The sequence below is a fragment of the Erythranthe guttata genome, chromosome 11 (assembly GCF_056151865.1).
Source record: "Erythranthe guttata isolate IM_541 chromosome 11, IM_541, whole genome shotgun sequence".
In the NCBI taxonomy this organism is placed as follows: Eukaryota; Viridiplantae; Streptophyta; class Magnoliopsida; order Lamiales; family Phrymaceae; genus Erythranthe; species Erythranthe guttata.
In genome coordinates, this window is record NC_142543.1 from 16,580,772 (window position 1) to 16,724,469 (window position 143,698).

General features: G+C 32.6%; 13 protein-coding genes and 2 long non-coding RNA genes across 17 annotated transcripts; 5 read left to right on the forward strand and 10 right to left on the reverse strand.

Annotated features, from left to right (window-relative positions):
- Positions 1-9,549: 9,549 nt before the first annotated feature.
- On the forward strand, positions 9,550-11,933 carry LOC148767100 (uncharacterized). Its single transcript, XM_088825432.1, has 7 exons — positions 9,550-9,708; positions 9,818-9,891; positions 10,018-10,166; positions 11,099-11,183; positions 11,303-11,354; positions 11,460-11,529; positions 11,650-11,933. The coding sequence occupies exons 1-7, from the start codon at positions 9,621-9,623 to the stop codon at positions 11,723-11,725; spliced, it is 594 nt and encodes a 197-aa protein (XP_088681558.1). The 5' UTR covers positions 9,550-9,620; the 3' UTR covers positions 11,726-11,933.
- A 749-nt stretch (positions 11,934-12,682) lies between these two features.
- Positions 12,683-14,869, forward strand: LOC148767101 (uncharacterized). Its single transcript, XM_088825433.1, has 7 exons — positions 12,683-12,856; positions 12,965-13,038; positions 13,160-13,257; positions 13,908-13,995; positions 14,116-14,167; positions 14,330-14,399; positions 14,582-14,869. Exons 1-7 carry the CDS (start codon positions 12,769-12,771, stop codon positions 14,622-14,624), a joined length of 513 nt encoding a protein of 170 aa, XP_088681559.1. The 5' UTR covers positions 12,683-12,768; the 3' UTR covers positions 14,625-14,869.
- A 902-nt stretch (positions 14,870-15,771) lies between these two features.
- On the reverse strand, positions 15,772-19,361 carry LOC148767102 (ADP-ribosylation factor-like protein 8c). The gene is made up of 6 exons (XM_088825494.1): positions 19,176-19,361; positions 17,628-17,709; positions 17,433-17,465; positions 17,205-17,326; positions 16,119-16,280; positions 15,772-16,019 (listed from the first exon to the last, which is right to left on the reverse strand). The coding sequence occupies exons 1-6, from the start codon at positions 19,304-19,306 to the stop codon at positions 15,902-15,904; spliced, it is 648 nt and encodes a 215-aa protein (XP_088681620.1). The 5' UTR covers positions 19,307-19,361; the 3' UTR covers positions 15,772-15,901.
- Positions 19,362-20,809: 1,448 nt separating this feature from the next.
- Positions 20,810-22,839, reverse strand: LOC105959434 (putative mannan endo-1,4-beta-mannosidase 9). The gene is made up of 5 exons (XM_088825671.1): positions 22,264-22,839; positions 21,986-22,180; positions 21,697-21,819; positions 21,409-21,614; positions 20,810-21,319 (listed from the first exon to the last, which is right to left on the reverse strand). The coding sequence occupies exons 1-5, from the start codon at positions 22,588-22,590 to the stop codon at positions 20,965-20,967; spliced, it is 1,206 nt and encodes a 401-aa protein (XP_088681797.1). The 5' UTR covers positions 22,591-22,839; the 3' UTR covers positions 20,810-20,964.
- Positions 22,840-25,821: 2,982 nt separating this feature from the next.
- LOC105959262 (putative mannan endo-1,4-beta-mannosidase 9) lies at positions 25,822-28,095 on the reverse strand. Its single transcript, XM_012983326.2, has 5 exons — positions 27,717-28,095; positions 27,062-27,256; positions 26,797-26,919; positions 26,427-26,629; positions 25,822-26,311 (listed from the first exon to the last, which is right to left on the reverse strand). The coding sequence occupies exons 1-5, from the start codon at positions 28,044-28,046 to the stop codon at positions 25,948-25,950; spliced, it is 1,215 nt and encodes a 404-aa protein (XP_012838780.2). The 5' UTR covers positions 28,047-28,095; the 3' UTR covers positions 25,822-25,947.
- An 8,912-nt stretch (positions 28,096-37,007) lies between these two features.
- On the reverse strand, positions 37,008-39,024 carry LOC105958898 (transcription factor MYB20). Its single transcript, XM_012982904.2, has 3 exons — positions 38,754-39,024; positions 38,473-38,602; positions 37,008-37,753 (listed from the first exon to the last, which is right to left on the reverse strand). The coding sequence occupies exons 1-3, from the start codon at positions 38,884-38,886 to the stop codon at positions 37,132-37,134; spliced, it is 885 nt and encodes a 294-aa protein (XP_012838358.1). The 5' UTR covers positions 38,887-39,024; the 3' UTR covers positions 37,008-37,131.
- An 18,762-nt stretch (positions 39,025-57,786) lies between these two features.
- On the reverse strand, positions 57,787-63,000 carry LOC105958909 (uncharacterized). 2 transcript variants are annotated; one of them, XM_088825301.1, is made up of 12 exons: positions 62,563-63,000; positions 62,398-62,452; positions 61,755-61,815; positions 61,224-61,473; positions 60,812-60,845; positions 59,692-60,287; positions 59,560-59,608; positions 59,358-59,480; positions 59,051-59,155; positions 58,633-58,724; positions 58,379-58,532; positions 57,787-58,231 (listed from the first exon to the last, which is right to left on the reverse strand). In XM_088825301.1, exons 1-12 carry the CDS (start codon positions 62,712-62,714, stop codon positions 57,962-57,964), a joined length of 1,941 nt encoding a protein of 646 aa, XP_088681427.1. In that variant the 5' UTR covers positions 62,715-63,000; the 3' UTR covers positions 57,787-57,961. The 2 variants fall into 2 exon arrangements, with proteins under 2 accessions (XP_088681427.1, XP_012838374.1); XM_012982920.2 differs by having other exon boundaries at positions 62,398-62,444; positions 62,563-62,907.
- A 343-nt stretch (positions 63,001-63,343) lies between these two features.
- On the forward strand, positions 63,344-63,866 carry LOC148767103 (uncharacterized). Its single transcript, XR_016034254.1, has 3 exons — positions 63,344-63,478; positions 63,555-63,659; positions 63,818-63,866. It is a non-coding gene; the product is annotated as an uncharacterized LOC148767103 (long non-coding RNA).
- A 21,976-nt stretch (positions 63,867-85,842) lies between these two features.
- LOC105958927 (glucan endo-1,3-beta-glucosidase 2) lies at positions 85,843-90,204 on the forward strand. Its single transcript, XM_012982930.2, has 4 exons — positions 85,843-86,254; positions 87,733-88,986; positions 89,112-89,139; positions 89,778-90,204. Exons 1-4 carry the CDS (start codon positions 86,173-86,175, stop codon positions 89,923-89,925), a joined length of 1,512 nt encoding a protein of 503 aa, XP_012838384.1. The 5' UTR covers positions 85,843-86,172; the 3' UTR covers positions 89,926-90,204.
- A 9,857-nt stretch (positions 90,205-100,061) lies between these two features.
- LOC148767104 (uncharacterized) lies at positions 100,062-101,339 on the reverse strand. The gene is made up of 3 exons (XR_016034427.1): positions 101,201-101,339; positions 101,112-101,159; positions 100,062-100,418 (listed from the first exon to the last, which is right to left on the reverse strand). It is a non-coding gene; the product is annotated as an uncharacterized LOC148767104 (long non-coding RNA).
- Positions 101,340-103,759: 2,420 nt separating this feature from the next.
- LOC105958938 (uncharacterized) lies at positions 103,760-107,887 on the forward strand. Its single transcript, XM_012982941.2, has 5 exons — positions 103,760-104,758; positions 105,318-105,376; positions 105,502-105,630; positions 106,281-106,416; positions 107,383-107,887. The coding sequence occupies exons 1-5, from the start codon at positions 104,060-104,062 to the stop codon at positions 107,749-107,751; spliced, it is 1,392 nt and encodes a 463-aa protein (XP_012838395.1). The 5' UTR covers positions 103,760-104,059; the 3' UTR covers positions 107,752-107,887.
- A 3,337-nt stretch (positions 107,888-111,224) lies between these two features.
- LOC105959272 (pentatricopeptide repeat-containing protein At4g21065) lies at positions 111,225-113,393 on the reverse strand. Its single transcript, XM_012983337.2, has one exon. It carries the CDS (start codon positions 113,259-113,261, stop codon positions 111,633-111,635), a length of 1,629 nt encoding a protein of 542 aa, XP_012838791.2. The 5' UTR covers positions 113,262-113,393; the 3' UTR covers positions 111,225-111,632.
- Positions 113,394-114,536: 1,143 nt separating this feature from the next.
- On the reverse strand, positions 114,537-115,870 carry LOC105958949 (HMG-Y-related protein A). Its single transcript, XM_012982951.2, has 2 exons — positions 115,596-115,870; positions 114,537-115,169 (listed from the first exon to the last, which is right to left on the reverse strand). Exons 1-2 carry the CDS (start codon positions 115,647-115,649, stop codon positions 114,729-114,731), a joined length of 495 nt encoding a protein of 164 aa, XP_012838405.1. The 5' UTR covers positions 115,650-115,870; the 3' UTR covers positions 114,537-114,728.
- A 3,049-nt stretch (positions 115,871-118,919) lies between these two features.
- LOC105959283 (myosin-binding protein 3) lies at positions 118,920-120,808 on the reverse strand. The gene is made up of 2 exons (XM_012983348.2): positions 119,929-120,808; positions 118,920-119,813 (listed from the first exon to the last, which is right to left on the reverse strand). The coding sequence occupies exons 1-2, from the start codon at positions 120,638-120,640 to the stop codon at positions 119,011-119,013; spliced, it is 1,515 nt and encodes a 504-aa protein (XP_012838802.1). The 5' UTR covers positions 120,641-120,808; the 3' UTR covers positions 118,920-119,010.
- Positions 120,809-128,779: 7,971 nt separating this feature from the next.
- BOU (Mitochondrial substrate carrier family protein) lies at positions 128,780-132,134 on the reverse strand. 2 transcript variants are annotated; one of them, XM_012982972.2, is made up of 4 exons: positions 131,931-132,134; positions 131,383-131,462; positions 130,156-130,547; positions 128,780-129,489 (listed from the first exon to the last, which is right to left on the reverse strand). In XM_012982972.2, the coding sequence occupies exons 3-4, from the start codon at positions 130,545-130,547 to the stop codon at positions 128,949-128,951; spliced, it is 933 nt and encodes a 310-aa protein (XP_012838426.1). In that variant the 5' UTR covers positions 131,383-131,462; positions 131,931-132,134; the 3' UTR covers positions 128,780-128,948. The 2 variants fall into 2 exon arrangements, with proteins under 2 accessions (XP_012838426.1, XP_012838418.1); XM_012982964.2 differs by having other exon boundaries at positions 131,606-132,081.
- Positions 132,135-143,698: the final 11,564 nt, after the last annotated feature.

The following is a 143,698-nucleotide window of genomic DNA, read 5'->3' on the forward strand; positions in this document are numbered from 1 at the left end:
TGGGGGTAATTTTGGTATATATAAAAGGATTTTCCTTATTTACAAATAAGTTTGAATGGGCTAGATTTATTTGAAAGACAAAAAAGTTGGATATCCCTCTTTTAATTAAGTGCCCTTGTCATGGGCCTATTTGCCATTACCCCTTTTTAAATATGTTGATAAAAAAGATATATTTTTATTTTTCCAATTCATTGTTTCAAAATGATTGCTGTATAGAAAAAAATGATTTGACATTTGGCATTCTAAAAAAATACGACTAAAATTATTAAACTACCTTTATTAGTTTTAAAAATTCATTTTGGGTGCATTATGCATTATTTATTATGTTTTGATGGTGTAAAGTGCTATTAATTTGTTTCGAGGTTGCAAAGTATCAAAATGTTATATTTCAAGGGCGCAAAATGAGATTAAGCCTAACTAATACACCATTGAAGATCTAAAGTGACATGTAATATAACACAAGAAAAGTTAGCCAAATATATGACTAATTTGAAACCAAAAAAATATAATTATTTGTGGATTAAGAAACTTTTGAAAAAAATTCCCAACAAAATGGTTATTTGTGTTACACTCTGTGATTGTTACATTAAGTGAATTTTTACTATTTATCTGTCCACATCAATGTATTAGGTGTATGCGTGTTGGTATACGCCCGGAGAAGAAATAACAAATAAAGTCATAATGTCCATATTTTATACTGGATATCGATAAGCTAGAAATTCTAATCAAATGGCACCAAGAACAGAAGACAACATTCTGCAGCAAATAAACATGGACATAAAAACATTAAACAAATCAAGCCAAAAATTAGAGATAACAAGCACATAACACTATTTCAACAAGTTCAAATTTCAGAATTTAACTTATTATAAAATAGAAAAATAATGAAAGAAAAGAAAAGGGGAAGTGGAACCATGATCAAAACACAAAGTTATGTAATAAAAGAAATTCCGATGGCTGCTCCGGCGACGGTTCGAATTCTCGGCTCAGTCCTCGTTCTCTAAATTCTCGTCCAAAATCCAAGTGGGGCCTCCAAACACTCACGGCAGCCACACACACACAAACGCGCGCGCGCGCGCACACACACACACACACAGAGTGTATTTGAATTAAAAACAAGGAAAAACGAAACCTAAATTGAAGCCCTAATCTCACCGGTTTATCCCTAAAGAACTAAGCTTGAATTTACCGAAAAGAATCGACATTTTCATCTCAAAGAATGTTCTCTCTTTCACTCTGATTTTTCCTCACAAAATACACAAAGTATTCCCTTTTTATTTTCGTCCTTTTTCGTCTCTTTCTCGTCCCACACACAGAAAGGGAATAGGGTGCACTTATACGTCTAAATCATCCACCAAACTAACGAAGAATTGGGACAACAAATCACTAAGATTTGCTGAGGATGAGAAAAAAGATTTGTTGAGAGCAAAAAGGGGCAGATTGAAAACTTCTGCCGAAAACAACAAGAGATAGAAAATGGTGAAGAGAGAGAGGGGAAAAACCAAAGTAAGATTGGACTGACTTTAATTTTGGGCTCAAGTTGTGTGGGGTGCTCGTAAGTGGGTTGCAAGATGGATTGATGAATAGGCCATTCACAAAGAATATGTATGGTACACACTCTACAAATCTCCACCTAGCCCAAATGGATCATCGGGACCTTTTGGGGAAACCCAAGAGCAAAACTAAATGGGTCCTACCCAATTTGGACAATATCATACCCATGTGAAGTTTGTGCTATCCCGGTGGGCCCCAACAATAACATAGACATAGATCACATATTCCAAGTATCACAAAGACAGTAAATAACAAAGATTATTTCAAATATTAGCAGGATAAAACACAGAAGAATAACAAAGATTCAAAGCAAAATCGAATCATAAATATCCACAATTTTCCAAAAAATCACAAAAATATTAGAATCGCAAAGATTCACAATTTCAGAGCAAAATCCAATCACAAAGATTCCACTTTTTATCTATTACAAAGATAAAGAATCAAACAGATGGACAAAAAATATTATTAGCGAAAACAATAAACAAAAGAATCACCAAGATTCACCAATAACAGGTATAATTACCACAAAGAATAAATCAACTCACCAAGAGTAGAAATACATGAGCGAAACCCCTGGACCAGAGTTTTATACGCCTCTCCGGACTAACCTTTAACAAAGCTCTGAGACCACTGTAGGGTATCCGCCTGGATAAGTTGGGTATCCGCCCGGGGAAGAAATAACAAATAAAGCTATAATGTCCATATTTTATTTGGAGACAGTTAAAGTACTGGATGTTTTTTTTTTTTTGAAAAAAAAGTACTGGATGTTGATAAGTTAGAAATTCTAATTAAATGGCTTCAACTACGGAAGACAACATTCAGGAGCAAATAAACATGGACATAAAAACATTAAACAAACCAAGCCAACAATTAGAGATAACAAGCACAGAACACTGTTTCAACAGGTTCAAAATTTAGGATTTAGTTTATTATAAAATAGAAAAATAATGAAAGAAAAGAAAAGGGAAGTGAAACCGTGATAAAAACACAAAGTGCTGTTATAGAAGAAATTCTGACGGCTGCTCCGGCGGCGGTTCGATTTTCCGGCTCAGTCCTGGTTCTCTAAGTCCTCGTCCAAGATCCAAGTGGGGCCTCCTAACACTCACGGCAGCCAAACATATGCATTAACACACAGTGTATTCCAATGAAAAACAAATAAAAACGAAACCCAAATTCAAGCCCTAATCTCACCGATTTTTCCCTAAAAAGTAAGCTCCATATCAAAGAAAAGAATCGAGATTTTCTTCTCAAAAAAGTTTCTCTCTTTCACTCTGATTTTTCTTCTCAAAATACAAACAATATTCTCTTTTTCTTTTCGTCTTTTTGTGTCTCTTCTCGTCCCACAACAGAAAGGGAATAGAGTGCACTTATACGCCCAAATCTCCACCAAACTCACAAAGAATCGGGAGAAAAAATCAAAGAGACATGTTAAGGAGAAAAAGAAAAAAATGTTTAGAGAAAAAAGGGGCAGATTGAAAACATTTGCCGAAAACAACGAGCGATAGAAAACGGTAAAGAAAGAAGGAGGGAAAACCAACGTATGATTGAGTTGACTTTAATTTTGGGCTCAAGTTGTGTGAGCTGCTCGTAAGGGGGTTGCAAGATGGATCAATGAAAGTGCCATTCGTAAAGAATATATTTGGACCACACTCTACAAATCTCCACCTGGCCCAAATGGATCATCAGGACCTTTTGGGGAAACCCAAGAGCAAAACCAATTGGATCCTGCCCAATTTGGACAATATCATACCAATGTGGAGTTAGTGCTATCCCGCTGGGCCGCAACAGTAACATAGACATATATCCCATATTCCAAGTATCACAAAGATAACAAATAACAAAGATTATTTCAAATATCAGCAGGATAAAATAAAGAACAATCACAAAGATTTAATATTCTTTAGCAAAATCGAATCACAAAGATCCACAATTTTTAAAAAAAATCACAAAGATTCACAATTTCATAGCAAAATCGAATCACAAAGATTCCAATTTTCAAATATCACAAAGATAAAGAATCACAAAGACTCACAAAAACTATTATTAGCAGAAGCAATAAATAAAAAATCACATAGATTCACCAATAACAGGTATGATTATCACATACAATAAATCAACTCACCAAGAGTAGAAATTTATACCTGAGCGAAACCCCTGGAACAGAGTTTCGTACATCGTTCCGAACGGACCCTTAACAAAGATCTGATACCACTGTTGGGTATCCGCCCGGAGAAGAAATAACAAACAAAACTCTAATGCCCATATTTTATTTGGATACAATTAAAATAAATAATGATATTAAAATACTGGATATTGACAAGCTAGAAATTATAATCAAATGGCACCAGCTGTGAAAGACAACATTCAACAGCAAATAAACACGGACATAAAAACATTAAAAAAATCAAGCCAACAATTAAAAATAACAAGTACAGAACGTTATTTAAACAGGTTCCAATTTAAGGATTTAATTTATTATAAAAATAAAAAAAAATAATGAAAGAAAAGAAAATGGAAGTGGAATTGTGATCAAAACACAAACTTCTGCAATAGAAGAAATTCCGACGGCTGCTCCGGTGGCGGTTCGATTTCTCGGCTCAATCCTCGTTCTCTAAGTCCTCGTTCAAGATCCAAGTGAGGTCTCCTAATACTCACGGCAACCACACACATGCGCGCGCACACACACACACACAGTGTATTTAAATGAAAAACAAAGAAAAACGAAACTCAAATTCAAGTCCTAATCTCACCGGTTTATGCCTAAAGAAGTAAGCTCGAATTCACCAAAAAGAATCGAGCTTTTCTTCTCAAAAAAGGTTCTATCTTTCACTCTGATTTTTCCTCTCAAAATACACAAAGTATTGTCTTTTTATTTTCGTCTTTTATCGTCTCTTTCTCGTCCCACACACAGAAAGGGAATAGGATGCACTTATATGCCCAAATCATCCACCAAACTCACGAAGAATCGGGACAACAAAATAATAGAGATTTGTTCAAGATAAAAAGAAAGATTTGTTGAGTGGAAAAAGGGGCAGATTGAAAACTTTTGCCGAAAACAACAAGAGATAGAAAACGATGGAGAGTGAGAGAGAGAGAGAGGGGGAAACCCAAAGTAAGATAGGGCTGAATTTATTTTTGGGCTCAAGTTGTGTGGGTTGTTCGTAAGTGGGTTGCAAGATGGATTGATGAATAAGTCATTCACAAATAATATATTTGGGCTACACTCTATAAATCTTTACCGGGCCCAAATGGACCATCGTGACCTTTTGGGGAAACCCAAGAACAAAATCAATTACATCCTGCCCAATTTGGACAATATCATACTAATGTGGAGTTTGTGCTATCCCGGCGGACCCCTACAGTAACATAGACATAGATCCCATATTCCAATTATCACAAAGATAGCAAATCACAAAGATTATTTCAAATATCAGCAGGATAAAACACAGAAGAATCACAAATATTCAATATTCTTTAGCAAAATCGAATCACAAAGATCCACAATTTTTCAAAAAATCACAAAGATATTAGATTTTCGGAGCAAAATCGAATCACAAAGATTCCAATTTTCAAATATCACAAAGATAAAAAATTACACGAATTCACAAAACTTATTATTAGCGGAAGCAATAAATAAAAGAATTACCAAGATTCACCAAAAACAGGTATAATTATCACAAAGAATAAATCAACTCACCAAGAGTAGAAATTTATACCTGAGGGAACTCCTGGACCAGAGTTTCGTACGCGCTCTGGACGGACCCCTAACAAAGCTCTGATACCACTATTGGATATCCGTCCGAAGAAGAAATAAGAAACAAAGTCATAATGCGCCCATATTTTATTTTGAGACAACTAAAATAAATATAATATTAAAATACTAGATATTGATAAGTTATACATTATAATCAAATGGCACCAACTACGGAAGACAACATTCAACAGCAAATAAACATGGATATAAAAACATTAAACAAATCAAACCAACAATTAGAAATAACAAGCACAGAACACTCTTTCAACGGGTTCAAATTTCAGGAGTTAATTTATTATAAAAATTGAAAAATAATGAAAGACAAGAAGAGGGAAGTGGAACCATGATCAAAACACAAAGTTATGCAATAGAAGAAATTTCGATGCTACTTCGGCGGCGGTTCGAGATCTCGGCTCAGTTCTTGTTTTCTAAGTCCTCGTTCAAGATCCAAGTGGGGCCTCCTAGCACTCACGACAGCCACACACATGCACGCACACAGAGTGTATTCCAATGAAAAACAAAGAAAAAAGTAACCGAAATTCAAGCACTAATTTCACCGGTTTATCCCTAAAGAAGTAAGCTCGGATTCATCGAAAAGAATCGAGCTTTTCTTCTCAAAAAAGGCTCTCTCTTTTGCTCTGATTTTTTTTCTCAAAATACACAAAGTATTCTCTTTTTCTTTTCGTCTTTTTTCGTCTCGTTCTCGTCCCACACACATAAAGGGAATAGGGTGCACTTATACGCCCAAATCATACACCAAACTCACGAAGAATCGGGGCAACAAATCATCGAGATTTGTTGAGGATAAGAAGAAAGATTTGTAGAGAGGAAAAATGGGCGGATTGAAAACTTCTGCCGAAAACAACGAGAGATAGAAAACGGTGGAGAGAGAGAGGGGGGGGGGGGGGGGGGGAATCAAAGCAAGATTGAGTTGACTTTATTTCGGGCTCAAGTTGTGTGGGCTGCTCGTAAGTGGGTTGCAAGATGAATTGATGAATGGGCCATTCACGAAGAATATATTTGTGCCACACTCTACAAATCTCCACCTGACCCAAATGGATCATCGGGGCCTTTTGGGGAAACCCAAGAGCAAAACCAATTGGGTCATGTCCAATTTGGACAATATCATACCAATGTGGAGTTTGTGCTATCCCGACGGGCCCTAACAACAACATAGATATAGATCCCATATTCCAAGTATCACAAAGATAGCAAATCACAAAGATTATTTCAAATATCAGTAGGATAAAACACGTAAGAATCACAAAGATTCAAAGCAAAATCGAATCACAGAGATCCACAATTTGTCAAAAAATCACAAAGATACTAGAATCACAAAGATCCACAATTTCAGAGCAATATCGAATCACAAAGATTCCAATTTTCAAATATTACAAAGATAAAGAATCACACAGATTGACAAAAAATATTAGGGTAAATTACACTTACACCCCTGTGGTATGCTTAAATAATTTTAAGGTCCCTATAGTATCGATAATTACACTCACCCCCTGAAACGTAGTTAGAAACTCTAACGGGCTAATGCATTGGTTACATTATCCCAATAGAGTTCTAATGGACTATTACTTTTAGCTAGTGGTGGAGATAACATAGAGTTATGGGGAGTTATGGGGTGACATGGCTCCCCCAATATTTCTTAAATCAGCCATAACTCTTTGTTTTCTCCACTATTTACTGAAACCAATAGTCCGTTAGAACTCTATCGTAATAACGTATCCAATGCATTATCCCATTAGAGTTTATAACTACATTTCAAGGGGGTGAGTGTAATTATCGATACCACAGGGACCTTAAAGTTATTTAAGCATACCTCAGGGGTGTGGGTGTAATTTACCCAAAATATTATTAGCGAAAGCAATAAATAAAAGAATCACCAATAACAGGTATAATTATCACAAAGAATAAATCAACTCACCAAGAGTAGAAATTTATACCTGAACGAAACCCCTAAACCAGAGTTTCATACGCCGCTCCGGACGGACCCTAACAAAGCTCTGATACACTGTTGGGTATCGGCCTGGAGAAGTTGGGTATCCGCCCGAAGAAGAAATAATAAATAAAGCCATAATGCCCATATTTTATTTGGAAAAAAATTAAAATAAATAATAATATTAAAATATTGGATGTTGATAAGTTAGAAATTCTAATCGAATGGCTTCATCTACGGAAGACAATATTCAGCAACAAATAAACATGGACATAAAAACATTAAACAAATCAAGCCAACAATTAGAGATAACAAGCACAGATTACTGTTTCAACAGGTTCAAATTTTAGGATTTAATTTATTATAAAAATAGAAAAATAATGAAAGAAAAGAAAAGGGAAGTGGAACCGTGATAAAAACACAAAGTTCTGCAATAGAAGAAATTCCGACGACTGCTCCAGCGGCGGTTCGATTTTCTGGCTGAGTCCTCGTTCTCTAAGTCCTCGTCCAAGATCCAAGTGGGGCTTTCTAACACTCCCGGCAGCCATACACATGCGCACACACACAGTGTATTCCAATGAAAAACAAAGAAAAGCGAAACTCAAATTCAAGCCCTAATCTCACCGATTTATCCATAAACAAGTAAGCTCAAATTCACCGAAAAGAATCGAGCTTTTTTTCTCAAAAAAGGTTCTCTCTTTCATTCTGATTTTTCATCTCAAAATACACAAAGTATTCTTTTTTTCTTTTCGTCTTTTTTCGTCTCATTCTCGTCCCACATACAGAAAGGGAATATGGTGCACTTATATGCCCAAATCATCCACCAAACTCACAAAGAATCGGGGCAACAAATCACATAGATTTGTTGAGGATTAGAAGAAAGATTTGTTAAGAGGAAAAAGGTGCAGATTGAAAACTTCTGCAGAAAACAACGAGAGATAGAAAACAGTGTAGAGAGAGAGATTGGGCTGACTTTAATTCTAGGCTCAAGTTGTGTCAGTTGCTCATAAGTGGGTTGCAAAATAGGTTGATGAATAGGTCATTCACAAAGAATATATTTGAGTCTCACTCTACAATGCGTTTGTGTAAAAATCCGCCCCTACATTTCACCATGTGCTATATAGTATAGACCCCTATTAAATAGTGCCAACGGCTCAAAAGTACCTAACTATAGCTGAACATTTATTGGGCGGCAAATGTGACATACTAATAATTGAGAATTCATTAGTTTCTCTTAATTACCTCTTCACGTAGGGTATGTCTTGTCAATTTACCAGGCATGTAAGTTTTATTGGCCTAATTTACTTATAGATTTTCGATATTAGCGGTCTTGTTTGCCTTTATGTTAATGAAATTATTATTGTACCCTCAAGCCAAAAAAATATAGAAAATAAATTAAATATTATTAAAAACCGATTTTCTGTTTTATAGTTATCTATAATTTATTTAAAAATAACCATGTTTCTCTTTTTATACTATAGGGTGTTTTAAAAAAAAAATTGGGTAGTAGAGTTGAAATTAAGGTTTTCACAATAGAAATTGTTTGAAAATGTTAAAAGAAGTAATTACTTGTTTAAAAAGTGATTTAAGTTTTTTTTTTCTTTTCTAACGTTACGGATTGATCAATTTGTTATAAGGACTAAACATCAGTTAGGAAGTGAAAGATTTCATTTTAAACACCCTTGAATAAATTACTGTATCAGTGAAAGTCACTGTCAACGCCCCTTAAACGTAGGCTAGCGCTAGAGACACATCATAAAGAAGACGAAATGAAAAAAAAAAACATATGGAAAATTGTCACTAAAGGATACTTTATACATTATATTATTTTAATTTCCAATCTTAAAAACGAATTCATATTCAATGAAAGAACTCGCAATGAACCATGTATCATATATGCATTGAGTAAGCTTTTGCTTTCGTAGAATAACTTTTATAAATCATTTTAAAAAAATGTAGACTGCACTAAACAATGAGTTATCTGTGACAAATTCAATCTAGAAAACGTTAAATAGTATTCAAATGCAAATTTGCATCTTTTCTTCTATCACCACGGGTACATATGAAATTTCTTTTACAAAAAAAATTAAAAAGAAAAAAAAAATCAGCAATTGAATGGGGGCAAACATTTTCACGTGGGGCACACGTGCAAAGCATATGTGGTGGTTCTTCCTCTTTTATCTTATAATAACATTAAAATAAGCACGTGTTTTTTACTTAGTAAAAAGCCAGCCATTCATTGGCCCCTGATGATGCCACCCCCCACAAAAATATCAATTCACCATTATTATATATTAATATATAATTTAATAATCCTCATTCTGCTTCTTATTTTCTCTCTCTATATTTTTTCCTAATTAAGAAATGGAGATAGATTTTCTGGGTCTGAATTCACCCACCTTCAATACAGAACAAGAGATTTCCAAGAATGCATTCTCAGACACAGTTACATGTAACTAATTTTTTTTTCCAAATAAAAATTTATATTATACATAAATAATCCTATATAATATGTATCTATAGTGTTTTTTTATTTTTTGAATAATTCAATGTTCTTGCAGGCAACAGTGGAGGAGTTGAGACATCTTTGTCTCTTAGTACAAGTACTTTTCAAGACAACCTTAATCTTAACAAGGTAATTAATAAGTTTTCCGTGCATCTTTTCTTCTTGATTATTTAATTAAAATAATATGTATTATTTAATTTTGAAAATATTAAAATGGAAATTAATTAGATATACCCTATTGCAATTTGATACAAGAAATGGGAATTCCGTAACGATTGTAAGAAGATGATTACTTCAAGCAGTGGGAGCTCCACAAGTACATTATTTCCGAGGCCGGTTTTCGACCCTAGAATTACCACCACCGGTTTTCCGTTCGACCTAAACCAAAACTCGACCAACTCAAGGTATTCCGTAATGATTTTTTTTCTAGAAGAGCGTGCGATACTTGAATATTTAAAAAAAAAAAAAAATCTCGATATAAAATAACAAAATTTTGAGAAGCGGTAGTTGTTTATGGCCCCATCTGGCCCTACTCTGGCTTTATTACTATGTTTATATTGTTGTACCTCGCTTTTCTTAGTACTTCATGTTTCCTTACGTTGTTTAATGTTTAGATAAGATTAATGTCCACTCGTTGTGATACTTCATTATATGATGCATACATAAACAGGGCGGACCCAGGAGTTTTTCTTGGGGTCTAGAATATGGGGGTGTATTAAGAGATTTTTTTTTATGGACTGAAATGTATGAAATTGAAAGTTTAGGGAGACGAAAGTACATTAACTAATACATAAATAACTAATAAAAAAAACATTACGAAAAAAAAATTGGGGGCGGGGGCCACCCCAACCATACGCCCCGTACATATATACATACTTACGTACACATACATACATACCGCAGATCTATTGCGTATATACATAGGGTGTACTCAATTTATCTTATGTAGCCTACATATAAATATAATTAATCGATCACCCGCATCTACGAAAAAATATATATATTTGAAGGATATAATATGTTTTAATTAATTAATGATTATTTAAACTCAAAAATATAGTACTCCTAATAGTAGTGATTTGGCGATGTTGCCCTCGATCCCCGTAAATTTTCAGTCCATGCACTCTCATATAACTAAATCCTGGCTCGGCGCTGTATATATATAATTCATCATTTTGTATAGATAACGTCATCTACTTCAAGAAATAACGATCCCCTTAAATACTAAAAGAGCGATTCGCCTTTTATCATGACAAAAGGGGCACGAATGAACTTACATTATACATATATACGATGAAAATACGATGTTTAATGTTTTATGTTTAATGTCTTGTAGGGACATTTCTGAAATCCCGGAGACTGCTTCACTACCAACTATCAATCCAGACAATGTCTTCATTGATAATTTATCATCCAAAAAGGTCCTTTCTCGCTTACCATAACCGATAATTAGGTTCTTTTTTTTTTTTTGGTAATTAATTATCGAGTTTCTTGTTTAATTCTTATTTGTTACCTTAAATTATGTTTTTCCCATGCACAGGCTGAAAGCACTGTACTTATAGCTGGAAAAGCATCATTAGGGCTTTCTAATGGTATATTTTTTTCCATTATACAATCTTTTTGTTATGTGTTTTTTGCTGGTTTTCATGGGAGTTAAATATAAAATTTAAAATTAAAAAAAAAAAAAAAACAAACAGGCTACACTCCGACGGTGGCTATGGCTAGGAGAGCAAGCTTGGCCAGATTCTTGGAGAAGCGGTCTCACCGGTAAATCGGTTTTTTCCTCGGTTCAAATTTTTATTTTGAATTTTCGGATTATTTCCCAATTTTTGTTTTAATTACTAAATTTGAGATTTTAAAATTTTCTAATTTCCGATATTCAAATAGAATGAATGAAGCAAAGACAATACATGTCATGGGAAAATCATTGAGGAAAGGGAAAACGAGCATCGAAAGATCATAACATTGAACGCAACACAACGGAGGCGCTACTACTCGGTCGTTCGTTCCTATTAGTTACCGAACCCGAAAAAAGCCTCCATTATTTTCTATATTTATTTTTTGCTGGATTTATTTTGTTGCAATATTAAAATTTATCAATCATTCATATCATGTAACTATATGTTAATCACTTTCCATTAAAATTAAATAAATGTTATTATTTTATTCTATTTTTCTTTAAACATCTTGTAATATTGATTGTGCTTTCTCCACAATTGCGGGCGACAAACTTACATGACTAACCAAACGTTCAATAAAGTAAAATTATTTAATTAATCATGAAAATACGATCTTAACCCTTGCCAAAATGTCATGTCGCCGGTGGGAAATAAAAGTGAAAACACGGTCAGGATTCAAAATGACATTGATTTTGGACATTTTGAATCTTTAAAAAGAAGTTAACGAAATTAGAAATTTATTTTTAATGAAAGAACTCGCAAACAGTTATGAACTATATATGCACTGAATAATCTTCCACTTTCGTACAGTACTTGTCAGAAACTCGATCTAGAAAACATTGACTAGTATCCAAACTCAATTGACTTCGTACTATGTTACTTAACCAACTGGACCACTCTTTCTGAACAAATTTGCGTCTTTTCTTTTACGAAGTGAACACGATACATTCAAAAAAATAAAATAAAAATTGAATGGAGGCAAACATTTTCACGTGTTGCACACTACACAACATATGTGGTGGTTCTTCCTCTTTTATCTTATATATATATATATATATATATATATATATATATATATATATATATATATATATATATATATATATATATATATATATATATATATATATATATATATATTAATCTAAGCACGTGTTTTTTACGTTGTAAAAAGCCAGCCATTCATTGGTCACCTGATGATGCCAACCCCCACAAAAATATCAATTCACCATTATTATATTAATATATAATTTTATAATCCTCAGTCTAATGTGCTCTGCTTCTTCTTATTTTCTCTCTCTCTATATTTTTCCTAATTAATTAATAAATGGAGATAGATTTTCTGGGTTTGAATTCACCCATTTTCAAAATAGAACAAGAGATTTCCAAGGATGCATTCTCAGACACAAATACATGTATTTTTTTTATTTAATTTTTTTTTTCAATCTTATTATATAATTAAATAATCCTATATATGTATTCTTTATTATTTTTTTTTCCTGAATAATTTAATGTTCTTGCAGCCAGTGGTGGAGGAGTTGAGACATCTTTGTCTCTTAGTCCAAGTACTTTTCAAGACAACCTTAATATTAATGAGGTAATTAATTAATTTTTCTGTCCTTTTTTTTTTTTTAATAATTGAAATATGAATTCTTTTGAAAATACCAAAATGGAAATTAATTAGATTCCCTATTGCATTTTGATATGATTGTTATAAGATGATTACTCCAAGCTTGGTTCATTACAACCATGGAAATACACAAGAACAACGACCTACCTCCACCGGTTTTCTTTTCGACCTAAACCAAAACATAAGGTACCATATATATATATATAAGAGTAAACTGCAAATACTACCCCTGTGTTATCTCGAAATAGCAAAAACCCCCCTGTGATAAATAAACTAGCAAAAACCCCCCTGTGAAATTTAGTCAAAGGCATAATCCCCCCTAGCTGATTTTTTAGACTTGAAATGACAAAATTGTCCCTCAAAATGTATTTATATATATACATATTATATGTATATTTTTTCTTTTTAATTTATTTGTTTAGAAATTAAAAAAAATAGTAAACAACTAAATTGATTATTTTTCAAATAAAATAATTAAAATATTATAAAATATAAGAATTTATTAATTGCAAGACTCCAGGGGTATTTGTGTCTTTTTATACCAAGTCAACCCTCAAATAGTTCCATAGGGGGGTTTTTGCTATTTAAATAATTTCACAGGGGAGGTTTTTGCTAGTTTATTTATTACAGGGGGGTTTTTGCTATTTCGAGATTACACAGGGGTAGTTTTTGCAGTTTACTCATATATATAATCGTACGTACCGATGGAATATATATTATATTCCATCCGTATGTATGTAACGATGAACATATACACAATTTAAGATGAATTTAAGAATGGAATACAAATAAATCAAATTAAATATATAATAGGTAACATATAAATTGTCTTGTAGCAACATTTGTGAGATCCCAGGAGATGCTGCTTCATTACCAACTATCAATCCAGACAATGTCTTCATTGATAATTTATCATCCGAAAAGGTCCTTTTTCGCTTACCATAACCGAAAATTAGGATTTTTTTTTTATATATATAAATTAATTATCGAGTTTCTCGTTTAACTCTTATTTAGTACCTTAATTTATCTTTCTCCCATGCACAGGCTGAAAGTGCTGTACTTGTAGCTGGAAAAGCATCCTTAGGGCTTTGTAATGGTATATATATATATATATATTTTTTTTCAACTATACAATATTACAATTATTTTGTTCTTATGTTTTTTTAGTTTTTTCTTTTTTTTTTTTTTTTGGTTTTCATGATCTAAGTTAAGTATCTGTTATGTTTAAAATTGAAAAAAAAAAAAAAAACACGAACAGGCTATACTCCGACGGTGGCTATGGCTAGGAGAGCAAGCTTGGCCAGATTCTTGGAGAAGCGGTCTCATCGGTATATCAGTTTTTTCCTCGATTCAAATATTTGTTTTCAGATTAGTTTATTTATTGCCCTGATATTTCGAGACACGTTAAAAAAATTCCCCGAAAAGATTGGATTTTTGTGAAAAACACACTCCCTCATTTTCGATTTTTTTTTTGGAATGTAAAAATTGCTAATTTCCAATATTCAAATAGAATAATGAAGCAAGGACGACACATATCATGGGAAAATCATTGAAGAAAAAAAAAACGAGCATCGAAAAATCATAAACATTGAAGGCAACGCAACGGAGGCACTACTACTCGGTCGTTAGTTCCTATTACTTACTGAACCCGAAAATTAAATCCTCCATGATTTTTTTTTTTTTTTTTTGCTGCATTTATTTGTTGTTATTGTAAATTTATCAATGATTCATATCATGTAATAATATGTAACAATTCCTATTAAAATAAATGTTTTTATTTCATTTTAGTTTTTCAAAACATCTTGTCACACTGATTAATCAAGATAAGATCAAATAATCTTAAAAACCTAATTGGAAAACGAAAAGTTACGGCACTAACCAAACGTCCAACAAGGTCCAGTTATTTAATTAATCATGATTAATTTTACCAACCAAATAAGGTCTAAATTCATATATTTATTTAAAATACTAAATCCACTTTAAAACAATCAATACAGACTTACACACACATTCATGTGTATGTGTATGTGTATGTGCATGTTAACCTCCGTAAATAGGGATGTGAACGAACCGAGCTCACCTCTTTTGGCAGGCTCGAGCTCGAGCCTATTTTGTCGCTCGAGCTCGTCGAGTTCGTTCTTTTTTGGCTCGAGCTCATGCAATTTTGTCGAGCTCGAGCCAAACTCATTTTTTTTAATTATTATTAAAAATTATTTAAAAAAAATTACAAAAGAAACAATAAATTATAATTCTATATATTTTTAATATTTTTATTTTATTTTTATTTATTTCTATAATATTTTATATTATTATACATTATTTAAATAAAAAATAATACATAAGAAAATTTAATAATAAATAAGGTTCGCGAGCTAGCTCGTGAGCTCATGAACAACTAAAAACTGGCTTGAGCTCGGCTTGTCAGAAAGCTCGAGCTTGAGCCAAAAAAAGTGAGTCCGAGTTTGAACTTTTTTTGAGCCGACTCATCGAGCTCACGAGTCGGCTCAGCTCGGCTCGTTTACCACCCCTATCCATAAATGCACAATGCACATCGGGAAATTAATAAGCATCTAGAAGAACAAATAGATAACAAGGAAAAATATTCACATGTTATGATCATAATGGCAGATTGAATAAATGATATACCTATTATTAACATCTTCAACCCTCAATAAAAACGAAATTGATCGACACAAAAAATAAAAATAAAATATATATATATTGCAATGATTTCATGAAACATTATATATATAAATAAATAGATAAAAACAAGTACAAAGTCAAACTACCTTAATTTACCTGCAAACAAATACAAGGATGTAGTTTCGATTCATTTTACCGTTTTCGAGTGTTTAATAAGCCAATCCATGACGGCATCAATGTTCACCGACTCCTTGCAAGAGATCATATAACAGCACACTTCCCTATCGGTGATTGAATTCAGATCCCTGCAACAAAACAAAAACGAAAAATCGAAACTCAATTGCAATTAATAATTTAAGAATAAAAAAAAAAAAAGATTATTATCGAGTGCGTTTAATTCTTACAGCTGATCAACGAGCGATTGCTTTGAAAGAGCTTCCGACTTGTCGATTTTGTTTCCTAAAACGAGTAAAGGAATTCCAACTAACGAAGGCTTCTTCAATAAATCATGCAATTCACTTCGAGTAATTGGGACGCTGTCCCTATCAGCAGCATCAACAACGTATCTGTTTCAATGCATTGAGTTATATTTTAATTCCAATTCTTAATAAATAAATAAAAATATAGTTTATTGCGTTCAGTACCCCTGTGTTATATCGAATTACTGAAGAAGTCCTTGTGTTATTAATATTAGCAAAAAAAAACCTATAGTGCTTTAGGGGGTAGTTTGCTAAAATAAATTGCATTATAGGGAGGTTTTTTGCTAATATTAATAACACGATGGTTATTTTAACAATTAGAGTAAACACAAGGGTGTTGAATGCAATAAACCGTGAAAAAACCAAATGAAACTACTTAATAGCATGTGATACATTTATGTATACTGTGAAACTATTTAGGGTAATTACGGCCACCCCCTTAGGTAAAGTCAAATTACGAAAAAATCCTTCTTGTTTGGGTAATTACAAGTTTACAACCACCCCTCAGCTATGAATTTTCCTACGCTTCCACCCTTCCGGTGTCAAATTCAGTGGAATATTCTAGATTATGTGGAATATTCTCCAGTTTGTACCCCTTTTATCGTATTTGAGCTCCACATTTTGAAACAAGATGATTATATGATGTGTCTCGTAGCTTGTAAATATCAGATTGTTGTGCATCAAAAACTGCATTTTTACACAAAACGAGTACAAACTATAGAATATTCCACGGAATCAAGAAGATTCTGTTGAATTTGACACCATAAGGATGGACGGACGTGTAAAAAGATTCATAGTTGAGGGGAAAAGGGTTTTTTCGTAAATTGACATTACCTCAGGGGTGGCCGTAATTTACCCAACTATTTAATAGAAACAGCAAAAGCCGAAAAAAAAAATACGACCTAATATAGTTTTGTTTAGTTACGAGAGGAATAAAAGATATATTGCAAGCAAAAGCCAAACGAAATAAAAAAAGAAACGATGAAGAATTAATAAAAGTAGTATGATTACAGTATGGCGGTGACGCCGCGGCAATAACGCTCCCACATGGATCGGAATCTCCGTTGACCTCCCAAATCCCAAAGCTTTATGGTCACATTTCCTTTTGTCACTTTACGCATATTAAATCCCACCTGTTACCAAGATCACAAACGAAGGTGTTCCCTTTTAAGAAAAGTTATTACAAGAACTACGGTCGTATTATATGTATTTAAGGAATAAAAAAAAAAAGATACCTACAGTTGGAATCATATCTTCACTATATCCTCCTGTCTGATGAAAAAACAATATCGATAAGAATCGTGAAAACATAAACGCGTGTCTGTGTTTGTGTGTGTGTGTGTGTGTGTGTGTGTGTGTGAGAGAGAGAGAGAGAGAGAGAGAGAGAGAGAGAGAGAGAGAGAGAGAGAGAGAGAGAGAGAGAGAGAGACTCACAGCAACGACGTTAACAAGTGAGGTCTTCCCTGCATTTTGAAGACCGACGAGAGACAGTTCCATTTCCTGCTTGAAAAATAAGCTGCCGCGGAACAACCGTCAAAAATAAGCAGCTTTAAAATGTATAGTCATTACATTAATATATCGAAGAAAAAAAGGTGTTTTTATCTTTTATTATATAAAAATGCTTATCATGGCGGTTCACTACCATTTAACAGAATCCAATCATAACTGACTCCTGGGTATAATAGAGATGCGCCTCCCTTAGTTAAAATCCATTTTAGATAAAGCCGGAAAAAGATACATTTCTGACTTGGCAGCTGCTCGATAATTGTTTATCCACGCTATTTTCTTAATACTCAGACAAGAAACCATACGTTAATTCTAGAGCACATTTTGTGGGATAAGGTTGAAATATGAGACAGGCCAAATCATCCGAAATCAAGAAAACTGTAACCAGACGTTTCTGTTGACCTACTATAAAAATAGTCGTCTCAATAATAAACTTAGTTTCACAAGTTGCAGCAATTCATCGAGTAATGTTTTCTTCAATTTTGAACATTCAGTTTTCAGAGTAGTGCTCGGCGCTCCAATTAGATTGAACATTTCAAACCGTTCGTAAAACGGTTTTTTTTTTTTTAAATAACATTAATTAAAAAAAAATGCATTTTTTCCTATAGGTAGTTTCTAAAATAACATTAATAGAGGATATTACATTTCATAGGCAACAAATGGATTTTTACGAATTTTACCCGAAACACTCAATAACTAGGTCAGTGATAAGATCAAGAAACACTAGCAAGATTCTTGATTTTGTGTTCTTGTCCAAATCATTCATAGAAAGGGAAAATAATCGATCGTTAGGAGATCTTGAAATCAGAGCACCGAATCAATGTTAAATCTTTTCTAAAGAACGTTATAATAAAATCGAAAGTCTTGTTTACACACTCTCGTTCTATTATATTAACTATTAAGTAACGATTCGAGTTTGTCAGCTATTAGACAATATGAAATCTACATACCAACTTAATTCCACTAAATTACAAATAATCTCGTCTCGGAATCGTAAGATAAGCCATTGTCACACATCAATTGCCAATAGTACGGATTCCATTTTGTATAAATTCGCTTATCTAAACTTCAAAAGCAACCAAGTCGAGCTCAACCCGATTTTGCATTTTCCTCATTTAAAGCTCAATTTTATTTTAATAGGAAAAAGATATAAAAAAAAATTCCGATTATTTCTCGACATCCTTCGAATTCATTGTACCATTGTACATGTAAATAGCACCCAACAAGGGATGCAGCAAGTGAGCCTGTGTCAATTAATCAATTAACTCAGGTTCAAATCCCCTTGCCAACAGTTGTCTGGTCAAGCTTGTCGAAGACATCAACAGAAATACGAAAAACACCATGAACCCACAAACAGGGAAATCAATAAAGAAATATCCAAAATAAATTCAAGAAAATAGTGTGTAGTAAAACAGACAACAAGTGAAATGAAAATTCATTACATAAAAAAAAAGGAGAAAGAGAAGAAATATATACCTGCGGAGCCAGTTGAGGAGAGAATCCCACAACCCCATATTCAAGAATTTTTGAGGTGATAAATAAATTAAAAAAAAAAAAGTTGGGATATAGATTGAAGAAATGATTTTAATGGTGGGGTTTGGTTGCATTACTACACCTCTTTGAATTCTCAGAAGACACGCGAAACATAGTACAAAACTTCACCGACTGAAATTCAAGATGCGATTTTTGTTTCTTAAAGGCGTTTTTAGCCTTTTTTTTTTTTTTTTTTTTTTTCTATTTGTATATATTTTTTTAGTTGTCATTTCAGAATTTAAATAATAAATGAATTAATCATTTTTTTCCAAAATTTTGCTCTTATTACTAATAGGGTCAAATACAAAAACAGCATGTACTATGAAATTTGTATCAAATACCCCTTGTACTACATATAAATACAAAAATTCCCCTATTGATATATATTTTTTTTAAATCTGATGAAAATACCCCTGCTAAGCCTATAAATATAAGGGGTTTTTTGAGCCATTTTCCACTATATTTTTTAACATTTTCGGTCAATTTTACTTGGGAAATTTTGATATTTTTATTTTTTTCTCCAAAACATTTAATTACTTAAAAAAAATTCTAAATAAAACCTCGTATTTTTATCATTTTGAATTTCATCATTTTTTTTTCTTAAATGTCTTCCGGTAGTTTATTTTTTTCGTCATTGTAAAGATGTTTGAACTACCGGAAGAAAATTAAAAAATGACAAAAATGAAAGGTTTTATTCAGAAAATTAAAAAAATCTAAACAATCAGATGTTTTGGAGAAAAAAAATATAAATGCCAAAAAATTTCACGTAAAATTGACTGAAAATGGTAAAATATATAGTGCCAAATGGCTCAAAACTATATATATATATATATATATATATATATATATATATATATATATATATATATATATATATATATATATATGTGTGTGTGTGTGTGTGTGTGTGTGTGCGCGCGCGCGCGCTTGCACGCGCTTGAGTAGGGGTATTTTCGTCATATTTTGGAAAATAATGTAATGTGAGGGGAGTTTTTATATTTATGTGTAGTAAGAGGGTATATGATACAAAGTTCATAGTAAGGAGTGTTTTTTTATTTAACCCTTACTAATAAGTTATTTCAAAATATTAATTCTCTCAAATAAATTAAGTAAACGCCATATATAGAATGTTGGTACATTTTAGTCTATATATATTTTTTCTACAATGAGAATACATTTGTTAGCTTTCTTAACATGTGTACATGAATTTAAAAGACACTTAAATTTGGAACAACACGAGTAAATCGAACCACGTTTTTAAATTATCCGATCCAGTTCAACTTAGGCGGTGTTTGTAAAACAAGTTTTTATTTTTGCTTCTCTTAAAATAAGTTGTTTTAAGCTATAATTTTAAAAGCACCCATGTACCTATTTTTCCTATTTTAGTTGATTTTCTAGCTAATTTGCAAAAACTCCCAACTTTTAGAAATAAGCACTTAATTCCTTAACAACTTAATTCACAATCACTAAATTATGCTTTTACATAAGCTTTTGCAAACACTACCTTAAGCTCAGTTTTTTTAAATATCATTATTTATATTTTATTTTTTATATATATTCATTTTAAGTGTAGTGAGTATGCTTGAACACTAAATACATATACCGATTAATTTCTCTTATTGCTGCAATTCAACGCTATTACATTGAATTTGACTACTATAACCATAAGTAATTTTATTAGGTCAAACAAACATTAATGTGAATAATCAGCCGAGTTAGCTAATTAATTTAATTAGTTAAGCGAAGAGATTCGACGCGATTGTTGAGAGATGACACCCACAGTGGAAGGACTTTGTTCCAAGACAACTTCATAACCATCACTCCAATTTTCCATTCCTAGAGCCATCACTTGCCAAAATAGTGCACCACCACATGGGCCATCGCTTCTTGCACAACTATAAACACGGTCGAATATCTTGCCAAAATATTTGTCCCTTGCTCCAATATTGTAACCTGATAATTTCGAAGATTTACCGAATTCAGTAACCATAAATGGCTTACCAATGATGGACTTAGAATCATCTATGTGTGTTTGGATCCATTTATCAACAAATTCAGCTTGAATCTCGTCGTTTGAGCCAAGGATCCTACAAATGCAACGCAACATATGATGTAATAAAACAATATATGTGTGTGCGCGCGCTTTTATGAATGAATAATGCAATGAAATATATACCACTGGTCAGGGTATATATGAATTGTTGTGAAGTCTATTTGGAGGATACGATTGTTGGAGATGAAATCAGTACCAACTTCAATACCACCAGGATTATTTTGTTTCTTTCCGGGCACAAACTCTCCATAAAATCCTTCCAGTCCGACTTCCAAAAGATGATTCGCGTCAATAGATTTTACATAAGTTGACATTTCTGCAACCCAATCCTAATGAATTGATAATGAATTAATGGATTCATTAATTATATAATCTCAAATGTATTATGGCATAGTTGAGTGAGATACATACTTGAATAGATTTTCCGGAGAGGTCAGACTGGCAACGAGGCTCGTTCATGAGCTCCCATGCAAATATGGTGGGTTCATCTTTGTACGCCACTCCAGTTATTGAGTTGACTCTTGTTAGCACAGCCTGTCATCCCATAATCAACGAAAGAAAATTATAACGAGACTTTAACAATAATATATTTTCTATTGATTCATAAAAGAAAAATTAGTATTGTAATTTACATTGTAATTAATGAGTATTCTTTCTTCCAAATACATTTAAAACATTAGTTATTACAAGTTATAAGTACCTTGACGTAATTTTTATAGTATCCTTTGACAATAGGATTAGTGAAGAAATCATCCTCATTGTTCAAGTTTTGGCCTTGATCCCTAGCCCATTGCACATATTGCTTTTTTCCTCCATAACCTTCCCAATTGTTCACCAAGCTCAATATCAAATAAATCCCATGCTTCTTAGCTTCCGACACCACGAAATCGAGGCCCTAAAAAAGGACCAAACCGCAATTAATTATTTAGTGCAACAACTAAAAATCAACGTGCGTATTTTTTTCCTTCCATCAATTACCTTAAACATATCCTCGTTATACAAGCCCGGGGATTTCTGAAGGGGTCTATTGCCACCATCGCTAAAAGCCCAAGTCCTCGCCAAATTCATTCCATACTCAGAAGCCTGTGCAAAAGTCTCCGTCACCTTTTCCTTAGTCAACGGGTCCGAAGCCATATACATCAACCAATACGAATTGAAGCCGTTGAAATAAAATGGCCTCCCATTCACCACAAATTGAGTCCCCCTTGTCCCGACAAAGCTCTCACGCGCCACCCTCGCCTCACCGCCGCAAGCCACCAAAACGGCAGCCAAAATAAAACTCATAGCAACACTCTTTCCCAACATCTTTGTGTGTGTGTATGTGTGTGTGTGTGTGTTCTTGGTGTTTTTATATATACATGTATGTATATATAGGGGTGGGATTGATGTATAGTGAAGAATCACAAGAAAGTATGGGGGGGTAGATTTTAATTGCACATATTAATAAAATAAAATTAAATAATGGGAATGGGTTAATTTTGCTTTTGGTGAGTGTTGGTAGTACGAAACTGATTTCTACTTTGGTGTAACATTATTTCAAGTTATGATGATTTTATGTACCATATGAAAAGATTTTGGTTTGAATGATTTTGTGAATATGTTATGGGAAAAAAGTTAAGATGCATGAAAGAGGAATTAAACGGCTTCCCACGTTTTGTCGATTCAAATCTATAATGTGATTTTGGAGTTCGATTTCGGTTTCCTTCTTTAATTTTTATTTTCTATATTCCTGTCTTGATATTTATTTGTTTTAAATTATGCTTCCATATATGTATGGATTTCAATCTTGGTTGTAAATTTGAACTATTAACTTCCTTCACATTAGTCATTACATATGTTTAATGCAACACAGAAACTTCAATTTCTTAAAGTATCCGCATTTCGAACGCATTTCGTGTCCCAGAGTCGAGGACACCTGCCAAACACTTTATGGGCTATTTTGTAATTTTTGAAAAGTTAGAAACGTATTTAAATAGCAAATTTCCAAATATGTTTGTTGATTCCCTAATTATTTATATAATTTAATGATCAATTTCAAATTGATAGATGATAATAATATTTATTTTGAATATAATTGTTCGAAATATATATATAATTTTATAAATGTTTATTTAGTATATTTATAAATATACCCCTATACTTTTAATATTTACACGTTTCCCCCAAGTTCTCATATCCCAACTTCTAGACATGTCGTTTTCCTATGTCTGTTTTCCCATTTCCCCGTATCGACATTTCCGTGTCCATGTTACATAGCATATACTCCGCAATTTTCTAGTTAAACTTACAAAATATTGTGCAAAATAGGTTAAATTTTAGGGAGACCAATTTCAACCCGATTTGATGAGTACCTTTTCCCGCCCTATGTTAAATTTTAGGGAGACCAATTTCAACCGATTTATAGAGACAATTTTCATTTTATTTTTTGTTAAAAGCAACTTGATATACGAATTTTATGTTAAAGCTATATAAAATATTGAATTTAAAATTTAATAAAGAAAATTAATATCCTCCAACATTTTAAATATTATACAATCTCAAATATTTATAAATTAATATTGATTTTTATTTACAGTACAATAATGCAAGTTGTCATTTTGAATAGAAAATAAAGTTCCATATATGTTAAAGAGGGATTTTGAGATCCTACACCGGGTGAAATACACTGGGTAGATCTTTACCATTCGTATACACAAAAAACACACACATCCACATTGGTGTGTTTATATCAACGGTAAAAAATCACCCGATGTAACTTTCACCGGGTGTAGGATAGAAATAACCGTTAAGAGCAATGAAAGAAGAAGCCATGTTAATTAATCTATTCTTGAGTTATAGTTTTTGTTTATGTTACTTTCACTATTTGTAACTCTGTGTAACTCGGAGACGGTTCAGTTATCAAATTGATTGGTGATTTAAATAGAGAAATTTAAAAACGTTTTAGAGTACCAAATAATTAATGGGCCAACAGCCCAACAGTCAACAGTCAACCCACTCAAAATGCACATTAACTCCCTTTTTTTTTTTTTTTTTTTTTCTTTTTCAAATAAGAGAAATTTCATTAAACAATATGCACCAACTTTGAAATACTCTATTTATTCCATAATATCTTATTTTAAAAAAAAATTTATTTAATATTATATGTCACTAATTTGGAATACAAATAATGCATTAATTACTTGTTTTTTTCAATCCAGTCCTTATTAACCCTCCAATACTATTATCTGCATTAATTAACAAACAAGGGCATTTTTGTCTAACAATATATATTTTTCTAGAATCAAGACATATTTATTGAGTTTTTAAGTTTTGATCAAATGCGAAATACGACACATATTTAGAAACGAATGGAGTAACAAATTATGTCCTTGTAATTTGCATTCTATTATTTATCCCTTCACTTTGATTCTTAATTTTTATGGTTGCGGGAAACGAATCTAGTCGAGTCCAACACATGTTCGGTTTAAAAACGTTGATCTTTCAAAGTTGTGTAGTTTGATAAACTTGGTCTGATAAGCAACCAAGTCCAGATACCAGCTCGAACGATTTCGCGAATCGAACTTGACTGCCTGATTTTTTTCTATTGAGTTTGACCTCGAGGCAATTGTCATAACTTATCGAATGAAAATACATGAGTTCAACCTCGGCTAGTTATGTTAACAATGTACGCTCGACGAGTTCTTAGCAAACAATCGATAGAATAAGGAAAGATAAAGCATGCGTCAAACGAGAAATTTAGTGGGGTCCATAAAGAAAATCTTTTTTGGAGAGCATAAGGAAAGAAAAAGCAACAACTATAAATTGTTGTCCGGTGATGCAAAAATGGATTTACAACTTGGCAATAGGGAAATATATAACAGTTAGTAGTTAGCTGTTAACAGTTTCTCTTTAAGCCTAACATATATGATCAAAATTAAACCTCCTGTATTAAGGGAATTTGTTTCAAAATTAACAATTTCTTTGATTATTTATAATGTGAAACTCAATAGCTATTTTATTCTCCTTTGCACGCAAGAGGGGTTTAATAAAGGCAGAAGATTTAAAAAAAAACAACCATTTTAGGACTTTCTGAATTAATTTGGATTTTGAGTAGATTAAACAATAAAAATTGCGTGCACTAATTAATATATAAGTATGATATAGTGTGTTTATTCAATTGAAAGTTGGCTTTACTCCACCCTTGCCCAACCGTGGACTCGTCTCTGGTTTCCAAGCCACGATTTGTAACTTTCTTATCCAACTTATTAGACTCATCTATTATTTTTATTTATTTTTTTCAATTGAAAATCAGTAATTTTATTTTCTGTGTATCAAATTGTTTTACAATACAAGGTAATAAATTATATATACATATATATATATTAGTAAAAAAAATTAAGGGGGCCCACGCCCCCCGCCTTAATAGAGTTTGATCATACAAAGTCTTTTGATAATCAATAATATTTGTAATATCAAGATAATAATCAACTTGAGAATGTAAGCATGAAAGATTGCAATACTCTACCTACATTTGATTTGAAGATTCAAAATGATATATATACTAAAACGGGATTTTTATTCTTGCAATATAATAAATGCCATTAGACATTGGATTGAGTTCTAAAAATGAGGCCAATTATCATTATTATTAGGCCAAACAATGGTAATTAACTAATCACATAACTAATTAATTTGATTAAGAGAAGAGATTTGACGAGACTGCTGAGAGATGACACCAATAGTGGAAGGGCTTTGTTCCAAAACAACTTCATAGCCATCACTCCAATCTCCCATTCCTTGAGCCATCACTTGCCAAAATAGTGCACCTCCACACGGACCACCGGTTCTTGCACAACTATAAACACTGTTGAATATGTTGCTAAAGTAGTTGTCCCTTGCTTCCACATTGTAACCCGATGATCTTGAAGATTTGCCAAACTCAGTCACCATTATTGGCTTTCCAATCACCGATTTGGAGTCGTCTATGTGTGTTTGGATCCACTTGTGCACAAATTCAGCTTGTACCTCGTCGTTTGAACCAGGAACCCTATATATTCAAGGAAAATGACAAAGATCAATGGAATTGTTAATAAAGTATGTGTATTCTTGTGTGTGTATATGTACATATAAATGTATGTTTTGTGTGTGAATATCGAATATACCATTGGTCGGGGTATAGATGAATTGTTGTGAAGTCAATATGATGGACAAGATTATTGGCGATGAAATCAGTTCCAACTTCATAACCAGGATTATTTTGTTTCTTTTCGGGCATTGACTCACCATAAAATCCTTCCATGCCAACTTCCACTAGATGTTTGGTGTCAATTGATTTTACATAAGCTGACATTTCTATCACCCAATCCTAAAGATTGATCAAAAATTAGTTGATAGAGAGAGAGAGAGAGAGAGAGAGAGAGAGAGAGAGAGAGAGAGAGAGAGAGAGAGAGAGAGAGAGAGAGAGAGAGAGAGAGAGAGAGAGAGAGAGAGAGAGAGAGAGAGAGAGAGAGAGAGAGAGAGAGAGAGAGAGACTTGAATAGATTTTCCGGAAAGATCAGATTGGCAACGAGGTTCATTTATAAGCTCCCATGCAAATATGGTGGGGTCATCTTTGTACGCCACTTCAGTTATTGAGTTGAATCTTGTTAGTACAGCCTACACTCAAAATTCAATTATGAAATTAAGGGACTTATAATGAATGATCTTTCCAACATATTCGCTTGGAATAAAAATGATAAATTTCCCTTATAATGATATTTATGTATATTAAAAATATTAAAATATAAGTTGGACATACCTTAACGTGATTTTTATAGTATTGTTTGACAATTGAATTAGTGAAGAAGTCATCATCATTGTTCAAGTAATGGCCTTTATCCTTAGCCCATTGAACATATTGTCTTTTCCCTCCAAAGCCTTCCCAATTGTTGACCAGAGTCAATAACAAATAAATTCCATGTTTCTTGGCTTCAGCCACAACGAAATCCAAACCCTGAAAAAGTAAACAATACAATTAATTATTAAATTTATTGCAACCATTATGTGTAATCGATCAGATCGAACACCTGTTTTGTTTTATTTTAATAAAATTTGAAAAGGAAATTTTTACTTATATATAACTCCACATATGGAGATAACTCCTTGGTTACATTTTAATGGCGATTTTGGCGAATATATATATATATATATTCGTACAACCAATTTAATCATATTTTTAATCTAAATCGAAAAAATCTTATCAAATCTTAGAAAAACAATCTATTTTGCACATATTCTAAAATATTTTTGACATGTTTTGAAATTATATATCTATCGTAGTAGGTCATTAAGCTTTTTATTAGTTTACAAAAGGCGATGTAAAAAGGAAATGCATCATAGACGAACAACATTTAAATAATGTACAAGGAGACGGGATTAAAATTCAAAATCTTAGGATCGATCCACCTGCGTACCTTAAACATATCTTCATTATACGAGCCTGGAGACGTTTGAAGGGCTCTATAGCCACCATCACTAAAAGCCCAAGTTCTCGCCAAATTCATTCCATACTCAGAAGCTTGAGCGAAAGTGTCTGTCACCTTATCTCTAGTCGACGGGTCAGAAGCCATATACATCAACCAATAAGAATTGAAGCCATTAAAATAAAATGGCCTCCCGTTCATTACAAACTGGCTGCCCCTTGTCCCAATAAAATTATCATCACGCGCCACCTCAGCCTCGCAGTGATAAGCCATCAAAAGGGCTGCAAAAACAAAACAAATAGCCAAACTCTTCCCCAACATTTTTGGAACAATTGATTGAATATTTAATTCTCAAATGTATTTTGTTTGTGTATTTGTGTTCTAGCCCTCTAATGTATTTATAGGGGCAAATTGGTAGTCAAGAATCACAAGTAATCACAAGCATGGGGTTGACAGTTCATAGTACAAAACTGTTTTTTTTTTATAGTTTTGGTTCAATCATAGTGCAAATCGAATTTTGAGAGATTTTTGTTACGTTCGTGTATTTCACGTGGCGCAGCATTTAATAATTCACGTGGTGTAATATTTAATTGAACCGTAAAATAAATGTCGATTCTTGAAAATGGTGCTAGTTAGATTTTACTGTCCTCAAATCACAAAATAAACTTTGGGAGGATGAATTCAAATATCGATTTTTTTTTATTTTTTTTTTTCATTTTTTTGCATAAATGCTCATATATTATATGGTGCAAAAAGCAATTTAACCATTATATTCATATCAAGTGTACTTTGACATATCTTTATATTAAACCTTTACATTTATTATATATGGTTATATAATTATATTCATATCAATGACATATTATTGCATTGAACCTTTACATTAATTATTTTACCAACCAAATGAGAGCTTAGCAGATCCATTAGGATTAAAGCTTTTACTTACGATGGGATTGAAATTTGTTACTGTGTTTATCCAATATTCCCAACGAATATTTTTTTAATTTTTATTTTTCATCTAAATTCCCCCCAATAATCTTTTATTATGGTATTATGTAAAAAGAAAAAACAAATCAACAAGAACAAATTTGAAATTTCTGTACAATGATAGAACATTGAGAAAATTACAGTTTTCATCTCTCAGGTTAGCACCAATTTCACATTTGGTCCCCCATATTCACACAAAAAACATATTTGGTCCCCTATGTTTCAATAATTTAATAATTTTGGTCGTTTCCGTCAATTTACTGTTAGTTCGTCTGTTAAGGCAGTCATGGACACACGCTTTCTTTCGTTAGTACTAACGGAAAGTTGACGGGAATGACTAAAAGTGTTGAATTTTGAAACATAAGGGACCAAACATGTTTTTTTTATGACCATAGGGGACGAAATGTGAAATCAGTGCAAACTTGGGGGTTAAAAATGTATTTTTTTTCCGTATAACATCCAATGCAATGATAAATGTGTAACCGAATGTACAACTTGTTCAATATGTACAACTCTTTCATGAAAAGCACAAGCAATGAAAAAAGAAATATAACTAAAAATTGTTGTATGATGATGCAAAAATGGTTGTACAACTTGGCAATATGGATAGAGATAACAGTTAACAGTTTAGCCCTTTTACAAACAAACAGTTAAACATAATTGCAGCAAACCTAGGATAAATGATAATTCATAGATATACAGAAATTTTCTTTCTTCTTTTTTTATTTCACATAGACAGGGGTGGAAATGTGACTGATTGGATCGAAATTAGCATTTTCCAGTAAGTTAATTCCAATTTTGTTCCCAAAAGATCGTGAAAGAAAATTGGAATGAAAAAACTTGTTCCAAAACTGAGAAGAAAAACAAAAATTCGGACTGAAATAAACTGAATTCGAGATTTTCAATTTTTTAGTCACCTATAATGTAAAATAGATAGTTGTACAGATACTAATACTATAAATGTACTTTCCGAAACAAATAGCATTTTCAGTTATCGGAATCTAATATGTATTCTAATTCCGTTATTAAAAAAAATTGAAAAAAAACAGAAAATTGGAAATTTCGAACTAGGAATGAAAATATTTTTTATAAATATTTTCGGAGCGAATTTCGGAAATTTCGTTCTAAAAGATATACAGACATAATATCATATTATAGTATAGAGTGAAATGTATTTATCATGGGCTAAACCACTTTGCAAATTGATGTGTTGATGTCCAACAAGCTAAGCCCACTCACACCCTATTGGGCTAAATTCTCATAGCCCGGGTTGATAAAGATTATTCGTTAGTTAGCGGTGAAAACAAAATCAATGAAACTCGAGTTTGTTTGTTAAAAGTTCGTTCGAAATCATTTTATTAGTATAATGAGCTTAAATACATATTTTTCGTTCGATCATTTTTGAAACTCGGCTCGAGTTTGAGCTCAATTATAAAAAAAAAGGTAAATTACAGTCACCCCCATGTATGGTCAAATTACAAAAAAAAAAACTCTCTTATTTGGATCATAGCAACTCCTCAACTATGAATCGTCTTACACGTCAACCATTGCAGTGTCAAATTTAGTGGAATCTTCTAGATTATGTGGAATATTTTCCAATTTCTACCTGTTTTACCCATTTGAGCTCCATATTTTGAAACAAGATGATCATAAGATGTGCCTATTGGCTTGTAAATATCAGATTGTGGTGCACCATAAACTGTATTTTTGTAGAAAATGAGTACAAACTAGAGATCATTCCACGAAATCTAAAAGATTATGTTGAATTTAACATCATAAGGGTGGACGTGAGGTGGTTGTAATTACTTAAACATTAGGGGATTTTTTCGTAATTTAACTATATCTCATGGAGGTGACCGTAATTTACCCATAGAAAAGTTATAAAATATGTACATAAAACTCATACTCTTTTAATTTGCATAAGAAGTCCATTAAAAATAAGTTACCATTAATTTTTATCACATCACGACAGGGATGGAAATCAGACATAATGGGTCGACAATGGCTTTTTCAGAAAATTTTCAATTTTTTTTTCAGAAGTAACAAATGGGTTCCAATTGTGTCAAACAAATTGGAATGCAAAAATTCATTCCGATTTCGGAACGCCTCAGAAATCGGTAGAATTTCGGAAATTTCGGAAAGGGTTTTTTATGCATAAGTCCCCAACCAAGCATGTTTATTATTCTAGGTTTATGGGCTATATCTCTTTCACCAATAAGCCCATCCTTTTAATATTTATTATAACTAAAGGAAACATTCATGTATATCCCCCATATTACCCTCAACCATTTATACCCAATTCTTAATTGTAACCCCAATTTATCAATTTTGTCCACAAAACTCCAATTTTTACCACAAAAATTCAATTTTGACTTTTTTTTGGAGCATAATTTAATATGCTACAATTTCATCCTTAACTTAATTTAATCTCAATTTAACCCCAAATTTCACAAATTATTCAATTTTGACCCAAAACTTTTTTTTTTCAAAAATAAAATTTTTGCCGCCGGATTCTGGCGTTGATTTTTTTTAGTGTTTTTTTAATTTTTTTTTTGTTTGGTTTGTTTTGTTTTTCTACGTCCGCCGCTAAACGTTGACCGTAATTGTGCTGTCACTAGCAGTAAATTAACGTAATTATACTGTCAATGATAGTTAATTAATGTAATTGTACTGACGTTGACATTACATTTATGTAATTGTGCTGCCGTTGACGGTAAATTAATGTATTATTATTATTTTTTTTATTTTTTATTGTTTATTTTTTATTTTGTTTGATTTGTTGACAAGTCAACGTAATTATATTACTGTCGTTGACAGTAAAATAACTGTAAACACAATAATATTATTGTCAACAACATCAATATTATTATTTTTTTGGGGTTTTTGTTTTGTTTGAGTTATTCACGGAGTAACGTAATAATATTATTGTCTATTATTGTAATATTACTGTAAACACAATAATATTACTGCGGTTGACGGTAATATTACTGTTGTTATAGTAATATTGCTGTCAACCACATCAATATTATTATTTTGTTTGGATTTTTTGTTTGTTTGAGTTATTCACGGAGTAACGTAATAATATTACTGTCTATTATTGTAATATTACCGTGGTTGACGGTAATATTACTGTTGTTATAGTAATATTACTGTCACTCACAGTAATATTAATTCTTTTGGTTTTTTTTATTATGTTTACATTTGTTGAACGGTCAACATAGTAATATTACTTTATTACACAATAATAATGAGTTTTGTTGTGTTAATATTAATGTGCTAGAGATTAATATAGCAATATTACTGTGTTAAACTATAGTTTAGTTAATTTTACTGTGTTTAACAGTAATATAGTTAATATTACTGTCAATCACAGCAGTATTGCTGTTTAAACGGAAAAAAAAAAGTTACAGAAAAAATCAAAAAAGTCAACGCCGGAATCCGGCGGGAAAAAAAAAGCTTTTGAAAAAAAAAAATTTGAAAAAAAAAAGTTTTGGGTCAAAATTGAATAATTTGTGAAATTTAGGGTCAAATTGAAGTCAAATTAAGTTAAGGATGAAATTGGAGCATATTAAAGTATGAGGGGTTATTTTAGTCCTTTACAAAAATCCGGACCATGTGTGGACTTATTGGTAAAGGAGATTTTTGTCTGGATCTCTTTATAAATAAGTACCCATTGATGGGCTTATTTGTAATATGCCCTTTCGAAAATTAATAATCCCTTGTTCCAAATTCGGATATTATGGAAATTTTCACAATATTTTTGTATCTTTTCTAAAATTTTACAGGAAAATACAAGAAAATCCAAAAGAGAGTTCGACAAAACGAAATAAATAAAAACACATTTAAGAACAACAAATTAAAACATAGATTTTCTTATAAGGTCTTAATTTACTTGACCTTTCACTACCTATATTTTTTCATATAAAATAAAACAGAAGTTATATTTGAAAATTCCATTCCGATTTCCACTACTGCGTAATGCACATTTCATAATGATCTCATAGTTAAATAATAACAGAAAATATCAAGCAAAGTACAAACTGCTATGACTAGTTTATCTAATTAATAATTGTCGGAGGGGAAGAAAAAAGAGTCATTTATCTTTGACTTAATAACCAAACAATAACATTATTAGTCAATTTGCCATCAATACCCTAGTGAAAAAATTAGACTACTTGAATCAATGTGGAAGACTTTGAAACTCAGTGTAACGCTCACACTTAAAAAATGAGTCAAGAGTAAAAATTAAGAAAATTTTGATTAGGTAAAGTAAAATAATATGTCAATAGGATAGAAATCTTAAATGTATGAAAATTGTGAGCTTACTTAAAGAGGTTATACATCAAATATATGCACTCCACGTAGAAAGAAGTATGTATACGTGAAAAATATACAGTGGAGACTACGAAGAGAACTTTCTTATGTTCATTGGTCATCTTCAATGGAATAATTACATATTCATAATCGTCTCTCCTCCACAGGGTTGTTTCTGAGAAATTGAGGATCCTAGGCGAGTTTCACGAATTTGTAAAAAATGGCCCCCTAATTTGTATTGTATAATATACACATTAACTCATTCTAACTAGCTCGACTGGAGAAGATTTTTTATTAGCAGTTAAGAATTTTGGGAAAAATATGACTAAAAATTTGACGAAGTTAAGGTAAACAAAAGTTTATGAGGTTCGGGCCAGAACCCCAAAGTCTTTTGAAAATAGCATAAAAATATTATTGGACAAATAAATATATATAACCTTTGTTGAAATATTCTAAAAGAAAATATAGTATATTTCAATTTGGCAAAACTCTTTGAAGTTATTAAAAATGCAAAGATTGCTCGAAAAAAAGTTTAAAAAAATTGATATAAGAACTCAAAAGATCTAACTAATTGTAGTTGATCTAAGACATTTCATTCACATCAAATGCTAGAATAAGTGTTAAAATTTCCAACAAATACTTAAACTATGTAAAATAATATAGTTACGGTTATTCAAATTGGTTAACTATTTATAAATTTAAAAATATTATTTAATATTATGACTAGTATATATATAAAGAATAGAAAACATTATTTGGGGGCCCCTATTTTTTTCAAAAAAATGGGGGCCCGAAGCGATCGCCTCTCTTCCTTATAGTCAGAACCGGCCCTTTTCCCCCAAACTATGTAACTAAATAAAGTGAACCAACAACTACTGTCCATATACATCCAAATGTGCATTTACAAAATACGCAGATCTGTCAAGGACTGTTGCCTGTGAATGTGTTTGATTGTGTGTGCATGCATGTTTTGTGCGGCTGTGTTGGTATGTATGTGTACCTGTCACTGTGTGTGTTAGTTAATTCTTATTCGACGACGACGGCAATGGGGGAAGATATCGGTGGAGGGGTGAAAACGACGATGGTAGGGGAAGACAATAGTGGTACACTGAAATTGTCGAAAATATGATTGAATCTGAAATGGAAGAGAACAATAAAAGAGGGAAGGAATGATGGTATAGGGAGAGAAAAAGGGTAATTTTGTCTGCAAAAATATAAAAATACTTAGCAAATTGGAAAAAATTTAATGTCTTGATTTAAAATGATTTTGGTCTTGAAAGGTGTTAAGCAAATTGCCCCTTCTATTTAATGTTTGTATTAAATGTTGAAGACAATCCAAATTTAGAGACTAGATCCAATAACTCTAAATATTTTTCTAATATAAAAAAATAAAATTGTAGGCTCGCTAGAGTAGACAAATGGAGATTTAGATTTAAAAAACCAAACAAAACAAAACTGACAAATGAGGTTGAAGAATCCAACTTCATGATTGTTAGGTAATATAGCATTTTGCTTTGAATTTACTTTTATTTTTGTGGTTGAAATATTTATAAACAATTAATATAATATCAAATAAAAACCGTTGCTAGTACGAAATAATTTATTGGATATTATAATAAATGGTTTACATCAATAAAAGTATAAAGTTTTAATTTGGATGAATGGTCGTTCTAAAAAACAAAAACGAAGATGAAATGGTCATTAAGTATAATATTAGGGGTAAATTGCGGCCACCTCCAGGTAAGATCAATTTATAAATAAATAAATAAATAAGGATAATTACAACCACCCTTTCAACTAAGAATATTTTTACACGTTCACCCTTACGATGTCAACTTTAATAAACTCTTCTAGATTATGTGGAATATTCTATAATTTGTATTCGTTTTATCCTATTCGAGCTCCACATTTTGAAATAAGATGATCATAAAATATGTCTATTGGTTTGTAAATATTAGATTGTGGTGCTTCAAAAACTGCATGCTTGCATAAAACGAGTACAAGATAGAGAACGTTTCATGAAATCTTAGAAGATTATGTTGAAAAAATTCCAAACATGAGGGATTTTGTCGTAATTTGACATCCTATGAAATTAAAGATCACGCTAAAAAAATTATACATACAAGAATTCAAAATCTAACACATTTGCACACGAGGATGCGTGTTGAATATATAAATATTGAATAAATATGTTCCTCGATAAAATAAATTCTTAGATGAAGTGATCATTCAACATGATGACTGACGAAAATATCTAAAGTGAAAATCATTTTAAACAATAATCGGCCTCGATATGGTATTGTTTTCTCCCAATAAATTTCATACATTTCGGCTATGAATAATTCTTGAAAATCTAGTTAAAAAAAATGAAACTAGTGGAAGGGCTAAGTCAGTCATTATCAAGTCATCGTAAGAAATACTCTCACTCGGTGTTGAACATTAAGCCATGCTAATAATTCTTTTGATGTTGAAGTATGAATGAACTAAAGAAAATTAAATGTCACTTTCATTTCAAATCCATGCACTAGTTTTTGTCTTTCAAAGATTCAAGACTAAGTTATTGTTATTTTAATTTTTAAGTATATAAGATTATAAGATAGGACTGTTAATTGAGTCGGGTCTATCCGAAGTTTGATGACTCGGCCCAAATTTATTTGAGTTGAGCTTAGTTAATTATAAGTTGTGCCGAGTTTGAGACACTTGATTATGCCTGGAAAGTTTATGAGCCGAGTTTGAGCACATTATTGCCTGAATTAAGTTCAATTACATAAGTAATTCAAATTTTTATAATATACATTAAAAATTATATTAAAGGTACTTTAAAGACTTCAAATATATATCTTTAACATGATATATATTTTGAATTTATCATTTACTTTGAATCATATCTCTAATTGCAAAGTATCAGATTTTTTGGTAATATTTTCAAATATTGGAAATTTTAATTATTTTTTATCACACAATTCCTCGGTTTAGTCATAATTTGTACCGAATTGATATATATTGTATTATGGATTACATGCACGAAATTTATAGTTTGCCGTGTCGTATATTGAGTCAAATTGTCCACTTATATGTATTTAATTAATCTATAACTCTTTCGACAATGATTTAAATAAATTAATTTTATAAGTTCGACCTACAACCCAAAACCACATGAGGGTTGTATCTGTAATTACCATCGGACCCTTGAATCAAATATATATAATATATAAATGAGGGTTTATAGAAATACTGCAATGATTAATGTAGTATTACCCAAAGCTTACGGATATGCTCTACTGTTGATTCAAACTTGAATTTGGTATATTGAGAACCGGTGATGGACAATGCAGTTCAATTCTATCTTGCCCATGAATTTCTCATGGACTTGTTCGATATTAAACTTAGCTACCGCAAGCTAACTTTGAAGTTCTTAAGCCTTCATTTTATTTTGAGACTATTGTCACGGACTTGAACAAAGAGTACAAGAATGTATGTAAATATTTATATAAGAACACAAGTGTCGAGAATATTAATAATACTTTATTGAATGAATTTTTGAATAAGACTACTCATATATATATTCAACTATACTTTCTCAAATGGATGATGGTGAGCATCTTCATCTAATGACTAAGACTAACTCATGCTATCTCCTAACAATTATAAACAAATGCCAAAAGATTTATACATTAATAGGAGAATTCTAGAAGATTTTCTATACTTCTATAAGCATATCTACTATGGGGTCTGATTGGGTCCCCTTCAACTTGGGTTCGCTTGATGTATCAACTTTAACTCATTGGTTCCAAACTAAAATAATCGGGCCGTAACACTATGATCTCTTATTTTGATTGCAAACTACTCAATGAATGAGATATATGCATTTATGTAACTGGCTGCGAGTCACTTCCTTAATTAAGAAAAAATAAATTATTAGGATCTCATACTTCAAAACAAAATTTTGAGTGACTCATGGTGGAACCGATTCAGGTTGAGTTTATTTTGAGTGGGTCGAATTAAAGTTTATTTATTTTTCCTTTGATGGATCTTTGTCCATTTTTAATTAACCAAAAAAGTGTACAGAAAATACAATTTACAAGGGATTATAATATTATATTAATTAGAAGAGCTCAAAGCTTGCATTATCCGTATTGAATTGACCACCGTCGCCGTTAATCAGCAAACCCAAACCGTTGAAATATTCATCGAACCAGATATTATCAATCATCATCTCACAGCAGTAATCATCGAACAACGCCGCCGGCGAGTCCGACGAACAAGACGACGTCGTCGTCGTTGTCGAACACGAAGGCGTTAGTAAAGAATCGTCGGCGCCGCCGCAAGAAATCAGGATTTCATGCGGCTCGATAATCGGGATTTCGTCCACGCAGAAATCGCCGTTGACTAATCCCGCAGGGTCAAACGTTGAACCGGCTGTGGTTTTGACTTCGGTACAATCTTTCGCTGACTCGAACAACGAGGTGGTGGGCCCCGCCTCCGCTGGAATATTTTTCGCCAGCGGCTCTTCCACTATGTTCTGATCCGCCATCGTCGTTTCCAGTGCTGGTTCTTGATCCGACGGCGGCTGGTCGGTGGTGGGTGGCGGCGGCGGCGGCGGAAGAGGCTTGTGGGTGAGTGGATCGATTCCCAATTTCTTAAGCTTCTTTTTAATGTGTGTGTTCCAATGATTCTTGATCTCGTTGTCTGTTCTTCCTGGAAGATGAGATGCAATTTTCGACCATCTGCCAAATATTTTAAATATTTTAGCTTTTTTTTTTTTAAATTCCCATGCCTTTAGTATCATATTTATAAATATAAAAAATTACAAAAAATAAAAAATACAAAAAATTGCATTAATTCTTCATGTATTATATCAAATTTATATTATTAAAATCCACCATAAAGCATATTTTAGCACCTTAAATTTGCAAATTTTTAGAGTGTAATGTGGTAAATAAAAATAATATTATGAATTACAATCGCCCCTGAGTAAGATTTATTAAAAAAAAGAACCTTGTGTTTCCATTTCCATTATTACATCGAAACCCTTAAATTTGTAGATTTCTTAAATTGACACCCTTTTATAGGGGCTTGGACGTAAGAAATTTACAAATTATAAGAGGGCTAGTTGCAACGTCTCAAATATAAAAGATTTTTTCGTAAATGAATCTTAAATCAGGGAGGTGGTTGTAATTAGCATATAAACAAAATTGCAAAAAGTGGGAAAATATAATGATGGGATATATAGCACGAGTAAAAAAATTGGAATAATGTCTGCCACAGCCCACAAACTTTGGTTGATTTTTTTTATAAAAAGAATAGGTAAAAAATAATAATATTATATTAAATAAATAATAATAATAATAATAATAATAATAATAATAATAATAATAATAATAATAATAATAATAATAATAATAATAATAAAAAAAAAAAAAAAGAAGAAGAAAAAGAAAAATACCTATTTCCAAGTTTGGCATGAAGATCAATAACCATTTGTTCTTCATATTCAGAGAGAAGACCCCTCTTCACATCTGGCCTCAGATAATTTGTCCATCTCAGTCTACAGCTCTTTCCACACCTTAGCAGCCCTGCAATTTCATCACCTTATATATGTTAGAGAGAGAGAGAAACAGAGAGAGAGAGAGAGAGAGAGAGAGAGAGAGAGAGAGAGAGAGAGAGAGAGAGAGAGAGAGAGAGAGAGAGAGAGAGAGAGAGAGAGAGATTGTTGTTGGTAGGTACCAGCAAGTTTAGGGAGAGATCTCCAGCAGCATTGGCCATTGTTGAGAATGAAATTGATGAGTTTCTTATCTTCATCACAAGTCCATGGTCCTTTCTTCAATCCAACTTTGTCACAGCAAGGCTGCCTTCCCATTTTTTTTTATTTTTTTTCTTGATTTTTATTTTTATATATATATTATGATCCAATGTTTTTTTCAGCCTGATTATGTATTGAGAAAAAAAAAAAAGAATCGATGAAGATGAAGAAGAAGGCAATATAATTAATTGACTAGACTCAATAGCACCACCTCTTGCGTTACTTATATACATTGCAATACTGTCCAACACCTCGGGCCCACCACCACCCTTGTGAGTCTTGCTCATAAATTATAAAGTGGGAGTTTTTAAAAAAAAAAATTATAATAATTTTTAAATTTTATTTTGCCAGATATTGAGCACAATACACATGTCAACCTCAGAAAGCGCCACCTCAACATCCATTCTCTGTGCTTGGGTTTCAAGCATAAAATATATGGTCTTTGAGATGCTATACCTGATGAAGTACATCGGGTAATTATTAACGGTTGATGTGAAATAATTGTCCACTAAGTACACAGCATATAGTGCTTAGATCAACGGTTAATAATCACCCGATGTATGTCACTGGGTGCATCATCAAAAATAAAGACAAGAAAGAAAGAAATGCAATTAATTGATGTCAAAATTAGCTGAATTGTATTGGGAAATATGAATATGAATCATTCTTTTAATATTTTTTTCAGATGTTTAGAGATAAAGTTTTATTTTTTCACATCATTTAAGAAAATATTAGATTAATTATTAACCGTATTCTTTCATGATATTGAGGCGTCATTCGGATAAATAACATATTTTCCATTTCGTTAAATAGCTTGCAAACTGAGCTGTAAATATTTAAATTATACTAGACTAATTAGTAATTATGTACGACGAAATTGATTTAGAAAGTATTGACACTAAGTTCCGAACTCAGAGTTAGATTTTATTTTGCACTCTTGTTCCAAGAATTATACCATATTTTGTGGAGCATTTGTTTCTTTGTAAATAAGGAGTGTCATCTAAGTTTTTAATACAAATAGTTTATGCAAGACTAATTAATTAATTTATTGATTAAAAAGAAATCATTTCTTTTTAAAACCAAGCACAATCCCACATTTTATAGTGTGAAATACATTTTAAGTAACAAACTGGACATAAGGAGATTTCGTGCACTAACAAATTAACTTAGAGAGTTGAATAAAATGTTGATGAACTTAAGTTTTATTATGCCATTTACAAAGGAAATTATCATCAAATTTTGAAAATTTAAAGACGAACCCCTACATTGAATTTACGGTACTAAATTCAAATGGAAAATGGCAGAACAATAATGCTTATTAATTAAAGTGTAAATCTAACATTGTGTCAGTTGATCAAAGTCCGAATCCCTTTGTCAACGGTCGCTAGGTCGAGCTTGTCACATGGTTAACCTAATGTGGTTTACATTTCTCGTATAGTTTGCAAGCTACTATACAAAAATATAAGTTTATTACCCAGTGGCACATATATAATTAGTTGTGAGTCCGTTCATGATCGAAAAAAAGAAAACGAAAATTGTACACTGTACACTTCTAATTCTTATTTTCTTTTTCCTTTTCTGAAAAGAATATTTACAATTATATATATAATTATGTGTATTTATTTCGTATAATAACTTATAAACTTTCTATGTGACAGTAAAATCCATATCATTATAAGTGTAGGTTAAAACATTAGTTTTATACGCTCTGAAATTGGACCCACATTCGTATGGGCAAAGCAAAATTGTGAAAAATTAATTTAATATCTAAAGATTAAAAGATAAGAAAAATACAGGTGCAGTGAAGTAATATGTAACGCACTCATGATTGGCCAACTTTGCTTCTGTTTTTCTTTGAGTGAATGGCAAAATTATATATATATATATATATATATATATATATATATATATATATATATATATATATATATATATATATATATATATATATGAATATTTTTTATTTAAAAGTTTAAAGGGGGAAAATGGCATGAGTTAATTTATAAAATAAATTTAAAATTAAAGCTATAGTTCTTACTTTCTTAGTCTATCATTTTATTGGATTTCAAATGCTACATTCATTTATAAATTCAAATCTGCTACGATTTCTTGGGAACCCTAATAAATACTTTCTACGAAATTATCCCAAAACTTTTAAAGGTATACGAAAACGACCCATAAACTTTTTCAACGGGTGTCATGGCGTTTCAGTCGACTTTGTAACTTCAGTTATACGCTAAGTTATCCGTAAAAAAATCCATTGCACTCACAATCATCCATTGAAGTCCATTAATATGTCACATTTGGTTAAACAAATTAAACTCGATTAGTTCTCTTGTGTATATGAAACGGTAAATAAGTGCTGGGCATCGTTAGGTTACTCGCCTATATCGGTTATTCGTACATACTCGAGGAAATTACGATATAGTTTTACGAATAAAATAGTATTTCATTTGTCTAGTATTTAATTGTAGGCTTTAGTATTTCGTCAATCGAATGTTTATTATTTTATTTAGTCAATAAAACTTAACCCAGGAATACCTTAGTATATATATTAATCCAAATTTTAAAATGGACTTGTAAAAAAGTCAAGATGAAAAAATAAGAATCGTCATTAGTGCTAACTGTCATCTGCTGTATATTAACTGTGTAGGGATGAGCATTGAAATTATGGGTATTAATTTATTTTCTTACTTTGAAATGTCAACCATGCTAATTCCTTATCTATCTAATTTGACTAATCTTAAATATTAAATCAAATGTGTATATATGTGACAAATATCCCAATTTGACTATTGCATTCAACACAATTTTTTATTTTAACATAAAATTCACTTAATTTATTACTTGTGAATGATAAACATTGTTTTATTTTAAGTTTTAACTATCCATCAATTTAATTTTTAAGTGTCATTTAACTTTATATATGTAAATAAATTAAAATTCCTATTAATAGAAAATGGAGGGAGTATTATTATCTCCAATTCATGAAAATTAATTGATTACATATAGGTGTATTAAATATCTAAGATAACTAACTATTTTGATGCAGTGTATTAGTTAGAGCTTCTCTTAAAATAACATCAATAATCCAAACAATTAGAATTATTTAATTAAGTTTAAATTGCATAGCATTTACTTTTATACATAAACATGGCTTCGGTCAAAATGGGGATTTGTCTTCGATTTTGACCTGGTCAACTGACATTTTTTTTTAACGAGGGAACCAGCGGGCAAGCATATAAGTTTATTGAGTAAATTTACACCCTCGTATAATAAGTTGCAAAGTATACCTGAGACGTAAACTACACTAGGCTAATCATGCGTGATAAATTCGACCTAACGACCGCTGACAAGTGACATGCGAACTTGGGTCAATTGACACAAGATCACTTGCTCCAACCGTTAGGTCATCCATTACGGGACGGTCAACTGATAGTTGTTTGTTTTCACGTGGGGTGTAACAGAAAAATTCAATTAAGAGATTTGTTGATTCCTATTATATTAGTTTCGAAAAAAAAAAAAAATAATAAATAAATGGTGTTCGTATATTTACAGGTTTTTAATAAAATTTCATATTTCACGAAGAAAAAAAATAACATAGATAAATCAATCGCGATTTTAGAATTTAAAATATTTCAAAAAGGATTAAATCGGTTTTACGTTTATAATCGTCCTAAACTATGTTTTCCGCATATATCTCCATCAAGTATCAAAATGTTTAAAAATTATATAGATCGAGTTAAATTAAAATTGTTGATTTACCTACATTTTCCTTCTATTAAAAAATGTTTTAAAAAATTATAATTTCTGATAATACACATTTATATTAACTAATGCATTTTTTTATTACTTGTTAGTTGCTGAGTAACTCGTTCTCTAAAAGTATTTTCTTTTTATTATAAAAGTATTTTCTTTTTATTATTGTAAATTATGTGTACATTATCTGATTCATGTAATAGATAAAGACAAATTTAGATATGTTAATAGCTTTCATTTTCCCTAAAAAAACAAAATATGGTAACTTTCATTTAACGATATTAGGTGTGATGTTAACTTCACGTACGATTTGGAAGATTTTAATATTTTATCGAGGTGTTCACTCGGTCGATAATCGATCGGACTGAACCGAATCAAACAGAAAATTCGGTACGTGCTAAATATTGAACCAAAAATTTGGTTCGATATTCGTTAAAGATTTTTTGGAATTTCGATATTCAGTACGGTATATGGTATTCATATCTGGTTTACCGTAACGTACAGAATATCGAAATATTTAAATATTTATTTATTTTTCTTTTATTTTAAATTCTTTAAGGTTATAACAAATTTTAAAAGGGTAAATTACAACCACCCCTGAGGTATGGTCAAATTACGAAAAAAACCCTCATGTTTGGGTAATTACAACCATCCTCCTCAACTATAAATCTTCTTACACGTACGTCCATCCTTGTGGTTTCAAATTTAGTGGAATCTTCGAGATTATATGGAATATTATCACTTTTGTACCCATTTTATCCCATTCGAACTCCACATTTTGAAGCAAGATGATCACAATATGAGTTTTTTGGCTTGTATATATCAGATTGTGGTGCATCAGAAACTGTATTTTTACACAAAACGAGTACAAACTAAAGCACATTCCACGAAATCTAGATAATTATGTTGAATTTGACACCATAAGGGTGGAGGTGTAAGAAAAAATCATAGTTGAAGGGGGTAGATGTAATTATCCAAATAAGATGGGTTTTTTCATAAATTGACCATAACTCAGAGAGTGGTTGTAATTTACCCAATTTTAAAATAATTTTAGATTGATAAATGTTTCCATTATTTACAAATTAGCCTCTATTGATAATCATTTTCTTTAGGGCCGATTATTGAAATTCGAATGTCAAATTCAAGAATTAATTAGTTTTAAGTATATTTTTTTTTTTACATTTCTTAAAATATATTTTCGATTTTTCCGGTACCGAACCTAAAAACAGAATTAATTCTATAAAAACCGTACCGAACTGAATAGTTCGATTCCATAAACAATACAAATTTTTGAAGTACCGAAATTTCAGTTTACCTAAATTCCGATACAGTTCATGACGGTATTATCGAATGAACGCCCCTAATACCTTGTGACATTTGTTAGAGAAGTGTTACAGTGTAACCCATTCAAAAATAATTCAGATATAGTATTTTTCGTGAGTTTATAAGCTCGTTTTCAAATTTAAAAAAAAATATTACGAAATATCTTAGAATATTTTATCAACTTTTAAAATATGATAATATAATATTATATTATAATAATCATAAACTTTGACTCGAAAATTCTATATCAAATTTATGCAATCACGGGATTATTCTTTTTGTTTTATTTTGTTATAGTATTTCACCAAATGTATGTTGTTCTTCTTGTTCATGGGACTTTTTATTATCCTTTTGTAAAAGACAAATTAATTAATTATTTGAATTTGAGGGAAAAACGCGTTTGAAGAAACATGTCATCACTATCAACTAAGCTTAAAACGCGTTTTTACCTCTTTGGTATGAACATGACATCTTTAATGGACCTTCTTCATCTTCTATATTTCCAACCCAATTCAATTCCTTTCACACATCTAAACAACATACAATTCCTCCCTTCTTATTAATACATCCTCAACAAAATTCACACACACACACACACCAAAAAAAAAACGGAATTTTGAGTAACAATTGATTTTTTGTGATATCGGAATTTAGTTCGTGTTTTCTACAATACTAGCGGAATTTACGCTCGATAAAATATATTTATTTAAGACTCTTTTTTTTTCTTAATTAAGGCGAGCACATTTATCCGATTACAGAATGGAAAAAATATAAGTTAATGATAGGGGTGAAATTTGAAACGTGCTTTCAGTACATAGAATATGTCTAGAATAAATTTTACAAATATATAATAATTTCAATCTTATAAATAATTTTATTTGGACAATACTAATATTTTGAATAATATTCATAAATGAAGATTGAGTTGGGAATTACATTTTTTTTTAAAATTATATGGACTTCAATTCCAATGCAAAAAAAAAAAAAAAAATTACTCCCTCCGTTCCTAAATATGTGTTGTTACACAAATCTTAAGAATCTCAATAAATATGTCTTGAGGAAAATAATATTGATGGACCAAAATACATTTGTTTATTAATTAATGCTGGAAGAGTTTGTAGAGTTCATAAGGGTAAAATTGAAAAATATGCAATTAATGCAGCATTTGAATTGTAAAGTGACAGATAATATGGAACAAAATAAATTCTCAAAAGAGACAGATATTATGGAACAGAGAAAGTAGAAAACATCCAAATCATTTTTTTTATTAAATTGAAATGAGAAAAAAAAAATTGTTCTAAAATTGAAACTTTTGAATTGGAATACACGGAATTTCCAAAAGGTGTTCCAACTTTTACGCAATCTATTAAGTAATATTTTGTTTTTCATATTGTAAATGACAATAAATGTGTTGGGCTTTATGTAAGAAAAAAAATGATTATATTGAGTTTTAAATAAATAAGTTAACATTGCATAAGCCTCTTTTCTTATTTTATTTTTGTAACGAAGGACCTGCAGCCAATTGTATAGATGCACTGCGTAAATCTGCACTCTTGTATAATACTCCCTCCGTTCCTAAATAGGTGTCATTTTTCACCTTGGCACAAATCTTAAGAATCTCAATAAATGTCTTGATTTTAAGAAAATAGGTATTGATGGACCAAAATACCCTTGTTTATTAATTAATGCAGGAAGTGTGCTATAGAGTTAATAAGGGTAAAATTGAAAAATAAGCAATTAATGCAGCATTGGAATTGTAAAGTGACAGATAATATGAAACAAAAGAAATACTCAAAAGAGACAGATATTATGGAACAGATGGAGTAGCTTGCAAACCACACGAGAAACATAAACCATACTAGGTTAACCATGTGCGATAAGTTCAACTTAACGACGACAGTTAGCAAGGGCATTCAAACTTAAATCAATTGACACTAACTCTCTTATTCCAACCGTTACGACATTCCTTGTAAATCTGCGTAAGTCTCATTTGTATTATAGAAACATGCATCAAATTATCATATGTTTAAAAGAATTACACTCGCATCAAATCTATAACTAATATCACTAATTATTAAGAAAAAATTGTGCTTCATTCAAGAAAAAAATAACCAAATGAACAATTTACGCAATAAAACGAACACAGAGTCCGGTGCATATTTCCTTTAATATAAACGGGTGTTGTAAATTATCCGAACTAAACATGGTTTTTTTTTTTTCTATTTTCTTTTTCTAAATGGGGAAAAAATAGAGAATCATATTCGATATCTAATCAAATAAATAAACAATGGATCGATGCAGAAGTTCAATATAATCTAAAGGTTTGAAGTTGACAATATGTTTTATCAAATATTTTTTCTTATCATTTGTTTTATCAATATTTATTATTTAGTATTTGTAACAGTCAACGTTCAATTACTTAACATAGTAGTCAAACACCGATGTGGTTTTCTTTTTATAGAAATACCTCATTTATTGACCAAAATTGTTAGAATTTAGACATAATCTTAACTATCTAACTCGTAAACGAAGCATAAATCAATGTTTTTCGCTCGTCTATGAGATCATTTGTGGTTCAAAACTATCTGATGTATTTTACCTAGTGTAGCATCTACAAAACTTTTTTTTACCTGACGATGGCTTTCAGGTATAATGCATGCAATAAACTGATAATCATAAAATATTTCAACCAATCGAGACTTGGGGCAATGACTAATATAATATTCCTTTTGTTTCATATCAATTTTTAAAAAAAAAAATTTTTTGTTTCATATTGTTTGTCATTTTAGATTTTCTATACGGTATTAAATCTATTTTTTCATGTTTCAATTTTATTAGTTTAAAATGTAAGTATTATCTCTCTCTTATAACATCATTAAATGATAAAGGTTATTTTAGTCTTTATAATGTGTTTTCCTCTAAATGAAAATGCATTTATTGAGATTCTTTGTACTTGTGCAAAACTGAAAAAAATACTCCCTCCGTTTCTTTTTAAGTGTTGTTTTGGTCAAAATTTTATTTTTCACAAGTGTCACTTTAAAATTTCAAGATAGGACAATATTTTTTGTTCAATCTCCCTACAATTAATGAGAGATTTAAAGCCACAAGAGGGTTAATTTTGTCACATATGAATTATTTTCCCTAAAATCAAGAGTATTTATTTACTTTCTTAATTGTTGTGCATTAACCTTAAACGATACTTATTTGAAACGAAGGGAGTAATTAATTAAGAATGGAGAGAGTAGCTTAATAAGTTGATAACCTTACCAAATGCCTAATAAGATAATTAGTGTTTTGTTAATTATACTTTTACTATTAAAAATATATTTTTATGATAAATTATTATTAAAATTTTTGGAGCTGAATTAATAAATATTAATATTTTTTTTTATTTCAATAAATATTCAATTACAGAGGAGGGTAAAGTATTAAATAATTTACATTATCCTATATTATTTACTGAATTTAGGATGTAGATAAAAAGATCAACTGGGGAAACTTTATACCCACTAACATGCATGGTACTAATTATTGGAAACACCAGAGATATGGAAAAGCACACATTTTATGAAATATTGCTGCTGTAAGCATGTCATAAGCATATCGTATTATAATTGAATTTGAACACAAGTTTGATAACTTAAAAAAAAAAAAAAAAACAAACTCTATAAAAGTTGTTATTATAGATTTCTTAAAATAACTCAATATTTTTAATTTTTAAATAAAAAAAAATAACTCAATGTTATCTCTTCATATATGCTTGGTTTTAGTAAAAAATATATATCCCAAATATTTTACATTTTGGCATCTATTTTGGCATCTACCTCCGCTACACTTTACATTCTCCGTCACATATTATATGTCGTACGTATTTTGTAGTTGTGGGCATATTAAGAAAGGATGGCTATGATTCTATCTCATCAACTAATTGAAAGGGAAAAACAAATTGATAACAAGATGGCAATTTCAATAGTTAAATTAAATTTGAAGAAAAATAAATAAATCACAAAACATAAAATAAAGAAAATAAAATAAAAGTTAATGCTAAAATTATACACACTCATTTTCTCCACTCACGCATTACTCCACATCTACTATTGCTATTTTGGAGGTGTTGCTATTTTCAAGGTGGATTATCACTTAATTAAAGTATAACAATTTAATTATGTACACATGTTCTGAATTTAAATATACAACATAGATTATAGCAAAAATATACAATAAATACTAAAGTATCCTTGTTATTAATTAATCTCCAACTAACTAATTACTAGTGATAAGGGGTACGTAAAATTGAGAAAAAAGGCAATTAATGTTTTCTTGTAATATTAAAATGACAAATAATTTGGACAAAACAATATTTATTAGTCCTACTTTCTCATTGGAAATACACATTTGCTCTTAATAGCAATAACAAGAAATTAGGCAAATTGCTATTTTCTACTATATTTACGTATGAAAATTGGAGAGTCGAAAAAATCAGTATTTTATTAAAGACAATTTTTTGGCGTAAAATAATATTTTCCCCATTTTTTTATAAATAAAAAAAAAAGAATAAAAAAACAAAATAACATTTTGAATCGGGACTCGAAATTTTAAGATTTTGATTTTAATTCGATTTTTTCAATTTTTATTCTTATTTTGTGACCGGGGTCATTTTTTACACTAAATAAGATTTAAAAAGAAATTGCTAGTGCTGATTTGACGCTTCGTATTCGTGCACCTAAAATATTAGCCAAAAAACTAATTTTCTATTTTTATTATTGACATTGAGGGCAAATATATATTGTATATTTCCAAATAAAAAAGAAACAATAATGAAAAAAATAGGTGTGTATTTCTTGTATGTGTAAATAAATAATAAAAATTTATAATATATATTTGACCCGTGATTCGGTCAACATTTAAATGTGACAAAATCAAAAGAAGAATCGTTCATCTTTAGAATTTAGGGTAAATTTCACTTTACCCCCTTATATTTTGGCTGGATATCATTTTACCCCTTGTACTCTCAATTGCATCGATTTGCCCCCTTGTACTTTGGTTCGATATCACTTTACCCCCTTCTACTCTCAATTGCATCAATTTGCCCCCTTACTTGAAAAATTGTCTCAATGTGGCCATCGCCGTCAGTTTTCAGACCTTTGACCTTAACACCGTTTGATTTAAGTATGAAAATTACTAAAATGTCACCCCTCCAGTTTAAATAATTATTAAAAAAATAAAAAATAAAAAATTCAAGATAGCGAGAAAACATAGTCCACGACGCCAGCCACAATTTTTTATTTTTATTTTTTTTATTAATAATTATTTAAACTGGGAGGGGTGGTTTTTTTGTAATTTTCAAACTTAGATCAAACGGTGTTAATGTCAAAGGTCTGAAAACTAACGGCGAGGGCCACATTGAGATAATTTTTCAAGTACAGGAGGGCAAATCGATGCAGTTGAGAGTAGAAGGGGGTAAAGTGATATCGAACCAAAGTACAATGGGGCAAATCGATGCAATTGAGAGTACAAGGGGTAAAGTGATATCGAACCAAAGTACAATGGGGCAAATCGATGCAATTGAGAGTACAAGGAGTAAAGTGATATCGAACCAAAGTACAATGAGGCAAATCGATGCAATTGAGAGTACAAGGGGGTAAAGTGATATCCAGCCAAAGTACAAGGGGTAAAATGGAATTTACCCTAGAATTTAATCGAGTAAAACTTAGAATAATTAAACGAAATTAAAAAGAATACGAAGGCAAATGACTGCGTTACAGACAAACCAACACGCGTTCTCTATTCTATGAAAAAAACATAATAATAAAAGTCAACCGAGTGAAGACATAAAAAGTCAAAGGGTAGAGATGGGGACCCAAATTTTTTATTGATCAATCAACATATCATTTGTTTTCTCTGTGTGAAAATCCAACTCAAATTTCATGCAGTGGAGAGACTCCTTAATTCCAAATTGACCACAGAATGATGTGACTCATCCTCACACAAACACATATATATATATATATATATATATATATATATATATATATATATATATATATATATATATATATATATATATATATATATATATATATATATATATATATATATATATATATATATATATATATATCTATATATATATATATATTAGAACATCGATAAATTAATAACCTCGCTAAAGTAATAAATTTTCTCGATCCCGACTCGGGGACAACGTGCTAAATTAATAATTTGCTTAATTTATAAGATAATACACATTCGAAAATTTTAAGAAGCTCCATATAATATATAAATTAATAATTCATAAAAATAATTCTTAAACTACAGGGTACAATACATAATTTATAGATCTATGAAGGTTTAATAAAATAGGATTTCATTGCCGTTTTGTTTCTTGTTGAAGTTCACATTACCATCAATCTCGTACCTCACTTTTCTTAACATTGTTAGAACTTATGGTATAACTTTCGCATAACTCAACATGAAATTGTTCAATACCATTGCTGCTTTAAGAGCTTCCGTTTGTGAAACGGGCTCTATAGTGCATTGAACTAATGATACAATGAATAATATTTATGTAAATTATTAAAAAAATGTATTTATTGAAAATAATAATAAAAATAATTTCATAAATTATTAATTAATGTATAAATTAATAATTATTAATTTATCGATATGTTAATATTTCGCTAAATTAATGGAATTTTGATGGTTCCAACTGTATTAATTTATAGAGGTTTAACTGTATATTACTCCCTCCGTTCTTAAATAATTGTCACTTTTCACTTTTCACAAAGATTAAGAAACTCAATAAATATATCTTGATTTTAGAAGAATCATATAAAAATTACTAAAACAACCTTCAATATTTAATGATTTATAAGAGAAAATTAATGAATAGAGTTTCATTAATAAAGTTAAAACAGGATAAATGCATTTAATGCAGTATTGAAAATCTAAAGTGACAAATAATATAGAACAAAAATATTTTTAAAAAGAGACAGTTATTATGGGACAGAGGGAGTATATATCATCTTGTTAGGATCTTGAGGGAAAAAAATCCATAAGTTTCTCCATAGTTAAAATTTAATTCGATTGCTACAATTGCTATAGTATTAAATTGTCTTCACTAAAGAATAAACATATTACTTTAATTTAAATTCTTATAAAAAAAAAAAATCCAACATCTTTAGACATGATATGACGTCATTTTTTTATCTCCTCCCAAAATATAAACAAACATTATTTTCATTCTTAAATTATTCCTCGTAGAAATTCAAGATGAGATCAAAACGCTTCCGAACATTTTATGTATATTTAATGTTAAACGTGTGTAATATATATTATATATTTTTACATTTAGCATTTATTTAGAAGCTTCAAAACTATGTTCGTCAATGATGCAACAGTTGGAGAAAATACATGTCAGTTAGGTTTAAACAGTAACTGATTGTGTGGTTTGCGAGCTACTGCACGACAACAAATGTATAATGTTCATCGATATGGTTGATTGCAAGTTATTTCATTATAAAAAAAAATTATCAAATTTTCCAAAAGGCAACATTTGAATCTTTGGGCCACAACCCACCGTAAATACCTCCTAGTGCTACTTTGATTTACAAATCTTGGGAAAAGCCCAATTTGGATAACATTAAACTAATTTATTTAAATATTGAGATAAAAGACAATCATACCCTACAAAATACTGCTCCCTCCAGCTCATTTTGTATTGTTTTTTGTTGTTGCACACATATTAAGAAAATCAATCAATCTGCATATATTATAGTAAAGACATAAAAAATCACTAAAATATCATTATAATTAATAAAGAGTGATAAGATGATAAAATGGAAAATAGTGCAATTAGTGTTTCATTGGAATTGTAAAATAATAAGTACTAATACGTAAAAATAGAGTAACTAACAAAATAATAGCTAAAAGCTCTTCCACAATCTTGTATTCCAATTGGTTTTGCATAATAAATGCATTTTAATTATTTCTTCTATCAAAACATACTACATCTTGTATTTTAATCATCACTTGTAAATTTAGTTGCCAACATGGTGATAATTGATATAGTGTCATTGATCAATCAAATATCTTACTTTATCTATTTCAAATCTTATTTACTTTAATAACACTTGTCGTAGACAGTTACTAGATCAAGTGCATAATTTTTTAATTTTATATTATTATATTATGATTTTTTTAATTATTCTCAAAATTCAAATCATTAAAATAATTATTTGAATTGTACTCTCTTTCTCCACCAACTAGATCACGTTCTGCTACGTGGATATGTATATGGACTCTATTAATCAAGGTTAAATATTAATTCTTTTTTTCTCGTTTTCTTTTCTAGTAATGAAAAACCCATAGCCAATCATATAGTACGCGACTGAAAAATATTAAGTTGTTATAAAATAGTATAACTATTGATGATGCTAATTACTTAGATCACCTAGGGTAGTGTAGAAAACGAGCTGGAAGAGCAAAGCGGATAAGTAGCTTGACAACTTGATGATCCTGAGGTCCCTGCGGAGCACACGTAAACTAAGCCGGGGGTTGATCCGGCGGAAACCCCTCCAACGCTCAAGTCAGATGTACGGATCGTAAAGATAGTAGAGAGAATAAAACTCTACATTGTTGGTAAATAATAAAACGTACCTTAATAAATGAGTAAAACATCTATTTATATGTCGTTGATTGGGTTGGGCTTACTTTGTTGGGCCAAGCCTTATTTTGAAGGTGCTTGGGCTTTCGTGTAGTGGGCCCAATTATAGGTGTTTGGGCTTTCGTGTATTGAGCCTGATTATTAGATAAATTAGGGGCCCATTGGATCGGCCCAATTAGGTATATCAACTATATATCGATAAATTCAGTGTCTTGATTTGTACACACTCGAGATAAGTGTTTGGCGACTAAAACAACCATAGTAAATTAAATACTTTCTAAAGCTCGACTCAGATGACCTGATTGAGACTCTAACTCAATAACATTTATTTATTTAGAATATCATAAATATAATAAATAAATAAAGTAGGGTAACCCCATAACAAATGATTGCCTCAAAACAGAAAAAAAAATGTAGACAAATGGTAAAGGCTAAAAATGTAGTGGAAGGGTGAGATGAACTTAAAGAACAAAAAATAAATTCCATTTTGATAATGATTGTGGGGGTTGGCAAATATATTATATCCACACACACACACACAAAAAGGCTGGCAAATTTGGTTTTTTATTATTTATTAAAAATGAAGATTATATCCATTATATTTCAGCCACATTTATAAGCTTTTTCTTTTACTTTTTAAGAAAAAAATAATTAAAAAAAAAAGAGAAAAAAAAAAAAAAAAAAAAAAAAAGAAAAGAAAAAAGCATGCTTGGAGGACTGGGGCGGTGGCGCGGCATAAAAGGGCCGGTCGGTCTTCCATGCGTGGAATTTTTATTGGGGCAAATGGAGTGGGTGATGGGACCCACTTAACTTCCACTTCCCCTTAAAACATGTATGATATATATAACAAATTTTTTAACCCAAAAAAGAAAGATATATAGCAAAGTTTTTCAATCATCATAATCATAACTTTATTGAATTCGTACCACAAATTCATTAGTTCTCATCTTTTTCATGATGAAATTATTCATATTGGATTGTGTTGTTTACTTGTGGTTCTCTAAATTAATAAATTGGGATGACATACTGTTTCGACTTTTAACGTGATTTTGACAAATTTTTAGGTTGAATTTCGTAAATTTAAAACGGCTTAATTCCACTTTGAATTTTTAAAATATACCATTTTTACATTTTGCATCCTTAAAATAAATTAATAGCACTTTCGTAAATTTAAAACGGCTTAGTTCCACTTTGAATTTTTAAAATATACCATTTTTACATTTTGCATCCTTAAAATAAATTAATAGCACTTTGCACCCTAGAAACACAATATATCGTGCATAATACACCTCACATGAGTGTTTAAAGCTAATAAAGGTAATTTAGTATATTTAGTGGTATTTAAAAATTATATTTTTTATCACAAAAAAAAATTATGAAAAGAAAAAATTATTCAGCTATTTCGTTATCAAGTTATCTGAAAATCATATTTTCTTCCAAATATTTCTATTTAATATTTCCACTAATTACTATAAAAGTTAATTTGATTTATTTTGTAAGAAAATATATATTTTTTCAATCATCGGGGGGAATTTTAATTTTTCGCACTTTGTGCGCTCGAAATAAGGTTGGAGGTTGAAGAAAATAACAATTTAATTTATTATTTCACACCAATAAAAATGACATATCCTTTATTATTCAACTAAGGGTGCATTGTGAATGATTTATTGCGTTTTGAGGGTGCAAAGTGCTATTATTATTTTCAAAGGGTGCAAAGTGCCAAAAGACTCCATTTGAAGGATGCAAAGTGGAATTAAGCCAATTTAAAACACAAATCTTGTAGTTATTTGAGGTAGGATTCTAATCCAGCTTGAATTACCAAGACAGGATATGAGAAAGATATGGATAAATCATTGAAAAATGCCCTCAACTTTGATGTTTAGAGTTATCTAAAATTTAAAATGTAATTTGTTCATGCATAACTCCGTCTGTTGACTTTCAATCTAGTTGATTTAGATTGTATTACAAAGCTACTCAAAGGAATACACTTTTCGTGTTTCAATTCTAACGAAATCAGAAAGGAAAATAATGAAAATTACGTTCAAAGTCAAAAGACTATTAATAAAATTAAAACGACATTTAACATTTCAAGGATGAGGTGTAGCAAAAAATGGGGGCAATTACCTTCATAATAGCTCAGTGAGCCGGCTCGACAAAAGTTCGACTCCAACTCGAATTTTTCGAGTTCAAGTGTTCTAACGAGCCGAGCCCGAGTTCATTTTTAGTTGTTCTTAAGCTCGCGAGCCGGTTCGCAAGATTTTTTTCAATATAATTAATATAAAATAAATAATAAATTCATATAAATAATTAAAAAAATAAACTACATGTCATTTTTTTATTTCGAATGTTATAATTTAAAAATAATAAATTTCTAATAATATTAATAAAGAGTAAAAAAAATACACAAAATGACTCAGGCTCGAGCTCGAGCTCATAAAAAATGGATGCGAGCTCGAGCTCGACAAAACAGCCAAGCTCGATTCGTTTACGCCCCTACCCTCAACACCAATTTTCCTTTTGTTTTATTTTATTTTATGATTATATATAAGTTGTGACTTAATAAAACCAATGTGTGATGCATTGATGACGTAGCATCTTATATATGACCTATTTCAATGTGTATAACTATATATTTTGCATTATTAAAGTATATATATATATATATATACATTCCACTTTAAATTACATTATAATTATTTCTTTATATTAAAGGCGCGTGAAACTTAGGATGATAGGTACAAATCGACTTCACTAAAAGTCCTTTTTTCTTTTCCTTGATTTCTTTTAGATGAAATTTTATGTTCTTTATGCCATACTTTTGCATTTTAAACTATCTTTTACTTTTTACAACATCAAGGTCCATGTGTACACAATATTACACTTCTATCATTTTCAAGGAGTGGTAGTGTATATGGTAATTAATGTAAAAGAGGATAAGAGAGCGCCGTATTAAACGACTTGATCTCAAATCCTATTGTCAATACTTTTTAAGTCGAGTTTGTCACACATGACTCATGTCTAATGTGATTCATACTTCTCGTATTTATGAAAATTATATAATCCAATAAAATTTATCGGATGCAGCATAGAAAAAATCCAGCAAATTGGCAACACAACCCCACAAAAGAGGAAATTATTAAAACACTACCATTTCATTAGAGCATCTTCTTCATTTTCATACATATCTTTGACATTCTTGCATGATTGTATAATATTTACAATATTGATAATGGGATCAAGACTTGACATGAATTTAATATGCCTTTTTCCATTATATTGCAATGTCCCTCCAATTTATATATATATATATATATATATATATATATATATATATATATATATATATATATATATAAATAAATATTATCCTTTGCTACCTCACTATAAACTTCTACATTGTTCTTGATTTTTTGCCAACGTGTATTAATTTGGTGGGGGGTGGAGTGTGGGTGGTGGGGTGGGGGACATTTTGTTTTGGGGGCACTTAGAAATCATAAGCAAAACTTGTTTCAACCATTTAGTAACACATGTCACTCACTTTTGCCATTCTATGGAGTTTGTTAGGATTGGGTACTCTTTTTTTTTTTTATCTTTTTTTCTTTTTTGCAATCTCTTTGGGGGTTTGTTGGAGGAAATGATTTGGTGTGTCATATTTGGCATTACTACTTTAGTTTACAAAAAAAGAAAAAAGTAATTTACTCATTTGGCTTCAATCTACAATTTCCTATTGGTTGGAAGTTGTGGATAAGTCATTCTTTTATTTAATTTAATGGTTTGCTATGTTATAGGAATGAATGCCGCGTTAGATGGATGGATGATTGAAAAAAAAACGCGCGGGCGGGTGGAGTTGCATATCAGGTGTAAATGAGCTGAATCGGACTTAGACTCCATCTGGTCCATAGTGAGATGATTTAGTAAAAGTTTAAGTTATATTTTTAGTTGTATATGAGCTCATTAACCGACTTGTGAGCTGTTCTTTTTTAATATTTTGTTTTATTATAATTTGAAGTTATATATATTCTAAAATTATATGTAATAATTAAAATATTAGCTCGACTCAAGCTCATGTTCGAGCTCAACGTGTGTCATGAACAACTATTAGGGACAAATATGATATCGTTTGCAATAAAAGATACATTATGTATTTAAAGTGTTATTTCTTTATATATCATAGTCCTTTGAACAATGATGTGAAAGATCAAAACTTTGTATCGTTAATAGGTGAAATTATTAATGAAAGGGTCCAATAAAATGAAACGACAGTGCAAAAACTAATTCCAATTACAATCCGTATAAACCAAAGTGCAAAAATGGTGTATTATTTTTTGCTCGGTGCTCCGTTTCTAGTTTAATACGTAATGCACGTGACATAAATTAAAAGGATCCGAATTTGATGAGAGAATTTGGGGGAAATCTCAAATGACTCATTAGAAGGTAAATTTCAAACCCGCTTCTAATGACTCGAAAATTAATTCAAAATTAAAAGAATTTGAAATTCGTTCGAAAACGGTATCTAAAGAAGAGTTTGTATTCTCATTAGGACTTCAGTTTCTATAACAGAACAAATATTCCCAGCAAAGGGCCCGTTTAGAAAGATTCAAGCCCACATTCATTTTACGGGCTTCCGATTCAAATTACGTTCAATGGCAATTTGCAGTTCTAGCACATTACGCTAGAGTATTCAATTATTCGATTCAATGTTTCAATTTAAGTATTAAAAAAAAATCGAACAAGACCCTCTATAAGTTGAAGACTAAAAATTATATACACCTCAATTTTCATTTTTCCACATTAGCAGTTCAAAAATCGATATGAAGTATTTTTGCAAACGAGTGTTTATAGATAAAAAAAATTATCTCGCTTAGGATGAAAAATCAGACGGATCATATCAGAATTAAAACTTTTGGAAACATTCCATCTTTTTACGGAGGTGCAAAAACTAACTCCAATTATGTTCCACAAAAACCGAAAAAAATAAATAAATTGGGGAATTGAAAATTTCAAAAATTGGAATGAAAAAAAACTAGTTTCAAAATCGAAAAAATTCAAAAATCAAATTCAGTAGAATTCTGAATTCAGAATAAAATATTATTCCAACATCCTAAATTGTTTAGTAAATCATTAAATAGAAACAACCGCCAATTGTTTGATGAACTTAATAATGACCAAATTAAGACAAAAAAACTTGATAAATTATGTGAAACGCGAAGTGCGAAAACTTTGGATCCTTCATCATGGAAAATAGAGAATAGTTATTTACATTCTGAAAAAAAAGGCCATATATTTATAAATCAATCCAACAAACTGATCTCAACAGAATAGTGTGCCAAAAAGATCTATCGAGAATCGACAAATATTTGCAATTTCGAGATATAAAACCTGACCTCAACTAAGTTCTAACTTGACATGCATGGGATGGTCAAGGTTGTATTCAGTGACCTTTTCTGGAATACGAGCAGAGAGTAAGGTACCTCCATTATAACCATCTGTAAGCATCTTCCCGATTTTTGATCTCCACTCAGAGGCGTATGTCTCGTTTTTCCTGTCATGAACAACTCTGTCATAATAATTAAGCATTGTTCCAAGCCCAGTGTTAGGTGTCCATCCATATTCCATCAAAACCCGAGCTTCTCTTTCCGTTAAATCATCGCCTACCTGTTAAAGTGATTAGTACAAAAACTTAATATTATAAGCGGATCGCAAAATTCAATTCGGAACAAGTTGAATAATGCATTGTTAAAAGAGAGTAATTACTCGAGCAATTTCAAATTTATAAGAAAGTATTATGTAGAAGTAAATCACCATCAGTGCTTTGTTCTCGAGTAAGGAAACCCTACTGCAGCTTGTAAGCTTCATGGCAGTTACTAGTCGTTTGATCTGCCAATCTATGGGCAAAGAATCTGCCAGCTCAAAGAAGTACGTTGCGTAACCGTATTCAGGGCGTTCAAGCACTATCCTGCGCACATGAAAATAATTAAATAATGTCTTCGTTTTGTTCAGATGTAGTTTTAGAGAATTATTAAACTGCATCGGTTCTTGATTACACCATAATTAACCTGTTGTGTCTTTCAAAGACAAAGATAAACGACTGGAGGTCCCGGCACCAGCCCCATTCAACTGGCCACTTTCGAAACAGCAGATATCGTGCCTACAACAAAAACGAGCCAATCAAGGGATTATTAACCCAACCTATTTTTTTAGAAAATATATTCTATTACCTTCATTTGTAATTGAGAAAAATATCGGACGTATATATTCCTATTTCAACTTCAGGAATGCGTTAAAATTTTCCAGGAATGGAATAGAGAAATTCATGTTATCCGAAACAGAATTTCCGAAAAATTGGTTGACAGACGGTATTCAGATAGAAAAATATTATTTCGATCGAAATTAGAAATTATGATTGACCATGGTCACAGAAGAATGAGAGAGTAGTTACCAAATTGAAAAGGGTAGTAACAATAATAATAATACCTGCTCCACGAGTGAAAATAGACATTCCAAACAGTAACTAGCCTTCTCCCCCTTGCTGGATCGCATGGGACCTAACTTCAAGAATGACTCGCGCTGCCAGAAAAGCTGCAACATAAATCGTTCAGAACTCACATAGGAAACGGCAAACTAGTTTGTAGACTTCCATTTATATCAACGTTTGTAAAGATGAGTTGTGGGAAATAAATGCGCAAACATATTGGTAAATTGCCACAACAAAAAAACGAATAAATAAATCAGAGCATTGCAAAACAACTGATCATTTATAAGGTATCAATGAAAGCACAACCTTAGATATAACTTCTTCAAGCTCTGAAAAACTGTCTTTGATGGATGAAACATCCAAATCATTACATTCTGGTTCACCGTAAAGCTTGATATCATTAACTGAAACACCTTTCTCAATCAACACCTGTCCACGATAAATATATATTTGAGCATGTAACCCGATTTCAGATGAGAACGAACAAACACTTAGCTGCCTGTAGTACCTGCAATAGTCCAGGAGCATCTTCCTCCATGGCAGTTTCAACTGAATCCCTGCAATTACCACCAAAAGAAACGGTAAACATCTTGGATGAGGGTTTCCCATATGTATTAGTTGGAAAGATCAAAGAACTTACGTAACAGTTTTTCGTCTTTTTCTTGGACGGTTGACTTTCAGGTGGGTAGGATTTGAAGCAACAGAAGGAAGCGTTTGGCTCGTGTGGTGAATATCCGAACTTGGACCATCTTTTGATGGCAACAGTTTCATCCGCTCTCGGAGCAACATATGATCCAACTCATCTTCGTAAGCATCATCAGATGTTTGAACTTCACTCTTCACCATGACGAAGTTTCTAAGCGACGTTTGATCCATTGTATTTAAATTGAAAGTAGGTAATTCGCCGTCATTTGATGGTTCGGTTTTGATATTTGCTAAGCCAGGTATAGGTGAATATTTCGCAGTTCTAATATCACCAGACAGAAGAGTCTTTCCAACGTCTGATACGTTTTTCGTGCATTCTGTTTCAGAAGAACTTATCATTTCATTTCTTTGATTCCCTGATGAACCTTCATCAGCGGATTTGTTTCGTTCGGAGAAATTGTCAAGTGCTTGATGAGGTTTACAAGATGAAACTTTGGTACTCCTTGGCGAAAGAGATTTTGAAGTACTATCAATCTTATGAATTTGGTCACCAAATCCCAGCTCTCCTTTTACTCTTACAGCATAATTCTCCTGGCAAAACAAAATTCAGACAATCCAAAAATTCCCATGATCAGACAAAATTGAATAGCGAATTCAGACATGATTTATATAAATGGTTTAGTTATAACTGATTAAAATCATTATCACTTCATTATTTGAATGCAATATGTCTGCAAGACTGAGCAACTGGAAAATACTTTTTTCTTTCAAGAATTTTGATTATAGGCAGTGCATAATGTATGAATCAATTATAGATCCGCAAAATAGGCCAACATGGCAGAAAATATATAGGAGTTCTTCCCTAAGGTGCTACTTTGTTTTTGTTATGAGATGCCTGCTGATAGATTACAATGTGACAACACATTAACGTAATTTATATATTAAATGTATCAGATTTGATCTAAAGGATAAAGGTGGAGTCCATACCACATAATCATAATCATTTTAAACATACGACACAAGTTTATCAGGCATATGAAACATTAAACTGGTGAGTTAAAACTTAAAACCCAGTTAAGGTGTCGACTTCAATTAATTAAACAAAAGAAAACTACCTCCAACACCGTTGATGAGAATCCCAAGCATTTACTGCAAAGGAATGGAAGCAGAAAACAAATTATTCAATAACAGTATCCAACTGCAGAGATGAAAGATAAGAGCAATAAACTTATTATTATATTGGAATCATGGACTTAGTGAAGAAAACAGTGCTGAAAGGAGGTGTTTATTGGATAACACATATATTCATTAGTTTTCAAAATACGCAACTACATCCCGAATCGATACGAATATTTTCCACAAGACGTGTAATGAAAATTCTCTATGATTTTTCTTTAACATTCAATTACATCAGCTAGAAAAAAAAAGACCGAAGCAAAGCATTTAACTAAACATGCAAGTAACTCAGAGGAAATGACATCTAACTACGCTATGAATTATGATACAGTTACAGATAAGAAGAGAAACCTTGCTAGAAACCCCCTTAATCGTTCTTTCAATGAGGCATGATCGAGTTCATCACTCATCTCAGGTTCAGAACTAACAGCTTGAATCTCAGATCTCGAGGAACCCTCGACTAAGTTGTCATCACACTCAAGCTTCACTGTGACGGGATCTGTGACACAAACTGACTCGTAAAGTGAACTACTACCAACTGAATCAATTTTCACAGATGGAGCAGAAGCTAAATTTTCTTGATCTTTCAATTCCAGATCACCTGTATTTCAATGATCAATAATTTGTATGAATAAATGAAACTAAAGGAAAATAAAGTAAAGTTTCCAATTATTTCGATACCCCATAATTCACAATTGCAAAGAATGACATCTCATTTTTTTCTTAAATTTATTTTGGTCGGTAGTAGAGGTGGTGGGGCCAGGTGGCTTATCAGCTATTAGTAAGTTGTGGAGGAAGTTAGCGATAATTAGAATGAAAATTTCCACATTTCATGCTCAATTTCCAAATCCAAATATGGCAAAAGTTCCAAGTATCTATTACCCGTTCGTCGTTCGGCCTCCAGTACTTTCTCATTCATCCGTTCCTCAGCACAGAGACCAGACTGTAATTACTTCAAAGTTAGAAAACTGAATAGATCAAAATCAAATAATATATGATTGTTATATATCAAACCGAATTCTGAACTCAGTTTTCTTCGTGTAACAAATCATAGTCCGCCGTTCGAATAACAAATCTATGTGTACTTTAAAGTAATGTACCAAAGAAGTAAAACGCTTAGCATTCAACCTCCTCGACCTTCAACATATCCGATTCTAATAATATTTCATCTAGAAATTAAAACACGATAAAATCTCCGCTCTAAACAAAAATTTTTGCCCTCAAGCTCCCAAAAGAACCAGCCCCGTTTAATTTGAGTGCTTCATATCAACTTTCGACACTCTTAAGAATGATTTCCCTAATTGATAGAACAATGTTCATTCATTTTCACCTAACACAAAATATCGAAACTAAAATTTCTACACCATGTACATTTTACTAATTCAATCACATAATATAATGGGGGTGGTAAAATAATAATATTATTTTTAATAGTTTAGTATAAAAATACTCAGACGGCAGGCAAACATGGTATAAATATACATATGGATCAAATGATAACTTGATACTAAATTACTAATAGTACCTGTGTATCACAGTGACCATTTTCTCTTTCCTCTTTTCCGGCAACACCTACAGTTCTTCACACAATCAAACCCAACATTCAATATCACAACACTTAAAACATCAGAATTTCTACAAAAATAAAAAAATTAAAATTAAAATTAATGTGGAAGAATCCGTAACCCACGGTGGCAAAACAGGACTCCGGCGCTCGGATTTCAAGGACGAATCGACGGAGATACGGTGGCTGGCCAACAGCAACTTGAGTCTCTGTTTGAGAGGCACGCGCTCCAGCTCTTCGGACCACACCATGCTTTCGTCGCCATTTTCGAAATCCATCTTCGATTGGAGCAATCCTCGTCTGGAATTGCGACGAGTTTGTAGAAAATTTTAATTGAAAGGAAAAAGTAGGGTTTCTGTTGCTCACGCCCAGTGGTGTGTGTTATGTAGAGAGAGAGAGAAGAGAGAGAAAGTACAATTGAGTTGGCGCGGAGGGAGAGACTACAGAGATTCCAAAATCCGAATTAAGTACAGAGAGAGAGAGAGAGAGAGAGAGAGAGAGAGAGAAGAGAGAGAAGGGGAAATGGGGAATACATTATTATTGGGCTTTTTATTGGGCCAAGGTAATAAGAGGAAGGCAGAGCCTATATTTAGCTTGATTTTGACTTTTGAGTCGTTAATTTTAATTTTTGTTTTTGAAAAGGGATTATTTGTCAAAAGCCCCCCATTACACAAGTCTAATTACAATAGGTCCAATTGTTTTAGAACTTTTTAAGATAAATCCATTTCAGCATTAAATAATAAAAAAATAATAAATTATCACTATTATACCCCTAACTTAAAAGTAGCGTATGTTTTATGATTGGAAATAAAAAAAGATTAAAAAAGATTTGTAATATATTTTTCTATTATATCGTAACAACACATCCTCATATAATCCCACGATTGCGCCCCTTAATTACAGAGAAACCGTTTCAACGTAATCTGGGTCATCACAGTTCCGCGACGGAGATTCAATTCATGATCAGGGTCATCACATGCCCTCTTATGCCTCTTCGAATCTGGAGCGACCGCACCACCGCCAGCGACAAAATCCAAATAATGTTTGATTTATATTAATTCAATCGGAAGGGTATTTTTGTTCTAATGTTATGTTTAATTAATATTATTATTATGCAGGAGAGTGTTGAGAGAATATATTGAACTCCATCAACATTATGTGGCGGCGTCAGAATTCATATGTAATGGATTTTTTGTAAATGGGATTTTTTGTGGTGGATTTAGGTAAAATTAAGGGAATATTTTTTATAGTGGATTTAAGCAAGTTTTTAGTGGATTTTGATAAAATTGGAGTCAATTTTCTCTTTGTAAAGGGGATTTTTTGGTAGTGGTTTTTTATATTTTTGTAGTGGTTTCTATGATGAGCTTGTAATGGATTTCAGATTTTTCGCGGAGGCGTATGGCCATGGGAGATGGAAGATGATCGAAGGTTCAAGAATAGTGGATTTTTGTTTTTTTGTTCTTTTTTGTTTTCTTGTTGTGTTTGTACTTTGTAGTCGATTATTTCTGGGTGGTATTCGGGTTGGTGCGGCACATGAATGAGCTTTTGTTTTCTGGAATTTTGGGGAGGTGTCGGTGGCCATGGGAGATGGATGATGATTTAGGGTTCGGGAATAGTGGATTTCGTTTTTTTTTTTTTCTTTTTTTTCTGTTAACTTTTTGTTGTGTTTTTAGTCGATTAATTTAATTCGTTGTGAATTACGTAGATTTGGATAAGTTTGTAGTGGATTACATCAATATTAATGTGCATTACTTTTATGTCATAGTGAATTTTACGGTAATTTCATAGTGGTTTTCGAAAATATACAGAGTGGTTTTCATGTTTATATAGTTGTTTATACATAGTGGTTTTTATATTTATATAGTTGTGTATACATAGTAGCTTTCATGTTTATAGAGTTGTTTTTCTACAGAGTGGTTTTCATGTTTATATAGTTGTTTATACAGACTGATTTTATATTTATATAGTTGTGTATACATAGTGATTTTCATGTTTATATGGTTGTTTTTATAGAGAATGGTATTCATATTTATATAGCTGTTTATACATAGTGATTTTCATATTTATATAGTGGTTTTTATTTAAAAAAACTGAAAAGAAAAAAAAAACATTTCTTAAACAATTCGAAATTAAGAAAAAAGAAAAACCATGAAAAAAGGAAAATAAAAATAAAACCATTTTTTTAAATTAAAATAAAAAAAAACATGAAAAATGTAAATAAGAAAAAAAAATTAAAATAAAAAAAACCAAAAAAAAATAATAATAAAATAATTATAAAATTTTCTTTTAAATCAAAATAAAGAAAACCATTAAACAAAATAAAGAAGAAAATGAAGAAAAAAAAACAGAATTGGCATGATGAGCGGAATAATTTTTGGAGAAGATTTGGGTGTAGATTATGGGTATAATTTTTTTTAAATTAAATAATTATACTAATTAATAGTTAGCGGGGGCATATATTATTTTTCAGGCCTATTGGATTTATCTCAAATATCATTTATAAATAAATAATTTATCAAGAATTAAAATCCCAATGAAGGGTGTTTGGCATATAGCCCCTTTTGAAAAAGATATTTTGGAAATAAAAATAAATAACATTTACTTGCATTTTGGGAAGGGACAAGTTTGCCGATCACAACCAAATCATGTCTAATTAATCTTTTGGGGCCTTAAGATATAGGTCCCTGTTAATAAAACTTATTAAAACTAAATGACAAGTCCAACTAAATATTTGCTTCACATCATTTATAAAATTCATTCCAAAAATGCCCTTCCACTCACAAAATCAAGATCTGCATTTAGTAAATTCGAACTGCTTTTATTATTTTATTCTGCATTTAATAGTTTCATTTTTACGTCTAACGTTTTTTTTTTATTTTTTTCTTTTCTTTCTTCATTTTAGCATTTATACAAAATTATAAAAATAAAATTATTATTTTCCTTTTTTTTCTACATAATATTATTACAAAAACAAAAGCATGTTATTTTTTTGTTCGTTTTTTAATCCATTATACATATTATTTTGTAGTAGACTATAGTATACTACGATATACTATAATATAGTATTATTGTATACGTCAGTATACTATGTTTTACTATGATGTACTATCAACCCTAGCCGCCAATATCTCCCAGTCGTCGCCAACTCTAGCAGCCAAACGCAGCTGCCGCCAAACTATAGCGGTCATACCAAGCAAAATCTCTTAAAAGATAATCAGATGCAATTAGTCAAAAAAATGCTTTCAATAACAGCTGATTATTCGATTCACAGCGTCGTTAGACACTCGTAGTCTCGTAGATAACTAAAGTTATTTTCAAAACCCTACTTTTGTCATTTGGAACCCTAGCATCGCTATCAAATGTAGACCAACCACCGTCCTCGTCGTATATGCAATTCAACGCACACATACCATGAATTCATCATAACCATCCCTAGCCATCGCTTAAAAAGCAACAAAAATATCTACGCAGGCACATATCTCGCCAACCCTTCCATGATGCAATCGCCACTTCCCCGGCCAAGGCGAGTCAGGGACATCAACGGCACCGCACAACGCGCGTTTGAATTGGCCACCACCGTTCGTTGCAGATCTATTGTTCCCCCACAAATTTTTAAAAACTCTGATCTAATAATTGAAAAGAAAGAAAAAGAATTGATTAGAGAGATTGGGGCGGGGAAATAGAGAAAGAGAGAGAAGAGGAGGAGTTGGGCGGCATAAAAATAGAGAGAGGGGGGAGAGAGAGAGAGAGAGAGAGAGAGAGAGAGAGAGAGAGAGAGAGAGAGAGAGAGAGAGAGAGAGAGAGAGAGAGAGAGAGAGAGAGAGAGAAGAGGAGGAGTTGGGCGGCGGAAGAATAGAGAGAGGGGGACAAAGAGAGAAGTGATATATGAGATTATACTATATTTTTTATTAATTACATTAAGGGTAGTGTTGGGTTTAAAAAAATTAAAAGGATGTGTATCAATTTTTGTTTAAGGATTTAATAAAAAAAAAATTAATTAAGTTTGTCCCCAACATCTAATTAGGTTTGGTTTGAGGGGTGTCATGCATATTACCCCTAATTTTTTTTCTAAATTACTAACTTTGTAAAGTTTAATTTTGACTAAAAAAATATATTTAAAATCATTAAACAAAATTTTTAACTTTACTTCAATATTTTTTAAAGAAGAAAATTAATAATATTGAAAAAAAATTTGTTCTTTTATATGTAAAATAATAAATGATATTTTTTTTAACATATCATAGTCTCGTTCACTTCGCACTTGATATCTTAACCTCGTTATTGTATTTTTATTTTCTCAAAAACTTCCAATATTGATGACAAACGACGATTTAGTTTTTAAGCTCTCGGGTTTAAAAATTTTTGGGATCTCCCTGAAGTTTATCGTCAACTAGCATTTATTTATATTTAATCGTTGATTTGTTGTAAACTGGTTATCTAGATAATATTTGTCATTTCTTGTTAAGATTTTTTAATTAAAAAAAAAAAAAAACAAATATATTTAATGAGTTCAAATTCAGTTTTGATTTAAAATTAGACTTTAAGGATGGTGTACTTATAATACTTTAAAAATATGAGGGTGTATATGTAATTAGACCTAATCTCAGAGGAGGTTAATACAATGTACTCTTTATAAAGGGTAAAAATGGAATTTCCAAAAATGTAATATCAGATGGGCCAGATGTTAGTTAATATTAGGGGGCTCTTTGACATAACCCCCCATTACTTTTTTTAATGGGGATAGGCCCAAAATATTTTAGACCATTTGAGAAAAGCCCAGTTCCAATTTCAGCTATTATGTTTTCCAGTTTTACCCCGCCCGCCACCTCATTACTGGGTCACGCGCTCCGCGAATTTTTTTTTTTTTTTTTTCCGTTTTCTTAATCTACTATGAAGCATAGTCGATTAGTCTTAAATCGACTGTGCTTCATAGTTGATTAAGGAAATTCTTTATTTAAAAAAAAAAATTGTTCTTTAATTTATTTTTTTATATCTGGTTTTTTAATTGACTATGATGAAGCATAGTCGATCAAAAGTCTGCTACTAAAAATAACAAATCAAAACTGCAAAAAAATGCAAAATCAACTATATTTTACAAAAAAAACAAAAATATAAGAACATTATAATTGATTTATACAATTGGAATCAATAAAAAAAAAAAACCAAAAAAAGAAGAAGATTGGAGTCGATCAACCTTAATTGATACCAGCGCATAGTCGATTAAGAATCTGCTACTAAAAATAACAAATCACAACTGCGAAAAAATGCAAAATCACCTATATATTACAAAAACAAAAAATATACAAACATTATAATTGATTTATACAATTGGAATCAATAAACGAAAAATCCAAAAAAAACTAAAAAAAAAAAAAATGGAGTCGATCAACCTTAATTAATCGACTACCAGAACATAGTCGATTAGCTTAATCGACTATGAATATGTACATAGTCGATTAAGGTTTCAGCCTGCGCGAAATTCTCTACACACGCCGTTATCCACCCAATCCAACAAAAAACCCTAAATCTGCCTCCCCATCGTCACCACACCGCTGCCACAATACACTATTCAACCAATCCCTAACAAGAATAAAATAAATAAATTAAATAATTCATACAAAAAAACACAAATTAACATTTCAATGTCCAAAAAAAAAAAGAAAAAAAAACAGAAACGATTCAGTCATCATCTTCAACGTCGTCGGTGGAAACCACCGCCGCGAACTACAGATCCATCACCACCCTTAACGTGGCGGCGGAAGGCGGTGACAATCACTCTCCACCGCCACCACCACCATCGGTCGATGTCTTGTTTTTCTTCCGAATTTCAGTCGAGGAGAGAAGGGAGAAGAGAGAAGACGAGAAAAGAAGAAGAGAGAACGGCAGAAGACGAGAAGACGAGAAAAAAAAACAGAGTGAACGGCAATGGGTTAGGGGTAATAAGGGTGGTTTGGGAATTATTAAATAATATTTGGGTAGGACATTAGGTAAGGGGGTTTTCTCTAATTATTTTTAGGAGGGGGTGTTTTCTTAACTCATTTTCCTAGATGAGGGGGTTCTTGCTAATTATCCCCTAATATTAAACCTCAAGAGAGGTATGCGTAATTTTTCAATCCATAGGAGGCCTAGATATAAATACACAAAACCTCATGGAAGATAGGTGTAATTTACCCTCTCTTTTTTTATAATATTTGTCGTATTAAAGCATTATATTTTCTACACTTAATTATATTATTTATTTCAGGCTCAACCACTTGAATCCATGACCATTTCTATCAAATTAACACATAAGAGTAGAGGGGCAATTTTTTTTTTTTACAATAGTTTGATTTTTTTTTTTATTATTACTGAAATATGACAATTTTTGGGTTGATTTCATTTCTACAACAACACACGTTTGAGAAATGCGCGTCATAAGGAAATGACACATGGCAGCGTACTATTTGCTCTGAAGAAGCAATTTTGCTAGCTACGTGTTATAATGAGTTGATATGTGGCAGCTGACAATTATTTTCTAAGGAAATATGCAATACCCCCCTCAAATTCATACATTGTTTAGCTTTTATGCCATTTTATGGTACGATGGTTGTTACATGGTGAATAGGGGTAAACGATAACAAAAATGGAGTGAAGAAGAGGCCCAAAAGACTTATTGATCGCTCGGTAACTTTCTATCGAGCGCTCGATGGAACTAGAGGTATGTTGGAATCACCAATCGATAGGTAGATTGCCGTCAAGAATCCTAAATATGTGTAACGCACGTGTGTTAAGTGTATATTTTTACACTTTATCGTATCTTTTTATTTGAGCTTTTGGTGTGTTTTAATGATAATTGGTGCTTAAAAAGTTGATTTATTGTATTTTAGGTACAAATTGAAGAATTGGAAAAGTATGGGGTCAAAACTGCAATTTTGGAGAAAATATGGGCAAAAAGTGAAACAAGCAGAATTCTGGAGAATCAAAGACCGCACGGCCGTGCGGATTTTAGGCATAAATCTCACACGGCCGTCCGGATGGGCGAAATAGCGCAGTGAAGGAATTTTAATTGCACAAGGAAACTGCCTTCTTCCCCAAGTTCTTCACCCTATATAAGACCAATCCAAGCACACAATTGAGGATCCCTATTTTTTTACGCAATTTCAAGAGCAACAAAGCAATAACGAAGACGAAGAATTCGAAGACTCTAAGCATAGATTTATCGTTTATGACTTATTTTATTTGCGTTTTTCCTTTGATCATGAGTAGCTAATTTTCTTATTTATAGGATTTTATTTGGAACCCTATGTGGGATTTATGAACCCAATTCTATGATTTTATGCAAGTTTTAATTCCGGATTATTTCTTCTACTTGTTTTATTAAGTGCATGAACTTGATCAACTTATGTGCTTTTATGTTATTGTTAATCGCATGAATCGGAAGATCGGGTTAATAATTAGAACTGTGGTAGAAGAGCCTTTGTGGTATTAACATAGGAATATAGTTAATCTCTTAGGTAGCCATTATTGAGATTTGTGCTTAATGCTGTGTTCTAGAATTAATTACATAGGAATATAGTAATTGAATCTAGAGTATTAGAATCGTAATACACGCGGAAGCGGGTTATGATTATTTTAGCATCTCAGGTTAATAATTCGGGTTAATTACTTGCATAATTGAAGGAATTGGGGGAATAATAATCACATAGGGGGAAGAATAAAATCCTAGGCTCGTTTACTCTGATAAATCTTCGTGTTTAATTTGCTTTCTTGCTTTGTCGTTTTAATTTGCCTTTGAATTTAATTTAGTTAATTCTCTCTAAAATTCGACTGTGTAGGGTGGACTTGATAATAATTGGTAGAATTTAGCGTCTAGGATTAGTAATTAAATATTCCCTGTGGGTTCGATATCCGGACTTTTAGTCCACTATATTACTTGTACGATACGTGCACTTGCGTGTAGGTTTTCGACCAACAAGTTTTTGGCGCCGTTGCCGGGGAATATTTTAATTATTTATTTTATTCTAGCTCTATATTTGAACAATTTTCACGATTCACCCATTTAATTTTTGTTTTATTTTATTTTTGTTTTAGGTACGGTGTATGCCTAGGAGACTCAATCTTGCTAGAGAACCGTTTGATCCCGAAATCGAACGCACTTTTCGAGCCGCTAGGAGACGTCAACACGCAACCAATACAATGGAAGACGAAGAACGCATACGCGCAGGGGGTAATTTAATCAATGCCAATGGAAACCAAGTCCAAGACCCACCCCCTCAACTTCCGTTACAGCCAGCAGCTAGGCCACGGGCACTTCAAGATTACATAATCCCGACTCATGACGGATTCCACCCTAGCATCCAATATCCACCCATTGAGGCGCACAATTTTGAGATCAAGCAAGGCCTTTTGACGATGCTCCAAAATAACGGGCTATTTAGTGGGTTGGCAGGTGAAGATCCCCATCTTCACATCGTCAATTTTCTAGATACCTGCAATTCCCACCGTCAAAACGGCGTTTCCCAAGAGGCGCTTCAATTAATTCTCTTCAAGCACTCCCTACAAGGAAGAGCTCGCCAGTGGTTGATGTCCCAAGCACCCCACTCTATCTCGTCGTGGTCTCAACTCCTCAACCTCTTCATGAAAGTTTACAGCTCACCCGAGAAGGACGAGAGAATCCGACGAGAAATTCACAATTTTGTCCAAGAGCAAGGCGAGCAATTATACGAGGCATGGGAGAGATTTAAAACTCTTTTGCGGCAGTGTCCAACACATGGAGTCGAACAATGGCGGCAAATCCACATCTTCTACCAAGGGATTAACGAGAATGCACGAACGGTCTTAGATGCATCAACCGGGGGAAATTTTATGAGTCAATTGATACCGGATGCATTTATCATGTTAGATCAAATTGCTCAAAATCGGTTTGCCAAGTCAAGCGAGAGGACGGTTAGTGGATCCAAGAAAGTTCCCGGAGTGTTGGAGTTAGATGCAATTACGGCCCTTCAAGCTCAAGTGACCCAAATTGCTCAACAAAATCAACTCCTTCTGCAGCACATCAAAGCAAGTCCACCACAACAAGTCCAAGCAATTGATTCTCCATGTTGTGAAATTTGCGGTGGAAATCACTACACGCTCCAATGCCAACAAGATGTGGAGTCGCTCAACTACGTCAACAATGCGCCTCGCCAATTCCAAAATCAAGGGTGGAGATCACAAGGGCAATATGGAGGAAATCAACAAGGCCAAGGATATCAAAGACCTCAAGGACAATTCCAAAATCAAGCCCCTCCTCAACAAAGCTATCAAGGCAACAATCCACCGGCCCAAAAATCAAGCACAGAGGAGATTTTGGCCCAATTCATGACCGCTACCCAAGCATCGCTGCGGAATTTGGAGAATCAATTCGCTCAATTCGTTGTGAATCAAGAGAAACGCCCGCCGGGAGCATTGCCATCGAATACGGAAGATCCTCGAATCAAAAGTTCGAGACGTGCCAAGCTATCGATGTCAAGATCGAAAAAAGGGAAGAAATTCAAATAAAGCCGCAAGTCACTGTAGCCGAATGGGTCGAGCCAATCCCATATCCACAAAGATTGCTAACGAAAAAGATCGAGGTCGAGACGTGCCAAGCAGTCACCTTGAAGAACGGTAAGCAATTGGAGGAAGCCCCACGAAAAGAGAAGAGAAACACGGTAATCGAGAAGCCGAAAAAGAATGAGGAAAAAGAATCAACTCATGAAGAGCCACCATCGACGGTGCCTTCACAAGTCCCTCCAATTCCTTATCCTCAAAAGTTTATAAAGAAGAAGCTCGATGCCGAATATCAAAGATTTTTGGACAAGTTGAAGGAAATTCGAATAAATATTCCTTTCATTGAAGCACTTCAAAAGATGCCGAAGTGGGTGAAGTTCCTCAAGGACCTCGTGAAGAAAAGTAAGAAATTGCAAGGGAACGAGATGATCCAACTCACGGAGCAAATTAGTGCGATTCTTACTCGGCCTCTTCCACAAAAACTCGGCGATCCAGGTAAGTTTACTATTCCTTGTACTATAGGAGGTAAAAATTTTAGATCGCTCATTGATTTAGGCGCTAGCATTAATCTTATGCCGTACTCTACTTTTAAAAATCTTGGGTTAGGAGAAATTGAACCGACGGCTATAACTCTTCAATTAGCCGATAGATCTTTAGTTTACCCAAAAGGTATTTTAGAGAATGTGCTAGTGAAAGTAAATAAATTTATCTTCCCTGTTGATTTCGTTATACTTGATATAGATGAGGATAGGGAGATACCTCTTATCGTAGGGAGACCGTTTTTAGCCACGTCGAAAACTCTCATTGATTGTGCTAGTGGTGATCTTACAATGACTGTGCATGATGAAACGATCAAATTTAATGTTTTTTATGCTAATAAAAATCCATGTGAGAATAATGAGTGTTTTACTATTGAGCTTATGGATTTTACAAATCATGAAAAATTTGATGTTTCAACTTTGGACCATGGGAAAGCATCGTTGAGTGCAGGAGATGACGACGGAAAAGGGAATCGGAAGGAACACATTTATTGTGCGGACTCAAGTTCAACTCCTCCGAGAGATAGTCAAAAGAGTTGGGACGCTAACGGTGATGAACGTGCAAGGAGGTTGTGGCCACCTAAAAAAATCAAACGAGCATCATCGGGGAGAGGAATTCAATTGCCAAGTGACTTCAGTCACGTAGCTTGAACAAAGAAGCAAACAAAGTCCGGCTGAAGACTGTAAACTTAGCGCTTCTCGGGAGGCAACCCGAGATTTCGTTTTTCTTATTTTTATTTTATGTTATTTTAATTTTTGTTTTTTTTAGTTTTTGTCTTTATTTAAAAAAAAAAAAGTTTCAGGGGCACTAATAAGAAGTTTTTATTTTGCAGGGACCTAAATGCAATTATTCACACGGTCGTGCAAGAAAAAGGGAGGAATCTCACACGGCCGTGTGAGATTTCGGGAGGCTACTGTACAAAATCCGGAAATGGGACGGCCGTGCGGATTTTGCCCTTAAATTTCACACGGCCGTCCGAAAATTCAAGGGGCTACTGCCCAAAAACGCAAAAGGGCACGGCCGTGCGGATTTTGCCCTTAAATCTCGCACGGCCGTGCGAAACTTGAAGAGGCTACTGCCCAATTTTGAGAAAGGGCACGGCCGTGCGGATTTTTCACCTAAATTTCGCACGGCCGTGCGAAAAAAAAAAAAAAAAAAAAAAAACAATTTCCATAATTTCAAATCCTCTCTCTCCCCCACTTCGAACCCTAGCCTTCTTTTTTCGAAATTTTCCCTTTTCTTTGACAAATTTCACCGAAAATTTACCAACTACACACATGTTTGTTGTTGATTTGCGCCGGTACCTGAGCTTTCGGCTGATGAAGAAGATGGTGACGCTCATGCGCAAGGTGGAGTTGGTGAGCAACCCGACGATGGTCCCGACGCTTAAACAGGTGTTTTCTATCCTTAAACTCCGGGCGAATCACATTGAGGGCAATGTGAATTTTAAGTTTGGGGGTGGTTAACTATTGTTTTCTTTTATGTGCACCCTATTTATGTTTTACTGTTTTTTCTCTTTGTTAGTTGCATGCTTTTGTTTTAGTTATCGTTTTATTTATTCCCGTTTTTTATTATTTGCTTTGAAAAAAAAAAAGAAAAATATTGCTTGAGTCGAATGCATCGATGATTTATGATGATGAGAGATGATCAATGTTTGATGATGAAATTGCTTGTTTTATGTGATAAGGATTTGATGTTTGTTTAGCTTTCGATTCAACGGGACTTAGAAGCGAATTATTGCTAGGAATCACACTTTGTGCATTGCTTTTGTTGAATGTTTTGTATTTTAAATTTGGAATTAATTTGTGCTAGATCATGCTATGTTCGGTTTTAAGACTCACCTTAGGAAATTTATGATACGAAGTATTGAATAGTAAGTGATTTGGGATATGATTTGGGCCTTCTTTGAACCGTTTGAGCCTTTCAAGCCGACCTTTTTATCGAAATTCCTTAGAACCTTGATTTGAACCTCGGAGAAAAGGTGTTCTTTCTTTTAGCCAATGTGTAAGGTAGAATAGGTGGAGATTCTTGAAAAATTACCCCTTGGAGTTCGGTCGAAAAATTTTATAAGGTCCTTCTTCTTCTTCGAAAAAAAAAAAAAAGGAAATAAAAAGAAGAAAAATATCTATGCTTCTATATATATATATATAAAAAAAAAAAAAAAAAAAAAAAAAAAAAAAAAAAGAAAAAAGAGAAAAAGAGAAGAAGAAGAGACTAGAAGGGAGAAATAAGGACTAGTTGTTGAATTATTCTTGAAAACTCGACCCATTGTCTCAAAAGCAAAAGTGGAGACTTTTGAACTTTTGAAAATCGAGTTTATTAAAGTCCGTAGAGGTGAATTCATTGTTTCAAACGCCTATCTTTCAAATTTTGGCGTACTCACCTAAAGTCAAGAAGAATAGCCACACATACCCATATTTCCTACCTCGAACCAAAGAGCCTAACAATTGAAAGCCACAAAGCCCCAATGATCCCAATAGCTTAATGTTCGATATTAGTAGAGTAGAATAATTTGGTGAGTATTTGGAGTCAAGCATATGCATGTAAGTATAAATTCTTTCTATCTTTAATTTGCAAATATTGGATGCTTGAAGCAATTGTATGAATTGTGGTTTTTGGTAATGGTGAGTGACTAAGGGGATGTTTGGTTATGTTTCCAAAACGAATTTCTAGTTTTCAAAATTTCTGATGGAAAAAGTAGATTATTGGTTTTTGTGTAGAAAATGGGAATATGTTTGGATGAAGGTGTATTTTTAGTTTTATGTAGGTGTAGAAATGAGAATATGTTTGGTTGTGGTGAATTTTCTCTACGAAAGTACGTGCAAAAGTAGAATATAATGATTGATGATGATGATAGTGATGATGATGATGATTATTATAATAATAATAATAACAATAATAATAATAATAATAATAATAATAATAATAATAATAATAATAATAATAATAATAATAATAATAATAATAATAATAATAATAATAATAATAATAATAATAATAATAATAATAATAATAATAATAATAATAATAATAATAATAATAATAATAATAATACTAATAATAATAATAATAACAATAATAATAATAATAATAATAATAATAATAATAATAATAATAATAATAATAATAATAATAATAATAATAATAATAATTATTATTATTATTATTATTATTATTATTATTATTATTATTATTATTATTATTGTTATTATTATTATTATTATTAGTATTATTATTATTATTATTATTATTATTATTATTATTATTATTATTATTATTATTATTATTATTATTATTATTATTATTATTATTATTATTATTATTATTATTATTATTGTTGTTGTTGTTGTTTATATTCTTATATTATTATAATTATTATAATTATTATTATTATTATTATTATTATTGTTATTATTATTATTATTATTAGTATTATTATTATTATTATTATTATTATTATTATTATTATTATTATTATTATTATTATTATTATTATTATTATTATTATTATTATTATTATTGTTGTTGTTGTTGTTTATATTCTTATATTATTATAATTATTATAATTATTAGTATTTTATTATTTATTAGTATTATTATTACTATTACTATTATTATTATTATTATTATTATTATTATTATTATTATTATTATTATTATTATTATTATTATTATTATTATAATAATAATAATAATTATTATTATTATTATTATTATTATTATTATTATTATTATTATTATTATTATTATTATTATTATTATTATTATTATTATTATTATTATTATTATTATTATTATTATTATTATTATTATTATTATTATTATTATTATTATTATCATTATTATTATTATTATTATTATTATTATTATTATTATTATTATTATCATTATCATTATTATTATTATTATTATTATTATTATTATTATTATTATTATTATTATTATTATTATTATTATTATTATTATTATTATTATTATTATTATTATTATTATTATTATTATTATTATTATTATTATTATTATTATTATTATTATTATTATTATTATTATTGTTGTTGTTGTTGTTTATATTCTTATATTATTATAATTATTATTATTTTATTATTTATTAGTATTATTATTACTATTACTATTATTATTATTATTACTAATTCTACGATGAATATTATTTTTAATAACAATAACAATATTATTATTATTATTATTGTTTATTATTATTATTATTATTATTATTATTATTATTATTATTATTATTATTATTATTATTATTATTATTATTATTATTATTATTATTATTATTATTATTATTATTATTATTATTATTATTTTATTTTTAGTAGTAGATAGAGAAATTGTGAGGAAAGAGAGTGTAGATATTAATGAGGAGAGAGGAGAGAGAGTGTGAATATTAATGAGGAGAGAGAAATGAGTTGTTGGAATAAAATATATAGGTTAGTAGTAGGTTTTAGTAGGTTTGAAAATTGAAAAAAATATGAATAGTGTATTTTCAATAGAAATTTGATAAGAAAAAATGGGAATTTCTGGATAAAATTGTGAAACAAACATGATCTCGGTTTTATGAATAGTATAAAACTGGAAAGTGGGTTTGGAAATGAAACCAAACATCCCCTAAGTGTTGTTGAATTTTGAGCTTGCGAATGCCTAAGAATTATCATTATAATTTCAAGTTCTGAAACGTGAAGTTGATCATTGATCTATGTGATGAGATGTAATAGTTGTGTTATTTGCTTATCGGTAGATTTTGCTTGAGGACAAGCAAAAGTTCAAGTTTGGGGGTGTGTTAAGTGTATATTTTTACACTTTATCGTATCTTTTTATTTGAGCTTTTGGTGTGTTTTAATGATAATTGGTGCTTAAAAAGTTGATTTATTGTATTTTAGGTACAAATTGGAGAATTGGAAAAGTATGGGGTCAAAACTGCAATTTTGGAGAAAATATGGGCAAAAAGTGAAACAAGCAGAATTCTGGAGAATCAAGGACCGCACGGCCGTGCGGATTTTAGGCATAAATCTCACACGGCCGTCCGGATGGGCGAAATAGCGCAGTGAAGGAATTTTAATTGCACAAGGAAACTGCCTTCTTCCCCAAGTTCTTCACCCTATATAAGACCAATCCAAGCACACAATTGAGAATCCCTATTTTTTTACGCAATTTCAAGAGCAACAAAGCAATAACGAAGACGAAGAATTCGAAGACTCTAAGCATAGATTTATCGTTTATGACTTATTTTATTTGCGTTTTTCCTTTGATCATGAGTAGCTAATTTTCTTATTTATAGGATTTTATTTGGAACCCTATGTGGGATTTATGAACCCAATTCTATGATTTTATGCAAGTTTTAATTCCGGATTATTTCTTCTACTTGTTTTATTAAGTGCATGAACTTGATCAACTTATGTGCTTTTATGTTATTGTTAATCGCATGAATCGGAAGATCGGGTTAATAATTAGAACTGTGGTAGAAGAGCCTTTGTGGTATTAACATAGGAATATAGTTAATCTCTTAGGTAGCCATTATTGAGATTTGTGCTTAATGCTGTGTTCTAGAATTAATTACATAGGAATATAGTAATTGAATCTAGAGTATTAGAATCGTAATACACGCGGAAGCGGGTTATGATTATTTTAGCATCTCAGGTTAATAATCCGGGTTAATTACTTGCATAATTGAAGGAATTGGGGGAATAATAATCACATAGGGGGAAGAATAAAATCCTAGGCTCGTTTACTCTGATAAATCTTCGTGTTTAATTTGCTTTCTTGCTTTGTCGTTTTAATTTGCCTTTGAATTTAATTTAGTTAATTCTCTCTAAAATTCGACTGTGTAGGGTGGACTTGATAATAATTGGTAGAATTTAGCGTCTAGGATTAGTAATTAAATATTCCCTGTGGGTTCGATATCCGGACTTTTAGTCCACTATATTACTTGTACGATACGTGCACTTGCGTGTAGGTTTTCGACCAACAATCGATACGAACATAAATTTAAGAAAACAAAAATTGGGAATTAAAGGTGTAAAAATACATCTTGAGAGAGAAGAAAAAGTGTCAAACTGAAGATCTTAGATATTATATTAAAGCATATGAACCCATGGTTTAATATTGTCGGATGTGTGTGATATTAATGTGTGTGTGCATGATAGACACATACGTGTACATCTTGGATAGCCAAACAAGAGCTTATTATTTAGTGATTTACAAAAGCTTATTGTCTGCAGAACTCGTTGAGGTGTTTTGCCGCTTGATAGACAAAGCAAATTACCAGGACAATGATGATTCTAATGATGATGGGCTTTTCCAGTTCGACCATCGTGACACCTAGCTAGTGAAATAGATTAGAACACCATCAAATAGTCATATATTCTCCGTCATTCCAATAAGGTTGGCTAGCGGTAGTAGGTGGAAGCACTAACAATATGATATAGCCAGCGCCACTTTACCGTGCAAGCACAATCCGATGTATGCACACAGAGATAGAATCACCACATCGAAGAAAAGCTTCACTAGTCAAGTTCAACCAACCCGGTTTCCTCCAGCGAGGACTCATCATCCATGCTGGTTTTTTTCAGCGAAATTTTTTATCAGAGTTTTTATAATACTCATTGACTGCTATAGCAAATAAAATGCTTGGGTAGAAGACGCCTTTTGTCACTGCCACGACATATGGGGCCATGCACTTGTAGCCGACTTGTTTCCTACTATGAGTGCTATAGCATTGTTGATGGCATTTGATATCACCACTAGAATGATCGACGAAGTTATTATCGTTACTAAAACGAGGTAGAGGCACCGTTGTATCATCGTCCTTCGAAACCCTCGGAAATCCAACTAAGCGATCCAACAATGACTGAATAATGTACACAGTTATTAGTAATTATTGTTCATATTACGAACATTGAATTGCAGTAGACATATGCGGTTTCAATGTGTATATTAGGTCACAACACATACGAAAACATGTTGTGATTAAGAAGAGATTTAATTGAAGTGTAGAAGGAAGATGGAATCCTGAATTTTTTCTTTTATTTAATGATTATTATTCATTCTCATTTTGTAGTAATTAGTAATCAAATCAACAATAAGATTTTTTGGATAAAATATGCCTGTGAGTAATTGGGTACTTAGATTGAAAAATCATTAGTTATCCAATTCTTAGGAGTTTATTAGGAGTAATGAGGTGTCTGAAATGTCTAAGTCCACTTCCCAAAACCTAATGAATAAAATTTCCTGCGCATAATGAAAGTTGTGGTCGCCCCAAAATGGAGGTGCCGCCTCCTTCCGAGGAGGTTCAACACATGAACCACCACAACCTGGTGGTTCATAACAATAGAAGATATAATTGAGTTTTAACCAACACTCATCTCGAGTAAAATAAAGTTTTGTAGGAAAAAAATGACCCTTTTATTATTGGGAAAATATGAAATTAAAGGCCTAAAGACTAGGTTTTATTCTTGAATTTATTAATTCAAGTATTATTGCTAAATACTTTTTTTTTTCCAACATTCTTTAATGATCCGATTATCCAACTTCTTTGAGGTCATGTTATAATTCACTTTTACACTTCTCATCTTATTATTTTTTTATACTCACTAAGTCTTCTACGACTTATCTCTCAACTTTTTTCTATCAATTCTAAGATGTAGGTGCATGTTTGAACGGATCAGTGGATTACCTGTCCAAGTAGCTACTTGAATAATAATGAAATATAGTGGTTATGTATCGTGATATCATTAGCTAGAAGCTAATGTATAACAATTTGGAACCCTTGTATGTTACCTTGCTGGACTCGAGGATTGTTAATGAACAAATGTTATGTATTTTGTGAATTATATAACAATTTGTGAACATTGTATGTTACCTTGTCGGTATCACAATTTGACTAAAACTGATTATTTACTTGTATTTGATTAAATTTTATATTGGTTATAATTTTATTTAAAAAATACAACACATAATTTTATTCACTTTGAATGTAGCTGATTTTGGTAATTGTTTTTGGTAAATGTAACAAATTAAAATTGACTCAAATTCTAAATATGTTTGATACAAAGTGATCTGAAATCATTTTTCAAAATAGATATTGTTTGAACATTTGAGCTATTAATCTCATTTTTTATTAAAATATTGAAATAGATTTTCATGTTATAATTGAAAAATAAATTATGAAACCGTAATCTATGTTGCGTGTAGATAAACATAGTATATTTAATTATTTAAATTCAATATGTGATGAATGAGACATTAATGCACAATGTGAACTACTTCAAATGAGCTAGAGACTGTGAAGGCATTGCCTAAGTGCCATTGGGGTGGGGATGGTAGGATTAGGTCAAGGGTTCAAGTCCTCTGTAGGGTTGAAGGAGCCCTCAGGTGGGTTGTAGGCCATGTTATAAGACCAAGTTTATAAATAATTCACTTTAAATAGTGCAAGATGGTTAATTAGGGTATCACCCCAGGTGGAACGAAGTGTGATGAAATCCATGTCAAGTGTGCATTTATTGCGAAACCCACATACGCACCATTGGTGTGTGCCAGTTACCTTGATCTTGGGGAAGGCTTGGTTTGGACTTGGGATGTTTTAATTCGAACTATTTACTTACTACCTAATCAGGATGTGACATGTGTCCGGGATGAAATCACTACCCCGTAGGCATATGTGTATGCTCATTTTCATGTCAACTAGCGTGTCGTAAAAATGACGGTTGCATGGTTGAGTCCACCATTGGGCAAAGGGTGGACAGCCCACCCTCGATTTATAATATTTCTCATATATTATATATATATACTTATTTAACTCACCCGTTTTTTCTTAATTACCCATCCTAAATATAAGTTAATGCGGAAAAAAGAAAAAAAAAAAAATACATTTTCAGTTTATGTCACAAAAAAGTCTTAAAAAAAATTCAGAGGCGCTGCCCCTGAACCTCTGAAAATTTAAGCCCACCCTATAACAAATTTCTGAACTCGCCACTGAGCACAATCCCTGCAAACTATAAATAGAGTCTCATTTTCCAACAAAATTCACTCACAAATCTAAAGCATTTATTTCATTGCATATTTATGCATTCGAAATCCTTATTCATGTCTTTGTGAAAAGTTCTAATACCTTTTCGTTTGTTGTATCCTAAAATTGTTGTGATACTTTTGACGAATTAAAATAGTCATTGTATCTTGTTGCAGTTGCCATTAACAAGAGTACTTGTTTGCCGGACCAATTTATCTTAAGGAGAAAAATTCTTGCCTCGACTATTTTTCAATTCTTTTGTCGAATTTCTGTTCATATTGTCAGTTTGAAATGCACACCCAAATGACAAATATTGCTTAGAATATCCCTTGAAATACAATTAAAAGAATAAAAGAAAAATGGGTTTTTATGGATAAGTCTCTTACCAATCATCTTTATTAATTCTCGATTCAGGGGCTATATCTCTTTCGCAATAAGCACATTCCTATAATCTTATTAATAAAAGTAAGGTTGCTCCTGTTAAACCCTAGGAATTTTTTTCTGCTCATTTGATAGTTATAAATTATTATTGTCATTTATTTTATTGTTTTATTTTAATTAATATAATCATGTTAAATAAATCCATTAAGTATCCAGACTTTTTTGCTCCAAATCTACGTATGTTTTTCCAGTAAAATTGTCATTTCAATTAATATTAATTTTATTGGAAAATTATTTAATTGTTTAGAAAAACATTTGATTTTTATTTTATTAATAAAAATAAGGTTGATCCTGATAAACTTTTGTGATTTAATGGCATCATTGATTTATAGTAAATTTGTTGGGGGCTGTTATGAGTGATAAAGAAGAAGATTCGTCAAAGTTCTACCTTAACTGAGATAATATAAATATGCAACCATATGACATAAAAAAATATAAAGTTAAATGAATAAATATGGCTTATGGATGGGGGATTAGCATCAATACATATAACAAAACATAAAAATGAATTGATACTTCAATTTTGTTGTTTAAATTGAACTTTACTTTTGTATTAATTTTACTGTAATCCTGTGCATCGCACGGGCTAAAAATCTAGTATGTATTATAAATAAAGACAAAATTAATGTATATGACAAAATTACCCCAAAACCTTGAAATTCAATTCCTAATTCGAACCATCAATTTTGACCACAAAACTCCAATTTTGTCATTTTCTTTTTTAATGTTTTTAATTTTCTTTTTTGCCGCCGGTTTCTGGCATTGGCTTTTTTTTTTTCCTAAAATTTTTATCTATTTTTCTTTTCGCCTGCAGCTGAAAATTGACCGTAATTGTACTTTTATTGACAGTACGATTACTGTAAACACAATAATATTATTGTCAACCACATCAATATTATTATTTTTTGCCTTTTTTATTTTGTTTAATTTGCTGACCAGTCAATTTAATAATATTACTGTCGTTGACGGTAAAATTACTGTAAACACAATAATATTACTGTCAACCACATAAATATTAATCTTTTTTGGCGTTTTTATTTCGTTTAAATTCAACATAATAATCTTCTTACACGCCCACCCTAATGGTGTTAAATTCAACATAATCTTCCAGATTCCATGAAATGTTCTCTAGTTTGTACTCGTTTTATGCAAAAAATAAAGTTTCTGATGCACCACAATCTTATATATACAAGCCAAAAAATATATCTTATGATCATATTGCTTCAAAATGTGGAGCTCGAATGGGACAAAATGGGTACAAAACTAGGAATATTCCGTATAATCTAGAAGATTCCACTAAATTTAACACTGCAATGGTGTACATATAAGAAAATTCATAGATGAGGGGTGATTGTAATCACCAAAATATAAAGAAGTTTTTCGTAACTAATTACCTCACGGTGGCCGTAATTCACCCAAAATTAAAAGAATGAAAAAAAATTAACCCTAAGCCCAAAAAAAAAAATGTAGATGACCGTTGAGACCCAGCTGTATTCTCCGACAACCTCAGATATCGTGTCGTCTCTTTGGCACATTCGGCCCTCTCCCAAAACACACACACACACACACACACATTAATCCAAACAGCTGAAGAAAACAGTACTTAGCAGTAAATAAGCCCATAACGGCTACCAACAAAGTGCTTTTCTTCACTCGAGGCACAAAAACAAAAACTAGGGGTAGTACTGTATAAATCTAGACATTCACGTCAGTTTAGATTTATTTTTCTTCTTTTCGTTTTCTCTCTCTCACACGTTCTCTCTCTCCATCTTTCTCTCACACGTTTTTTCTCTATATCCCTTTCTCTCTCGTTCTTTGCTCTCGTCTCTCTATATTTCTCTTGTTCTTCAGTAGTTACACGAAGACAACCGCCGGCGGTGATGGAGGGAGCAGGGGGCGGTGGATCGAGAGAGTATGGTGAAAACGGTGGCGGCGGGAGGAGGCAGCGGCGACGTCGGGTGGAGGCGGGGGTGACGCCGGCGGCGGCGTCGGGTGGAGGTGGGGGCGACGGCGGCGTCGGGTGGAGGCGGCGGCGGCATCAGGTGGAGACGGCGGCGTCGTCGGGTGGAGGTGGCAGCGGCGGGTGGAGGCGTGGTGGGGGTTGTGATTATTGTTGAGATGTTATGGAAAGTATATTTTTGACTAATAAATTGGATTTGATTTCCTTGTGTTTTGATAGATTTTTGCTTGATTTGGGTTCAAATGCAAGATCTAGGTTTTTCCAAAGTTGGTAGGTGACTATTCGCGGCGGCTGCGAGCGTGGGTTGCTAGGGTTGGCGGCGGCTGAGTTCGCTGCTAGGGTTTGCGACGGCTTGGTGGCTAGGGTTTCGTAGTAAAGTATAGTATACCGTAGTATATTATACTACACCGTAGTATACCATAGTACTTCCTACACTATAGTATACTGCAGTACATTGTAATATACCATAGTATACTATAGAAAAATTGAAAAATATGTAAATTGAAATTAAAAAAAAAAAACACGTTTTTTTTACTGGAACTCTCAATATTAAGTAAAAAAAAGGATAAAAATAAAGAAATTTTTATAATAGTGTGTAAAATGTTAAAATGAATAAAGAAAAAAAGGAAGACAAATCGATATTCTGAAGGAAAAAAATATTAGATGGAAATATGAAAATATTAAAAGCATAAAATATTAAATGATAAATGCAGTTTGGAATTTACTTAATGAATATTTCGAATTTGTGAGTGGAGGGGCATTTTTTGAATGAATTTTATAAAGGATGTGAAGCAAATGTTTAGTTAGACTTGTCATTTAGTTCAAATAAGGTTTGTCACCAAGGACCTATATCCTAAGACCCCTAATTTTATTGCAATCCCGTGCATCGCACGAACAAAAAATCTAGCATGTATTATAAATAAAGACAAAATTAATGTATGCGACAAATTACCCCAAATCATTTAAATTCAATTCCTAATTCTAACCACAATTTAACTTCAATTTCATCAATTTTAACAACAAAAACCCAATTTTGTCCTTTTCTTTTTAATTTTTTATTTTCTTTTTTGCCGCCGGTTTCGGCGTTGACTTTTTTTTTTTCCTAAAATTTTTATCTATTTTTTGCTCGCCCGCCGCTGAAGGTTGACCATAATTATACTATTGATGACAGTACAACTACGTAATTTTACTGTTGTTGACATTACAATTACTGTAACCACAATAATATTATTGTCAACCACATCAATATTTATTATTTTTTTTTTACCTTTTTTATTTTGTTTGATTTGCTGACGAGTCAATGTAATAATATTACTGTCGTTGACGGTAAAATTACTGTAAACATAATAATATTACTATCAACCACATAACTATTAATTTTTTTTGGCGTTTTTATTTTGTTTAAATTCAACATAATCTTCTTACACGTCCACCCTAATGGTGTTAAATTCAACATAATCTTCCAGATCCCATGAAATGTTCTCTAGTTTGTACTCGTTTTGTACAAAAAATAAAGTTTCTGATGCACCACAATCTGATATATATAAGCCAATAAACACATCTTATAATCATCTTCCTTCAAAATGTGGAGCTCGAATGGGATAAAACGGGCACAAACTTGATAATACTCCATATAATCTAGAAAATTCCACTAAATTTAACACCTCAATGATGGAAATATAAGAAGATTCATAGTTGATGGCTGATTGTAATTACCCAAACATAAATGATGATTTTTTTTCGTAATTTAACCTTAGCTCAAGGTAACAGTAATTTATCCAAAATTAAAAGAATAAATTAACCCTAACCCAAAAAAAAACGTAGATGACCGTTGAGACCCAGCTGGATTCTCCGACAACCTCAGATATCGTGTCATCACATTGGCACATTCGGCAGTGTCTTCTTACCCTCTCCCAAAACAACAGTACTTAGCAGTAAATAAGCCCATAACGGCTACCAACAAAGTGCTTTTCTTCACTCGAGGCACAAAAAAACTAGGGGTAGTCCTGCAAAAAAAATAAAAAAATATTAAAAAAAGAAACAGAGAACAAGACAGAATTGAAGATGATTTTGTAGCCGTTGGATCAATTCTGACAACAACTTTTTGTGATTGACGCCTCAACCATTTTTCCCTCCCCCCTCTTAAATAAATAAATAAATACCCTTTTTCACTACTTCTTTTCTTTCTTGACCAATTTGCTTTCTTTAGCCTCTTATTACAAACAAGGGTTTTCTTTACTGCATTTTCTTGAACACTCTGATGAAGAAGATAACAATGGCGGCAATGGTGCTTTTTCTTTTTCTGGTTTTGGCATTTTCTTCTGCTTCTGCTGATGACGAAGGTAACTTTGTTTTTTAATTAATTTATTTATTTAAGGAGGATGTTGATAATTACTTACCTGCCCTCTTTTGTTTTTGGGTTATTTGTAATGGTGGGTTTTGTTGTAAGTTGTTACTTGTAAGTTTGTGGTTGTGTTCATATAGCTTATTTTAAGCACATTCTTGATTTGCTATTGCTTTTTTTTTTTTTTTTTTTTAATTAATTAATTTAAGGAAGATATTAATAAATGCTTACTGCCCCCTTTTGTTTTTGGGTTATTTGTAATGGTGGGTTTTGTTGTAAGTTTGTGGTTGTTTTTGTATGGCTTGTTTTAAAGCACATTCTTGATTTGCTATATTTTTATGTTGTTTGCCAAGAAGTAAGAACCAGAGGGGTTTTTAATTTAATTTTATTTTTGCATTAATTCACATTGACTAATTCAGATTTCAGACATGTATTTACTTACTTGTTAGGATTTTATTACCTGGTAAATGTTGTCTCAAGAATTAAAAAAAATATGGCAAAAAAAAAAAAAAAGAATTGATTTTTTTTTATGAACATGAAGATGATTTTTTTTTTTGTTTTTATTTTTATTTTTATTTTTCATCTTTGTCCTTATCAGTGTTGGCATATTATTGTAAGAGAATATTAGCAATGTGATTGATGGCTGTATGAGTGTATGAGGGGTCCAATTTTTTCAGACCATTTCTGAATTTAAGTGCTCAAATGAAGCCAATATTCAATTATCATTGTTATTGTCCTTTTTATTTTAATTCTTTCTTCTTATAGTTTTCCTCAAACATTTGATTTCTTTGGCGAGGTATAAAAGATAAAACAACCCGACTAATCAGGGCCCGTTTGGCGAAACTTATTTTAAACAGCTGATAAGCTCCTACGTAACATCTTATTTTTTGAATTAATTTTTAAAGTGTTTGGATAATGAGTTTATTTATTATTTTGACTCATTATAAAATCTATAATATAAAGGTGGGTAAAAGTACTAGTTAAAAAAAGCTTATTTGATCTCCAACAACTTACTTTTAAAAAATTTAAGATCTTTTAAAAAAAATTACCAAACACTTTAGAAGAAATTATAAGCTTTTAAACAACTTATAAGCTTAGCCAAACACCCTCTAACAACAAATATGAATACAGTATGTGATTTCCAGCTCATTGATTTTTGTCCTGTCTCTGCTGAATCATGTCATGTGTGTGTGTGTGTGTCCAAATATTGCAACAAGAAAGTATTATTGGTCTTTTCTTGATCTCTTCTTGGACCAAATAACTTGTGCATGTTACTTATTCAAAAACCTGTAAATGTAAATGTAATCCTCTGCTAATCAATAATATTTCTGTAATGTATGTATACAAATAAAAGTAAAATCATTCCAATCAATCTTCATGCAATATTTCTAATTTAAAAGTACTTGCAAGTCGATATAATGAAAAGAGTACTAAAAAACGCAATAAAACAAAACTCTATTTCTATTTTTTTTACAGAAGCATTCATCGGAGTGAACATAGGTACGGATCTCTCCGACATGCCCCACCCGACCCAAGTGGTCGCCCTCCTCAAAGCCCAACAAATCCGCCACGTCAGACTCTACAACGCCGACCGAGGCATGCTCCTCGCCCTAGCCAACACCGGAATCCGCGTCGCTATCTCAATCCCCAATGACCAAATCCTCGGCATCGGCCAGTCGAACTCCACCGCCGCCAATTGGGTCTCCCAAAACGTCGCCGCTCACTACCCCGCCACCAACATCACAACAATATGCGTCGGTTCTGAGGTCCCCACCTCCCTACCCAATGTGGGCCCGGTCCTAGTCGCCGCCCTCAAGTACATCCAATCCGCCCTCGTGGCGTCGAATCTCGACCGTCGGATCAAAGTCTCCACCCCTCTACCCTCCCTCATGATCCTCGACTCTTTCCCTCCTTCCCAAGCCTTCTTTAACCGTACGTGGAATCCCGTTTTAATCCCGTTGCTAAAATTCCTCCAATCCACGAACTCCTACTTAATGCTGAACGTGTACCCTTACTACGACTACATGAAATCTAACGGGGTCATTCCGTTAGACTACGCACTCTTCAAGCCCTTACTAGCAAATAAAGAAGCAGTCGACGCGAACACCCTCCTCCACTACACGAACGTGTTCGACGCGTTGATCGACGCCGCCTACTTCGCGATGGCGGATCTAAACATCACCAACGTACCCGTTTTAGTGACGGAATCCGGTTGGCCTTCGAAGGGCGATTCGAATGAACCCGACGCTAATATGGACAACGCGAATACTTACAACAGCAATTTGATCAGGCACGTTTTAAACAAGACGGGCACACCAAAACATCCTGGTATTTCTGTCAGTACTTACATTTACGAGCTGTACAACGAGGATGCGAAGGCGGGCCCGCTTTCGGAGAAGAATTGGGGGTTGTTCGACAAGAATGGGGTTCCGACGTACATTTTGAGGCTGACTGGATCGGGGTCGGTTTTGGCTAACGACACCACGAATCAGACTTTCTGCACTGCTAAAGAAGGGGCAGACGAGAAAATGGTGCAGGCGGCTTTGGATTGGGCTTGTGGGCCCGGGAAAGTGGATTGTTCGTCTTTGTTGCAAGGGCAGGCTTGTTACGAGCCCGACACTGTTGTGGCGCATGCGACTTACGCTTTCGATGCTTATTATCATCAGATGGGGAAGACACCTGGCAGCTGCGATTTTAATGGGGTTGCTACTATTACTACCACGAATCCGAGTAAGTATTTTTGATTTTTTTTTTTTTTTGAAATTTTGTTTAGTCGTTTGCAATTTTGAATGGCGTATTTAGGAGTTAATAATGGGCATATCTAATGTGATTTTTCGGTTGTGATTTCATTGCAGGTCATGGTTCGTGCTTATTTCTTGGAAGGTACATTTTCATTTATCTACTCTCTCAATTTATAAGCACTTTATATTTGGAAATTTACACGGTTCACGACACGCACACGCACACGCACACGCACACGCACACGCACACGCACACGCACACGCACACGCACACGCACACGCGCACGCGCACACACACACACACACACACACACACACACACACACACACACACACACATAGATTTAGCTGTGGAAATTGGAATGGAATTTCTGATTTCCGTTGATTTTGATCGGAATATTTCTGATACGTAACCATATTTCTGACTTCCGATTTTTTTCGAATTTTTTGGAACGGAATTGGGATACATATTAGATTTCGACTCCTTATCCGATTTTAATTTTCAAAAATATTTCCAAAATTTCAAAAAACAAATTCAATATTATTACGTATTTTACATTAAAGGTGGCCAAAAAATAGGAAAAAATCGAATTCCGTCGATTTTTACGATTCAATAATCTTCGATATTTTTTATTCCTATTTCCGAATTTTCTGAAATTAAATTTTGCACATCCCAAAAGAAATTGATTTTTTTACGAAAGTGTGAATTTCTAATCCGATTCGTCCGATTTCCACCCCTACTACACATTCATTTACTAACATATTGTTACGGTGCTGCAGTGATAGGAACGGTACCTTTCTGAACAGCACAATTCCAGCTACGGATTCGAATAGCTCGAGCTCGACTTCTAAGTTCGTCCTATACAAGAATGCATTTTTCGGAGCAAATATTGCGATTATTTTACTATGGATTGCGGTTCTTTTGTAACATTGCTAAGTTCGGAACTAGCTCGATTAAGACAACCTTAAAAAAAAGTTTTGGCAAAAAAAATTTATGTGTCCTTTAATTCTCTTCTTTGTCTCGTGCCGACTTTTCGGAAGAAAGAAGGTTTTATTAGAGGGTTCTTTAGAAGGAAGTTAGGGCATGTACAGAGAACAAAATGTGTAAGAAGATTCTTTTGCAAGTGGGTGAACATTGAAACGTAATTTTTGAATTCTGCCGATTCCAATTGAAGATTTCCGATTTTGGAATAACATTCTTTTCATTTGGAATTCGAAAGTTTTGATTTTTGAATTTTATGATTTGTTTTGGAATGGAATTTGAATACGTACTAAATTCCGTTTCCGATCTGATCTTAGTTTTGCCAAAACACTTCCTAAAATTACACTATGGTCTATGAATATCAATATTAAAAGGTGTTTTAATTTATAGGTGACTGCAGCAAAAATTAAAATTCCGAATCTTGCATTTATGATTCTGAAACAAATTATTTCTTTCCAATTTCCGGAATTTTGATTTCCAAAATTTCCTATTCTTTTTGGAACAAAATGGATTTAGTGAAGACATCAAAAAAAATCTGATTTTTTATTTTTTTTCTCATAAAATGTTAAATTCAGATCGGGAAATTTACAGTTTTCGTCCCTCAAGTTTGTAATGATTTCACATTTGGTTCCCCATGTTCACAAAAAATACATTTGGTCCCTCATGTTTCAATAATTTGACACTTTTAGTAATTCTGTCAATTCACCATTAGTCCGTCAGTTACGGTAGTGATGGGCACACATTTAATTCTGTTAGTTTTAACGAAAAATTGACTGAAATAACTAAAAATGTTGATTTTTTGAAACACGAGGGACCAAATGTGTATTTCGTGAACATGAGGAACCAAATGTGAAATCAGTGCAAACTTAAAGGATGAAAATTGTATGTTTCCCGATTCCGATCCATCCAATTGCTAAACCTACCAACTCGATTTGTTGAAGTAAATGCATAGTCCTATTTTTTTTTTTTTTTTTTTTTCTCAACAGGTAATCAATTTAGATATGAGCCCATCTACTTTTGCATTTATAGAACTAATAATGTTCATATGGCCCCTACTTATCAGTCAAGTAAATATTAACATTAATAGTTCTGTAAATGCAGTCAAGTAAATATTATTTAACTATTGTTCAATTATATCAATCAATAATACTAGTCGATCAAGGTTAGTCGACTACATCAATCGATCATGGAGCGGGAGTTTAGTTCAAATAAAAATACAGGGATATTATAGGGCAACATTCATAAACACTAAAAAATGTTATTTCAGATATATATATTTTATAGAGCTAATTGCATAGAAACACTTGTGTAATTTCAATTGACTAAAAAGATCCTTGTGTTAAAAAAATTAGCGAAGACCTCCCTATATTTTACTTTGCAAAGCACACTGCCCCTTACATTTAAATTAGGTGTTGACTTACATGAAATGACGAAACCACCCTTAATTAGAACAAACCAAATACCCCACACTACAACACAAAAAATCGGCAAAAAAAAGGAAAGTTTGAAAAACTTCACTTTGGGGGCGGCAGTGGAGTTGAAGGTGACCGACCACCTCAACTGTCATCAAGAACAAAGAACAAAGTGAAGATGGCTCTTGTTAGTTTTGAGACGAATTTTCTGGTTGTTAAATTTCATTTGGCCTCTTTTGTATTGTAGGAAAAATAGAAAAAGATAAAATTAAAGCAAAAGAAAAACTGTGGGGTCTCACGGAGGCATTCAATATTAATTATTATTAAATAATTTTAATTAAATTATTAACAAATGCAATATAAAAAACTTTTAAAATATATATATATATATATATATATATATATATATATATATATATATATATATATATATATATATATATATATATATATATATATATATATATATAATCACGGTTCAATACTTCAAAATATCTATTATTAATTACTACTAGCATTTTTCCCCGTGCGATGCACGGGATAGCATTTCAAATGAAAATGATGATTAATTTAATAAATGATAATTACAATTATAGTAAAATTTATTAGTGATATCGATAACAACGTCAACATTTATACGGATTTAATAATACAAACTCATTAAAAAGATTATAAAAACTTAATTGTCAATCATTAAATAAATGAAGCATATTTTTTTAGTAGAAAAGTAGGCTAGAAAATAATAATAATAATTAAAAAAAATATAGATGTAGTGAATTATGATTGTGCTAGCCGAGATTTGATGTTAAAATAATTAGAAAAAATAGCTGCAAAATAGGAGATAAAAAAATATATTTAGACATAAATTAATTTATTTTTACAAATATGCCATTAGGGTTTCTTAGGTTACCCTAGCGTTTCTTTCTTTATGAGAATGATGATTAGTTTAATACATGATAATTACAATTATAATAAAATTTATTAGTGATATCGATAACAACGTCAACATTTATACGGATTTAATAATACAAACTCATTAAAAAAATTATAAAAACTTAATTGTCAATCATTAAATAAATGAAGTATATTTTTTATTAGAAAAATAGGCTGGAAAATAATAATAATAATAATAATAATAATAATAATAATAATAATAATAATAATAATAATAATAATAATAATAATAATAATAATAATAATAATAATAATAATAATAATAATAATAATAATAATAATAATTAAAAAAAATATAGATGTAGTGAATTACGATTGTGCTAGCCGAGATTTGATGTTAAAATAATTAGAAAAAAATAGCTGCAAAATAAGAGATAAAAAATATATTTAGACATAAATTAATTCATTTTTACAAATATGACATTAGGGTTTCTTAGGTTACCCTAGCGTTTCTTTCTTTTATATATAAGATATCAATATAATCTCCAATATTGAAAAATATAAAGTATTGAATCAATGCAATATATAAACAAACGTTGACTTAATACAAATTCACTTATGTTATTAAAATCGATAGTGTGAAAAAATCGAATGAAAAATAAAATAAGATGTTTATTAAAAAAAAAGGTTATAACTCATTTCAATTAATTTAAATTGATTAACCTCAATTGTTGACAAGAACTTATTAAAATTATTGATTATTTTATCATAAGATAATTATTTAAAAATATAGATGATGTTTATTTTAACAAAAATAGATTATATCTCATTATAATTAATTTTTTACCTTAAAAATAAAACCATATATGACGAGTATAATCAAAATATTATGATGTGATTTCTCTTTTAATAATTGGTTTAATTTGTAAAAATCGTAGGTCATATGATTTAATCGTTTTTCTTACATTTACATTTTATTCAAATATTAGAATCGAATCGTAAGATTTAAATGACTTAAGCTCAAGTCCTTTCAATTTCTTTTATTTTTTTATTATATTATATTTGTTTATAATTTAATTAAAATTATTTAATAATAATGAATACCCATAACAATAATGAATACCTATAAAAATATTAGTTTCACTTATAAATACCCATAATTCAATTTTCACAACTTTCTTTTTATTTAGTTTATGTCTCAAAGTCTTAATCGTTTCATTTTTTTTTTGAAATTGTTTAGTGTTTAAATTCAATTATTTTTTTCATTTTGAATTTAAAGTTAATCTTATGTTTTTTCAAGTTTCAATATAAGTTTTTTTTTTCTTTCTTGTATAAAGAAAAAAAAATTTGGAAAACCGGGTGGACCCGGATCCGGACCCACCTCCCCGCGGGTCGGTTTCGGGTCCCCTAAACGTCGGACCTAGACCCGCCCCGCCCCGTGGCCATAATAGAATATATATATATATATATATATATATATATATATATATATATATATATTGGTGTTAGAAAAAGTAAATAAAAAAGTTTCTTATTTTTTTGGAAGAAGCAACAAATGTTGGCAACTTGTCTTTGGTTTTGTTTATGCCCAAACTTTCCACATTTTCCCACATTTTTATGCTGCCAGCAAACTAATTTTCAATTAATTGAATTGTCTTCATGAGAACAAAAAAAAAAAGAGCGAATTTTATTCTCTTTGAAATAAAAAAACCCACCATCTTGGAAATTGTTTCTATCTACTATTGGTTATTTTTCTACTTTATAAGGGTTTAATTCTACTTTGCACATTTGAAATATAATATTTTGGCACTTTGCACCCTCGAAATACGTAATAGCATTTTGTATCCTCGAAACACAAAAAAATCATTCACAATGCGGCCTGAATTGACATTTTTCAAACTTAATGAGGACAATTTTATGTTTCAAAAATATAATTGTTAAATACTCCCTCTGTCCCATATTATATGTCTTTTTAGAGAGTTTTTCTTGTCCCAAATTATTTGTCATTTTAGATTTTCAATGCATCATTAATTGCATTATTTTCAATTTTACCCTTTATCACTCCTAATCAGTTAGTTGTAAAACAATTAATGTCAATGATATATTAGTATTTTCCTATGCTTTTTACTATAATCTATACACATTTATTGATTTTCTTAATATGTGTGCAACAACCCAAAACGTCATTTAAATTGGGACGGAGGGAGTACATTAATGAAATGTATTTTTGCGCTACGTAGTTTCAAAAGGATTGATGAACATAAATTTTTTGATTCAACATGTGCATCCTAAAAAAATATCACTATAGATATTAAATTACCTTCATGAATCTAAAAATTCGTTCGGGGTGCATTGTACATGATTATTGTGTTTTGATGTTGTAAAATGATATTACTGTTTATTAGGGTGTAAACTGTAAAGTACGAAAATGATATATTTTAAAGGTGCAAATTGAGATTAAGTCATTCTTTAAGTTTCTTGAAAAAAATAAAGTGGTAGGGAATAGGGATATATATTATTGCAAGGATGAGGAATATACTTGGGATTTCTCGAGAAAAAGTAGAGATGATAAGTTGATAGATTGCTTTCCTTTTAGCATCTCCCTTTGTTTTTTGGGCCTTAGCTAGACATGACCACGGTTACGATTAAAACTGGAATCGAATCTCGGTTAATAATTTTTAATCGGAACCAAACCGCTTTGACCAAATTTAGAACCGAAATTGGAACTGAAAAAATCAGTTCGGTTTCCGTTCCCTATTTTTGTAACAGCTAACCGCCAGTTAGAACCGCGATTAGAATCGGTCTAAAAATATTAGATGTATTTGTGCATACAGTTAGTATAAAATTATTGAGAAATGTAACTAGACCGACATTTAATGATAAGTTTGTGCATGCTAGATGCATTTGTCATGTTTTAAACTTATGTGTTCAAGATGGATGAAAAATACTTGCAAATCAACTTGCACCAATTCGAATAATGATAAGGTTTTTATGGAAAAATTCCTCGGCTAAAAAACAAATGGTGTCTGTTTTGTAAAAAGAATGGGAGACATCCGATTTTTTTTTAAAAGATGCTACAATCGGTTAGAATTCGACTTTTGAATTGTTACTACAACTTTATGATTACGAATAATTGTTATGCGCTTTTTTTTTAATGATATTAGTTATTCTTCTTTCACACTGTTGCTAGCCAAATGTTTATTATCCGACTCCTCATTTAGTACTTTTGCATTTTGTTAATATTGCTAGTGCATTTAAGGATTCCTCAGATATTTTTGAATTACATAATCCAATTATAGCTATACAAGAAAAGTGGGAGAAATATTATTTCAAGATTCTCAAACTTTATTTAATAGCCCTCATTTTGATCCTAAATGTAAAATTGAATTTGTTGAAACATTATTGAGTATGTATTAGGAGCAGTAAGACCGAATGTAGATCATGTTGAGAACAATGTCACTTTGGTTTCGAATACCCTTCGAAGGGGTAAGCTTGCTTTAGTTAAATTATATGATGAATACAATTTAAAATACGGAAGTACACTTTCGGATAGATCTACTTCTTCTTCGAGTTCTAGTTATTCGAACTTTTCCTTGGCACAACGTTTATTAATGGAGCATACAAAACGCCCAAGAACTTCCAACTCAAGTTCCACTCCGGAACTTGAGATGTACTTAACATGTTCTTTTGAGTATGATTTACATCCAGCTCACTTGAATTTACTACAATAGTGGTAGACCAAAACGACCAAATTCACAATATTGGCACTTAGCGCCAGTGACGTTCTATCTTCTCCGGTTAGTACCGTTGCCGTCGAACAAGTCTTTAGTATGTGTAGCAACATCTTGAATGGAAAGAAATCATTATTACATGAGGATAATTTGAAAGCTCAAGTATTTTTGGACGATTGGACAAGGGCCGAGTATTGCGTATAAGGAAACAAGGAATCGGAAGACAATGACGAATTTGAAGATACCGACGCGTCCGAGGCCGATGGGAAAGCAAGGTAAGTAAAAATTAGGTGGCTTTAATTTCTTTTGTTAAAAAAAGGGACTTATGCAACTAAATTTCTACGTTTTAAAGTTTAACTTCGAACTTTAAAATTTTAAAATTAAATGCAAGCCCTTTCAATTTCTTTTCTTTTCCTTTTTTAATTTTTAAAACTACAACTAATTCCTTCTAATTTTTTAAAAGTACAAAAATATATTTGTAAGTATTTTTAAAATTTCACTTCAATAATAAGTATTTTTTTCAAGTGTCTACAATAATTTTTTCAAAAGTTTTTGCAAGTGTTTAAAAGATCTCAAGTATTTACTTCCAAAAAAAAAAAAAAAAAGGAATCGAACCAGAACCAGAACCGACGATTTTCAAACTGTAAATATTCGGTTCGGTTCCGATTCCTCCAAAATCGGAACCGGAATGGAACCGAATATTGGTCAAGTCTAGCCTTAGCAATAAACTCTTCAAACTACTAATAAATAGAACTAAGTCCGCCCCTAAAATTCATCGACCACCCTAGTATTTTTCCACCGAAAATACCCTTCCTTTACATACATCAACATATATTATTATTTTAAACTGCATTTTATTTTCATTTTTTTTAATATTTTTTTATTTAAAAAAATATATTAGTTTTTCTTTTTAATTTATTTATTTTTCTTTTTTCTGAATTTTATTTTTGGAAAGGTAAAGTAGTAAACTACTTCGAATATGATCTTATATTATTATTATATACGACTATAGTAAACTACAATCTTATTCTTGGTGCATATTACCCATTTTTTACTTCGAATTTTCTGCATTTAGTACTTTCCTTTTTTCTTTTATTTTTTTATTTTTCTAATTTAAAAAATAATAATTTCTTTTTTCATTTTTTTTCTATATTTTTTTTCCGTTTATAATTTATTTCCGAGTGCGTATATGATAAAATAGTTAAAATTTGGTATCAAATGTGATTTAGAAATTAGGTCCGATTCATATTTATACCCTTCTCATGCTCACGAGTCATACCAGATGGGTATGATATAACTATTTGACCCGCAAGACTTACTTAATAATTTTAAATATTCAAACAATATTCTTAATAGCATTAAAAGAATTTAAACATTGTTTTCGAATAGCAATATATTATGAAAATATATACTAGTTCTTAAAAAAAATAGATCAAATGTGGGTTGGATCATATCTGAAATTGAACTAGACATGTAATATTTTAAAACAAGTTGAACATTTAATAAAAAGTAGGCATGCATAATCAAATATTTTTGACATGTATATTAGGCTTGTAACTTGTTCAATGCTAATAAAAATACAAATTACGTGACATAAAAGCATCGGATTTAGATTGATCATTTAAAAATAATAAAGACTAGTCATATATTTTCTCCAAAACTCACGTTAAATGCATTAAAAATATATTTCACGCACCCAGAATGTTCATATTTTCATAATTAGTTTAATTGAAATGTATAATTAAAATTATACGACAGCGAAGTCAGAATTTTTTTACTAGAATGCCCTAATATACATTACAAAAAACATAATGACAACAATGTTTGTTCTAAAAGTGACGAGTCTAGGATTTTGTTACAAGTAGGGTGGATTTAAATTTTCGAAAATTTAGGGGCAGCGCCCCAAAAACTATTTTTGGATATTGTTTTTTTTTCTTTCTTTTTTTACAAAATCAGAAGATAGAAAAAGAAAAAATAGAAAAGACATTTTTTTTTGACTTTTTTGAATAAGTTTGGATTTTAGATGGACAAGATAATAAAAATTGGTTGGACTAAATAAATATATAGAAATATAGTGAATTTTTTTTTTTCAATTGAGAGAGGCCTCGCCTCTAGTTTCGAACAACAATTCGTAATTTTCGCTATCCAACTTATTAGACTCATTTATTATTTTGTTTTTTCTCTTCAGTTCAAAATAATCAATTTATATATATTTAAACTACTAAGAATTATAAAGACAATAAATTATATATATTGATAAAGTATATTCGTGACGGCTATATAGTTTCAAGAGACTAGAAAACAACGCCCATTTGTGTTGTTGTTAGCTGTTTCCAGAAAAAAAGGGGTTTTTGCAAGAATACCCCCAGTATAATCTTTAATTGCTGAAAAAATATTAGTGTTAAAAAATAGGGGTAATATGCTGCAAGCCCCTTAAACAAAACTTAATTAGATATGGAATACGAGCCTACTATTTTTTTCGTAACTAAATCCTCCGTTTGGTAAAATATATGAAATAAGGGATTTGTTTTTTAAATAATCCCATATTACCCTTATTATTAACAGAACGTTTGTGACGTTCTGTGGGTTACATATTTTTATTAATATCACGTCCCTTTAAATTAGGGATCACGTATCAATCACGTTCCAGATTGAGATTAACTGTATCATAATCTCATATATATACAACACGCCAATGAAGAAGATATCACAGATATCAATCTGCTAAAAATTGAGTGTGTTTTTTTAAGATTCAGCCGCAAGAAGGTATGGGTTTTCATCGTCACGTAGTAGCGGGTTTGAGTTGTGTGTTGGTTCGATTGGGTACATGATTCTTTACCGCAGGTTTGTAGATTCAAGTTTTGAAATATACGGGTAATTTATGGCGCCAGATGCATATTGTACGATGTCTGTTTTTTTCCGTTTTTCATGGTGATGGTTTATTTAATTATTTAATTGTGTATAATCATTATGTGTTCACGTTAGGTGTTTTGTTAAAAATATTTGTGTTTCGTTGCATATTTCGTGTTTCGTTGCATATATGACTCGGTATATGAGGTGTTGAGTGAACCTGTTGTTGTAGTTGATTTATGGAATAAATCATGTTCATGCCGAATGTGGCAAATTTCGGGATTCGCTCATGCTGCTTGTGTGCTCTACAAAGTGAAGATGGAAGGATACAATTATGTGGAAGAATACTTTCATATATCGTCATACAGACAAAGTTGTGCTAAAGCAATTTTTCCATTTGCTAGACCTTTTGCTGACCCTCCTTTGAATATCGTTGGTCAGCCTGAGTTCCAGCCAAACCGTGGTAGACCAAAGACGAAGATAATTGCTTGTAGGGGTGAGAGTGTAGCGAGGATGATGAAGTGTAGTAGTTGCAACCAGGTTGGAACGCACATCAAGAATTCATGCACGCACATCAAGAAGACATGCATAAGGCGTATTGACTAGGTTCATTTTGGATTGCTTTTGAGTTGTTTTAATTTGCTTTTAAAGTTGAACATTAGTTTTTGTTTTTTTTTCATTCTACGATTTATGTTTGAGAAGTACTTTTCTCATTTCAGCACTGTGATATTTTTGCGGTGGATGTTTTCTTTTACTTTCATGGATTTTCTTGTTGATTGAGTACTTGAATAGTTATTGCAGTTACAAAATTCAAATTTGCATAACCTTGTGAGTTGTTTTCTTTTTACATGTGTTTGGTTGTATTTTGTTCATATCTGTTCCCGTTAAATTCAACCATCTGTGGACAAGTGCGCATAAACATTCGATAGAAACTTATTGTATTGTTTTTGTGTTTTCAATTCATATCAAAGACAGTCTTGGAACAATGGCCATTTTCGAAGATAATGCAACTTATTCGGGGATGGTGCACAATAAACACTCATTGCGCAAATACCAAGTTCATGTAACTAAACATAGCATACCAAAGACGCATACAGTATATCATAGGATTATATAGTCGATAATCCTTGTAGAGCACTACCAGGCTGTGTAACAGTGGGCATTTGGTTAATTAATTTACGTAAAGCAGGCCATAACGAAGATATGCAACAGTATATGTCACATGATATCTATGACTTCAACTCATTAAATTGAAAAGGTACAATAATATATAGATACGAAACAGTGCTAACAATGACCGGCTAGTCTCTAATATTTTTACCCAAAAACTAAAGGTTTAAAACCATAATTATGTTTAACTAGGCAACACTGCAAATATTATTCGCAAAATGGTTTTCATTTGCGTACAAGAAACAAAAAAAAAATGGGAGAAATTAATCGTTCATTCCATCTTGTAATTTAAAAGATATTCTATAATGCTCCTTCTCATGTTTGTGACCCCCTCTTTTGCTTCTTTTATTTCCAAGGGCGACTGAAGAAAACATTGTCTCGCCTGCAAATTTGACAAATCATATTTGTTACCAGGAAAGCTAAATGTATGGTAGAAGATCAAAAAATACATAGACTATATAGTTTCAAAAGCAGTAAATGTCTTAATGAATTTGACATTTTCTAATACGTAGACAACTACAGAATATCACAATACCCATAGAGTACCACAGTATTACATATGTATATAATTAGTTACCAAAAAACCTACATATCCAAAAAAATTGGATTAATGAATCAGGATTCAAGACCTCAACATTGGTATGATTGTGTTTATTCAATAATAAAATTTTGAGTGTCTTATAGGACTTGCACAAACTGGATGTACCCAGATCATGAATTGTCCTAATACGTTCAAGGAGATTAGATAGACTATAATCATTAAATCAATACTCAGCCTATCACCTGTACCCATAGAGTACTATAGTACCCATAGATTATCACAGTAGTACATAGAACACATAGATAATTACAGATACATATAGAACAATAATCTTCACGAATCACCCAACTCAATAACGTTTACATAATATGCAGTATTGTACCACTCATATGTAATAAAAAATCTAGAATATATACTACACTCTTCACATAATCAACTACAAAACAAACCACCAAACTTTTTTTGTATAGATTTGTGTCATAGACACCAAAAGACTTTAATATAATTAAACAACAAAACATATGTATATCGTACCTGGATCTAGCGCATTTATGTCTTGCGTGCCTTTCATCCTCATCTCCCCTGCGAAATCGATTTTGTAAATTACAAAATCAAATTCGTACTCGATATATGAGTAAGCGTAGACATTGGAATGAATAGATGGCAACGAAAGTTGGCTTCTTCTGTTGTATACTACATCGGTGTTCCCGTCCGATTTGCAGAATAAACACCGTCCAATTTGCAGAATAGAAAGAAAGGAAAGAAAATAAAATTGGGTGTGATATGATGCGGTTAATAAGGGATTTGGGAAAATAGAATCACGTATATTAGTAATGGCGAGATTAGTAGGATTTAATTTCAACTTGCCAAATCATAAAACACGGCGTTAAAAATCACCGTAAGGGTAGTATAGGAACTATTTTACAAAAGGATGTGGGGCTAATGTTTTTCTGGACTTGGGAGTAGCTTCTAATATGTTTTCCCACTAGGGATGCATATCTTAAAGCCCCTAAAAAATATTAGTAAATTCCCTAAAAAAATTAGTCAAAGCCAATAAGACCTCTCTACGAGCTGAATGTGTGTTGCATGCGCGGATTTCGCGACCTGTGGTATGTGTTTTGACCTGAAAAATACAAAATACCCTTTAAAACATAAATTTAGAAAATTATAAATGCACCCCATGGTTCTAGTAAGACCCAAAATAAAAGTTTCATGATTTTCTTTTATATTTAATATAAAAATAATTCTTTTTGTTTACATAAAATTATTAGAGCATTTCCCACCTTTAACACCATATTTTCACCAAATCCTATTTTTGGTGGTGAAAAATGGTGTTATCTCCCACCCGTAGCACACCATTGTATAATTTCTCTATTTTTAGTGACAAAATAGTGTATTTGGTCTCCCACCAATTCCATCAAATTTTACACCAAATAATAAAATATTAGTATTTCACCATTTTACTATTTGTAGAGAATAGGATTTGGTTTGGTCTCCCATTGCATTTCACCAAATACATTACAAAATTATAATTTTAATGTTAATTGTAAATTTAGTCTATTTTATTACCAAAATAGTGAATATGAATTTGATCTAAAACAATGATTTAATTAAGTATAAAATTTAAAAATTATGATAAATATCAAAAATTTATTGAAACATGAATGATAATCGACTTAGATTATTATACATATAATAAAACCATGAATAAACAATAATTTCATTAATTATTTCCTAAAAACCTTACAACATAAATTAATCATAAAAACATTACAACATAAGTTAATTATAAAAACATTACAATGTTTTTTTTGGCCAAAAAAATTATTTCATTGATAAAAGGTGCTTCGTTAAAACCTTGTTTGGCCTAACAAGGAAAGAGTATCCCTTATTAGGAGATGAGTCTCATTCACCATTACTATCGTCATGATGTTCAACATCATCTATTTGATCACGTTTATCCCACAAATGTGCTACAAATCTCCCCCCTAGTTCATTATGCTCATTTATCAGATTTCGATGTCGATTAAGAAAATTAACATATTTTGTATTATCTAAATCTCTTGAAAGCTTAGCAGGCGGGACAGTGGATAAACTTTCATAGTCAAGATTGCCGTGTAGATACCCACCACGTTCTCCTTCAACTATCATATTGTGCATAATAACGCATGCAAACATGACTTCACGTAAGTCTTTTTTTTTTCTAAAACCTAGCTACTCTTCTAATAATTGCAAATCGAGCTTGAAGAACTCCAAATGCCCGTTCTATATTTTTGCGATATGATTCATGTTTCTGTACGAAATATTTTTCTTTGGCGCATTTGGGTTCACTAATGGCTTGGACTAAAGTTGACCATTTAGGATAAATACCGTCAGCTAAATAATAGCCGTCACTATATTTCCTACCTTTGATTGAATAATTAACTGGTATAGATGTACCATTGGTCAGTGCTTGAAATAAAGTTGATTTTTGTAAGACATTAACATCGTTATTTGTAAAACTAATTCACTAATTAACACTAATATATTTACTATTAATATATTTATAAGTTGGTAATCACGTGAAATTAGTTAATATAATAATTTTATATGCTAATTATAAAATGATGTTAATTATACCAAATCCTATTTGCACTTCTATATTTGATAGAAAAAAAGGATTTGGTGGAAAAAATGGTAAACTGGTGGATGGGTGGGAGATGAAAATTTCTTCACCAAAAACTTTGCTGAAAATGTATGATCTAGGGATATAGTGATATATAGTTTGATCAGGGTGGGAGACTAAACTAAATCACTATAATTTTATGTATAATGGTAATTTAGAGATTTAAGTTGGGAGACTAAACTAAATCACTATAATTTTATGTATAATGGTAATTTAGAGATTTAAGTTGGGAGACTAAAAACACCTAAATTAGGTGATAATTGTAGGATTTGGTGATGGGTGAGAGATGCTCTTAGGGCTAATTTTGTTATTTCATTTATGTCAAAAACCAATTTTAATGTAAGGAGTTGTGTGCTTTATAAAACATAACATAGGGGGCTATTGGTAATTTTTTTAACATAAGGGTTTTTTCTACAATTAGAGATTACACAGGGGTCTTGCTAATAACTCCCAAAAAAGATTGCAGCATCGTTCAAATTACTGTTGATTACCAGCTGGTCAATTCGTCGAACATTCCACGCGCGTATTTAATCTCAACCCATTTTCCACTCTGTATTTAATTGCCCCCCCCACCAAAAACACGCACCACACACACACTAAAAGATCTGCAGGAAAAAAAAAAAAGCCAAAAAAAGAAAAAAAAAAAGGTATACTTAAAGCACAAGATAAGCATATTAACTGAGTAATTTTCACATACCCACGTGAAGCTTCGCTGCCATCTTCTTCTTCTTCCTCTCACGTGCGAATCGCCTTTTATTTTTAATCAGTACAGAACTCCAATTTTTTTCTCGAAGCTGCACACAAGGTGTTTGATGAAATGTCTGTGACGTGTGGGGTGGAGTGCGTGGTGGTTCTGGGGTGCATGCGTTGGGCGTGGAAGCGCTGCACCTACATCGGCTCCGACGACAGCGCCGCCTGGCCAATCGCCACCTCCGACGAGTTCGAACCCATCCCCCGCCTCTGCCGCATCATCCTAGCCATCTACGAGCCCGACCTCCGCTCCCCCAAATACGCCCCCGCCGCCGGCTACGGCCTCAACCCAGACTGCGTCATCAAGCGCGTCGCCTACGAGCAAACCCTCGGCCACGCGCCGCCGTACCTCATCTACCTCGACCACGTCAACCGGGAGATAGTGCTCGCCATCCGCGGCCTCAATCTGGTGAAGGAGAGCGACTACAAACTGCTACTCGACAACAAGCTCGGTATGCAGATGTTCGACGGCGGGTACGTGCACCACGGCCTGTTGAAATCGGCGATTTGGGTTCTGAACACCGAGTCGGAGACTTTGAGGCGGCTGTGGGAGGAGAATGGGAGCGCGTACAAGATGGTGTTTGTGGGCCATTCTTTGGGCTCCGGCGTTGCCGCTCTGTTGACTATTATTGTGGCCAACCACGGCGACAAATTGGGCGGCGTTCCGAGGAGTTTGGTCAGGTGCTACGCGGTGGCTCCGGCGAGGTGTATGTCGCTCAATCTCGCGGTGAAATACGCAGATGTCATACACTCTGTCGTACTGCAGGTGACAATTTGCCTTTTGATTTCAATGTGTTCGAGAAAATGCCTATGTTCGATTTTGTTCCCGATTGAAATATTTGAGCTTGATAACTTCGTCTAGATTTCACTAACTAGTTGAAAATAAACAGAAAATGTTTTAAGTTGAAACATTTTGGATAGTTAAATTAAACTAAGGATTGTGTAATTAGAATATAAGATTTGGCATCCCGATAAAACATTAGCGCGAAGGTAAAAACTTCGTCTTTGTGCTCATCAAAACGTATACACCCCCGACCCCAGCTTGTAAAAGAAATTGGCTAAGTTTAGTGTTCCGATAAATTCTTAAAACATGAAGCTCTTTACTAATAAAATAATTAAGTAATCACTCGTGATTATTGTTCATTCTCTTGGTTTTCGTTCTATTGTTGGATCAGCCATGGGTAAAATTGGTAATGCAAGAAGGGGTTAAGTCAGTTGCTACCACATTTTGCACAAAAAAGAAAACGATTTTTCTCGGATTATTTCTAATCTTTTTTTGTGCCAAAGATGTTAACTAATTAAGCTCGTACTTGGGTTTTGTTCAGGATGATTTCTTGCCAAGAACACCGACCCCGTTGGAAGATGTTTTCAAGTCCATCTTCTGGTTAGTTTTCATTAGCTAATACTAGTTGGATCCTATACGAAAGGCATTTTTTTAATAAAGTTTTTTACGTCTTAAATTAGTGAATATTTTCGGTTATTTAAACCAGGATGTAATGATTTGGACAGCTTGCCTTGCTTATTGTTTCTGGTGTGCCTGAGGGATACATTCATACCTGAAGGTAGAAAGCTCAGAGATCAAAGGAGACTATATACACCTGGTCGGATATATCACATCGTCGAAAGAAAATTTTGCAGGTAAATTCGCAAAGTTCAATACTCAATTTAATTTTCTATTACAGGTATTCAAATTTGACAGTTGTTCGATAAATCTAGATACTTTAAGTTAAATCTAGAGTTAGTTTCTTGAAATTGGACTTATTTAAACTTTTTTGAACTTGGGCTTTAGAATCTTATTTGTATATAAATTGTCGACTTTTCTTGGCCAAAATATTCAATTTTGTTTCTTACAGAGTTACAGGTATTCGAATTTGGTAGTTGTTCGATAAATCTAGAGTTAGTTTCTTGAAATTGGACTTAATACTTTCCTTGGCCAAAATTTTTTAAAGTGATTTTCTGATTCAAACTAGGATCACCGTTTAATGAAGAAAAATAAACTAATTGAGTTTTTAATACAATTTTATAATTACTCCCTCACTTTCCGAAAAAAAAGAAAAAAAGAATTCAAACTTTGATATATATGTTTCTTTAAAAAAATCAAGGGTCCGTTATACTCTTGATATATGTATATACATACATTCAGACATCCTAAACATTTTAATATCGTGTCATTAATTCTTATCCTTGCATAAAATTATATGTAAATAAAATTCAAGTCGTTGTCATGGATAAAATCTTTGCACTTATGACGATAAAAAATTGATTATTTGTCGATTTGGCACAAACAGATGTGGAAGGTTTCCACCGGAGGTGAGAACTGCTATTCCAGTGGATGGAAGATTCGAGCATATTGTGTTATCATGCAATGCTACCTCCGATCATGCTATTATTTGGATCGAACGAGAGGCGCAAAAAGCCTTACAAGTAAGTCAAAAAGCCACCTTTGGAGCTCTATTCTTTTTTGTCTCAACTAATTTTACAAACGATTATTTAATTGCCTTGAACCATAAACACCGACTTCTAAGACCAAGTGTTATATGTGTTACATGCTCGAAATTTTTCATGTTTCATATCTTAGAGAAAAATGACCACACGTATCTAGTCCAGGATCTTCGTAATTATTTCCAATTCTACCCCTTCTATTCAGGGCAGTGAAAACTAGCTATCCATTTACCTAATTTCTTGAATAAATTTGAACTTTAAATCAGAGGGCTTGAAAATAGTAGTAGTCGGCTTTCGATTTGTATATGACGAGACAAACAGGAAGCTGAGGCCCCATTTCTGCCATAATTTACTTGCTTAATTGTCTTCAAAATGATTACATGTTTAAGAGGGCTATTGTATCTTTTGAATTAGGGTAAATTACAACCACCCCTGAGGTATGGTCAATTTACGAAAAAATCCCTCTTGTTTGGATAATTACATCTACTCCTCAACTATGATTTTTTCTTACACCTCCCCCCTTATGGTGTCAAATTCAACATAATCATCTAGTTTCGTGGAATGTGTTATAGTTTGCACTCGTTTTGTGTAAAAATACAGTTTGCACCACAATCTAATATATACAAGTCAAAAAACATATATTATGATCATCTTGCTTCAAAATGTAGAGTTCGAATGGGATAAAACGGGTGCAAAAGTGATAATATTACATGTAATCTCGAAGATTCCACTAAATTTGAAACCGCAAGAGTGGACGTATAAGAGAAGATTTATAGTTGAGGGGGTGGTTGTAATTACCCAAATAGGAGGGATTTTCGTAATTTGACCATTCCTTAGGGGTGGTTGTAATTTACCCTTTGAATTATGAGACACTGTTAATCAACAATTATATTTCATATATTACTCTTCAAATGTTTTGTAAGTAAAAATACGTGTATGCCCATGCAGAACTTGAAAGAGCTAAGTACAGAGACCGTAACCACACCGCCAAAAATGCAGAAACTCGATAGGAAGCTGACATTAGAAAAAGAACACAAAGACGCGTTGGAAAGAGCCGTAAGTTTGAATATACCTCACGCTGTAATTCCCGGTGAAGAAGAATCTTCCGGAAACACTGAAGAGGGATCTTCTTCTTCGGTGGAGAAAAGTGTGGAAGCTTCTTCTCATGATGGAAAAACGCAGCACTCCTCGGAAATAGAAAAATCGTGTTGCAAAAACGCTAGGACCAATTGGAATGAAGTAGCGGAGAAGCTTTTCAAGAGAAATGAATCCGGAAAAATGCTGTTGAATAGAGATGTCTCCGACTTTGTTACATAAAAACTACTAATGATTCTTATAGATAATTCATCTTCCGTATTAGTTTTTTGTTGTATTTCCTACCATTCTTTAATGTATACAAGCCTGTACAAAATACTGATCCTTTTGGTTTGTATATTGTATATAGGGTGAAAAAGTTGTCTTTTGGCATGAGAGAATATGAGAGAATATAGAGGGTGTTTGGCTAAGCTTATAAGATGTTAAAATGAGCTTATAAGATGTTTTAGAGCTTATAAGCTTTTTCAAAGTGTGTGGTAATTTTTAACAAAAGATCTTTTTTTTTTGAAATACGCTGGTGAGAGTAAATAAGATCTTTTCAAAAAAATACCTAAGCTACCTTTTTATTTAAGATCTTATAATGAGTAAAAATATGAAATAAGCACATTATTCAAACACTCTAAAAATTAATCCTAAAAATAAGATGTAAGAGTTTATCAGCTCTTAAAACATCTTATCAGACGTAAGAGTTTATCAGCTGTTTAAAATAAGTTTAGCCAAACATCCTCATAGTGCAACATTTGAAGATCTTTTATTATGAAAATTCGAATTTAATAAACTTAATACAACGCCCTCCAACTATGCTCTCATTTTGAGAACTTAGTTAGCAGACCAGAGTTATTCATCTGAGTTGGTTTCACTCGAATTGAGTTATTGATTGTTCGCAAGTTGATTGTGTGAGATTTGTGATGAAGTTTTTGAAGATGGTATGTAATGGACTACATTTTAGCACTTTTTACTCCTCGGTGAATATGTCTTTCACAGTGAATGTGTTTAGCACTCCCTTTGGCTTATTCAACCCAAATTCAATAAGTAGTTGGAAAGTACTTCGTCCGTTTCAAATTATATGTCATTTTAGAGAATTTTTTTGTTTCATATTATCGTTATACAATTCCAATGATACATTAATTATATATAGTTTCAATTTCTCAACGACTTGGATGATTGAGATTTATTGGGAGAGAGAATTAGTGGGAGAGAAAAATTCAACAACAAACTTTGAAATCTCCAAATAGCAAAAAACCCTCTATGATAAATAAACTAGCAAAAAGCCCCATGTGAAATTTAGTCAAAGGCAAAAACCCCCTGGTTACGCGTAATGCTTGACTAGTAGTCGGTTTTTGGACGTGAAATGGCGAAATTGACCCTCAAAATGTATTTATATGTATATATATTATATGTATATATATGTTCTTTTTAATTTGCTTGTTTAGAAATTAAAATATTATTAAAAAATAGCAAACAATTAAAATTGGAAAAATATTAAAAATTTGGTAATGAAATTAAGTATATGTTTTTTTTAAATACAAAATTAAAAAATACATAATAAAGGAATTTAAGTTTTCTTTTGGTGTAGGAATAATTTAATATATATACATAAATTATCTGATAATAAAAATAGAATAGTAAATTATCTAATTAACATATAAATAAAATAAAATAAAATAATTAAAATGTTTAAAAATATACGAATTTATTAATTGTAAAACCCCGGCGGTATTTGTGTCTTTTAATATCAAGTCAACACTCAAATGAATAATGAGTTGAGTGTGCTATATAAATAATTTCATAGGGGGGTTTTTACTAATTTATTTATCACATGGAGGTTTTTGTTATTTAGAGATTAGACATGGGTACTTTTTCCGTTTACTCAAATTATTAATGCGAGAGAAGTCAAAAAAGAAAATAAAAATTGGTAGAAGGGTATTTTAGTCTCCATATGAATTTTCCCTTCAAATTTAGCGTTATTAATTGACTATAGTTCAAAAATAATACTTTCTCCTCGAGATCTACACACATTAGCCCTTACTCATTATCGCAACTCTTTCCACAAATTTCTTAGAAAACTTTTGGTGGAGTATGGTTTATACGCTATTTGGAGTACGATTGCCATTGTACCATTGGCGTACAAAATCGGAAGCTCTGGGTCGAGCTCCCATGTCGATAAAGTACAAAGTTTTTCATTTGTTGTTGTCAAATGCAAATGAATTAATTTGACCGCCACATGATTATTGCCCATTCTCTTGTCTTCATCATGTTGGATCAGCCGTTGGTTATATGGAATCAACCATTTGTAAAGTTGGTAGGCAAGAAAGGTTAGTGAGTCATTGCGGATTTTGTTATTTTTTAAAGTACCATACAAATGGACTTTATTAGTATTATAAGTTTGTTTAGTATGTTTACAGATGAAGTGTTAGCTAATTTTATAGTACTCAACTTCCTGATGCATAGTGGCAATTGATTTAATCATATAACTGGGCGTGACTCGTGAATGTTATAAATACACTCTAAAATTCGAATCCTAGAACGTAAGGGAGGGCTGTAAAATGAAGAGGTTTTGTAGGAGGTCTTAAAAATTTCTACAATTTGTTGACAACTTCCTAGAATATTCCAATATACAAGTGATCTATTGTGGATTTCGATTTTGTGTTTTGAATTAGTTTTCCTAATATAGTAATAACATCTTTGGCCCAAATATTTTTATGACAGTTTGGTCCAAAGAGACAGACTGATACATGGTCTTCTTTCACATTACTGAAGTAATACATTATTATAATCTCCCACAAGGGATGAATTAACGGTTGGAGTAAGTGAGCATGTGTCGATTGACCAAAATTCGAATTCCTTTGGCAACAGTCGCTAGATGGGGCTTGTCACACATAGTTAACTTAGTGTGGTTTACATCTCTCGTTAATATATATATATATATATATATATATATATATATATATATATATATATATATATATATATATATATATATCCTATTCTTATTATTAGGGTAAATTACAATCACCCTCTCAACTATAAATCTTCTTACACGTCTACCCTTGCGGTTTCAAATTTAGTTGAATTTTCGAGATTATATGGAATATTATAACTTTTGTACCCGTTTTATTCCATTCGAACTCCACATTTTGGAGGAAGATGATCATAATATGTGTTTTTTGGCTTTTATATATCAGATTGTGGTGCATCAGAAACTGTATTTTCACACAAAAACGAGTACAAACTAGAGCACATTCCACAAATCTAGATGTTAGGTTGAATTTGACACCATAAGAGTGGAGATGTAAGAAAAAATCATAGTTGAGGGGTGTAGATGTAATTATGCAAAGAAGAGAGGTTTTTTCGTAAATTGACCAAAAAAAATTAAATAAGTTAACGCCAAAATCCGGCAGCGGAAAAAAAAAGACCAGAAAAAATAAAATAAAATAAAAATAATCAAAAAGTCAACGCCGGTTTCTGGCGGCAAAAAAAAAGTTTTTGAAAAAAAAAAGAGTCAAAATTGGATTCTTGTGGTCAAAATTGATTAAATTGAAGTTACAGTTAAAAATTTAGTATAAAGGGTTGAATGTAATTTTGTCATATACATGAATGTATCTTTATTTATAATAAATATTAAAGGGATGTGCTTATTGGTGAAAGAGATATAGCCTTAAACCTAGAATAATAAAGATGTTTGGTTAGGGATTTATGCACAAAAACCCCAAAGGAAAAAGTCAAACGGATCGAAAATATCGTCCAATTTCCACCCATGGAAACAACCAACCCTTTCCAAAACACATAAATATTACATCAAAAAATTGGGAAAATTATACTTCCCATCCCTCAAGTTTGCACCAATTTCACATTTGGTCCCACATGTTCAGAAAAATCACATTTGGTCCCTCATGTTTCAATAATTTAACACTTTTGGTCATTTCCGTCATTTTACCGTTAACTCGCAGTGATGGGCACACGCTTGATTCCGTGAGTAATAACAAAAAATTGACGGAAATGACTAAAAGTGTTGAATTGTTGAAACATGAGGGACCAAATGTGTTTTTTTTTGTGCAAACTTGAGGGATGGAAAAATGTATTTTTCCCTCAAAAAATTTATACTACAATCTAGAAATCTTTTCCAACCCTTCAAGAACCATGTGTAGCTCCAAACCCTGCGTATTATTTCCTCCGTTTCGAGCTACAAACTCGTGTATTCTATCTTTAACCTGTATCCAGCTTCTGCCAGGTGGCTTCCCCTTCATCGAACCTCTCATTTCTTTCCTAACACGAACAACTTCACTCCACCGATTCTCGTTCGCATAAATATTCGACAAAAGAACCGAAGCCCCACCTCTCTCATTCAAAAACTCAATCTTTCTCAAAACACATTCACCAAAATCCAACTCATTATGAAGCCTACAACCACTCAATAAAGATCCTAAAACAGCCAAATTAGGCTCCATCGGCATATTTTCTACGATATTATAAGCTCGCTCGACCATCCCAGCTCTTCCCAATAAGTCGACAATGCATCCGTAGTGGCGGAGATCGGGGGCAATTCCGTAATTTTTGGTCATCGACTCGAATATGGATAACCCTTCCTCGACCAATCCGGAGTGAGCGCACGCTGAAAGAGCAGCTACGAAGGTTACTGCATCGGGGGCAACTTCGTAAATTTGCTCCATTTGAGATAACATGTTTAGAGCTGCTTGTCCTTTTCCGTGCATAGCGTATGCCGAGATAATCGATGTCCAAGAATACAAGTCCCTCTTATTAGTAGAATCTTGAATATCATCGAAAAGTTTTCTAGCGTAGGTTAAATCTCCAGATTTTGCGTAGGCGTCTATTAGTGAATTGGTGATGGAAATATCGAGTTCGATCCATCCACTTTTCTCTAGGAAAGCGTGCATGCATTTTGTGGGGTCCATTGAGCCTAAACCACCACAAGCCGACGTTGCGGAGATGATTGTAACAACATTAGGCTTCACTCGAGAATCATATTCATCAGCCATCATCTTTTTCAAGACGTGAATTGCTTCGGTGTAGTAAGATTGCGAGACGAGTCCCGATATTAAACTTGTCCAAGACACCACATCTCTGTCGGACATTTCGTCGAACACCTGCCATGCATCCGCTGCAGAATTGCAGGCTAAGTACACAGTGAGAAGAGAGTTCTCCACGAACAAATTATCAGCGAAATGTAGTTTGAGTACGTGGCAGTGCACTTGTTTCACCGAAACCAGATCGGAAATGGTTCCGCAGGCTTGGAGCAAGAATGGAAACGTGTATTTATCGGGAACCATTTCTCGGCTGAGCATTTTGATGTAGTAATCCGATGCAGTAATGGGGTCGCGAGCGGAGAAGAATCTAATCATTGTATTCCAAGAAAAAGTATTGGGTTTTTCAATCTGATCGAAAACTCGAATCCCGAACTCAGAAATATCCGATTCAGCACTGGTTCGTTCCGATTGAATCAAGGTGAGATAAAGGAGGCGGCTCATGACGAAAGGGTTCCGATGAAGGCCGGAAACGAATACGTAAGAGAGAAGGTGTTTGATGTGGTTGGACGATCGGCGGCATGTTTCTTCGAGGAGTTTTAATCTGGTGTGTCTCTGGAACAATTGGTTATGGTGGACCCAAGTTGAAGAAGAAGAAGAAGAATTGGTTTGGGATGAGAAATTGATTGTTCTGCAGATGTGGTTGAAATTGATGAATCTTCTTTGTAGAAAGGGATTTTTGGATTGCATTCAAAATTTATAAGAGAGGTTGTTCCGGCAGAAAGTGGGCGGTGCTCCGGCGGCTGAAATTTTTAGAGAAAGGCCACAAGATTGTTTCTGAATTTTGGTTTTTTAACCCCGGAGTTTTAAATGTTTTTGCAATTAGGACCAAACTACAATTTTTTTTTTTTTTGAGAAGACCAAACTACAATTCAAGTTGGAATTCATTTTGACAATGAAGTTTTATTTACTTTTGAAATGTTCAATTCGATTTTCAACAAATGCCTTTTTGTTGAATTTCGAACCGAGCTTGAATCACTGAAATCCGAGTACATTCGAAAAAGTTGTGGCCGGAAACACTTCACTCGATGAATAACAATATAATTTACTGTCGTTTTGATATTCAACCTTGATTTAATTCGTCTTTCAGATAACTCAAAACGTATGAGTTGTATTTTCTTTTCTATATTTTGTTGCAATCAGTTCTGTCGCGGGATTCGTACGCATCCAACTAGTTAGAACCACCGGATTGTGGAGTGGTGAAAATAAAATGCCGATGCAACATTCCCGATTGTGGGATCTTTCTATTCAACAACATACATCAAAGTAAATCGAGACCAGCTCGACCACTTATTCTTTTGGTGCGTACATAGAAGATATCTTACTTGCGAAATATTTTACACTTTGTTCTTGCGATTTTCTTAAAATCTCTACGAATCATTTGAATACTATTGCTTTGACATGGACACACATTTAGAGAAGGATTTCCCCTCCTCCCGATTTGGCCAATGTTACCTACTACCATTCATACGTTTTCCCCGAGGATTTTCCCTCCCCCGATATTTTGATCTTGATTAAATTATATTTACAAAAAACTCAAAACAAGAAAGATGTGGATCGATATATTGAATTTCCAACCCATCTTGAATAAGAAAAATCATTTCGAGATCTTTCGGGTATAACTTTTTCAAATAGCAACCAAGCAAAGTATTTCGTAGCATTTTCAAACAAACACGGATTTTAGTGATTCGAGTTCGTGTGTAAAATTACGGTATTGAGGATAAAATGTGAGTGGTGGTCCATCTAGAATTCACTAAATCCTAGGAGCAAAACAAGACAAGGGGTTTTCTTGTCCAAACACCACCTTCACCAAAAGTTTTCCAAGCCCGCCAAATCTCCCTCCACTAAATTTCATTTCAAACTTTCAAATTTTTGAACTATCTCCAAAAATTCAAAATAAAAAATTAAAAAAAAAAAAAAAACATCACAGAATAAAACATTAAAGATAACATATAGCCCCCAAAATACAGCCATAGACAACAAAATTAAACACTAATTAAAATCATTCCCATTACAAATTACAATAAGTAAAACACCTACAGATATGATAATCCAAACACATGATAAACAAACTCCTAAACCAACAAAAGTCAAAGGGTAAGAAATCGAGATCGTAACCGAAATCGAAAACCGAAACTAAAAAACAAGAACCAATATTCAGACTTCCACACCATTCTGCACAGCATCGGTTTTGTCCTTCCTCGGCCTACCCCTCGGCCTCCCACTACCAGTGGGTCCCGCCGAAGTCTTGGCTTTCTTGGCAGCAGCCGGTGCACTCGGGTCCTTTCTTGGCCGACCCCTACCTCTAGAGCTACCTGCCGGAGCGGCAGGGGCGGGAGCAGGGGCGGGGGCAGAGGGGTCTTTCGGCTTTGGGGGGCGGCCCCTTCCACGCTTGACGGGGGCATCGGCCCCTGCCTTGAGGTAGCTGTTGTTGACGAAGAGAAGCTCGCCGTTTTCCTTCATGGAGGTGAGGTTGGCTTCGAGGATGTCTTCGTGGTCGTCTGAGATTTCTTTGTACTTCGACTCGATGTACTCCGATATCGATGACTTGTCTGAACCGTCTTTCTGCTTCAGTGCTTCTATGGCTTCCATTATCATCTGTGTGCACAAATAATTACAATTTTTTTAAATAAGAAAATAAAAAAGCAGAGACACACTTAGTGTGTGAAATTAAAATTGCCCAGATTTAATGTAAAATCAGGCGGAAAATGGAAATGGATTTGTAAATCTGGACAGAAACATGTTTAATTTTAACATAGATTTCGACGAATGAAACAACCAAAATTAGGGTTTATAAACATTAAAAAAAAAATAAGAAATAAGGGTTTCTGTGTTCAAATGTGAAGCTCCTAATTAATTCATGAAAATTAGGGTTATAAAATCGACAATTAATTCATACAAAAATCATGTACGGCCAACAACATATAAAAATAAAAATTAAATAAATAATTAAATGAAGCTAAAAAAAATCGCGAAATGGAAAAGGGGAAACGGGGGCAGAAGAGTAATTTGTGATGTTCTAACCTCTGGGTAAGGAGGGAGTGACGCAGATTTGCCGAGCTCTTCGTCAATCGCCATGGAAGCTTGACTGTGAAATTGTAGAGAGAGAAACAAAGCGACACAGTAGAGAGAGAGAGAGAGAGAGAGAGAGATTTAGGGGTCAACTACACAGTGAGGGAAACTGAGGTGGGGGTGGGTGGGGGTGGGGGGGTCAGAAATTGTGATTGTTAGAGAGAGAAAGGGCGTACCATTTATAATCGACTAAATTAATTTATTGCAACGGGCTCCGATTCCGCCAAGAGAAAAGCTCGCGATTGTGTTTTTAATCAAGCCAAAATTAAATGAATGGACGGCTGCGATCATCTTGATCGAACGGATGTACGCTAGTGAACATGGTTAGACGAGGATCGATGACGTGGCTTGGAGATGAATTATTAAATGAAAATTTAACTTTAAGCCGGGCCAGCCCTAGCTGGCTTGGGCTTGGGCCCATATTGAAACCCGATCCACAGACAGTAACCAACAGATTTTGACCAAAAAAATTGACCCGAATAATGCATATATGGATGGGTCAATTAAGGATTAGGTTTGTCTAACAAAGTCAAATCAAAAGTCAAACCCGATTTTTTTTTTTTTTCTTTCCATTTTTTCTATTTTAATTTTCAACGTTGAAGATTAGTCAACGATCCATATTAATGTAGGATTTTTTTTTTTTTTTTATATTGGTGAGTTGATCTGTGAACTGTGAATTGAGGGTTCTAACAAGCCTATTTGAAAAAGATTTTGAATTTCAAAATAAAAAAGAAATTAAAACCGATACGGGCTCGATTATCCTAAAATCCTAATTAATAAAGTTTTACATCAAAGCTCAAAGACAGCCCAAACTAACTCTCACCTTGCCCACCAACATTCCATAAAATATGTTACTAGCCCTACGTGGGATAGCTATAGACGGTGGATGTGACTACATTCGGGCGAAATAAAGAGAAGAAGGAAAAGCCTACAACATGACATGGACTAGGAAAGGGGCTCATTTACATCATAAGCATAAGCGATCACATCAGCAAGTCATCCCTATTGAACTGACTCAGGTCGTAAGGAACGAGGACGAGGCAATTCGCCCACAGCAGACAAGCATAGCTCGCAGTGATCGTCGAAATTTTAACACCGGAAAACTCTTTCTCGACACTATTTTTGCAAGTCTATCAGGAACCAAGGGCTTCACCTTATTTGGGCATTTTTTTTTCACCTGAAACACATTTTATTTCTTTATATTTGAGTGAGCCATTTAGGCCAAATCAAAAACCATCAAAATCGACCCTTGTTTAGTTGGAACTAGTCATGAACCGGCTATTTGCGAAGGCTCCGTTAAGAGTGGGCATATGCCCATGTTCTGTTGGTTTCGACTCATGGTCATGGCTATTTATCGGGGAAAATGGGGAAAATCATGTCTATTATAGGGAAAAATTGGGATAAAATGAAAAATAAATGATTGTCAGCGTGATTTTTTAAAAGGGAAATAAGCAATACCCTCCATTTGCGAAATTAATATAAGAGGGGGACCCTTCATTTTACTAATTAGTGAAAACCTTTTTAGTTGTTAGTTACATTAGATGATTAATAAAACCAAACTTCAAGCAATACCCTTAATGAATTATAACTATCTTTTTTTTTTCTTTTACACTCCAATCCATGATTCACGTCAATCTCACCAAATATATCTTCCACGAGCTCTCCTCTGATTCAATTTCACCAAAATATAAAATCCCACAATCTCTTCTCCAATTTAATCTCATTTTCAAAATTCTGAAGTAAAGTAATCGTGTAAATTATACGGGGGCGAATTCACAACCATAAATTAGATTAGTAAGGATTTTCCAGCGAGGTGTTGCCCTGTAATTAAGAGTGCATTTCATTTTTCCATACTATTGATTGTGGCAGTGGAAGAGGAGAGGGGTGAATTTGCAATGGCAGCGACGGCGGAGGACGGTGTTGGTGGTGTACGGGGAGGACAAAATAAAGACCCATCACAATCTGTTGGTTGGGGATTGACATAATTAACTACGAAATTCATAGTTGATTAACGTAAATCTACTACAAAATTCATAGTTGATTAATTTAAATTGACTAGATAATTCATAGTTGATTAACGTAAATTGACTACAAAATTCATCCAGCAACCTTCTTTTCAAGTATTGCCAAGAAGATGACGAATTTATTGGTTAAACTAAGACTCGTGTTTCTTCTATAAAAAATGGCGCATGCTTAGTATTTGGAATTGGAAGTGTTAAAACTAATTAACAATGAACATAGTATAATATTTTCTGTGTATTCTTCTCAATAAAGGTATGAGCATATATACACGAAAGAATTAAGTTAAACAAGGAAGAACTAATTAAAATCAAATCAAATCCGAAAATTACACGCTAATGAAATCCCATAATTATGAATCGACACCTTGACCACTACGGTCAATGTGATGTCATTAAATTTGGTCAAACAAATTCAAAATATTTTACATTTTGAGGGAGAAATCTGGTGGGCATAATTTGGTATTAAATTTGCTAGGGTTTACAAAATTGGGAATCTTGATTAGAGAAATTAGGTAAGAATGTGAGTGGATTGGGGGTGTGTTCCAGCTTGATTTTGACTGCCAAATGGACATCATACGCGCAACTAGTAACAATTTCATCCAAGTTAACTTGGAAATGTGACGGACCGAAGCTTAAGTGTTGAAAAGTGGTAAATTCAAAGATTAATTTCATGGCAGCAAAAGTTTAAGGACTAATATTGTGTTAGTGATTTAATATTAAAGACAAAAACTGCAATTATCCCGACTCCTGTCAAATATTAAAAAGAGGATTGGGCATCTCCCCATTATTGTAATATTTTGAGTAGTTTTATTATCTAACTTTTTAATTCAAATTATTAAGAGAGTAGTCAAGTAGAGATGGGATGTGAATCGAACCCTAGACCCTGACTACCACGGTCAATGCAATATCATTTAATTTGGTCAAACAAAGTCAAAATAGTTGACATTTGATGTGGATCTCTAACTTTGCAACTCTAGGCATAAAAACCTTTATGCCGAATAAAGCAATTACACAAGGACAATCATATTCCCATATGACTTTGCTTTTCTTTTTCTTTTGATTAAACTTGATGAACTCAAATCCAATAAATAAACCCTAAATCAAAGTTGGCCCATGTCTAATTCGATTCGGTTTCGGTTTTGGTTTTGGCTTTAGTTTCGGTTATTTGGTTTCATTTTTCAAAATTAGAAACTCAACAAGTTTCGTTTGTAAAATTTCAAGAGAATGCACAACATTGATGAATTAGATAATCTGGTAATCAAACAAAATAATCAATATCTATTCATCGAAGAAAAAAAAGCGCCAACTTGTATGTATCTCAATACGAATACTACACGAACATATTATTAAGGTAATGGAATCTCAGCCAATTTTCTGAAAGAATATTCCACGGATCTCAAATCTCGAAGATGCTGCAGAATTTCTTCAAGAAGAACAATCCCTTTATTTCCTTTCGTCGTAGATCTTATGCAGTGATTTACAAACTCGTTATCGGATTCAAACATTTGTAGCCGATCGTAAGCATTGCTAATTGGTCCCTCTTCGATCAAGATTTTATCTTCAGCTTCATCGAAAAGTGGGAGGAGTTTCTTCGACATTCGGTCCGTATTTATCTCATCATTATCATCTCGCGACGAAAACAATTTGGCTTCCAAAACCTTGAGTTCTTCGAGTATGCATATTCTCTCTTCGTCGAACTCCGCTAAAGAGATATCGCTCACGGTCAACCGTTTGATGCATTCCACTTCTTCTTCTTGACGAGTATTTACGATAATACCCTCGTGCCCGTTTTCAAAATCGAGATCAAAGCGGTACATTTCCAGCTCCTTTTCGAGCTCTCGCTTCTCCCTTTCTCGTTTCGAAACGAGATCGTTCAAGTGCTGCAGCGCTTCTTGATCGTATTCGGATTGTTCTTCCATCATTCTTTGGTAATGCAGTGCCTCCATTTGCATGTCGGATTTCTCTTGTTGGAGCTTATTTATCATAGCCATCGTTTGAATGGCCGATATTGCTGCGGATTTTCTCTCTTCTTCGAGTTCTTTGTATAATTCACTCATAGCCTTTTCTTGAGCTTTTAATGAAGCTTTTAAATGTTCCGTCTCGGTTATTACGCCTCCATCTAAAGAACCCTCTTTTTGTTTCGATTCAACTGATATAAACCGCAGGAAAGATCGAAACCTTTTAGACATAATTTTTGTAATCTCGAACATATATATATTATATTATAGTACACGAAAACCTATTACAAAAAAGTGCTTATTTACCTTGGAAGCTGTCTATCACTTCAACTTCTGCTTTGCTATCAATCAACTCTATGCAAATGAAGCCATCAGATTCTAAGTATTCTTCTTCATTCTGCAAAAACAAATCACCCAAATTACAATATTCTGTCTTTTTCTCGTCGCTTCTCGTTTCTTCGTATTTTTTGTCATGCCTCTTATAATCAAGAACATCATAAGAAGGCTTTAATGGAGGGTATAGATCATTTCTGCTCAAGATTATTTGATCACAGCAAGAACATACTAGATCATTCCCCTCGTTTTTTTCTTGGACTATTATACCCTCATTCATAAAGAAATCAATCAACGGCGAGATTTCGATTTCGTTCGCGTTTCCACGATGGGACGGCCTAAAAGACGAGCAATCGCCGCACAAGTTCTTGGATTCGGCCAATCTTTGGTGATTCATGCAGTAGCTCAGCCTGGCGATTTCGATCCCGTGCACCTCGCACACGTGGTAATTACGGTGGGGTTGCGCGTGAATTTTTTTGGAGTCGAATATGTGGTTGAATCTGGTGCACCACGTGCAGATTGGTTTGAGGGCGAAGTATTTGGCGAACTTTTGTATGAGATGAGAGAGTAATGAGTTGAGGAGGAGGAGGAGTATGAGAATCCACTCAAGTGCTGCATGAATTAGAGTCGCTGCAATTTTGTGGCAGTTTCTGTCCGGCATTTTCACAAACACTTTGGCGACCATGGATTTTTCTGAACTAGCTTATGAGCTCAGAATACTGCTGTGTGTGTGTGTGTGACTGTGTGTTTCCACTCTTTCTGAAAGTTGATATGAAATTAATCAATTATAGTACTCAATAGCCTTTTTCTTAGTGATGTGATTGGATTTATTGGAGCGGCAAGTTTTTCCCCACTACATCCTTTTGGAGCCTTTTTATCAATTACAAATAGTGTCAATTACGGCCAACACCTAGGGTGAGATAACGTTAATTTACGAAAAAAATCTTTATGTTTGGATATTTAGTATTTACAAACACCCTATCAAATATGAATCATATTACACGTCCATTTATGCGGTGTTAAATTTAGTGGAATTTTCTGGATTATGTGGAATATTCTCTGTTAGAATCCTTTGGATTCTAATTATACGAGAATTAATGAAACTTGTGCCACAAGTTTGCATATACCGTGAGCTAAAGAAGGGAAGAGTCCTCGTAGCTTTTAATTCTTTTAATTTGTCATTAATTGATTTATAATAGGAATTATTCTTCTAAAGAGTTATTCTTATTTTAACCCAAGACTTTCTTGTGTGCAGGTCTCCTATTGTTAGAATCAAAATTGGAGTCTAATTATTCTCAAAGTCTTGGGGAACAAGTCTTCATGTTGCCGTGTGTTTTTTATTGAAAAAGGAAGAAGTGGTTTCCTTGGTTTATTATATGTTGTCATTAATATTTGAGATATTATTTTATATGGGAATTATTTATTGATAAGGCAAATCAATCTCCTATATCTCTAAGATTTAGATTCCTACGTGACTTGTATTTCTAAGATTGTGGTCTCTGACTTTTCCTTGTATAGGGATCTTATGGCGTAGGATATAAAAGGAGAGCTACCTCAGCAATAGGTTTCATGCGTTTTATTGGAGAGAAAAATAATATTTTTCTGCTCTTTTGATTGCTGCTCCAGGAACGTCTTTTTATCGAGAGAAGTTTTTCACAGAAAATATTTTTCCTCTCGTTTTTATTGTTCCATCGTGATACGTGATTTTCATAGAAAATATATCGGCTTCAAGGCTTTGTGGTGAAGACACCAAGATTCAAGGAGTATCACAAGTTTGCTTCTTCTACACAAAAAGAAGATCGGTTCTTCGGGAGAGGGGCTTAAACAGATCTCGGGAGGAGATCGATCCGCCGACTGAGGGATTCAGCGTTGAAGGGAGTTCAACCGTGCGGAGCAAGGGACGTGGTGCAAATTGAAGATTTATAATTCAGCGTAGTATACAAGAACGGCGTCAACAAAGAGGGAGTCTTTGTATTTTGATTAAGTCCTAATATTGTATTCGTAAAACTAAAAATTAGTAAATTTTATTTGCAGGTCCCCGTGGATGTAGGGTACAATTGTATCCGAACCACATTAAAATTTGTGTCTCGTTTATTTCTGTTTTTACGAACTGCTTCACGAACTGTTGCAACACTTCACACAACAGTAACGAAAAACTGAATCTGACACAAATAATTTATATCTGCACGAAATAATTCTAACAATTGGCATCAAGAGCCTGTCACTAGATACACTTAGTGAGATTTTGGGATTGAATTCTTTTTTATTTTTTTTGTGCAGACATGAATAATCATCGTGAAGGCGCATTCCTACCACCTGTCTTGGGTGAATTGAACTACTCTGATTGGAAAATAAGGATGAAGATGTTCATTAAATCTATTGATGAATGGGCCTGGCGCGCGATTCTAATTGGTTGGACACATCCTACCTCAATGAATGAGTCACACGAGATCATTCAAACCCCAAAAGAGAAGTGGACTGATGAAGAAGTACGAATAGCAGATTATAATTCCAAGGCAACCAATGCTATCTTGAGTTGTATCGATGAAGATCAATTCAAATTGATATCAATGTGCAAATCAGCAAAGGAGGCATGGGATGTTCTACAAGAGGCCTACGAAGGAACAACTCAGATAAACGAGTGCAAACAGACTGTCGCTGAAACTGTTGCAACAGTTGGACAGACTGTTCAGACAGAACTTAGGTATGATAAGTTGCATTCAATATCTGATAAAAGATTAACTCCGTTAAATCTTGCAGGTGATGATTGGGATTCAGAAAACAACAGCGATGATGACGTGTCATCCTTGGAAGAAATAAAGCAATGCTATGAAAAGATGTACGAAAAATTTCTTCAGGTGTGTGAGTCAAATAAATTCTTAGAAAAAGAGAAGCTTGTCCTAATTGAGGAAAACAAAGTATTGAAGGTACGAATTTCTACTCTTGAACAAAATATTATTTCTGCTAGTAGAGAAACAGATAGCTTGAAGGCTAAATTTGCTCAAACCCAAGATGCTATTTCTAAGTTTAATACTGGTAGGGTAACTTTGAATGATATTTTGAACCAAAATCAGCCGAATTGCGGTCGTACAGGTATAGGACGTAATCAGCTATCTAATGATGCATTGAAACAGAAAGAAGATCCAAAAAGAAAAATCAATTTTGTTAAACAATCCACTGTTTCACAAACTGTTGCGACAGTTGCATCAACTCAGTCATCTCAAAGAAAACGTTTTGTCCCTACCTGTCATTTTTGTCATGCTCCTGGTCATATACGACCTAGGTGTTTTAAGTACTTGAAATTAGTTAAAAGAATAATGGCCCGCTCACCACTTTCCGCTAAAATTGATCACACTTTTGTGTCGTCTCAAAAACCCAAGATAAAGGTTGATTTAGTGAATAAATCTCAACAAAAAATCTGGGTAAAGAAGTCTGATCTTAATTGTTTATCTGCCATTACTTCTTTAAAATCATGTGATGATAGTACTAACTGTTCCAACAGTTCTGGTGACAAAGCTAGTTTGGGGAAGGAAAAATTTGGTAATCTGAATTGTGATAATTTGTATGCGAAAAATAAGTTTATGAATCCAATTCAGCATTCGAGAACTAAGCTTACTGATATTTGTCATATTTTCATAAGGGGCTTGGTTAAAAAGGGGGTTGTCTCAATTGATTATGCTGCAACGGAGAATGAATTAACTGATGCTTTTGCAAAAACCCTTGATGCACAGAAATTTGATTCCTTGCGAAAATCGCTGGGAATTTATGTTGTTTAATCTGATGCAGTTGCATGAACTGTTGCAACAGTCTGTGTGTCCAGACTTGCAACTTTTAGAGGTAGGACACTTCATATGTTTTTGCATCTCATATAGGACCTGCATTAAGCATACTGCATATGATTGAGACAAATGTGAATTTGATACTTCGTGTATTTCTAAATTTTGTGGGGTAGAACTTCACCAATTGCCAAAATGATTACTTAAAAGGCTCCAACTTATTTATTTCTCTGAATAGTCTTGTCATGGTTGGATGTTTTTATAGGGAAAAGCTACCTCTTTTAATGAGTGAAAGCTACTCTTGAACTACTGTTACTAATATATATATCTACAACCATTTGGTCAGTGAATAGTTCGAAGCCTTTTTGAGTCGAGCCAGTAAATCACGTGGCCGAAAGCTCGCTACAAGGCTCAATTAGAAAGCCCAGGGGACTACACATTGCACGGCCAATATAAATTATATATATATGGTCAGTGAATAGTTCGAAGCCTAGTTGAGTCGAGCCAGTAAACCACTTGACCGAACACTTACTACAAAGCTCAATTAGAAAGCCCAGGGGACTACACATTGCACGACCACCATAATCTCGTTCTTTTTATTTGCTCTATTTTTCATAAAAAAAAAAAAAAAAAAGCTACCATTAGACGTGTGTGTACGCTACCTAATACGAGCATCTTTGTGTTTGACTTGGGATTATTAAGTTTGTTGGTTGCATTGGCAGTCGGATTTTTGGGGATTGCGCTTATCGTGAATGTGAAGATAAATCCCATATGTTTTGTTTGTCCATGCAGTATTCTATTCACATATGTCTCTTCACTCATGTTTATTTCTCATATTTACTTCTTGTCTTGCATTAGGCATTAAAAAAAAAAAAAAAAAAAAAAAAAAAAGAGAGAGAGAGAGAGAGAGAGACGGGATTTTTGTTTATGTGCTGGTTAAATTTGATTTTTGTTGCAACCGGATCTATTGGGCCTACTACTCACATTTCCACGTTTCGTATGAAGTTTGGCAAAGTCTGTAGTCTTTGTTATTTAATGCTGGATTTGATATCACTATCCTTTTGATTTCGTATTGCAATTATCGTGTGTTATTGAGTGTGTGAGTTTGTGATTTTGTGTTCCCGTCATGTATGGTGATTCTTCTTACTTACTTTCAAAATTCTCTCTACGTTTGATATTTTTGTTAAGTGTTTGAACAGCTTGCTCGAATCATCAAGATCTTTTTGTTAAGTGTTTGAACATCTACGTGCACCATGTTGAGTTATCTATGCATGGTGATTGCCCAGAAAGGGGGAGAAAAGAACAGTAACGATGGCATGAACACAGGGGGAGTTCCGACAACTGTTGCGACAGTGCATCAGACAGTTGCTGGAACAGTGCAGGAATGCAGGGGGAGTTCAGAGGAATTCATTGTCAAGGGAAGTTGATTCTGCTACTGAAAAGAGTTGTTTTATCTGCTGAACTGTTTGATAAACTGTTGCAACAGTTTATATTTGCAGACGTTATTTTGAATTTGCTGACCCTTGTTCATGCATATATATCATATATTTAGGGGGAGTAAATGTTCTGACCAATCAATGCCAAAGGGGGAGAGTGTTAGAATCTCGGTGGGATTCTAAGTCCACAACACCAAGTGGAATTCTATGGAGATGTGTATTAATATGAGGAACATATTTTCCTTAGTTATCTCATCAGATAATTTGAGAAGAAATAAATTATCTCTCCATATTAATCACCTGAACGTGTCTATCCAAAATAGAAGGAATTCCATCTTTTTATTTCTACTGTGGTAATTGTCATTAATTGGTTTCCTTGTTTGATTTCTCCAGAGCTTCACAAGAATATAAAAGGAGGAGCTAATGCCGACGTTATTTGCTGAGTCTCTTATCACGTGGATAATTTACCACGTTGTCATCCACCGCCTTCCAAGTCTATCAAGCCGAGTAAGCAAAGGGGAAGAATGAATGCATTTACAAGAGGAGCTGCCTAAGGATCATTCACAGAGGGAGATACACATGCAGGGGGAGCTGACTCCGTTGTGAACCACCTGCCGAAGCCACTACTGTGGGAACAGTTGCTGAAACTGTGGCACTTACTATTGCAGCAGTTGATGCCACTCTTGTTGAAAGAGTTGATGATGATCTTTAGTTTTATTTGCTTCCGTCTAATCATCTGATTGTTTTATTTTCAGGTTTTTTACTCAGTGAGAGAAAATGATTATAATCAATAAACGACAAAGGGGGAGATTGTTAGAATCCTTTGGATTCTAATTATACGAGAATTAATGAAACTTGTGCCACAAGTTTGCATATACCGTGAGCTAAAGAAGGGAAGAGTCCTCGTAGCTTTTAATTCTTTTAATTTGTCATTAATTGATTTATAATAGGAATTATTCTTCTAAAGAGTTATTCTTATTTTAACCCAAGACTTTCTTGTGTGCAGGTCTCCTATTGTTAGAATCAAAATTGGAGTCTAATTATTCTCAAAGTCTTGGGGAACAAGTCTTCATGTTGCCGTGTGTTTTTTATTGAAAAAGGAAGAAGTGGTTTCCTTGGTTTATTATATGTTGTCATTAATATTTGAGATATTATTTTATATGGGAATTATTTATTGATAAGGCAAATCAATCTCCTATATCTCTAAGATTTAGATTCCTACGTGACTTGTATTTCTAAGATTGTGGTCTCTGACTTTTCCTTGTATAGGGATCTTATGGCGTAGGATATAAAAGGAGAGCTACCTCAGCAATAGGTTTCATGCGTTTTATTGGAGAGAAAAATAATATTTTTCTGCTCTTTTGATTGCTGCTCCAGGAACGTCTTTTTATCGAGAGAAGTTTTTCACAGAAAATATTTTTCCTCTCGTTTTTATTGTTCCATCGTGATACGTGATTTTCATAGAAAATATATCGGCTTCAAGGCTTTGTGGTGAAGACACCAAGATTCAAGGAGTATCACAAGTTTGCTTCTTCTACACAAAAAGAAGATCGGTTCTTCGGGAGAGGGGCTTAAACAGATCTCGGGAGGAGATCGATCCGCCGACTGAGGGATTCAGCGTTGAAGGGAGTTCAACCGTGCGGAGCAAGGGACGTGGTGCAAATTGAAGATTTATAATTCAGCGTAGTATACAAGAACGGCGTCAACAAAGAGGGAGTCTTTGTATTTTGATTAAGTCCTAATATTGTATTCGTAAAACTAAAAATTAGTAAATTTTATTTGCAGGTCCCCGTGGATGTAGGGTACAATTGTATCCGAACCACATTAAAATTTGTGTCTCGTTTATTTCTGTTTTTACGAACTGCTTCACGAACTGTTGCAACACTTCACACAACAGTAACGAAAAACTGAATCTGACACAAATAATTTATATCTGCACGAAATAATTCTAACATTCTCCAATTGGTACCCTTTTTTTTTCCATTCGAGCTCCACATTTTGAAACAAGATGATCATAAGATGTGTTTGACTAGTAAATATCAGATTCCGTGGAATGGTCTCTAGTTTGTACTCGTTTTGTATAAAAATGTTGTTTATGTTGCACCACAATCTGATATTTATTAGCCAAAAAACACATCTTATGACCATCTTTTTTTTCAAAACGTGGAGCTCAAATGAAAAAAACAGGTACAAATTGGAGAATATTCCATATAATCTAGAAGATTCCACTAAATTTGACACCGAATGGTGAGCATGTAAGAAGATTCATAGTTGCCGTAATTTACCATTAAAAACATTCTAATTGCATGTGTTTAGATAAAAAGTATGTTTTATAATATTTATTTATTACATAAAAATACAATAAGATATTAGTAGATTTGAAATTAAATTAATCGGCCCACCACCATCATCATAATTCACAATGAGTTGCTAGGCTGGTAACCCCACCGAAAAAGTGTACGGCTTAGTTCATAATGAGGAATGATACCCTTAATTTTTTTGCATTTTTCTTCTTAATTATTGTTATCTTTAATTATTTTTTTCTTCTTTTATTTGCTTTTTGTGGAAGGGAATCTCCAAGCACGTTCGCATAAATTCTTGTGAAGATAAATTTATTTATTTATATAGTTCATATTTTAATAACTCGGATGATCTCAATTTTGTCGAATTAAATCATCTGAAATATTACCGAAGGACTAAATTGTGAACTTCAAGACTACTGTTGCATCTTGTAAATATGACCACAAGTCGCTCGACTTAACGACAAAGGGTCGATTATTCGTTGATTATGAGTCGCGAATCAACCAGTGTATTACAAATTGGTTACAGTTCAATGTAGTTTGTACGATTCATTAATAAAGAAAAACCTTGGAGATATGAATGCTCAAGATCAAACAACCGTTGCATAACACTTACCTTAACCAACCAACTGTTTTGAACTTGTAGGTCCGAACCGTCTATTTTTTTAAAATCAAGAAAATAAGATGAGTTGACCGTTATAGACCAACGCCAACATATCTTGGCTAGAGCTGGAAATTGTAGGGATTGGTTCAGAATTAGAACTTTTGGAGAAATGTAGATATTTTTGGAAGTGAAAAACTAGTTTCATTTCCTTTTTCTAAAAGAATTGTGAAATCGAAATTTCAAATTTTGTATTAAGAAAAATGCGTTGCAAAGTTGGAAATTTTTTGGATCGAAATGGGGAGAATATATAATAATTTTGATATCATAGGTGTAATTTTCGGAATTATTTTGTTGAAATTTAAAATCGGATTGGAAATATAATTGGAATTTCATATAGATTCCAATTCCAATCTAAAATTTCAAAAGAAAATTGAAAATCATAATGCTAGAATTCATAATGAAAATTATTGTTCCAACATTGAAAATTTCTGATCGGAACCGATTGAAATTGGAAATTTCGTCCCGTTTTCCACCCCTATATTGACCATTTTCTGAAGCGTCAGGCTCATTTTCCCAATTAACTCCCTCAACTCTCGTTCTCTCTTAAATATTATGGTACCAACTAAGGCTTAGCTAGTTGTATCGGCGCCTCTCGTTTTAGTGTTTGGTGAGAAATCGGGGATTATGCGTGTGTTACAAGACCATACATATTATAAGGCCAAATTTTATTAAAAGAAAATAAAAATGACAGCAATCCATCTTAACCATGCAAATATTCACAATTCCCAATTAGAAACATCAATAAAAATGAAAATGAAAATAATTAAAAGAAAAAAAGAACATTTAATTTCCCGAAAGCAACGGGTAATTTCATAAATCAGCCTAAACTAGACCTAGTAACCTCGTAAGCCAAGAAGCACGCGGCGTTCGCCGGAACACTCCGGCACATTGCGGGCCCGAAACCCTTATAGAGCCCCTTAACACCCTCCGATTTCAAGATCTTTCTAAAAGCATCGATAGATCCAGAATATTTAGGGTTCTTGAAATCGTCCACCTGGAGCACACTCTTGACGACATCTGTCGGATAAACGGAGACCCAGAAAGAAGCGCCAGCTAAGCCACCGGCCATAATCAACGACCCCCTCCCCAAGGTTGAGGTGTCTTGGCCCCCTGCCAAGTACTGCTTGAAAGCCTCGTAGACACCAAACATGGCGGCGTTTCCGGGTACTTCGCGCGCGAAGGTGGGAATTAGCCCCTTGAAGAGGCCCCTCGCCCCACCTTCCGATCGGAGTACGTGCCTTGCCACGTCCATCGGCCCACCGTACTTCACCGCCGCGGCGGTGGCGGTGGCGGTGGCGGCAGCAGCGCCGGCGACCGTTGCTTCGGTGGTTGTTGCTATCGCGCTTTGGGCTTGCAATCTTTACGTTATGCAAAAGGATAAAACAATTTTAATCAATACTCATCGAATTTCTTGCATGAGAACAAGATCACAATCCAATATTATCTTACAAGAATATTTTGTATTTAGACCAGCTTCGTCTTATTTATTCAATGTGTGTAGGGTAGAAATCGGACCGATCAGATCGGAAATTTGCAGTTTCGGGAAAAAAATCATTTTTTTACTAGAAGTGAAAAAACTAATTCCAATTCTGTTAAAATAAGTCAGAAATCGGAATTTCAGAGATTGGAATTAAAAACCTTGTTCCGAAATCAGAAACTATATCAGAATCCAAAATTCCAATTTTTTTATTCACCTATTATAAAAAATACATAACATTGATATTATAAAGGCAACTTTCGGACAAAATCAAAATTTTCGGAATTATTTTCAAAAATTAAAAATCGGATCGGAAATCCGAATTTCATAGATATTCCAATTATGATCCAAAAAGAATTGGAAAAAATCTGATTTGGAATGAATATTATTGTTCCAAAATCAAAACAATTATCGACTCGGAATCAGAACTCTGTTCCGATTTCAACACACGTGTGTGTGTGTGTGTGAAATCTAGCTCATACATTGACGCAGAAATACCACACTTTTCTTTATGTTATATTTTAAGACAAGGAGCCAAATAACTAACCTGCATTTGATCAATTCGGTGGGACAAGCGAGAAACGAGACAGCAACACCTGCACCAGCGCCACAGACAACCTGCTGGCCCACCGTAAGAGGAGTACCAGGTTCAGACCTCAAGTACGCCTCCATTTGTCCTCTAACTGTGAACAACACCGCGTTAAAAGCCGCCACAGTGGCAAGTGGGGCCCCCATTCCCTTGTACAAACCTCTCGGCCCTTCTGCAGCTATCGTTTGCTTCACAGCATCTATGGCCCCCGAGAATTTTGGAGGTTGACCGGGAATTGGGGCAGGTTGACTTTGGAGTTTGACCTTGATCGTGTCGAAAGGGTGCCCCACTACCAACTGCGCTGCCCCTCCAACGGTGCCAGCTGTCAGATCTTTCACTACATCACCCATCTGCAAATATATATACATTTTTTCCCCACAAGAAAATATAAATAATTAGTCTCGAGAAGATTTATATATTTGAAAATTATCTAAATTCATAAATTTGACTTAAATTTAAAACAAAAAACGTATTCCGGTAATAAATTTGTCTGATTTCAACCACCAGAAAAATGTATAGAATTGTCGATACAAATTAACAAGCACAAGACAATTGATGCTTTCGTATTCACTTTACGAATTACAGACACTCATCTGAATTCGAACGAGGTCATCTTTTCACTTCTTTTTAAACGATAGCAAATTTAGCGACTAAGCCATCTTTTTTACTTCTTTTTACAGTAATATATACACGTGAATACATTTAAAACAAACGTGTATATAATATGCACAATATCAAAAGAAATACCTTCTCCATATATAAAAATCGAGAATATCAGAAAAACGAATGATCTTTTACCATGAATCTCCACTGAATAAATAATGCACACGAACCGTCGTGCACAATCAATACATCTATTTCGCCATTGCTAAAAAAGACTATGTTCACAAAGATTCTAACGCTTTCAACGAATGGTCAAAAGGCCACCGCGTTGACCAAATCTTTCATCGTAAGAAACGTTTGCTTCGGATTGATAGAAAGAACAATTTAATGCAACCACCTGATATGCTATTAATCAGCATTGCAAGAACTATAAACACAAGTACAAATAAAATCACTTTACAAATACACAAAACACAAATCTTTATGAATTTGCAACAGGTGTATTACAAGCAGAACATTGCAAACAACTTTAAAAATTAATTATTAGTTGTAAAAAAAAAAAAAAACTAAAAAAAAGCTGACCTTGCTCGATCCGTTTAATCCGAGATGATAACAACCAAACAGATCACGCCCCTTTGCGCAGAAACCCTAGAAATCGCAATCTGGGATTTAAAAAAGAAAAACAAAATCAGAAAAGAAACACAGCCAATCGGGGGGCTAAATTGCAGGCCTCAATTAATATATAAATGATTTAGATGTTATAATCTGCTGTAGCAGGTTTACGATAAAAGAAAGAAAAAAATACCGAAAGGGGATTAGTTAGGGTTTCGATTGGACCGAATTGAAAAATCAAAAGATTGGGCAAAATGTTGGCTCGCCTGCCCAAATCGTGGAGTGGGAAGAAGCAGACGATAATGTTGTTTTTCTATGCGTATAGAATGCAATAAGTGGTTGGCGGTGGAGATAGGTTAAAATTAAATAAATTAATTAACAAACACAGAACGAAAAAACGAATCTTGGCTGAAATTCAGAGCCACATGAGTGAAATCTATGACACGACAAACATATAGGAATTTGAACTCTAGAGAGAGAGAGAGAGAGAGAGAGAGAGAGAGAGAGAGAAGCAGTACGGAGTGGGTAAGGGAAATGCGGCCGGAGTTGATGGGGCAACGTTAACCTCTCATAAGGGGTGAGAGAGGACGACAATTTGAGATTTTAGAGAGAGAGAGAGAGAGAAGTTTTAGAGAGAGAGAGAGAGAGAGTGTGTATGGCAGTGTATCTGGATCTTGATTGAGAGATTCCACTTGCCAACTTCTTTTACACCAACAAGATACATTTTTTCTTTTTTCATTGGTTGATGATTTACTAACCCAAAATCAAGGTAGTGGAATTTGTTTGGTAAGATGGAGAATACCGAATTGGAATGGGATTTCCCGATTTTCGTCGATTTCGATGCGAAAATATTACAAAATTTGAAATAATAATTTTCGTTCCAAATTATGATTTCTGATTTTTTGAAATAATAATTGGGTCGAAAAGGAGAGTATATATAAATAAGATTTTGTTTATGGTTATGATTTTAATTTTTTAATATTCTACTTTCCATAAAAAATTGTAGTTTTAACATCAATATTATTATGTATTTTAAGGCAAATTACGACCACCCCTAAAGTATCGTAAAATTACAAAAAAAACCCTTTTGTTTGTGGTCTTCGGCAACAAAAAAATAAAAAAATAAGTCAAAATCGAGTTTTTATGGTTAAAATTGATGTAATTTGAATTAAGTTGGAGTTACAATTAGAAATTGCGTGGAAAAGGTTGAGAGTGATTTTATCATAAACATTAAATTTGACTTTATTTATAATAAAGAGATGAGTTTATTGAGAAAATAAATAAATACGTAATCCTAAATTAATAAAAGTTCTTAGTTATGAACCTTTTCAAAATAAATAAATAATAAACCCTATAAAATTAGCACGATCCACTCATATCTTTAGAATGTTGAGACAACATTTTAGTGCTTATTACATGCATTTGCATCATCACATAATGCACGCACATTACTACTTTTTCTTTAATTAATTATAGAACTTAAGCATTATTAGTTAAATTTATATTTTATATTATATATACAAGATGAATTTCATCTTCCTATGTTTGATATGTGACAATTTTATTTGATGATATATTCTCAATTTCATCTGTTCATTTAATTGGTTGAAATAAATCATCATAAAATGCGTCATCTACTTTTCCGTTCCACTAATTAATATTTGGCACATCATTTTTCTAAATTAAGTATTATTATGTCATGTATTATTTAACATTTTATATTTAGGAAAATAACCAAAGGCAAATGGCAAAAAGGTCCATCACATGGGACTTAAATGCATTTTGGTCCACAAAAAAAACAGTCTCTCAATTAAGCCTATCCCCATGTCTTTAGTCTAAAATACCCTCAATAATATAATTCTTATCAATTCCACCCATTATACTCTAACTTCCTTAATATTACATATTGACCCCGAATTTAAACAAATATATCACATTAACCCCCAAAACTTTTTTTTTTCATAAAATAATTTTTTTTCTGAAATGTTTTTTTTCCGGCCAGATTCCGGCGTTGACTTTTTCTTTTTTTTTTTTTTTTTTTTTTGAAACTTTTTTTTTTCCTGAAATTTTTTTCCGCCCGGTCAACCACCGTTGACCGCCGGTCTCCCGCGTTGACTTTTTTGTTTTTTTTTTGAATTATTCTTCCTAGAAAAAAAATATTTTAATTAATATTACTGTCTTGGCTACTAAATTACTGTCTTAGACAGTAATATTACTGTTTGGGACAGTAATATTATTATTTTTCCGAATAGTAATATTATTAATATTATTGTCTAAGACAGTTAAATTACTGTTGGAGACAGTAATTTAACATCCAAGGCAGTAATATTAATTAAAATAATTTTTTTTAAGGAAAAAAAAAAAAAAAAGTCAATTAACAGTTAAATTACTGTCTGCGACAGTTAAATAACTGCCGGAGACAGTAATTTAGCAACGAATACAGTAATATTAATTAAAAATATTTTTTTTAAGAATAAAAAAGTCAATTAACAGTTAAATTACTGTCTCCGACAGTTAAATAACTGTTGGAGACAGTAATTTATCAACGAATACAGTAATATTAATTAAAATATTTTTGAAGAAAAAAAAAAAAAAACAAAAGAGTCAATTAAGAATTAACAGTTAAATTACTGTCTCCGACAGTTAAATAACTGCCGGAGACAGTAATTTAGCAGCCAAGACAGTAATATTAATTAAAATATTTTTTTTAAGAAAAAACAAAATTATTAAAAAAAAATAAAACATAAAAAATAAAAAAAAGTCAACGGCGGAGACCGGCGGTCAACGCCGGTCAACGGCGGCGACCGGCGGTCTCCGGTGGTGGCGGGTCAAAATTGGGGTCAAAATTGAAATTATGGTTAAAATTGGTTAATTGATGAAATTGGGCTAAATTGGGGTGTAAATCATGAAATTGGAGTTAAATTGGGTTTCAATGAATTGGGGGTAATTTTGGTATATATAAAATGATTTTCCTTATTTGCAAATAACTTTGAATAAGCTGGATTAATTTGAAAGACAAAAAAGTTGGATGTCCCTCTTTTAATTAAGTGCCCTTATCATGGGCCTATTTGTCATTACCCCAATAACCAATCAATTTTCATCGATCATAGTTCATTTTGCCGAAATAAAAAATTAACTACACAGAGTACTTGCATAATTTGACTTCCTTATATTTTTATAGAATATCAAATTCAAAAATAATCCCATTAAATAATACTTTTGTTAACAAAAATTTCCTTTTAATTCTTCCAACTTTGTAAAGCTTTGGGATTCTTACGGATTTCAATTTTATTATTTTGACCACAATTTCAGCTTTATTTATATGAAGGGGCTCTTATTTCGACCCATTGCACAGTCTAATCCTCGATCTAATATGGTATAGAGGCATAGAAAAGATAGAAGAAGAGAAAAAAGTGAGAAGAGAGATTTTTCAGATCGAGAAAAAAAAATAGAGAGAAGAAAGAACGGCGCATGAGAAGACTTAAATTGATAAATCAGGGTTAAGGAAGTTATAAATCGTAAAGGGTATAATTGATGCCAGCACACTGTAGAGGTGCGGCCGCATCCAAGGGCAAACTATCGGGAATATGGACTGTTAAGTATATATTTTTATACTTTATCGTACCTTTTTATTTGAGCTTTTGTTGTGATTTAACGATAATTGGTGCTTAAAAAGTTGATTTATTGTATTTTAGGTATAAATTGAAGAATTGGAAAAGTTTGGGGTCAAAACTGCAATTTTGGAGAAAATATGGGCCAAAAGTGAAAAAATCAAAAATCTGAAGAAATTGGCACGGGACGGCCGTCCCAAATTTACACCTAAAAATGGGACGGCCGTGCCAAATGCAGAAATTGGGCAGAAGGTTTCGGCGATTCTCGCGCGGCCGTGCGAGAATTGCACTGATTTTCGCGCGGCCGTGCCAAATCACGCTGGAGACAATTTTGGACTTTTAAACACACAAGGAAACCTAGAATCATCTACCAAGTTGGGACATCTATTTAAGCCCAAACCAAGCACGAATCAAAGGACTTTGGAACACAATCTTGGAGGAAGAGGAGCGCGAAGAACGAAGATCGACGAAGACTCAAGCATAGTTTTTCTTATTTATTTTATTTATTCTATTTTGTTTATCATAAGAATTACGAGTAACTAAGTTTTTAATCTAGGATTTTGTTGGAACCCTATGTGGGGATGGTGAACCCGTTTTCTTGAGATTATGCAATTATGATTTTATGATTATTTCTTCTACTTGATATGATTGTTAGTCCATGAACTTGATCAATTTATGTGCTTTATCTGTGATTATTGGGATTGACTCGACAGAACTATTTTGATAATTAGACGGTAAGTAGAAGAACCTTCGAGTAGTTTTCACCGGATGAGTGTGTCAATTGCATGTGGTGTCGTAGACATACAGATATCACATTAGGTAGCCATTTACGAGACTTGTTAGTTAATGCTTTATTCATAATTGGTTTGCATAGACATATAGTGAATCGTTTATGAATAATAGACTCATAATACACGCGACAGCGGGTTATGAGTAAATTAGTGTCTCGGGTTAATAATCATGAATCATATATTTCATAATTGAGGGGTTTTGGGTGAGCAATTCTTGCATAGGGGGAAGATAAAATCCTAGGTCCGTTTTATTGATATTTTCTCGTGTTTATTTGCTTTCATAATTAGTTTAATTGTTTAATTGATTTAATTTGACAAACTTGCGTAGGCTGGATAAAAATCATAGTTGTTAGAATTTGGTACTTAGGATTAGATAATTTGAGTATTCCCTGTGGGATCGACATCCGACTCTCACGAGTCCACTTTATTACTTGTTTGCGATACGTGCACTTGCGTGTTGGTATTTAGCACCCAACAAGTTTTTGGCGCACCACAGAATGCTCGTTAGATACCATGATGTCTTAATATCAACCCTGTGTGAGTGTCCCATCGGCCATCTTGGTCTATTGAGCTATACGTCGGCATTAATTTCGGACAATAGTTTTCTAAATCGTTGTTGCAGTTATCGCATGATCTGCACGAGTTTACTATGCACCCTACACTGAATTTACGGACTTTGCTCCCTACCTCGGTCACCTCTCCAACAATCTCATGCATGCGGTTTTAATAATGGATTAATTATAATCTAAATTTCTCGAAATTTGGCAATCATGTATACGGAAAATACAAATCGCAAAGATCGAGGAACTAACGAAACAAAATTAGAAAATTGATAGAATTTCGCATACCCCGGAACCATGGGATGCATAGCGAAGCCCCATTCGTTCCTGATATGGTGAAGATCAGAATGGCAAATCCCACAGTACAACACTTTCATCTGCAATTACATCATCATATTTTTTGATGCCATAAATATATCAAAGATTTATTTTGTTATTTTTCTTGTTTTTTAAATTTTTTTTTGTAAACATTCTTTTAAGAGTTGTTACATCTGATAAGCTGTTTTAAGAGTTGATAAGTTGTTAGGTCTTTGATGATGTTATTGTTAGATCACCTGGAATATTGGATTATAAAGAGTTGGGAGAGCATGTAGGTCACGTGCTCACGAGATAGATGGTCCTGAAACACTCTAATTATGCGAACATAAAACACGTAATCTAAGCCGGGAGTTGATCCGGCGGAAACCCCTCCGGCGCTCAAGTCAGACGTGCGGATAGTCGGTAATAGTAGAGAGAATACGAGCACATTCGTTGAATAATAAGACGTTCCTTAATTAAATGATTTTAAGTTATATTTATACTTCATTGATTGGGCCAAGATCAATTTATCGGACCCAAACCTTATTTGAAGGTGATTGGGCCTCCGTAGTAATAGCTTTTAAACTGGGCATGTGACCCAGTAAATATGGGTCTATTGGGCTCGGCCAATAGGCATATCATTAACCCCCCATTCTCGAATCGATGTGGGAGCGAAGTTGAGAGAGGTGTCGGATCGTGTCGAGAGTAGACTTGTATTCTGATTTCATGTTTGTGTCGTGGACTAAGAGATAATAATAAAATTTTATTATTATTTTGCAATCTGGATTGGTAGGCGGATTTATATTTAAGGTTGTTAAATGTAAAATTTGTTTGGAGTGAGTTATTCCTTTTGAAGTCAGTAGGGGGAAGTTTCAAGATTCGCGTGGAATAAATATGGGTGAGTAATCAATTTTCTATCCCGTACTTTATTTATTTTTCTTCATATACTCTGTTGTAGGCGAAAAGAATATATTCTCTGGTTGAGAGGTTCATCAAATAAAATAATTTATATGATCGAAGCGGGGAATGTGAAACATTGAAAATTATACTGCGAAAGTCGATTGAGGAGAACGAGATGACGTTTGGAACCATAGGGAAGGTGATTGGGTCGAGTTTCGGTAAAAGAATTGCACCGGAGGAAGAAATCGCACGTTTCGTTGACACGCAATTAGGGTTTGTTCGTCTGGCCGCGCGTATGGAGTTGTTTTTAGCGCGTGTGGGTGCGTGAGTAGGGGTGTTTCGGGCGTTTTCAAGGAGCGGCAACGTGCTTCTTCTTGGAGTGATAATTTAGTATCAAATGTTGGTATTACTAATACTATTGATGAGGTTGGTACTAGTAGGTGACGTCTTAGGTCCCAATTTATAGATTTTGGGAGTGATAGTGAAGAATCATTTAAGACGAGTTCGTCTAATGAGTTTGAGGTATCCGAGAGTGACGTAAATCCGGATGGTGATGTTGAAGGTGGAGATGACATTTCACGTGAAGATGTCATTATAGACAAAAATAAAAGGGAAGAAAATAAAACCAATTAAATCTTGATTTGGCGGATTTTGATTCCTCGTTTACCGAATCACAATTCCGGGTTCTTCGTCAGCTAGTTGGGGCTCCGAGAAATATTGAGATGCGCTTGCCTAAAAAAGGCGAACGATTGTATGCACCACCTAACGGGTTCCATACACAATATGTTGCTTATTTGATGTGTACTTCGCAGATTGTGCCTCGCATGACCCTCTTGAAGATATGCGAGGAATTTGGGATAGGGTATAGTCAATTAACTCCGAACGTGTTTCTCACGTTCGAGGCGTTTCATCTAAGAATGTCGGAAGTAGGCTTACCGATTAGCATTGAGATGTTCAAAGCGTTGTTTACGCTACATCGTGCGGGTAATTTACCCTTCTTCTGCACACATCCTCGGGTTCCTTATAAATTTTTGAAGGCGATTAAGTTGACTTGAGCAAAATGGAGTACTTTATTTTTCTATGTGAGGGCTCCGATGTTCGATGTTCCCCTTGTCTAGAATCATGTATGCGAAACTTTCAAGATAATGAAGAATATGGGAAAGCGAATTAGGGAGTCGAAGTTATGTAATTTAGAGTTTGACCCGAGTTATATGATTCCGAATGATTAGAAGCCTATATCCTTTTGTGTAGTCTACCCGATTTATTTATGCATATGTGCCTTATTTTTTATTGTCTCTGCTATTCTTTTTATCCACCTATTGGTAATGGTTTTTTTTTAGATGGATGTATCGATTCCGCGGCCCTTCGAGTTAAGGGTACTGGAGGTGCGAAAAGGCAAGCGATGAAGGACCCTTTGAAGTAAACGAAGTCAAGTAGTAGTAAATTGCGTGAAGTGCCCGCCTGGAGACCCCTCATGTGAGTGGAGACAATCGTAATCATGATGTTGAGGGGGAGGAGCCGGATTTTGTGGTTAATAATGGAAATAATAAGGTGCTGGAGATCGAGTACGTGCCTGTACCGAAGCGATCCCGAGTGGATCCTGAGGTCTCTCTTATGTGCCTCAAGGGAGGGCATGGAAGTGCATGTTCACTTATAGGGTGAACCGAGAGGGGAAGGATTCCTTCTGGGATACGACCGATCATACAATCGCGATGAGGAAGATCGAGGGTTTCGTTGGAGAGTACGACCGGAGTCGGATATCAGGTAAATGTCGTGCTCATATGCTTTCGTTGGCAGGAGGAGACATGTGTCGGGTAAATATTTATTCTAAGTTAATATGTTTCTCTATTTAAACCATATGCCTTGATAATCTAATGTTTTCTTGCCGATATTTTGAAATAGGCAATAGCTACTTGGAGTAATCTCATGGAGCAGAAGGGGCAAGTCGAAAAGAAGAAAGAAGAGGAGTGTGTTGGCTGGGAGACGAGAGAGAAAAACCTAAAGGCTCAGTTAGAGGCAGCGGAATCCAAGCCTGAGGTGGCACAATCTATGCTCATTCAGAGGACAGACGAGCTGGAGATTAGTAGGAGCGAGACTGAGGCGAGTAGAGTTGAATTAACAAAGCTTGATCGGTGCTATGACGAGCTGGAGAACAAATATGATACCGAGAAGTTTACAGGGAAGAGGTTTATTGCTTCTTCAGCTGGAGCCACCTACAAGGAGAGGGTCATGATAGAAGGTGAGCGTCGCTTTCAGGAGAGTGATATCTGTCGAGCAATGATCGAGGAACGAGCGATAATCTATAAAATTAATTTTCCTTAAATCATTCATCCAAAAAACCGATAAACTTGACACAACACTTCTTTATATGTCTAAATTGTCACTTTAAACAATATTTTGAATAATTAGCTTAAGATAATTTTACGGTTCAATCATTTATCAATCATAAGCAATGGAAGAAAACTCATAAAATTGTTAAAAATGGCTATTCATTCAAAATTTGTAAAATTTACGGTAAATAATATTTGTAAATGTAATTTGAAATCCATATGATAGGAATAAAATTCGATAAGTAAAACTCGTATTGTGGACTGAATAGTAAATTTGTAAATGAAATAGTGATTCAAAAAATGTAAATTATGTAAAATTTAGTTTTATTGTTTTGTACAAAACATATACAAAATTGGGAAAATTTATAAACCAAATTATTTCTTATTCCCCCAAAAAATATATTTTATTTGTCCAAAGATTATTAAAATATATAAAAAAAAATAAATTATTATAGACATGTGCCGTAGCCATATTTTGCAAAATCAAAACTAATTAAGTAGGGGTATCATCTATAAACCAATACTCAAAAGATATATGAAAAGCTGGTTACCACATGCGTTATAATCACAAAATACGGGATAATTACAGTTTCGGTCCCCCAAGTTTGCACATTTTTCACTTTTGGTCCCCCATTTACCGCCGTCAACAAAATACACACTAATGTTGTCACATTTTAACACATTTAGTCCCTCCGTTTGTTTGACCGTCAAGAAGTAACGGTCAACTGTTGAATTTGGGCTGAATTTGGGATTTTTCATAGATAAAAATTGCACTAAGACCCCTGCATTCTTTTAAAATATTCTAAAAACTCCTAAAATTTTATTCAACCCTAATTTAACTCCAATTTCATCATTTAATCAATTTTGACAAACGACCCCGATTTTTAACACCATTACCGCTAACCATTGACCGACGTTAATTTTTTTTTTCTTTTTTTCAGCATTGACTTTTTTATTTAATATGGATTTTGACGTTGTTCACCGACATTGTATTCTCGATTAACAATGTTGACTTTTTTTTTATTTTTCTTGATTTTTTAGGAACATTTTCCTGTGATTTTTTTTCTGATCAACACAATTATTGTATAACACAATAATAATACTACATTAACATCTAGTATCGTAATATTAAAATTACAAACTTCTAACAATTTTTTTATCTAAAATTCTAGGGCCTAAATACAATTTAAAAAAAAATCTAAAATCCATAATTTGTTCCCCTCAATTTTTTCTTCGTGGAACCGCCAGTGCATCCCAAATTTCTTCCCAAAAAATTATGAAGAAGATGAATTAGGCATGTGCGGAGTAATTTGGAATGAGATAACCACTCTAGTACAACGGTTTTTGGGGCTAACACCGGCCGTTAATTTTTATCTTGTTTTTTTTGTCTTAAATTTTTTCCGTTATTGAGATGCGTTGACTTTTTCCTTTTTTTTCCTTATTTTGACTTTTTTATGATATTTTTTTCTCGCCGATTATCAGCTTTGAATTTTTTTAAAACTATATTTTTCCATTACTCAATAGTTTAAATTAAAATAAAATAAAAATCAAGAAAAAAAATGTCAACGCTGTTAACCCGACATTCAATATCGGTCAACAACGGCAAAAAAATCAATCGAAAAAAGAGTCAACCGAGTTAATAAGAAAGTCATAGTCGGATTACCCAATGTTGAAAAATCAGGGTCATTGGTTAAAATTGGTTAATTGATGAAATTGGGGTTAAATTATGGTTGGATAAAATTTTAGAGGTTTTTAGAATATTTTGAAAGAATACAGGGGTCTTATTGCAATTTTCTTAAAGAAAAAACCCAAATTCAGCCGTTGACCGTTACTACTTAACGGTCAAACAGACAGAGGGACCAAATGTGTTAAAATGTGACAACATTAATGTGTATTTTATTGACGGCGATAAATGGGGGACCAAGTGAAAAACGTGCAAATTTGAGGGACCAAAACTGTAATTATCCCCACATATATTAAAGGGGTCTTTACAAATAAGCCCATCAATGAGTACTTATTTATAAAGAGATCAAGACAAAAAACTCTTTTACCAATAAGTCCACACATGGTCCAGATTTTTGTAAAGGACTAAAATAACCCCTCATACTTTAATATGCTCCAATTTCATCCTTAACTTTATTTAACCTCAATTTGACCCCAAATTTCACAAATTATTCAATATTGACCCAAAACTTTTTTTTTTCAAATTTTTTTTTTTTCAAAAACTTTTTTTTTCCCGCCGGATTCCGGCGTTGACTTTTCAAATATTTTTTTTTCCTTCCGGATTTTTTCGCCGGTTTCCGGCGTTGACTTTTTGGATTTTTTTTTCTTCTTTTCTTTCTTTCTGTAACCTTTTTTTTTCATTTAAACAGCAATATTGCTGTGATTGACAGTAATATTAACTATATTACTGTTAAACACAGTAAAATTAAACTAAACTACTGTTTAACACAGTAATATTGCTATATTAATCTCTAGCACAGTAATATTAACACAACAAAACTCATTATTATTGTGTAATAGAGTAATATTACTATGTTGACCGTTCAACAAATGTAAACATAATAAAAAACCAAAAGAATTAATATTACTGTGAGTGACAGTAATATTACTATAACAACATAATATTACCGTCAACCACAGTAATATTACAATAATAGACAGTAATATTATTACGTTACTCCATGAATAACACAAACAAACAAAAAATCCAAACAAAATAATAATATTGATGTGGTTGACAGCAATATTACTATAACAACAGTAATATTATTGTGTTTACAGTAATATTACAATAATAGACAGTAATATTATTACGTTACTCCGTGAATAACTTAAACAAAACAAAAAACCCAAAAAAATAATAATATTGATGTTGTTGACAGTAATATTATTGTGTTTACAGTTATTTTACTGTCAACGACAGTAATATAATTACGTTGACTTGTCAACAAATCAAACAAAAAAAAAACAGAAGAAAAAAAATAATAATATTACATTAATTTACTGTCAACGGCAGCACAATTACATAAATGTATTGTCAACGACAGTACAATTACGTTAATTTACTGTCATTGACAGTATAATTATGTTAATTTACTGTCAGTGACAGCACAATTACGGTCAACGTTTAGCGGCGGACGTAAAAAAAAAAAAAAAAAAAAAAACCAAAAAAAAACTCAAAAAAACACTAAAAAAAATCAACGCCGGAGACCGTCGGAAACCGGCGAAAAAATCTGGAAGAAAAGAAAAGAAAAAAGAAAAAAAAAAAAAAAAAAAAAAAGAAGAAAAAGTCAACGCCGGAAACCAGCGAAAAAAAATAAAATTGAAAAGTCAACGCCGGAGACCGGCGGGAAAAAAAAAGTTTATGAATTTTTTTTTTTTTTTTAAAAAAAAATTTTTTGAGTCAAAATTGAATAATTTATGAAATTTGGGGTCAAATTGAGATTAAATTAAGTTAAATGATGAAATTGGAGCATATTAAAGTATGCTCCAAAAAAAAGTCAAAATTGAATTTTTGTGGTCAAAATTGGATTTTTGTGGACAAAATTAATTAAATTGGGGTTACAATTAAGAATTGGGTATAAATGGTTGAGGGTAATATTGAGATATACATGAGTGTTTCCTTTATTTATAATAAATATTAAAGGGATGGGCTTATTGGTGAAAGAGATATAGCCCCTAAACCTAGAATAATAAACATGTTTGGTTGGGGACTTTATCACAAAAACCCCTATATTAAAAATCACCAATGTCTTAATACGTAATAAAATCATCATTCTCCTAATAAAAAAAAA

What these genes read in the sequence shown, in the direction of transcription:
- LOC148767100 (XM_088825432.1), top strand. Translation starts at nt 9,621, where the DNA reads ATGGAGATAGATTTTCTGGGTCTGAATTCACCCACCTTCAATACAGAA. An exon ending in CAAAACTCGACCAACTCAAG is followed by an intron (nt 10,167 to 11,098) that starts GTATTCCGTAAT and finishes AATGTCTTGTAG; the next exon opens with GGACATTTCTGAAATCCCGG. An exon ending in ATAATTTATCATCCAAAAAG is followed by an intron (nt 11,184 to 11,302) that starts GTCCTTTCTCGC and finishes TCCCATGCACAG; the next exon opens with GCTGAAAGCACTGTACTTAT.
- LOC148767101 (XM_088825433.1), top strand. Translation starts at nt 12,769, where the DNA reads ATGGAGATAGATTTTCTGGGTTTGAATTCACCCATTTTCAAAATAGAA. An exon ending in ATTCTCAGACACAAATACAT is followed by an intron (nt 12,857 to 12,964) that starts GTATTTTTTTTA and finishes ATGTTCTTGCAG; the next exon opens with CCAGTGGTGGAGGAGTTGAG. An exon ending in GACCTAAACCAAAACATAAG is followed by an intron (nt 13,258 to 13,907) that starts GTACCATATATA and finishes ATTGTCTTGTAG; the next exon opens with CAACATTTGTGAGATCCCAG.
- LOC148767102 (XM_088825494.1), bottom strand. Translation starts at nt 19,306, where the DNA reads ATGCAACCAAACCCCACCATTAAAATCATTTCTTCAATCTATATCCCA. An exon ending in CTCCTCAACTGGCTCCGCAG is followed by an intron (nt 17,710 to 19,175) that starts GTATATATTTCT and finishes GTTCCGCGGCAG; the next exon opens with CTTATTTTTCAAGCAGGAAA. An exon ending in GTGAAGATATGATTCCAACT is followed by an intron (nt 17,327 to 17,432) that starts GTAGGTATCTTT and finishes TCTTGGTAACAG; the next exon opens with GTGGGATTTAATATGCGTAA.
- LOC105959434 (XM_088825671.1), bottom strand. Translation starts at nt 22,590, where the DNA reads ATGTTGGGAAAGAGTGTTGCTATGAGTTTTATTTTGGCTGCCGTTTTG. An exon ending in TCTCCGGAAAATCTATTCAA is followed by an intron (nt 21,615 to 21,696) that starts GTATGTATCTCA and finishes TCAATTCATTAG; the next exon opens with GATTGGGTTGCAGAAATGTC. An exon ending in CATATATACCCTGACCAGTG is followed by an intron (nt 21,320 to 21,408) that starts GTATATATTTCA and finishes TTGCATTTGTAG; the next exon opens with GATCCTTGGCTCAAACGACG.
- LOC105959262 (XM_012983326.2), bottom strand. Translation starts at nt 28,046, where the DNA reads ATGTTGGGGAAGAGTTTGGCTATTTGTTTTGTTTTTGCAGCCCTTTTG. An exon ending in ATAATGAAGATATGTTTAAG is followed by an intron (nt 27,257 to 27,716) that starts GTACGCAGGTGG and finishes TTACTTTTTCAG; the next exon opens with GGTTTGGATTTCGTTGTGGC. An exon ending in TTTCCGGAAAATCTATTCAA is followed by an intron (nt 26,630 to 26,796) that starts GTCTCTCTCTCT and finishes ATCAATCTTTAG; the next exon opens with GATTGGGTGATAGAAATGTC.
- LOC105958898 (XM_012982904.2), bottom strand. Translation starts at nt 38,886, where the DNA reads ATGGGAAGGCAGCCTTGCTGTGACAAAGTTGGATTGAAGAAAGGACCA. An exon ending in ATCTCTCCCTAAACTTGCTG is followed by an intron (nt 38,603 to 38,753) that starts GTACCTACCAAC and finishes ATGAAATTGCAG; the next exon opens with GGCTGCTAAGGTGTGGAAAG. An exon ending in CATGCCAAACTTGGAAATAG is followed by an intron (nt 37,754 to 38,472) that starts GTATTTTTCTTT and finishes AATATTTGGCAG; the next exon opens with ATGGTCGAAAATTGCATCTC.
- LOC105958909 (XM_088825301.1), bottom strand. Translation starts at nt 62,714, where the DNA reads ATGGATTTCGAAAATGGCGACGAAAGCATGGTGTGGTCCGAAGAGCTG. An exon ending in TATTTTCACTCGTGGAGCAG is followed by an intron (nt 58,725 to 59,050) that starts GTATTATTATTA and finishes TTTTTGTTGTAG; the next exon opens with GCACGATATCTGCTGTTTCG. An exon ending in GTCTTTGAAAGACACAACAG is followed by an intron (nt 58,533 to 58,632) that starts GTTAATTATGGT and finishes TCATGTGCGCAG; the next exon opens with GATAGTGCTTGAACGCCCTG.
- LOC105958927 (XM_012982930.2), top strand. Translation starts at nt 86,173, where the DNA reads ATGAAGAAGATAACAATGGCGGCAATGGTGCTTTTTCTTTTTCTGGTT. An exon ending in TGCTTCTGCTGATGACGAAG is followed by an intron (nt 86,255 to 87,732) that starts GTAACTTTGTTT and finishes TTTTTTTTACAG; the next exon opens with AAGCATTCATCGGAGTGAAC. An exon ending in TCGTGCTTATTTCTTGGAAG is followed by an intron (nt 89,140 to 89,777) that starts GTACATTTTCAT and finishes ACGGTGCTGCAG; the next exon opens with TGATAGGAACGGTACCTTTC.
- LOC105958938 (XM_012982941.2), top strand. Translation starts at nt 104,060, where the DNA reads ATGTCTGTGACGTGTGGGGTGGAGTGCGTGGTGGTTCTGGGGTGCATG. An exon ending in GTCGAAAGAAAATTTTGCAG is followed by an intron (nt 105,631 to 106,280) that starts GTAAATTCGCAA and finishes TGGCACAAACAG; the next exon opens with ATGTGGAAGGTTTCCACCGG. An exon ending in AGGCGCAAAAAGCCTTACAA is followed by an intron (nt 106,417 to 107,382) that starts GTAAGTCAAAAA and finishes ATGCCCATGCAG; the next exon opens with AACTTGAAAGAGCTAAGTAC.
- LOC105959272 (XM_012983337.2), bottom strand. Translation starts at nt 113,261, where the DNA reads ATGCAATCCAAAAATCCCTTTCTACAAAGAAGATTCATCAATTTCAAC.
- LOC105958949 (XM_012982951.2), bottom strand. Translation starts at nt 115,649, where the DNA reads ATGGCGATTGACGAAGAGCTCGGCAAATCTGCGTCACTCCCTCCTTAC. An exon ending in CACTCCCTCCTTACCCAGAG is followed by an intron (nt 115,170 to 115,595) that starts GTTAGAACATCA and finishes TTGTGCACACAG; the next exon opens with ATGATAATGGAAGCCATAGA.
- LOC105959283 (XM_012983348.2), bottom strand. Translation starts at nt 120,640, where the DNA reads ATGGTCGCCAAAGTGTTTGTGAAAATGCCGGACAGAAACTGCCACAAA. An exon ending in AGTGATAGACAGCTTCCAAG is followed by an intron (nt 119,814 to 119,928) that starts GTAAATAAGCAC and finishes GGTTTATATCAG; the next exon opens with TTGAATCGAAACAAAAAGAG.
- BOU (XM_012982972.2), bottom strand. Translation starts at nt 130,547, where the DNA reads ATGGGTGATGTAGTGAAAGATCTGACAGCTGGCACCGTTGGAGGGGCA. An exon ending in ACCGAATTGATCAAATGCAG is followed by an intron (nt 129,490 to 130,155) that starts GTTAGTTATTTG and finishes CATAACGTAAAG; the next exon opens with ATTGCAAGCCCAAAGCGCGA.